This window comes from Aulostomus chinensis, chromosome 2, assembly GCF_037954235.1.
Source record: "Aulostomus chinensis isolate RoL2024-O1b breed Wild chromosome 2, RoL_Achi_v1.0, whole genome shotgun sequence".
Classification (NCBI taxonomy): Eukaryota; Metazoa; Chordata; class Actinopteri; order Syngnathiformes; family Aulostomidae; genus Aulostomus; species Aulostomus chinensis.
Window position 1 is genome coordinate 35228927 of NC_141321.1, and position 137500 is coordinate 35366426.

The window sequence follows — 137500 nt, forward strand, 5'->3', positions numbered from 1 at the left end:
ACCGGCCATGTCGGCACTGTCCTCTCCGCCATCTTGTCGTCTGAGGCGCTCGTCTCCCGGATGAAACAGGAGCAGTACTAACACACTCAGGATTTTCTGCACTAATACAGTTCTTATTTTTAAAAAGTACATTCAAGTAATCTCATTATTGCATTAGAGTAGTCAGATTACTTTGGAATGTGTTGATGAGCACTAAGTTTTGGTGAGAAGTGGAGTCTTGGTGATGTGATGGCAAGAACTGATCACCAAACAGTCTTGTGAGTGCAGCTGTAGATTCAGCAGCTTTGAGGGCGGGGGTCTGGCGGGGGGCTCACACGTCTGTTCTCGTCAATAAGAGCTGCTCAAAGTATCAGCTGTGTAACCGTGCTGTGTCCTCCTCAGGTGGGTGACAGGGGAGTGGGGCTCCTGCTCAGTCACGTGTGGTAGAGGTCTCCAGCAGAGGGAGGTGGGATGCATTTACCAGCTCCAGAATGGCTCCCTTATCCACACCAGGGACCTGTACTGTCAGGGGGGGCGGCCTCCCGTCCTGCAGGGCTGTGAAGGACGCCTCTGCCTCACCGTGTGGGAGGCGTCAGAGTGGTCCCAGGTATGGCTTCCTTCCAAAATAACAACGATAACGGTAACCATGCCGTTTATGTCGCACTTTTAAACTTGAGCACGAAGGGTTTTCCACTTCAGAGATGCACACCCACAAAGAGACCAGAGCAACGACTCGGTTCCAGGCTCCAGGCTGGACATGATATTTGTACAGTGCAAGTAAAACTGATCCCAGAGTAGATCCTTGCAGCACTCCAGAGGTGATGGGATCCGTGAGAGGGAAAACCCTGGATAGTGACGAAGAATTATGGTTTTCCCTTGAGAGGGAGAACATTTCCGTGATTCCAGCGCAGCCCAAGGCAGCACTTAAGTCCAGCAGCAGCGGGACAGTTCCGTCATCGGTGGCCGCAGCCAGCAAGAAGTCATCTGTAACAGGAAGCAGAGCCGTTTCTGTGCTGTGTCGTTGCCGACCCAACCCCCTCTGGAATTTTTCTAGTGTTCTTGTGTCTTAAAGCTTGTAAAATGGGTGTCAGGACTACTTTCTCCAAAATGTTTGAGGTTATTGACAACTTGGAAAAAGGTTGAAAAATTAGTCGGTCAACATGGATCTTTTTAGAAGCGACTGAGCTCACGCGGTCTTATGATGCTGAGCCGATTCCGGTTGGAGATCCCACCAGGAGCACCTGGGAGCAGAACACTGAAGGACACAGCAGCACTAGAACACGTTCTAGGTGGTTTTGACTGTGTGAATTAAGGGAACTGAGCTGGTGTTCACGTAGTCCTCAGAAAGTTTGAAGAGTTCCGGTCACTGATCTTCCAGTTGATATTCAACAATTCCCGTCACAGGCCCCGCCTCTTCAGGGATCAATAAGTGTTTTCTCTTCGATCAGCGTCCCGGTTCTTGTTGCCCCTCAGGAAAATCTCTGCAGATGAGATAAGTTAGTAACAATCCGGCCGAGTATCAGACGTTGAAGAGGTTCTCCCCCTGAGAGCAGCAGGATCAGGAGGCTAATAAAATACAAAAATTAGTAATTTTCTTGCGTCCGTCCCTTCTTGTCTCCACGTTGTCCTGCAGTGCTCAGCAGACTGTGGTCGCGGCGTCCGCAGGCGGACGGTATCCTGTACCAACCCACAGGGACGGTGTGACCCTCTGTCCCAGCCCACTCAGGAGGAGCCCTGCGAGGACCACTCCAAATGCTACGAGTGGAAGACCGGAGACTGGTCCAAGGTCAGGACTCAGTACTTGTCTTCATCAGTCAGTTTTAGTTTCCAGTGGTCTGAGAGTTCCTCCAGGTAGGGGACAGGAGGACCGAGGACAGGTGTGGAAGATGACCCTCGAGGTAGCGCAACGCCATGACTGCAGGCAAGACTGCGTGATGAGAGTGGCGTTCTAGGCTAGACGCAAAGGGCAGGAAGCTCTACAGTTGTTGTGGTTACTGCCTGTCTGACTGACTGACTGACTGACTGACTGTCGGACTGACTGATTGTCTGTCTGTCTGACTGACTGACTGTCTGTCTGACTGACTGTCTGACTGACTGACTGACTGACTGACTGACTGTCTGACTGACTGACTGATTGTCTGTCTGACTGACTGTCTGTCTGACTGACTGACTGATGGACCCAGTTGAAATGCACCCGTGCAGAACTTAGACTGCAGTCTTCTCCTGCCTCCTGCAGGGGGCGGTACAGCCTCACTGTGCAACATGGATCGGAAATCTTGGGTTAGACTGCAGAGGTACCAGGACGCCACCCCCTCAATCACAGGTTGCGACGCAGGTGAATCTGTCGTCATGGGCGTCACTTCCTGCCTTGTTGCCACTCATTAGTGCGGCAGCAGTGGTCACAGACGATGCAGACAGGAAGGTGGGGGGCCTGTAGTCACCTGTGGTGACGCCAGACTGCTCTGTGGTCACTCACCTGGTCCTGAGGTGGTTCTACATGAATATTGTAAGTGATGAAACCAGGAGGAGCTTACCTTCTGGTCCAGCGTCACCGCTCAGCCCTGCTGCTCTGGAGGAACATTCTTAGAACCCAATTTTAATACACAAGACAAGTTTTAGTTCTTAAAGCTGTGTTTAGAACCTCTCTAGCTGAACCGTGTTCTGGGTTCTGCTGCTTCAGAACTCTGTTGTCATTCATGCTCACGGAGGCTTTCTGTTGGATCTTCAGTGCTCGTCGTCCTGTGGGAAGGGCCTTCAGTCCCGAGTGGTCCAGTGTATGCACAGAGTGACTGGTCGTCATGGTAACGACTGCCCAGTGACACTAAGACCGCCGACCTACCGACCTTGCCACCAGGGCGCCTGCAACGAGAAGATCAATGTGAACACCATCACTTCCCCCAGGCTAGGTGAGACACATCATCACGCCACACTGATCGTAAGATGTGATGAGGAATCATCCGCTCACGTCTGACCCCGGTGCGGCGTCGCGTCCATGAGAAACACCTGAATGGTGACGAGACGGCGCTAATATCAGTTGACTCGTTCACCAAAACAGGAAATGATGCGTGAAATGATGCACTTCCTGCTTTGGTGCTGATGGAGTTAACACCTGACATCATTCTGTAGTCAAGAGTTCACGTGATAACAGCCCAGACTCGCCAACCCAGATAAACGGCGCTCGGCTCTGCCGGACCCAGGCTTGATTGCGTCATGCTGGAATCAGAGTGCATATATTCTAACTTGGTCACCCCCCCCACCTCTCCCTCCCTCCCGCCTCTCCCTCCCTCCCACCCCACCCTCCCGCCTCTCCCTCCCTCCCACCCCACCCTCCCGCCTCTCCCTCCCTCCCACCCCCTGCAGCTGCTCTGACCTACAAGTGCATGGGGGACCAGTGGACGGTGTACTGCCGTGTGATCCGGGAGAAGAACCTCTGCCAGGATATGAGGTGGTACCAGCGCTGCTGTGAAACCTGTAGGGACTTTTACGCTAAGAAGATTTTGCACAAGAGCTAATGACCAAACGCACCTTCCTCCTTCTTCCTAGAGCTCCTTTTGTAAATGCTTTTAATATTTTAAATGTTTCTGTTGTTTCTGGTGGAACTTTCTGGGATGTGTACGTTCGAAATGGGCTCAGAAGCTTCTACGTTCGGATGAAGACTTGAAAATGTCCAGTTTATCTTTTGCTGTACACCAAAACCAAAGCAAGCCAGTCCGGTGAAAGAACTGCACAGAAAAACTGACCCTTAGTGCTGGATGTTGAGTTCCACTTAAACCCACAGGAGAGCGAGCCTGAGCTCCTCCCTAACACGCTGATCCTCGACTGTGTCGCTGGCATTGAACGACCTTAGGAAATAGCTTCATCGAAGTAAATACTTGAGTCAGAAATGTTCAGTTGTAACGTGTCGAGACTGATCAGGAGCCATTATGAAACACAGACTGTATAAAAGATGGACGTAGCCTCTGTGACATGGTCGCCCCCCCAAAGTCTCCCCAGGTGGCTCGAAATGGAACCTAAAACATGAGCATGTTGTGTTGAAGACCTGAAACTAGTGGTCAGATCATCAACTGCTCCTTTATGCAGCATCTGTCACCCCCTGCTGGATGTTAGGAAGAATGCAGGTTTGAGGCACTTCAGCATTGGCTTCACCTCTCTGACCTGAAGGGGGGTGGGAGGGTGGGGCTCAGTCTTTTATACAGTCTCAGTATCTGGACCCAGCTAACATAGCCAGCCTTGAAGAAAATGTCCTCCATCTTTCCACTCTTGAACTCGTTTGGTTCATCATGTTTGTCGGCCATCAGTGACTCTTCATCCCACTGGTCAGCCCCAGCGATCAGTTCTAAGTGTGGAAGGAGAGCCCTGAGCGTTGTGATGAAGCTGGAGGTCTTCACCAGTCCACCATGAACCTCCACACCTGAGACCTGACGCGGTCCAGGTGGTTTTAGGTTCAGCTCCTAAGTTTCAAGGTCATGCACGGGTCCAAGTCCCAGCTTTCAAATGATAGGGTGCTCTGGTTTGGTTCTGGGTTCTATATTTCAGTGAGCTTTTGGGTCCAAGTGACACCTGTGGAGGCGTGAAGACGTCGGTCCATCGCTGTGTCGTACAGAGGTTACAGTCGTCGTCGCCGCCGCAGAACCGCTCGTATCTTCTTTAAGTCACCAAAGTGCTTCTTAGTTCCACCATATTTGTTTGCTACATTGAGTTTTAATGTAATAACAGAATTCAAGTAAGGAAGGATTTGTCCAATCCCTCATCAGCTCAACGCGTGCTGGAGTGGTGATGAGGCGTCGCCATCATGATGTCATAATTACGTCACGAGGGTTTATATCAGAACTTGCAGCTGCAGTCCAAATATATCAACCTTATCACTTGCTGTGTGTGTGTGTGTGTGCGTGTGTGTGTGTGTGTGTGTGTGTGTGAGAGAGAGAGAGACACAAGAGGTTCCAATCTTTCAAGTGGTTGAGCGGTGCAGCTCTGAGTCGCCAACCTGAGTATGAATAACAGCTTTGCACTGCAGGCGAAACTCCAAAATCCAGTTGTTGAAGTTGAATCCTGAGCTGAGCTCAAGCAAGCTTTGACCACGCCCACGACGCCGCTGTTTCCGATGAAACCTGCTGGAGTTTTTTGCGCTGCATTTTGAGACGTGGGGGCCAGTTGTCCAGCAGGTCGACTGGCCCCCAACGTCCATAATCCTACAAATTAGCAGCAACATGAGTTATCACTGCACCGGTGACACCAGGCGAGGTGGGCGGGGCTAACGCTCACAGAATCCAGTGGAGTTCATGTCAACCAAAAGTGATGTGGTGACGTATCGGATGAAACTGGATCAGCGGAGGAAAACAAGCTGCTGCTTCAAGCATGTGTTGAATACCAGCGCAGCTCAACACAAACATGGAATTTGGCATTTGGTTGGCACGTGAAGGTGTGGCTGCGAGCAGGTTGGTGGGCGGGGCTGAATGGTGCTAGCTTACGACCCGTTTCACTACTGTGAAATTCAGCTTGTGGTCAGTGACGGTCCTAAATGTACCAGTGCTGGTGTAGGACTTTCAAAGCAATGAACTCTTATTGATGTGTATTTGTCGACGTGCTTCATCATTCTTGTACTGTACTTTTCTAGTTGCACATTCAGTTTGTTTGGTACCTGAAGAACTTGTACTTGTACTTGATGGTGCTGATTTAGACCCATAATCTGTTTACACGGGGACCTAACTTGTGTGTTTGTACTGTCGCCACCTCGGTGTCCAGTATCTGAATGACGGGATAAAACTCTACCATTCACGTGGACTGGGAAGTGCTTTTGTTTGGGGTTAATTGTGATGTCACTGAGCCTGAATGAGCCTCCGGGAACCCTCCTGGTCTTCATCTCATCAACCGTGGTTGTTCTTTTGTGTAACTTCACTTGAAAACAGACGTTCTCCTGGTCCTGATTGGAGTCTGAAGGGTTCATTTGCTGAGAGGATCCAGTAGTGGACCACAGGCTGGGTCCTGGTAGCCCCTCCTCTCTCCTCCTATCCTCTGCTCCTTGACCCCGATAGAAAGGGTCAGGGGTCACGACAGAGTGGATAGGAGAGTTGGAAGGAAGGCAGGAGAAGACGAGGGCGGGGCCTCACAGTCCGACTACACTTTCACTAACCAGGATGAATCGGCGGCCATGTTACTGATGCCTGTCGTCCTCATGAAACTACAACATTCTGTGGATGGACTACACAGCGGCCATCTTAGATTCTTCAAACATTTGTAAAGCTTCGTCCTTCACCTGGTGAAGCTCTTAGTTCTTTAACAGTCGCTGGAACTGCAGAACGTCCATAGAACCGCAAGCAGAACCTTGATGTGAAATAAAGGCTGTTTGAGTGAATGTTCCTGAGCATTTAGGCCATTTAGTTTTGTTAGCTGCTGATTATCAGGAGAGATCAACTTATTAGTTAGGGTTAGTTAGTAGATAGTCCAACCAGTTTAAAGCTGTTTGCACAGACGAGTGGCGTCCGTGGCGTCCGTGCCAGATTAAATCCTCTGATGGAGAAAACATGAAACTTCTTCCTAAAATCATCGCAGTAGATTTACTGTTGAGATCTTTGTACTCGTTTTATTCCGTTTCAAGAGTTTGAAGTTCCACGTCGTGTTCTAGAATTTATTGATAAAAAAAGTGTTTCCAGTGGTTTATTCACATTCAATCAACCCACAAATAACAAAAACTGTAAAACAAACTAAAAGGCAGGAAGTGTAGGTGTGGTAGTTCATCCGTCCACTGGTGAGTCCACGGGTGAGTCCACTGGTGAGTCCACGGGTGAGTCCACGGGTGAGTCCACTGGTGAGTCCACTGGTGAGTCCACGGGTGAGTCCACTGGTGAGTCCACTGGAGAGTCCACTGGTGAGTCCACGGGTGAGTCCACGGGTGAGTCCACTGGAGAGTCCACGGGTGAGTCCACGGGTGAGTCCACTGGTGAGTCCACTGGAGAGTCCACGGGTGAGTCCACTGGAGAGTCCACGGGTGAGTCCACGGGTGAGTCCACTGGAGAGTCCACGGGTGAGTCCACGGGTGAGTCCGTGGCTCCGCCCACCAGTGGCCAGATCCCAGCAGGTTTTAGATTTTTTGGACAGGGATGTTTAATCAGATTTTCTTATGTTGGAACCGTTTGTCTCCAGATCTTCATGCCTCTGTTTCTATTTTATTGGTAAAAAAGTCAAAGAATTCTCATGATGCTGGACCCTCGCGTTCCCTGCTGAGCCAGTGCGAGGTGCCGTTCTCCACATTACCACCAGATGGAGCCAAAGTCAGGAACCTCAGACTCGCCACTCAATCACAAGTTCATCAGGGTGAAATGCTGGACTTAGACGCCCCCGGTGACCTCATCGGCCTCATCAGCAGCTGGCTTTGATATTCAGGTTCAAGATCTCACTGGAGGACAATCGTTGACCTTGTTGGTTCTTTATTTCGGAGAGTTTTAATTGACAGCCGTTGTCATGGTAACTACTTCTATTGTTCTCATTATCAAGCACTGAAAACAAGCTGCTGTCCTCTTCCTCTCTCTGGGGAGTTGCTTAAAAACGAGAGCAGATCAAAGGAGGTCAAACCAAAACCTGACGAAATGGATTTCTGACCAGCAGGCCGACGGCCGCCAACGGGAGCGCGGCGTTGACTCCCTGACTCTGCTCTCGTTTTCCCGCTTTTCTTAAAAATCTCTCGCCTTCACATGTTTCCAAACTCCCTTTCTTGACTGAAAGCAGACTGGCAGCCAATCAGAGATGCTTCCTCCCAGGCTGTCACTGGGGGATTGGGGGTCCATCGAGCACCAGAGCGCTTGATCTCCTGGTCCTGGTCTGGCTCTTCTTGCTTGGGGGAGGCCGCCATCTTCCTCCGACATTCATCACCTTTTATTCTCAGTTGCTACACCAGTTGTCAAATATTGTGGTGCACTAGCGCCCCCCTCAGGTTGAGTGCAGGTCGGGTCGTAGAGCACCAGACCAACACAGATGCTAAACTCAGCTGCCATTGTTTGAAGAACACCAAGGAACTCAGCACTTAGAAGCTCTGGCGCCAGCCAGTGTTCTCTCGTGGAACTGCAGTGACATGAACGCGTCAGCACACGCGCGTGTGGCGCTGACACACAATGAATGATGTCCAACACACACACATACTGTTGTTAAGTATTGTGTGTGTGTGTGTGTGTGTGTGTGTGTGTGTGTGTGTGTGTGTGTTGATCAACGCCATGACAGGAGCAGGGAGGGAATCTTTAAGGTTACCTGGAGGACAAGAAGACAGACTTTGTTTTGCAGACTGAACAAGAACCAACCAGATTCAGACTGCAGGCAATAGACTCGTCTCATAGCTGTGTGTGTGTGTGTGTGGTGTGTGTGTGTGTGTGTGGTGTGTGTGTGTGTGTGTGGTGTGTGTGTGTGTGTGTGTGTGTGTGTGTGCTGGGATAGCCAGAGTGAGATTAATGAATATTTTGTTTGTTTTTCTTCTTGCAGAAAATTGGTGTGCGGTGTTCTCTTAAAGAGCTGCTTTACTGGAGGAGGGCAATTAATCACTCCCGCAAAATGGCGCAGGAAGGAGTCGTTGAGCGCTGTGGCGGCCTGAGCTCACTCCCCAGATGGCACCTCGCAGTGTGTGTGTGTGTGTGTGTGTGTGTGTGTGTGTGTCCCTTTTAAAGCAAAGACAAATAAGCCAACCGGGAGGCGTCTGCTGGCCGTCATGGCTGCCAGAACACTTCGTCCCTACAGAGTTTGTGGTGCCACACATTCATGAGCTGGCGAACCTCCATGATGGTGGCGTGCGAGCAGCAAGGCAGCTGCCTCAGTTTGTCACCTGGTCAAAATGCACCTGCTACACTTCATTATACTCCAGATTTAGGATTTTTATGTCTATTTTATATATCGACAAGTGACCGCCCTCTAGTGGCCACTGAGGAGTGACTCGGTTAAGGGAAAGTTCATTACTTTCAGAGTGGGAGGTGAATTTCTGCATGCTTGAGAGGAAATGACAGAGAAAGATTTCCAACAGTACCAAATATCTCTGCTCGCCATCGGCCATCTTGGCGTACACTTGGTTCCTTCATGTAGTTCGACCAACAGTCTTACTGACACTACAGGATTTATATTCCAGCTAAAGGTCAAACTGACTCACCTTTAACCTTGAATGACCATGATGACACAGAGTGGGTGTGGCCTGTGTCTTCTCTGGCAGGTAGAGTCAGTCAAAGAACAGTGATATATCCTGGACCCAGGAGAACCATCCTGGATGTAGGAGAACCATCCTGGACCCAGGAGAACCATCCTGGACGTAGGAGAACACCAGTGACACTTTAGCTGAGACACTGGGCCTCCTTTGATTCCTGTATTTTGATTGAAGTTTGTGTGACTGCAGTCATGTGACCCGGGTTGATGGTTCCTGTTCACACTGCAGATGTTGGTTCAGAGCTAAACGGTTAGCGGAAGCGTGACAGCGAGGTCTCGAGCCTCTGACTGCCAACCAACGAGAAGCTGCTCTGCCATTAAAAAGATCATTAACATTAAACCTGCAGGCCGCCGGCTCGTATTAATATAATATATGGTATTCATATAATATATCATAGTAATATATAATTTGTACCTCTGATGGATCCTGCTTCAGTATTCTGGAACCTTTTCACAGCCGTGAGGGTCAAGAACTCCAGTGTCCTGGCAGGAAATGGTTGATCACACGGAAACACAGCGAAGAGTCCAAGAGCTTCTACAGTCACGTTCCAGTGACATCATACCGACCGACCTGAATGACCTGCAGGTGGCGTCCATAAGCAGCACGAAGGTCTAGATTAGCATGCTAGCTAGCAGCGTCGCACAAGCTAAAAATGGCAAGTTTTGGTAAACCAGTACATAAATTAGAGGGAAGGACAGACCAATGAAGCTGGGGAGGAGATGAAAGAGAAGTCACCTTCCCGTGTGTGTGTGTGTGTGTGTGTGTGTGTGAGAGAGAGAGAGAGAGAGAGGACAGCATGCACTGACTGACACGATTGAACCTGTCAATGCCAGCATGTTTGCTGATAACATCACGTTTATTCTCTAATAAGACCTGGTTCTGGTTCTGGTTCTGGTTCTACACAACACATCATTAATGGGCTTCATCTGGCACCAGTTCAGGTGAAGATTCAGCCGTGTGACTCCAGAACCTGACACGAGGGGAACCGGCGGGGCTCGTCAGGAACAACATCAGCATCAGCTCAACTCTGGACCGTTATTTCATTCTTTCCCGCTTCTGTTGCCCTCGCTACGTGAAACAGTAGCGCATTAGCTTGCTTGTAGCTAGCGCCACACAGGCGATGACGAGGGTTGTGACAGTTTGCCGTCTGTGGGGTTCTTCTGGTGAATGGTTGTAAATATGTCCAACAAATATCAACGTAGAACATTTCAGCACTAGAATGCACTTCAGCGCTGACGTTAGCAAGGCCACATTGAGGCTAGCCCCACGGCAGCTAACAGCTCACTGGCTCATCAATCAGTCACCATCACTAAATATTTATGTGTTTCTAGTGATTCAGACAGGATCTTTGCTGGTACTTTCTCCTTCTGTCGTCTGATTGAAGGACGTTTGTCCTCATTAACGTGTTCTGGTGAACGCCGGCTCAGTGCGTCTGTCGTTTATTTGCTCTGCGGTCGTTTTGCTTCAGACGATGAAGCTTCCTTGCTCTTCATTTGACAGCATGTGATCGTCTCATTGTGCCGTTTGGTGCTGCTGGAACTTCAGCCCAACGTCCAGAACCCATCAACTTGTCGGGGCTGCTGTTGGTCTGGTGGTTCTGGTGGACCCTTGTGGTTCTGGTGGACCCTCCTGAACTGAAGCAGGTTTGTTCCTGATTCTTGAGGGTTTCCTGCCATGGATGAAGGTTCAGGTATTCATCTCTCTCTCTCTCTCTCTCTCTCTCTCTCTCTCTCTCTCTCTCTCTCTCTCTCTCTCTCTCTGTTACGTCATTCTGAGAGGAAACAAAGAACTGCATCATCACACAATCAGTACGACGCTGAGTGGAAGTGAAAGGCTTTCCCTTCAAAATAAAAGCACACAGCGTGCTCTAACATTTGTATGGAACTCAAACAAACTCAGTTGTCCTCCTGTTATGAATCAACATTGTAATGTGGGTTGGTATTTAGTCCGTCAGCTGCTGAAAGAAAGATGGATGCAGAAGTTCAGCTCACCAACTCCACTTCTCATCAATCACTCAAGCTGTTGGTCAAGCGCTGGATGATGATTGGAGAGCCGTCTTGATCATTGGAAGAAACACTCAGGCATCGATTATTCAAAACTGAATTAATAACAGAATTCCACTTTATAGTGTTTTAATCAGAAATAAATTCATGATGATGGAAACATGAAAGCTGGAGGGGAATCAGAGGATGAACTAAATGTGGGCCCATGGGTGTGTTTGGATTCTTTTTAATTCTCTCCAGTTGGTTGCAGTCATACTCGATAATCGGTTCAGTTAAGCGTCTCACAATTACAGTCTGCAGAGGTGGAGACCGGCGCCGTGTGTCCCTCGCCAGCAGGATGGCCGTCTCCCCAGGGGTCAGGGGACCCACGTCTACCAGGAGGAGAAACAAGACAAACACAGACTTTATTTATCTGCAGGCAGCAGTTGCTCCTCTTGGCGTCCATGGATGGAAACGCGCCCCCCTGATTAAAACCACGATGTTTCTCTTGATTATGATTACCACTCAATACTTTGATCATCGAAGCAGCTTTTTAATGTTGTGCGTTTGCTGGTAGACATGGACTCCTGTAAACCCTACTGTTGGTTTAATGGCTCTTATTGTGAAAGTATAAACCGGAGGTGGTTGCGCGTGCTGCCCGAGCTTGACGCTGGTGGTCCAGCAGCACATGCGGCTCCTCGCAGCTGCAGCGGCTCTCAGTCCAGCGGGGAGGCGGACGAGAAGGCCGGTCCCGCCCACAGATGTCAACCGGGTACACAATGGACCAGACCCTCTCACCGGAACCAAACCCGAACCGGTCGGAACCCGCGGGCTCGTCTGCAGTCACCTGTGCGCGTGCATGTGATGATGCGATATGCCGCGCGCCCGGGTTGATGGATACGTCTCTGTCCTTCATTGACGGATGATTTGAGGGCGTGCAAGTGCGGGTGTTGGTGTCGGCTCGGGCCGGAGTGTGTTCGGGTGAAGGCTCGGTCTCTGGTGGGAAGGTCCAGCTGATCCAGTGGTTCTCCAACTCGCGGTGAGTGACGGAATGTCGTGAACGCGCCCTGCAGCCTGATAGAGCGGCTGTACTATTACTGCTACTAGTACCAATACTATTACCAATGGTATTAATAATACTATTAGAAATACTATTAATAATAGTACTGTTCCTATTGTTATTGAAGGAAGGAGCGTTACTGAGACCACAGAACAACACCTGGCTGAGAGGGCAATTACGATCATACGTGTGTATTTATGTGCGTACATATACGTGTAGATATACATGTATGTATGTACGTATGTATATCTACATGCATATGCACATACGTACATATGCATGTAGATATACATACGTACATATACATGTAGATATACATGTATGTACATACATGTATATCTACATCATATGTACGTATGTACATGTATGTATGTACATGTGTATGTACATGTATGAATGTACATACATACATGTATGTACATGTATATGTATGTACGTGTACAAATGTACATGTATGTATGTGCATACATGCATATGTACATGTATGTACATGTATGTACCTGTACAAATGTACATGTATGTACATGTATGTATGTGTATACATGCATATGTACATGTATGTACATGTATGTATGTACATGCACATACATGCACATACATGTACATACATGTACATATGCATGTATGCGCATACATACATGTATGTACATGTATGTATGTGCATACATGTACATACATGTACATATGCATGTATACACATACATACATGTATGTACATGTATGTATGTGCATACATACATGTACATACATGTACATATGCATGTATACACATACATACATGTATGTACATGTATGTATGTGTATACATGCATATGTACATGTATGTGCATGTATGTGCATGTACATACATACATGTACATACATGTACATGTATGTATGTGTATATGTGTAAATCAGTCCAAAATGACTCAATAGTTCTTTAGTGCCGTCGTGTCTTTGATGCTAATTAAGTTGTTGTCCATGGGTCAGAATCGTCTCATTAACACTCATCAAAGGTTCTCTGAGACCTTGTGAGGACGGTAATTGTGATAAAAACCAGACCCTGAAACACCAAAGTCTTTGGAGCTTCCATCTGTTGGCGGGAGACAGAAACCCTAAATGCTCATGAAGGAGAACTCATCAGAGATTGCGGTGTGCAGGTGTGAGGAGCCCAGCAGACCTGGACCAGCCTGGAGCAGCAGGAAGATCGGTCGCAGCTCTGATGGTCTGCAACTGCAGTGGCGTTTACGATTAAGATCCCGTTAAAACGTTTTATTGAAGTAAAATGAAGGTTTGCATTGGCGAGTGTCTTGATACAGGAAGGCACGCCTTCATGACGACTAAACAACAAGCTAATATTGCCGCCTCAATTAATCACATGACGTCGCTGTTAATGAACCTTTTGTTGAAACTTTTCACTGGATGAAACTAACGTTTTACTTGATGCATCCTGACATGTCACGTTCACATCTCGATGTCACAAAGAGCACTTAAACGTTATTTTCATTACGTTCCTGTTTTTTCAGTGCCATCACGAACGGTTTGATGTGTAAATGAACACAAACCTCGGAGGGTCTAAGCGTTACTGCATTGACCTTCGCTCCTTTCATTTCAGTAAATTGTCACGAACTGATAAATTAGTTGAAATGAACATGTTTTGATAAGCACCATCAGTTAAAGCTGATAACTGGACTCACCACTGAACTCGTTACCAACGTTCTGATATTTTTATTTCTAAAAATTCAACCTTCTGAACGTTTTCTAAGGTGAAACCTTGTTCTCCTCCAGGTGCGATGCTTCTGTGACATCTGACAGCGACCAGCGACCATGGACCCCCTCCCAGAATACTCTCTCTTCCTGATGCGGATCCTGGAGGAGCTGGACAACAAGCACAACACCATGTCCTATCAGGACCTGTGCAAGTCCCTATGCACTCGCTTCGACCTGGTCCACCTCACCAAGCTGCGCAGCCTCCTCTTCTACACAGCCTGCCTGGACCCCGCCTTCCCCGCCACCCTCTTCAAGGATAAGATGCGCTGCTCCATGGAGGACCCACAGTCCAAGAAACTCATGGTAGCTGCTGACATTGTCACCATGTTCAACCTGATCCAGATGAATGGAGGTTTGGCCAAAGACAAGTTCCCCGCCATGCACAGACCCAAGTTCCTCAAGAACCAGTCTGTGGAGCTGTGCAGGTCTGAGGATGCCTCCTATGAAAGGGGTGGCGGTTACGAGCACAGGGATCACCCCAGGGATCACCATCACCACCACTCCCACCACCACCACCACCACCACCACCCCCACTCCCAGCAGCACCTGGCAGCCCAGAGCACGCCGTCCTGCCCCAAATCCCCTGAGTGCAACAACTGCCAGCAGTTTGTTCCTGCCTCCGATCCAAACTTCCTCCTCAGCGTCAGCAAGGACCTGAAATGTAGAGCAGCATCTCTGGACAAGCTGCACCACCTACCACAGTACGCCAGCCCGCCCACCCGGGCCTGTGAGATGCAGAGCACCTACTTCCCCATGGACATGGACAGCGAGCCGGCGCCTGATCAGGAGTCACTGCAGCACATCGGCCACCAGGAGCCCTTCACGGTCCACTCGTGCATCCAGAAGAGGAACATTTTCAAGGAGGACTTCCACAATTTCGTGGCCTTCTCACCACAGGTAGGTCAGAACATTTATATGCCCAACTGACAGTCAGGGGATCTCATCAGTTAAGTTGGTCATTTTTATTTAATTTTTTAAAATATTGAATCAAGTATTTAATGAGCAGAGGCAGCATTGGTTCTGTAGTTTCAAGGAGAGATTCTTGATCAAGGACCAGCTGGGTCTTCTCGCCTCCATCGCGAGCTCATTACTCTCCCGTATTCTGGTGCTGCCATCATCGAGACCTAATTCCACCTGGTTGAAGTCCAAGTGCTGTCAGTCACCCTCATTACCCCCAGCTGCCCCCATCAGCTAACTGGTATTCTGATAATTTACTCCTCTGCCACGTCCTTGTTCCCGACTCAGCTCTTTTAACCATGCAGGCAAATTAGCAGGAGGTCCCCGTGTCCTGCATAACCGCAATCGCTTTGGCAGGACACCTGCACTCCAGGGCCAGCTGGGAGTAAAACATGGTTTCCATGGAGAAAAGCCTCCAGAGTCTTTCTTTGCTCTTCTTAAAGACTAAATGTTGTCCAGCTCTGATAAACTGCTGATTGCAGTTTCCACGCTGCCATGTTTCCAAGCTTCTTGCTTCATCACGACTTAGCTGCGCTTCAGAGGACGCTGATTGGTCTTCATGCTTCCAGGATGATGGAAGCTTCCTCTCTAGGTTCATAAATGTTGTCATCTTGGTGATTTAAAAAAGTGACAACACCACTGGGTTCTGAGGTTTGCAGTTTAGTGAAGAAAAGCATATTTCGTCCTATTTTTATGCAGCCAAACATGATTCTTTCATTCATTGTTCAGAACCATTAAACACAAAGGATTCAATTTGCATCCCAAGAAAAAAAATCTGCCAATGAAAACATTTGCAGCGCTGCAACTGGTTCATATTTGCTACCTGAGTCAGTTCATTTCTAATATCGTACTGATTTTCCATCAATTGATCCCAGTTGACAGAAACCTCCTGATCCTCTGTTCTGCTCATGTGTCAACTGTTGTATGACAAACTCAACACGGATTTAATTCATTGACATCGTCATGACATCTCTGGAGCCTCCCAGAGGGAAGACCAACTCTTACAGAATGTAGCCAAATAGTTTTGATTGCACAGGGTTTAAATGAGCTCACGACTTGAAAAGTACGTCAACACTGATTTCACTGTCACAGACTGAATACTGGATTGACTCAGGATCCAAAGCTGCTCTGCCGCGCGTTTACGACTAAATCTGACTGCCGCCACGTCAGTGACCACCCTGCAGTATTCACAGTCGTTGTAAACTTCTCCAATGATAATGTCTTGTGGTCCTCCATCACTGGCGAGGTGTATTTATCACCTGAATTAACAAACTGCTTCCCTTGTCTGGAGAAGGAATTTGCCAGTCTCTCTCCTCGGTGGAGGGCGAGGCCGCTGGAGACGTCCAGGGAAGCGATGAGATCTGTGGTCCAGGATCTAGCACCATGTTCTGTTGTGAAGTAATCTGACATCTGGCAACAAACAATAGTGATAATTGTCATTATGTGTTTCGATGTTACATTTGAACCCCATATGATGGTGTTCTGACTTGACAGGTGACAGACAGCAGCCAGTGGCTTCCCTTTGATGTGCTCCATGTTTACCAGCTAGTTCCTCCATGTCATGCTAGGGTTACAGAGTTTTGGTAATGCTTCTGTCTTTATTCTGCTTTCTTCGCATTGTAATTGTTTGGTTCTATGAACCTCCTCCTCCTCCTCTTATCTGGTTGGTCCCGGTGGGGGCAGCAGCCTCAGCAAAGAAGCCCAGACTGTCCTCTCCCAGCCACGTCCACCAGCTCTTCCGGGGGAATCCTGAGGCGTTCCCAGGCCAGCCGAGAGATATAATCCCTCCAGCGTGTCCTGGGTCGGCCCCAAGGCCTCCTCCTGGTCGGACATCCTGGAACACCTCCTGAGGGAGGCGTCCAGGAGGCGTCCTCACCAGATGCTTGAACCACCTCCACTGACTCCTCTACCTGGAGGAGCAGCAGCTCTACTCTGAGTCCCTCCTGAAGGACTGAGCTTCTCACCCTGTCTCTAAGGGAGAGCCCAGCCTCCCTGAGGAGGAAACTCATTTCAGCCGCTTGTATTCAGGATCTTGTTCTTTCAGTCATTACCCAGAGCTCATGACCACAGGTGAGGGTTGGAACGTAGATTAAATCCAGAGCCTTGCCTTTTGGCTAAGCTCCCTCTTCACCACAACGGAGGTGCCTCAGGTATTTAAATAAATTTACCTTTTAAATCCATAGTTATAAAAGTTGGAGGTTGGGACCTGCTGATTCATCTATTATTGCAGTTTCTGGTGAGCGGCTGGTTTCAGTCTCTGTCATGGTGCAGTTATGTAGCTATTGAAGGGCTTGACGCCTCTAGCTGGTCTGGAGAGTTGACATGCGCCTGCTCATATCTAGATTGCAGTCTTCTCTATGACCACTGGGGGCAATACAGCACGCCAGAAGACCACAGTTGCTCGTTCACACTTTTCTTGCTGAAGTGGCACAAATGTGTGGGATGGAGTTTTTTGTGACCTCTGGGTTTCAGAGTCGATGAGGTCACTGAGAGTCGTTGCTCCTACCGCTATCTAATAACGAGGTATATCTTTATTATCATTCTTAGTACACAGCTAATGAATACAGGTGCATAAACATCTTTGGCGGGTCGGTTGTCCCCTGAATGCATCCACTATCTGACTGTTTGGCACAGAAAATTAGTGTTGCACCACTTCTTTTTAAGGTCAACCTCAATGCTGTGATGTACTGCTGTGTTTTTGCATTTTCACTCAGTCAACTGAGTCTCTCTGCTCCTCCAGGTTGTCACCACCGAGAGCAAACCAGCCAGTCGGGCGAAGGGATACCAAAGGCGGGAGCTGCACAAGCCTGCCACCTTCTTCAATCACAGCTTTGAACTGCCCTACAGTAACCCTTACTATGAACCCGCCCTCAACTCCCCCCTCCAGGACAGGCAGCGCGTGAAGCACGAGAGCCTGGATGACCTACAGGCGTCCACGTACTTTGGTCCTACCACAGTGTCGGAGTGCGTGAGCAGCAGGAAGCACTGTCACAAAGCAGGGAGGCAGCCATCGTGGCCAGTGAAGAGCCTCAGTCTGAACACAGAGGAGACGCCTTCAGACTTCGAGAGGTCCTTTCTGAACAGCAAACCCATCAAAGAAAACTTCCACCGCAACATCAGCGCAGACGACGAGCAGCATTTCCAGAGCATGAAGGAGAATGTAGGTCCGTACCCCTGTGGATTTGCCAAGAAAACCAATGGAACAAAAACAAAGGATGCAGTGTTGATGGCAACTGGACCCAGTGGTTTGGATAAGAAAGAGTCATCGAAAAGATTCCGAGACAAAAACATGAACAGTCCTTCTTTTCAAGGAGGTGATTCGTCCTCTAGTATTGGGACTCAAACAGAGCAGACCGAGAAGAAGAAGTCGAAAGAATACCCTACCAAGTACAGCGATAGAGAAAGACACATCTTCAAACACTCTGAGGAGGACTCAGAGATCGTCAGTGATGACATCAGTGACATATTTCGTTTTCTTGATGACATGAGTGTTTGTGACTCTCTGGGTGTGGTCCAGTCATCGTGCTACAACAGTAATGGGTCTCTCTCTCAGGTAACTCTGAAGTCTGAAGGTGACAGCTCCCCTGAACGCAACACAGTCAAACTAGCAAAGTCCAAGCTGGACCGCCTCTTCCATTCGCTGGAAAACACTGACGACGAGCTCAAATCGAGCGTTTGTAAGCTGGTGATGAGAATTGGTGAGATTGAGAAGAAGCTGGAGTCCTTGTCCGGGGTCCGCAGCGAGATCTCCCAGGTCTTGTCCAAACTCAACAAGCTGGATGAGAAGATCCAGGAGCCTGAAGCCAACGGAAGACATGGTGAGACGGCATCTGCTTCGGGGTCCAGTGCCACCCCAGACAAGCCGCATCCTGATGCTGGCCTCTCACCACACGTCTTCCAGTGCCACACTACCGGTCACAATGTCAAAGTGGACGCAAGCCCCTCAGGGGAGTGGTGCTGCACCGAAGGCGGTGGGAACAGTGACAGCCTCAGGATGAAAGCACTAAAGAAGACCATGTTCATTAGGAGGTCATCTCGCTCACTAAATGAAGAGAACACCTTCACAGAGTTCGATACGAAGGTCTCCAGCATCACCAACTCCCCACGAGACTGGAGGACAATGTCCTACTCCTGCCACCCGGGAGATGAAGGCAAGATCAAGGACAGCGAGGGAAAAGAGCGACACAGGAAGGCCAAAGAGGTACCAACTCATTTTAACAGCTGAAAAAGAATGAACCCACTCATGTTCATGAGTCCATGTCTGTGTTTTCACAGGCATTCATCCAAAAACCCATTCATAAGGTATTGTTGAGTGTCCAGGTCCATCAACTCCAAGTTACTGGGTTTTTGAGTAAATGCTTGAAATATGTCTGTGGTCAACACCAGTGAAAGTTATATTCTACATAATTAAATTTGGATGTTGAAATTTGTATCCCTTAAAAACCTAACAAGAGTCTAGAGGAGCCTGCAGAGGTCATGAAGGTCATTAAAGGTCATCAGGAAACACAAGAACCCTGAAGCTTAGTGGTGGTGACCTTGAAGTCACGTGACCCTGGTGTAGCTTCTTCCTAGGCTAACGTTAGCTTAGCACTGCTAACCGTAGCATTCTGGCTTCCAGCATCATCAGAGGGTTCATTAGTGAAGATGCATCCATCCATTTTCCACTGCTTATCGTGTAAAAGGTCGCGGGTGGGGGGTGGAGCCTATGCCAGCAGCCCTCGGGCGAGAGGCAGGGTTCACCCTGGAAGGGTCACCAGTCATTAGTGAAGATGATCTTGATGAAGTGAACCTGGAAGATCATCAACTTCTGTTCACCAGAGCTGATTTACTGGTTCAATCACCACAATCACATGGAGCAGAGTGTTGGAATAATTCCTCACAAACATCAGTCCGGTCAGACCCTCCAGCCTGCGGTTCACAGGAACTCGTCGGCACTGGTTCCTGGTGGCTGCATGTTGTGGAGGTGAAGGCAGTGCTGACTCCAAGGGATGAACGAGCTGTGTGCTCCAAGGTGCTGTGTGTCTGCCGCACTCCAGCTGCTCCACTCGGACTGGTAGGAAGGCGCTCAGACTGCAACAGGAAACAGGGATGAATTGCTGCGTGAGACGTGTGGATGGGTGTTCTGGGAGGGGTAGACAACGTCACCGAGGTAAATGTGATCGTCTCAGCCGGGAAGGGATGAAATAAGAACATGTCACATTCTCCGTACATACCAGTTGCAGGTTGGAACACAGAAGTACAACGTTATCCAGCACCTTAGCTTCCTAGCATGGCCACACTGTGAATATGCTTTATGTCACATCATAAAAAGGCTTTATAGCATTTAATAGACATCAGTAATATCTTTAGGGAGCGATGATGAGTGAGATCTATCCAGTATATTAATTGTCAAATGCGGATTTGCACCGTACAGATACTAAAGCGACTGGCACCGGCACTGTTTGATTTTAGCCTCCTTGCTAGTATGTCCCATCCATGTCAGTGGTTGAGATTTGGAGTCCAGAGCTGAATGATGCTCCGCAACCCAGGTTACACTGATTTTGACGAATGGAGGGATAAAGCATCAATTCTTCTGCTATTTTATGTTTCCTGCTTTCTCTCCAGAGTGCTGTCTGCCTTGTTTCCTGCAAACCCTAAATATAAGTAGTCACACGTTTCTGATAGAAACAAAGACTCCCTCTGGAGCAGATAAATGATGAGGGATTTTAAAAAAGCACTTCCATCAGCTGTGAAAGATTGGCGTGTTAAATCTGAGCCAATATGTTGGAGCTGCTCCGCTATTGCCAGGCGGCCCCTCGGTCTCTGGTGGCGTCTCTCTCTCAGTCAACAGATGCATTCACTGCCGTCCTCGGAGAAGAACAGTTAATCCTATCAAGTTAGAGGGACTAAAAATGGCCTGGATGCCTCTGGGTGTTTGAAAACACTCAGTTCATTCTACCGCTCCATCAGTGAGCTGTCAACAGGTAACAACTGGTGGCGGCGAGCCCAGTGGGAAACATGGCGGCCTGTATGAATGAGCTGAGATGAGATAAACCACAGCGTCTTCCTGTGTCAGGAAAGCAGGTCTTTGTTTACTTTAATTTATTCCAAGCTGAAGTCATAAACTTAGGTTTCCAATTAGCATTTCTATTTTTGCAACCAGCTTGGAGAATATTTTCACAGCCTCACTTTTTAGATTAAAAGGATTTTCCGGCATTCTGGGAAATACAGCGCGGGGGGGGGGCAGCGAGACTAAGGGACGCAGCGGAAACGTTGGTGAACCATGTGTTGGGTGTGTTGAGCTCTGCTAACATCAATTTTCTTAAACTACTTCGTCTAGATACTGCAAGTTAAAACTAAGCTGTCAGGAATGTGAAACCTAAGATGGTGAATGTTTCAGGTCGGACACCCGGCTTCTCTTTAGCTGCTGCAGGGGGGTTCTTGTTTGTTATCCACCAGCTGAAGTTACAAGGACGATGAGGACATGACCAGAAGAACTGAATGACAGCGTCTCAGGTAGTGCTGTCCAGCATCACAGATCAAAGTGAGGCGTTCTGTCAGCAGCGGCCAACTTATGCAGACCTTCCCGGGTTAGTGTCACGGTTGACGGCTTCTGGAGAAATGCGCTGACGCAGCAGACGGCAGTGCAGGAGCTGCTCAGAGTAAAGGGTCATTTCATTAACATTCGCCCCATTTAGCTTCTCCCTGAAGGTCACTGAGAATGAAGATGCCTGTTAACACCGGCTGATACGTTGGGGCTTCTCAACACATCATTGCCAGCTGAGAAAACACCTGCAGACAGACGTGATGCTGTGGGATGGCACGAATTGTGTATCACAAGGTTTGGAGTCTAGAAATACGAGTCCAAGATCCATCGCTGTGTGGCTGAATGTGATGCATCCTCAGTTTTCCACGTGACTGCACATGGCTAATTTTCCATCAATCAATACAAGCAAGTATGAATTACTTTTCTAACTATGAAAGGGCTTTGAATTATGAAAATATGAGCATGTGACGATAATGCCCTCGCTTGGAGCTGATATGTTGAGTAAATTATCTCCACGCAGCGTCTCGTCTGTCTCATGCTTCCCTCAGGTTCATTAAATCCAAATATTGCCAGAAGCCTTTCAGAACTCCAGGGGTGCCACAGCTCTTTACCCCCTCCAGTCATATTTCCCATAATGTTAGCTTAGCATGTAGCCTAACATGCACTCACAGGTACCGTAAATGCATCGCTGGTAACTTCTATTGTGTACAGTCACCATCCTACACTGGACTCTCATGCCCAACTGAAGCTGGAAAACCAATCAGAATGTTCTTTGGCTGGATAATGGACCGTTGCTCTACTGCTGCTGCTGCAAGCTTGCACACCTGCATCACAACCATCTTCCACGCCACTCGTGCGGTGGCCTTAAGTGAGGCAAGTCGGATCCTAAACACCTGAACCGCTCAGTACGAGCCGAGGTTCGGTCCCTGCGTGGACAGTTGGTTCGTGGTTTTGCAAACTAACTGTGTTCATGTAATTTATTCATTTCAGCTCAGTGTCTCCATTTTTTTTCTCTGCTTATCAGACAAAACCAAACCAAAACAATAACCCAGAATCTGCAATACACACTGGACCTGCTGCTTGCTGAACCGTTGCCTCACGGCAACTTCACCCTCCTCCCACGTGACTGCTGCCGCCTCGTCAGTCTTCTGGCATGTGTGTTGTCAGTAAGACAAAAGCTACGAATCCTCCTCACGCATCAGTCTGGAGACATTGTTCACATGTCAGTCACGCTTCTGCCCACTTGTAGGGGTTTGCTGGAGCTGAATCCCTCCATCAGAATCCTTTTTTCTCACAGGCATTAGCTGTCAGATGGGTGTGCGATAAAGTTATTGATAGAAAGTAAAAACATGGCAGTCGAGCCAGATTCAGAGTTCACTACGCAAAACCTGAGCTGAGCTGCAGGATTGTGACATCAACGCCATTTCCGCTGTTGCCTCCTGACTTGTACGTTTTATTCTTCACCAGTTTTTGCTCCAGTGCCCCACGAACAGTCGCTTGCTTGTTAAGTCATGAAATCAAAGAGGGGAATGTATTGGAAGCTTACAGTGGATCAGGCTGCTCAGTGGCGTGCGGCAGAGAACGGCGAGGAACTCCAGCCACGATTGTACAAGGATGTTTGTAATGAACAGACTCGATGCTGCCAGAGGTGGACGTGCTTGTTCCATCGTTCCCTCACGTTCACCGGGACCAGCCAGGACCCCGTCTCTAGCTCCATCTCACTGTTCGATTGGTCAGCGTCTGAAAGCGCACCATCAGCGGGCGTTCATACAGATCAAGGTAGCGCTGCTTTGAATGGAGTGAAAGCTCACGCCAGCATTTGGTTTGGCTCAGATGAGTTCTTCAGTGTCTGCATTTGAACTCAAACTTGGGATGACAAACTCAGTCTAACATGGTTTGTGGGAGTCGTGTTGCCTCCTGTAGCTGTCCTAGAGGGCAGATATGCACCACAGGTGTGGTCGTGGCACAAATACCTTTTTGCTGAATCAGCAGGCATTTACAGAGGCGTGGGGGGGGGGGGGGGGCTGATCAGGGTGCAGAGCAGGAGGACAACCACGCCTGAGTCTCACCAGGCCGAGTCACCAGATGTAGCGGGTGGATGAGCTGAATCCAGGCTGATCCTGCGTCTCAAGAAGACATAAACGTGATTCAGCCACCTCAGCTCCTTCTGATCAATATCAGAATCAATACCTCTGGGCTCCTGCAGTAGAAACGGTGATGGCTGCAGCTCAGGTTTGATTTATCTGTTAATAAACTAATGAGAACGATGCAGAAATGAAGGTATCAGACAGTTTTGTTCTGCCAGGTCTGTCAGCCGCTCCACAAGCTGAACCCTTGAAGTCCCTAAAGACTTGAACAACTGAAGGTTTTTTGCAAAGCGTTCTTCACGCCGGTCCAGCCTCCAGCTGAGTGAGCTGTGACGTGGGCGCGTCTTCTGTTGTGCGTAACATTGCTAATATTCTAAGTCCAGGGGTCCAGAGTTGGTGGTGGTTTGTGATAAGCAGAACTCTTGGATCCAACATTAGAACTGGATTTCTCAAAAGAACCAACAGGAGTTCTTTCAGTCCCTCTCAGGTTTGTGGTCACCGAAGACGACACGAATGCTGACATTTGTCGAGCAGCTGGTCGTGACGAGGAGGCTTCTCATGGTGAAGTGTTGGCGGTCAGTGAGTCATCGCCATTCTGCTATATAACACTCATCTCTCTGAGGACCTGTCTACCGGCCGTCCAATTAACACAGACTGCTGACTGTGACCAAAGAGCCACTTCTTGCCTAATGAAGACAAACACACAGTTGTGCTTCACCTTCATAGACGCCAGCGGTTGTTGTGATGACGGCTGCGTGTGAACGCCACAGGATCGAAGCGGTCGATGCGCTGTCGCTGGGAACGCTGGGTTCTCTGTTTGCGGCTGAGACGAGGGAGCAGTTGTTCACCAGAAGGAAGTGAGAGAAGCTGGAGGTGAACCAGTATCACCTGCTGCATGGCGCTTTACGTCCTGTTGGACCACAAACAAGCTTCACTCGCAGGACGTGGAACGACTTCCCACTCGTCTGTGCGGTCTCTTGTCAGCGCTGAATGACTGCACAACGGCACTCAAACCTTTACCAAGATGTTTTGTTTCAAAAATCCAATGCAGTCAAACCTCGGAGGTCACAACACCCGATGACGTGGGTCAGAAAGCCTGGATTCTTCTTCTTGTCGTTACTGGTGAAATTTGCACCCCCTGGCCTGACACCTGGTCTGACACTGAGTCGGTCAGACCTCAGTGTTGATCGTTGAATATTAATATTTGACAGACAAACAAGAAACAAGTTGTTTCCTTAGCACAAAGTACATCTGCACACTGAGGAGGAGGCGCCGCTCATCCACGTTACGCTCAACACCTCATACAGGTGAAGAGGAGCCTAGTGACGCTCAGCATTGGTCTGATCCAGACGCCCACTGTCACACGAGAGCCGAAGATCTAGAATAAGAGCTTCAAAACCTTTGGAATATAAACCTACTGGAGTAAATGTGTTCTTGCAGTTCAAGGAAAGGTGGTTGTAGGTGTCCATATAAGGAAATCCTGCACAAGCTGCCATCATAACGTATGAAGAGAGCAGAACTCAGCAGCCGCGTGCGTCACGTGTTTTCCGTGTGGGGGATTGCAGACGTTTTATGGTACACGTTCAGGTTCACATGTTCACTGTACAGCACACGGGTACCTCCATTCATCTGCTCGGTAGCGTCTACCGCCGCTCCCCTGGCGCTCACATCAGCGGCCTGGTGATATTAAAAACTTAAAAATAAACCCTCCGATCTCAATAACATCCTGAGCTGCTTGTCTTGCACATATTAAAGTTTCTCTGGTAAAGTGTTCATCTCGTTATCTCAGCACTGATCTGGAAGCTGCTTCAGAATCCATCAATCTGAGGAAACGCACTTCCTGAAAATCTACTGATGCTCTCACCTGCTGGAAACATCCAGCGGTCCAAGACGCCAACGAAACCTCCAGGTGTTTGAGCTGTTATTGCAGCTTCTCAGCCATCGTAGGAAAAACACGACATTAATGAAGACTGTGTATACGTGTGTGTGTGTGTGTGTGTATACACACACACACACACACACGTATACATATGATATGGAAATGACGGGAGCTATGCTAAATCAGCCACACAAGCGTGTAACATGGACGTACCAGAAGCATGGAGGTGAACTACAGGCGTGTTTCTAACAGGAACACAGAAGGAAGACCCTCATTGGTCCAATCTCACGTTTTCTGTAAATCTCATTCTCTGACTCCTCCTGGTGCACGTCACATCCTCGAGTACTTGTTCTGATGTCACTACGCGGTACTTTCACTGCTTTGCTCATGTGTTGTGTCATAATTGTGTTTGGATACAACACGACATGTTACCCTGTACCCTGTGACGTACTCAGTTCCTACAAATACACAACCTGGTTGTTACTTCATTGGTAATCGTGGATGTTGGTAGGGGTCTTGGTTGGCATGTGTCCACCGTGTTATTGCTGAGCTGGTGTAACGTGGTTCCGCTTGACTCTGAAGTCTCTGAACTCAAAGACCTTCATGTTTGCCTTCTGTCCGTCGGCAGGTGGAGCGAGACCGCCAGTACGAGCTCGCCCAGCACCACCGCCCCTCCAAACCACCAAAGGAGTCCTACCTGACTGAGCAAGTTTTCTCTCCACATCATTTCACGCCATCCGTCAAGGCTCACGTGAAAGGAAGCCCCTTGTACACCGAGCTGAGGCTGACCAGCCTGGCGGACGGGAAACGCGGCCAGCCGTCCTGGACCATCGATGAGTACAAACGCAACTCAGGGGAGAAGGGGAAGCAGCTGAGCCCTCTGGACCTGCAGGTGCGTCCGGCCAAACCTTCTTTACTTTACAGACCTGCCTTTTCAGATTCTCTTCACAAAATGAGGGTGACTTTGAGAGCAGACGAGCAGAGGCTCGGTCCCGTAAACCGGACCCAGCCCAGTCCCAGAACATGTCGGTAGAGACCTGAATGTCCAGTAACTTCTGAGAGTCACACCTGTCTGCCAGTGTTGGGGTGTGTTCTTACTGGGTCAGGTTCTTCATTCTTCTCATGCTCAGATAACTTTCCTTGTTGCACTAGTTAGCTTGGTTAGCTGTGCAGCTAAAGTGAGCAAGCCCAGTAGTGGAGAACCAGCTCGATGCTGTGACTTCTTTCCTGGTCACCTGACCACCAGTCAGTCTCCCAGCCAAGCAGCATTCGAGGCACAAAAACATGGAGGCAGACAGCCACCATCTTCAGCTTCAACCGGACTTCATGATTGACAGTCAAGTTGTGTGGGAATTGTTGTTCTGATGCCTTTATTTTATTAACCTATGTATCAAACAGACGTGTGTGTGTGTGTGTGTGTGTGCGTGTCTGCTCACACAGATCAGTCCCTCCTCCAGCTGAGTGTGTTGTCTCTGACCGTCCTCACAAGCTCCTCAGTGGCGTCCTGTGTCTCCCTCGTGTCCACTCACGGAGCGAGAATAGATTCCAGGGTTTTAATCTGTTTCTACTCAGAGATCAGCTTTCTTGCTGAAGTGCTGTGGACGTCATCCGGCGGGTCTGAGATGGATCAGGACGTCCTGCTACACATGGCAGCGTTCAGTTTTCTCTCAGCCCCGCAGATCTGCAGGGGTCCTGGCTGTTCAGCCTGGCTCGGGGCCGAGGGCGAGGATCTCGCTCAGCTCTGCTGCACTGAGAGTTGCTGGAGACTCTGGAGCTGCACCAGGAGCAGCCAAACGTCCTGGGAGGAGGACAGTGGAGGTGGGAGGTGGGTCCTTGTCCAATGAGAGTCCCTGACCCCCCTGCCAGGTGAACAGCTGAGTCTGGACTTGAGGACCTTCTGTCTCTGTTCCAGACACTTCAGTTTGAAACTGTAATCCCCCCCCCCGAGGAGTCCCAGCTGTGTGTAGGTGTGTGTAGTTGTGTACAGATGTGTGTAGGTGTGTACAGATGTGTGTAGGTGTGTACAGCTGTTTGTAGGTGTGTACAGATGTGTGTAGGTGTGTACAGCTGTTTGTTGGTGTGTACAGATGTGTGTAGATGTGTACAGATGTGTGTAGGTGTGTACAGCTGTTTGTTGGTGTGTACAGATGTGTGTAGATGTGTACAGATGTGTGTAGGTGTGTACAGCTGTTTGTATGTGTGTACAGCTGTTTGTAGGTGTGTACAGATGTGTGTAGGTGTGTACAGATGTGTGTAGGTGTGTACAGCTGTTTGTAGGTGTGTACAGCTGTTTGTTGGTGTGTACAGATGTGTGTAGATGTGTACAGATGTGTTTAGGTGTGTACAGCTGTTTGTAGGTGTGTACAGCTGTTTGTTGGTGTGTACAGATGTGTGTAGATGTGTACAGATGTGTGTAGGTGTGTACAGCTGTTTGTAGTTGTGTACAGATGTGTGTAGTTGTGTGCAGATGTGTGTAGGTGTGTACAGATGTGTGTAGGTGTGTGTATTTGTGTACAGCTGTTTGTAGGTGTGTACAGATGTGTGTAGCTGTGTGCAGATGTGTGTAGTTGTGTGCAGATGTGTATAGGTGTGTGCAGATGTGTACAGGTGTGTGCAGCTGTTTGTAGTTGTGTACAGATGTGTGTAGTTGTGTGCAGATGTGTACAGGTGTGTACAGATGTGTGTAGCTGTGTGCAGATGTGTGTAGGTGTGTACAGATGTGTGTAGTTGTGTACAGCTGTTTGTAGGTGTGTACAGATGTGTGTAGCTGTGTGCAGATGTGTGTAGGTGTGTGCAGATGTGTGTAGTTGTGTGCACATGTATGCAAGTGTGTACAGCTGTTTGTAGGTGTGTACAGATGTGTGTAGGTGTGTACAGCTGTTTGTAGGTGTGTACAGGGGTGTGTAGCTGTGTACAGATGTGTGTAGTTGTGTACAGCTGTTTGTAGGTGTGTACAGATGTGTGGAGGTGTGTACAGATGTGTGTAGTTGTGTGCAGATGTGTGTAAGTGTGTACAGCTGTTTGTAGGTGTGTACAGATGTGTGTAGTTGTGTACAGCTGTTTGTTGGTGTGTACAGATGTGTGTAGATGTGTACAGATGTGTGTAGCTGTGTGCAGATGTGTGTAGGTGTGTGCAGATGTGTGTAGTTGTGTGCAGATGTATGCAAGTGTGTACAGCTGTTTGTAGGTGTGTACAGCTGTTTGTAGGTGTGTACAGATGTGTGTAGGTGTGTACAGCTGTTTGTTGGTGTGTACAGATGTGTGTAGATGTGTACAGATGTGTGTAGGTGTGTACAGCTGTTTGTTGGTGTGTACAGATGTGTGTAGATGTGTACAGATGTGTGTAGGTGTGTACAGCTGTTTGTATGTGTGTACAGCTGTTTGTAGGTGTGTACAGATGTGTGTAGGTGTGTACAGATGTGTGTAGGTGTGTACAGCTGTTTGTAGGTGTGTACAGCTGTTTGTTGGTGTGTACAGATGTGTGTAGATGTGTACAGATGTGTTTAGGTGTGTACAGCTGTTTGTAGGTGTGTACAGCTGTTTGTTGGTGTGTATGTGTGTAGATGTGTACAGATGTGTGTAGGTGTGTACAGCTGTTTGTAGTTGTGTACAGATGTGTGTAGTTGTGTGCAGATGTGTGTAGGTGTGTACAGATGTGTGTAGGTGTGTGTATTTGTGTACAGCTGTTTGTAGGTGTGTACAGATGTGTGTAGCTGTGTGCAGATGTGTGTAGTTGTGTGCAGATGTGTATAGGTGTGTGCAGATGTGTACAGGTGTGTGCAGCTGTTTGTAGTTGTGTACAGATGTGTGTAGTTGTGTGCAGATGTGTACAGGTGTGTACAGATGTGTGTAGCTGTGTGCAGATGTGTGTAGGTGTTTGTAGGTGTGTACAGGTGTGTGTAGTTGTGTGCAGATGTGTGTAGGTGTGCACAGCTGTTTGTTGGTGTGTACAGATGTGTGTAGATGTGTACAGATGTGTGTAGGTGTGTACAGCTGTTTGTTGGTGTGTACAGATGTGTGTAGATGTATACAGATGTGTGTAGGTGTGTACAGATGTGTGTAGTTGTGTACAGATGTGTGTAGGTGTGTACAGATTGTAGGTGTGTACAGCTGTTTGTAGGTGTGTACAGCTGTTTGTAGGTGTGTACAGCTGTGTGTAGTTGTGTGCAGATGTGTGTAGGTGTGTACAGATGTGTGTAGGTGTGTACAGATGTGTGTAGGTGTGTGTAGTTGTGTACAGCTGTTTGTAGGTGTGTACAGATGTGTGTAGCTGTGTGCAGATGTGTGTAGTTGTGTGCAGATGTGTGTAGGTGTGTACAGATGTGTGTAGTTGTGTGCTGATGTGTATAGGTGTGTGCAGATGTGTGTAGGTGTGTGCAGATGTGTACAGGTGTGTGCAGCTGTTTGTAGTTGTGTACAGATGTGTGTAGTTGTGTGCAGATGTGTACAGGTGTGTACAGATGTGTGTAGGTGTTTGTAGGTGTGTACAGGTGTGTGTAGCTGTGTGCAGATGTGTGTAGGTGTGTACAGATGTGTGCAGCTGTGTACAGATGTGTGCAGCTGTGTGAGGATGAGGATTCTATTGATGCAGGAACCTCTGGAACACAGAGTCGTTCTCAAATCATGAGTGTCCTGGATTCACCAATATTTCCGGGTCCAGTTATTTCCCCAGGATAAGATATCAAAACTATAAGTGATGCAGACCTGGGGGACCAGGACCAGGTCCAGGACCAGCCTGCCCCTCTTTAGAGCAACTGGTGATACGAGTGTTTGGTGAGGCGGGGAATGTGAGAGCAGGTTCCTCCTGTGCCGCTCTCACCTCAGGAGAAGAGGGTCAGGTCGTCCTCAGTCTCATCCTCTGGTTCCCTCACATTGTCTGTTTGACAACCACGTCGGCGCTAAATAAAGACCTGTAAGGAGGCGCGGTCTCGTGCTTCAGCCTGGCGGGGACTCAGCTTGTGTCCGACCCGCTGCCGTCTGGAACTGTTCAGTTGCACTGCATTTGCTCTCCGGTCTCCACCGTCTCTCATGTCTCTCACCTGTCACCCTTAAATCCACCATGCGTCTCTAACTCGTTGCCCGATTGTCTCGCCAGACGCACGAGTCCCTCAACCCCAACAATCTGGAGTACTGGATGGAGGACATCTACACGCCAGGCTATGATTCGCTACTCAAGAGGAAAGAGGCGGAGTTCAGGAGGGCAAAGGTGTGTAAGATCGGAGCTCTGATCGCTGCCGCCACCTGCACTGTGATTCTGGTCATCGTGGTTCCGATTTGTACCATGAAAACATGAGTGCTGCTGGGACTTTGACACGCCGTCTTCACCGCTGGTGGACTTTCTTGCCCATATATTCTAATAATTAGGACCGTAGACATGAGGTCAGCGAGGACATACTCACCCTCGATGTAGTTGATTGTATCGTTATGAACTGTCAGATGCTCCTGGGCGTCCTCGTCTGTCTCACTGCAGCTGGTAGGTGATGGTAGCCAGTCTGTGACGTTTTTATTTTTCCTATAATTACTGTACAGTGTATTTTGATCAGAATTATTTTTGATGACTGATCCAGTAGAATGTGAGAATTTATCCGTTCAGCAAATCTCTGCAGCCCCTTTTTCTAGGTACTGAGTTGAACTGAGCTTCTGCACGAACGACCAGCCGACCCGAATGTACCCAACATGTTCGTCACTTGGAAAGGAATTATTTTGTCACTGCCCTCTTTGACTTCTGCCTCCTCCTACCTGCTACTTTACTTTTTCTCGTGAGGCTTATCTGACCTCAGCAACATGCACCACATCCACGCGGCAGCCATGTTGCTCTGACATGGTGCTCCGAGTGAGGAGCTCAGATATGTCGCGCCGCTCCGCTCCAGTTGCCGAAGCTGAGAAATCATTATCATGTCATCATTTCCTGGTTGACCAGCAACTGATAAAAAAGATTCATGATAAAAATCTGGGAATGTCAGCCATATTTGAAGGTAAGACAATGTGTCTGATGTCAGTTAGCCAAGCTGAAGTTAGCATTTACCAAACTCGTAGCTAATGTTTCTGGTGGTTGCTCACATGGTTAAGCTAACGTTACACGACTACGTATATACTTTTATGTTGTATTTCTGCATGTTACAGATTGCTTCGTGGCTGGGCATTACAGGAGGGAGTTAGATGGCTGAGAATGTGTAACAACCAGCAGCATTAGCTGATGATCAAATATGCTATTTCACCTTCAAATATACTTCAGTCCATCTGGATTTTACTTTTTTCAGTTTCTGGTGAATGAGGAAGTGCTAAAATGATACTTTGTCTCATGTGTTAATAAAAATCAAAACCTGGAACACAGCAGTAAGACATTGGCCAACTTCTAACTCCCCACCTGGAGCGTGACATCAGGGGAACATGGCCGCCGAGTGAATGGGTCTGATGGTTGGGCTAACTTCCCATAGCGAGCCACAGCTCAGAGGGGGTGTGCCTGTCTGTCCGTTCACCGCTGCGTCTCCTTCAATGCCTTAAAGTACAAGCATGTCTGCAGCCGTCGCTGCTCTCAGACCACCGCCTCACTGCCGGGTCAGTGTTGACGTCCCATTGGAACCATCGTTGGAGTCCATCATTCAAGCTAAATAATTTGGAATCAATGTTGATTATCTTTGCTTTTTTCAGGGTTGAAAAGACAAAGTTTGACTTCATGTTGAGTTTGGTCAATTGCACTGCTCCTCCTTGGCAAGTGTTGACGGGAGGAAACAGAGGAATAAAAGACTTCAACGTATCGTAAACTTGAAAGAAAACTGCCAGGTGTCGTGTGCGCGGTTGTCAGAGCGGCGGCGACTCCACGTATCTGTGTTGTTCTGATGTGTTCCACAGATGCTCAGGTAGACTGGCATCTGGGCTCCACCCACGTCTACAACGCTGTCATGTGCCTGGTGCAGTGAGGCAGGACACGTTGACCTGCTGGGGGCGCCACCGCCACTGGGAGCACAGTTCCCATGGGGGGGGGGGGGGGGGTACATATACACATAGATTTAAGTTGAACTTACCTTGCTTTTATGTTGATCTCTGTTTATTTTACATAATTGAAATAAGATCGTTTCAGGGTTCAAACCTGATGAAAAATCAAGATTTCAAAATCATTGATTCAACATTCACTGATAGTTTTGACATCTTAATGTTGATTCAGTGTTGTTCTGCCATCGGGGTGGTGACCCTTGACCCCTTGTCCTCCTCTTATTGTAATAATGATAATGATTATTATCATTATTATTATCAGACCTGTGTACAGGAAGAGAGCAGCAGGCCAGTTTGACACGATGGTCAAAAAGACTTTATGTGTAAACTTTGATCGTCCCAGCGGCAGGTTCATCACGCGGTAATTTGATCACGAGTCTCATCGTTAGATTCCCCCTGCACTGAGCTGTAGGGTTCATTTTGGCAGCTATTTTTAATGAAGTCTTTATTGCGTGTTAGATGTCTTGTTGGTTTTCCTCATTTGGTTTCAGTGAGGAAATATCGCAGCCTTTCAGCCTCATCTTATTGTTGTCATCTGATGCAGGACGAAGGGTTCTGACCATTTCCTGTGTCCTCAGAGGTTCCACATCACTTTATGCATTTAACACAATAGAAGACAAACAACAGGAAACAGAAATAAGAGTCATAGTTCCCTCAGCAGTGCTCAGAGTAAGTGGACATGCACAGGCAGCAGGTTGGTCCCAGCATCAGGGGGGTGGCGGCTCAGTGACGGATGCGCTGGCTCGGACCGGCCGACCCGCTCACCTCCCTCTGCGTTTCAGTCTATCAAAGAATGTCACTGTTGCCTCGGTGTAAGTGGTTCTTGTTCTAGACCTCTGAATGTCGGTAAAGTCGAAGCCAGCTAGAAGCAGCCAGGCTGATTTGAAGCGTCTCCAGGTGTAAAGGAGTCCCCTGGGTTTGCCCTCAGCACAGGTGAGTATGTAGGAGTGTACATAGTTTCAGGTTGGGCTGTTGACTGGACATGATGACCATAATAAACCTTCTCGTGGACTGTTCACTCTTCTCTGTCCAGCTGTTCCCTCTGACCGACCCTGGAACCACCAACGCCTTCCTGGGGTTTGGTTTCACCAAAGGTTCTCATGAATCCCATCTGGTCGGTGGCTTGTTAGTATCTGGGCACCAAATGGTGCTCATGCATCGAAACACAGTTCACCAGTGGGGAAAAACCTTCAAATCAGTTACGCTAACAATGCAACATGTTGACGTGTCAGAGGCCTGGCCTTGCTCATCAGAGCGTTCCATAAATCATAAATCAGAGATTGACTCCCAGCATAATTGTGACTATTTGTTTATGGATCACGTCCCAGGATACGGGGGGAGCTGACCTGCTCAATGAAGGAAGCACAGGAACCAAGCAGTGTCCTCAGGCTGTTCTCCTGTCTGCTTGTGGGGCCGTAACAGAATTGCTGGTGAGTGACATCAGCTGTTGGGGTATAAATACACCGTACAGCCCTGTTTTCCATGAACTTGAGGAGACGTGGGACCAGTAACTTCTGGGTCATCTGGGTCGGAGGACTCTCCTGCTCGTCAGTTCCATTCCCACATCCGCGTCTCCACAGAGTCTCTCCACGTCCATGTTGGTCCACTGAGCGCAGCGGCCTCAATCCCTGAAAGTGGGACACAGTGAGACTCTGAGGAGACATGGAACCGATAATCAGGCAGACCATAATTATACCAGCCAGCAATTAACAACTCATATTTAAAGACTCAGAGAGACTAAAAGAACACTGAAATTGAAGTGAAACATGTCACAGACAGCTGGGGGCAGTGTAAGTCACATGACCCAGGCTCATTACCCAGGAATTAATCAGATCGAGGTCACCTGTCAATCATTTGTCTCTGTTTGACTGATGGCGCCGTTCACCTGCCAAGAGAAATGATCTGATACTCACATCCTCCTGAGAGTGAGTTCTCAGCTCGGCCGTTTCTGACAGCTCAATCTGACCGCCGATGCCAAGACGAGCAGAATGAAAACATGTCAGCCAGAGAGGTTGTACGCCCTCAGTAGCAGTTGGGTAGGACGGCCATGTCACGTTGGGTACGCCACGCCAAACCCCCCATCTTGATCCCTGTCGATTTGTATCAATAAGTCCCAATGGTGTCACAATCTCAGCCCCATCAGCAACGAGACGCACTGTCAAATCATAGTCGTTCCAAGGTCGTTTGAGATTCTACACGCCATTAAATCTGTCAATGGCGTGTAAGCGTTTCCGTCCATTAGCTCCCCTGATGAGGCCATCGCTCATTAATATGATGTCATACCTCTGACCAAACAACATCACAAACAAGAGGAGGATGATTCTGGCTCAAATCGCTGCCAGGGACGTTCTGTAGCTGACTTCAGAACCTCATTTTCTTTTCATGAAGTCAGTCGGTTCTTGACTGGTGCTGAATGACATCACCAGAACAAGATGGCAGCATCCACACATGCGGAGCGCCAATGATACAAAAAGAGAACTGAGCCAGAAGGCCAAGTGGTCCCGGCAGGTCCAGCTGGGAGGTTGCAGGGTAGATCCAGGACCGGTTGGAGGGACCACATCACCACACTGGCCTGGGAATGCCTCAGGACCCCCCAGCTGGACCTTGTGGCCTGGGAAGATGAAGATGGGTGGAAGGTAAAGAGTCAAAGTCAGGTTTATTTGTATAGCACCAAACCCCAACCAAAGTTCTGTCCTGACTCTGTCCAAGTAGAGCAGGTCCAGCACCTCCCTCCTTCAATGAACCTCCACCCAACAATTCTCCATCAGCAGCACATCCTGCAACAGCAGCCACCAGAACCTTCCTTTACCAGCAGGAAGGTGGAGCAGATCCAGGATCAGTGGGGACGGAGAGAGAGCAGGAGAGCAGGACAGAGACAAAGACAGAGAATGGAGGAGGACAGAGAGACAGAAGGAAAGAGAGGGACAGAGATAAAGAGAGAGAAAGGAGGAGAGACTGATGGACAGAGACAAAGACAGAGAATGGAGGAGGACAGAGAGACAGAAGGAAAGAGAGAGGGACAGAGATAAAGAGAGAGAGAAAGGAGGAGAGACTGATGGACAGAGACAAAGACAGAGAATGGAGGAAGACAGAGAGACAGAAGGTGAGAGGGACAGAGATAAAGAGAGAGAGAAAGGAGGAGAGACTGATGGACATAGACAAAGACAGAGAATGGAGGAAGACAGAGAGACAGAAGGAAAGAGAGGGACAGAGATAAAGAGGGAGAGAAAGGAGGAGAGACTGATGGACAGAGACAAAGACAGAGAATGGAGGAAGACAGAGAGACAGAAGGAAAGAGAGGGACAGAGATAAAGAGGGAGAGAAAGGAGGAGAGACTGATGGACAGAGACAAAGACAGAATGAAGGAAGACAGAGAGACAGAAGGAAAGAGAGGGACAGAGACAAAGAGAGAGAGAAAGGAGGAGAGACTGATGGACAGAGACAAAGACAGAATGGAGGAAGACAGAGAGACAGAAGGAAAGAGCAGGACAGAGACAAAGACAGAGAATGGAGGAGGACAGAGAGACAGAAGGAAAGAGAGAGGGACAGAGATAAAGAGAGAGAGAAAGGAGGAGAGACTGATGGACAGAGACAGAGAATGGAGGAAGACAGAGAGACAGAAGGAGAGACAGGGACAGAGATAAAGAGAGAGAGAGAAAGGAGGAGAGACTGATGGACATAGACAAAGACAGAGAATGGAGGAAGACAGAGAGACAGAAGGAAAGAGAGGGACAGAGATAAAGAGAGAGAGAAAGGAGGAGAGACTGATGGACAGAGACAAAGACAGGGAATGGAGGAAGACAGAGAGACAGAAGGAGAGAGGGACAGAGATAAAGAGGGAGAGAAAGGAGGAGAGACTGATGGACAGAGACAAAGACAGAGAATGGAGGAAAGAGAGGGACAGGGATAAAGAGAGAGAGAAAGGAGAGACTGATGGACAGATGGGGACGTGAGCAGGTGGATCTACGGGTGGCAGATGGAGCCTCTTCAGGTCTGGAGCCTCCTCCAGCAGCACCAGGATCTGGGATGAGGGGAGAAGAAGAGGAGTTAGTAACACGTATAATTTATGTATAACACATACAGGAGGACAGAGAGGAAAGAAAGGAGGAGGATACAAACTGAATAAAATGTACAGAAGAAGAAGATGTTGAGAAAATATGACTTAAATTCATTCCGAGGCCAAGTAGAACTGAGTCAGTACCACATGTCATCATCAGATTAGCAATGCTAACGTTAGCAGCTGTAACTGTTAGCCCTCGAACCATGGAGGAGGAACACTGCAGGACCAAGAGGTTGCAGAGACTTCAGTCCTCGCTGATACCGAGGCGTTTCTGACTGAGTCCAGAACTCCGGTTAACCATCCTGAAACGGGCAAAGAGGCGCGACTTCATCCCTCCAACACAAACATGGTGTGCTCTGGAATCTCAAACCCTCAGTCAAACTCATCTTTGGCCTTGTGATGTCCTCAGGTGGTTCTAGGATCATTAGTTGTAGTCTGACTCTGAAGAACTGAATGCTGTCTTCGCACATCCTGAACACTGATGAGGCAGCGGCGCCGGCAGCCTCGGAGACCTGCTCCACATGTACTTCCTTAATTGAGCCCTGTGCAGCTGACAGTCCTGTCAAGTTGGCATGGAGAGACGCACCGGCACGAATTTCCCAACTCTAGACAAATCAGGGAGACACTGAACTCTGAATGTGTCTAGGAGAACGCCTGGCTCAGGAGGCTCCGTCGCCGCAGCATCAGCACCGGCTTGTGAGCCTTTCATGTGTTGCCTAATCTCTTCCGCCATGTACCGAGCTTCAGTTTAAATGAGACACGCCGTGAAATGTCTTCACAGCTGCCATTTCCACTCAGGTTCGTGATGCTGCAGCAGTTAATGCTGTTCATCTTTATTCATGTGCCCCGCCACCCATTGCCCCCCCCCCCCACCCCACTGCTTTATGTCTGAATCCAAAGGTCGCGACCTTTCCAGATGATTAAGGTTTCCTTTGAGCCAGGTTTATGGCTCAGACGCAGCGGTACAGATGTCACTTTCTTTCCCGCCACTCTTGGTTGACGGCAGATGTTGTCTGTCTCTATGTGTTGGCCCTGCCATGGACTGGTGACCTGTGGGGGAAGGCTGTTGGGATAGGCTCCACCCCCACCCCCCCTGAACAGGAGGAGAGGGGGAAGATGGAGGGATGAAGGGATGATGGATGGATGTTTAAGGAGACAAAAAACATCAAGAAATACTACAGTGATAAATACTGAAGTGTTCCTGCGTGTTAAAAATGGAGATTGCCAGCATGTGTCAAATGTTCTGATTCAATCACCCACATCACATCAAATCCCATTGGCTGCTGGGGAGGAACCAGGAGATGACCACTTCCTGTTGGTGGAGGAACCAGGAGATGACCACTTCCTGTTGGTGGAGGAACCAGGAGATGACCACTTCCTGTTGGTGGAGGAACCAGGAGATGACCACTTCCTGTTGGTGGAGGAACCAGGAGATGACCACTTCCTGTTAGTGGAGGAACCAGGAGATGACCACTTCCTGTTGATCTACAAACACCTCACACCTGCAGCGTTCTCCTGGCATTTCCTCCTTCAGATGTGGAGTCTTTGGCTTCTTCTTTTCCCCTGACAGCAAGGAATTTCACCTGGGTGACATCACGCAGGAAGGATCACATTATTCCCCCATCCCACCTGAGCAGGGCCCCAGCCAAACAGAGGAGGTGCTACTGCAGTGACCAGGACACCCTCATTTACCAGAAGGTAACTCAGAGATTCGAACCAGCACCCTGTCTCAGGAAGCCGCTGCACTATTGGTTCAAATGCTTGTTCGGGACCCTGATGGCCTCGAGCATTTTTAGCTCCTGTCACACGTTCACTGAATGTGTTCCATTGTTCCCGTCAATCTAAAGTCCAGCATCTCCATGGAAACGGCAGCATCCTGACTCTTCCGTGAGGAGAACGTCAGCATGTCCTAACTGCAGTAGAACACAGTTCCGATGCTGGAAACCATAAGAACGGACAGTTTCATACCAGCAACTACTTTGATCAACCTCATACACGTGTGACCTGAATGTTGGTCATGTGACTGCTGTGGTCAGCTGTTGCTGAGCTTTACCTTGGGTCTGAGGGTTTGTTGGTGTCTGGAGTTAACCTGCTTCACTGCAGACTTTAATTTATTCATTCCTGTGTTTATTTGTCAGCGACCTTTTGAGAAGCGTCACAATGTCATGACACACCGACACAACACAAACCGCACAAAAGTAGAACGCCAGCCGAGAAGCAAAGCAGCTGCTAAAACAACTGATGCTGCTGCTCTGTTCAGCGGCCGAACCCCCAGATTGAGCCCATCTGCTTCTTCAGTGCAACATCTGGGAGGAGCGGCGAGCTCGCTGCTCTGCACGTTGACACGATCACGGATGTGCGTTTATTCGACTGAACAATTTAAGGAGGATTAAAAATGCAGCTTGCATCATCGCCATGCTGCTTCTGAGGCATTTTAACCATTGTAAACCAGACAGGCCAGGTTTCCATCAGACCGCAGCTTCACTTCTACGCCGTTGAAAGGCCTCAAACACAAACTGAGCTCAGACAGCTGCCTTCACCCGCCAGCGACACCATCATATAGGGACTCCACCAGAACGTCTGTCAGGTGTTGGCGCATCCCGCTGGCTGCTGTTCACACTGCACATCTGAAGGATCCTGCTTGAATAATTGTGCTGAACTTTAATATGAAAAATACGAGGATATCATCCAAATGTTGGCCAACTACAGGCTGCGTGATGTCACCCTCTGAGGGTTGTTCCTGTCAGCGGTCGTGGTCACACTGTGTCCTCTTCTGTCTGTTTTTGGGGTTGTTGTCGTGAAAGCTGACCTCATCCACTACACTGCTGTGTGGGACTCCTCAACTGCTCCGTGCGGCTCGACGCTCCATCCATCAGGAGTGGAATGTTGACCTGCTCCTGGGATGTGTCTGAAAAGCGTTGTGGCGTAAACTCATGCGGTGTCTAGAATGGCTGCTACCAGTGACTCAGCTGCTTCTGCTGTAAACCAGGAGATGGGGACAGAGGTTCTGAAGGATTTTTGAAGGGTCCTTCCTGCTTCGCAGCCTCCAGGGACGTCAGTTACCTGAACCCGCCTCCCCGTCCCCCCACACAGTAATTAAGCGGCGCTCACGGCTTCCTGCAGAGACGCTGTGTGCATCCTCACTAAATTATTCACAGCAGCAGATGTGCAGCGTCTGGCCAGAGCGGAGCGCCATCCCTCCATCCTCCGTCCTCCATTATACTGCTGATGGTCACATTCCTGTAGAACCCAGGGTTCTGCTAATTTAAATGAATTGACCCAATTTGGCCCGATGCTGTGGTACCATAGTCCTCAAACAAAGAGTGAGTGTAGATAAATGAATCCTGGGGGGCTGGGGGGGGGGGGGGTCATCTGAGCTGAGATTAGAAATCCCTCCCTCATAAATCACAGCTGTTTGCCACCAGCCCCGGCCTGCTGTCAGCTGACCTCAGCAACACTTCACAAACGTAAAGATGTGAAACATGAAAGTGACTGGAACGCCTCGCCGGCGGAAAAACTGCTCACACTTTATTTGCCCAGAGATCCAAGATGTCCGTCCACACAAATACATATACTTGTATATGTAAATATACATATGCTTGTATATGTAAATATACATATGCTTGTATATGTAAATATACATATGCTTGTATATGTAAATATACTTGTATATGTAAATATACATATGCTTGTATATGTAAATATACATATGCTTGTATATGTAAATATACATATGCTTGTATATGTAAATATACATATGCTTGTATATGTAAATATACTTGTATATGTAAATATACTTGTATATGTAAATATACATATGCTTGTATATGTAAATATACATATGCTTGTATATGTAAATGTACATATGCTTGTATATGTAAATATACTTGTATATGTAAATATACATATGCTTGTATATGTAAATATGCTTGTATATGTAAATATACATATGCTTGTATATGTAAATATACTTGTATATGTAAATATACATATATGTATAGGTGTATTATTTTACGTACATACATATTCATATATGTCTACACACATATATACTTTTTTGTGTGTTTGTTTTCAACAAACAACAGTAATCAATGGTCTTTCTGACTTCAACAGTTCTGAACATTTCTATTACTTTTCTATAAGTAAGAAAAACCTCCGACCGCCATGACAAGACACAAAGGCTCCGCCCCTCGCTGGCCTGCCGCCTCCCACCAGCAGCAGTAATTACAGCAACTCGCCGGGAGTCTTGGCTTCTGATGGCGGCATTTCTATCTCAAGGTCAGCCAGAGGGTGCTGAGAGATGGAGGCTATCCTGGCGAGCACTCTGAGCGAGCCACTGCTCATTGATGGAGCTGAAGGATGTGAAACATGCATGACGACCATGTGACCTGTAAGGTCACCAGGTGACCTCAACCAGGCAAGGAAGGGACATCACAGTTTGGCAAGCTCTAGGCTGGGCTAGGTAGTAAGGCGCCGTGCTCTGCTGGAGTGGCGCTGAAGTGTCGGCGTCGCACGACGAACTGAATGCTGGCGGTTTGAAGAGGAGTGACTGATGCTGGAGACTCGACCGTGTCGCTCGCCAGGACACAACCAGCACCTGATTTACAGGCTTGAAACCAGACCTTCGGGTTCTCTGCGTCTACAGGTGTTCTCTAGTTCCGACATGGACGATTCTGCTGTGACATCACAGGTTTGTCATCTCTCTCAACACGGCGGGGTGTTGTGGGGGTGTGGCTCAGCTTTTCATTGATTCACTGGATGAATGGATGGACTCATTTCTACGAGGGGGGCTGGAGGGTCTCATCCTCTCCTGACCGTTCTGGTCAGTGGGACTCAGAACTGATGATGTGCTGAGGATCAATCCTTCCTGCTTGGTCTGCGTTCCTGCTGTTTTGTCGCCACTGCTGGTCGCCAGCGGCCTCCCGCTCGCTGCTGCTCAGAACTCGTCAGCCTCGTTCGATGCGTGCCTGTTTCTGCCCGCCTGACCTGAATGCAGCTCTCAGACACGCTTCAGTCAGCAGCTGTTTCAGCCCGGGAACATGGCTGGAGGAGGAACGCCCTTCCTGTGGATAATTTCACCTCAGCATATCCACAGTGACCGTGACATCAGGCGGGCGGCAAGGGCAAGACTTCAGATCAAAGCAGATATTGGGGTTGAGTTCCAACGCTGTTTTTATTTGATCAAGTTTGTTGCGTCTTTTAGACTGTTTGAATGTTTTTTTCAGTATCGTTCAATTACATTCTTTCTGTATGTCTCCACCCACAGTATTAGGAAGGAGGTCTCAGTGTCGCAGCAGATGGATGCATGTGATCATGTGATCAGGCAACACTGTGGAACCAACACACACTCTCAACCCTGCTAACGGCTCGCTAATGTCTGCTAACACACGTCTGCTGTCACAACTGCTGCATCTCTGTCAGTTTGAAGTGGTCCAAGTCCAGTCAGTCAGAGTCCCACGAAACTAGAAACAGTCATCAAAAACCAGCTCAGGTCAGCAAACCTGGACCCCGCATCTCCTCCCGGACCACCAGGGTTAGCCACTTCCTGCCAGGGTGGCGCTGTGTGTGTTTGTGTGTCTATCTGTGTGTGTGTGAGGGTTAATCTTGTCAGTTGTGAATACTCCACAACCTGCTACTCCTCTGGGACGAGCAGCCAGGCATGACAGTACACACTAAGCATATTTTGTGTGTGTGTGTGTGTGTGTGTGTGTGTGTGTGCAGCAGGAGTTGCCTGACAGCTTGTAAACAGCCTGAAACATCGTATATTCTGAGTTTTCCTCCAGGGATCTTCAGGGCAGGTAGAAAGCAAATCTTATGTCTCCGAATCGACTCCATTTCCTGTTTTAGCTCCGCCCCCCGGCTGTACATGTAGGATTCCTTTGAGGACCGCCTTCATGGACCGCCTTCATGAAAAGCACAGTTGACTACTTCCTCCTGTGCAGTTGTGCTCCTGTCACTCATATGATAGGAAAAGTCCCTTTAAGGTATTCATCCAAACTCAACTGGACCTGAAGATGAAAAGTTGTTCTGACTAAATTCATCCTTCTGAGTGGGCCTGACGGACTACAACATCTACGTGGTCGTCTGCTTGCACTCGTGCATCGATCCGATCAGGAGGTCTGTGGCCCAGCCGTGTAGTTTGTTTTACTCTGAGGAACTCATGAGACAGTCCAAGGACTAAAGGACCTGCAAGGCTTCTCCTGCTGGGCGACGTCCCAACAAGCCTCCAGAGAAAGGACAGCAGGTGATGAGATAAGGACCCACGAGAGGAAAGTCCATGCCTCTGACCCGTGGCGTTCTGCTACAGTGTCCTTCCTCTTCCTCAAATATGCTGGCACAGTTTCACTCGGATGGGGATTGACGATAACGATGATGAAGAAGATGATGATGATGATGCAGTTGTTAAGTGGCTATAAACTCTGTTCTTATAAGAGTGAAACTAAACGAGTCCTCAGGCGTCCTGCTGGGTCTCATATGAAGATGAATATGAGAAGCAGCAGCAGAAACATTAACATGCCGCCGCCGTCATATTTCTGTCTCAGAGGACTTGAGACAACAAGAAGATTCCACGCCACTCTTTCGATCAACCTTCTGCTCAAAATAAATATCACAGGTCATCAAAAATCTCTACATGGACCAGCAGGTTTTTGACAGGTTGAGGAAGCAGGACACACACACACACACACACACACACACACACACACACACACCAGGGTTGTCAAAAGTATCTGTACTCAGATATTATTCAACACTAGAAATTAGTATTCAGATACGATACTTATTTGCAAAAGTATCGATACCAACGGCGCCGTCTTCGCCTGCCGTTGACACACAGCTTCCCTCAGCACCGCCCCCCACAGACCCCCTCTCTGCTCCTCCCCTGGCCGGAGGTTCAGTGTGTGGAGGACAGAGCTGGTGGAGCATGGCGAGAGCTGCTGCTGCGGGACCTTCGCCACCAATTTAGGTCAAAAATGTCAAAAGCCAAAGCGCAATATGGAAGTATTTTGCACACCAGGCTGACAGTCAGGGAAGTCTTAGATATCAACAGGCCTGTTTGCAAGCTCTGCTACCAGGCAGCGGCGACAAACCCCTGAGGGCCCTGAACAGCGTGGCCAGGCCGGACCTGAAGAGAGGGAGGCCAAGGCGGCCTGTAGGACAAAAATTGAGGACCACTTTGCTGTGAATGACCCAGAAAGTAAACGACATAAACTACAGAGCAGCACCCTGGTGACTACTAGGACTGAACCCAACCGCTTCTTTGCCCTCTTAGAGGGCAAAACCTGTCCGCACTCCCAGAAAGTGGTCCCAGCCCACACTTGGTCACGTTTGGTCTTCGGAACTGTCAGTCCGCAGTCAATAAGACAGAATTCATCAGTTCACTGATGAAACTCTCAGACATTCAGGTCCTAGCCCTGACTGAGACATGGATCCGCCCAGAAAACACTGCTACCCCAGCTGCACTCTCTGAGTCCGCCACACTAAGCCACACCCCTCGCTCTACTGGACGAGGAGGCGGTGCTGGCATGCTCATTCCTGAGAACTGGTCTTTTTCTGCACTACGCCCGTCGAACAGCGAGACAACATTTGAATATCATGCTTTAAGTGTCACTGCTCCCATCAAAGCACATGTTCTGCTTGTGTACCGCCCACCAGGGGGTAATCTGGATGGCTTTGTCTCTGAGATGGACATGTTACTCTCTGACATCCCTGATGATGGCACACCACTGATTGTCATGGGAGACGTGAACATTCACCTTGACAGAACTCTGGCAAACGACTTCCTGGCACTCATCTCCTCCTTTGCACTCGAACTAGCTCCTTCTCCTCCCACCCACAAAGCTGGTAAAGTCCTCGACTTGGTGCTGACTCGTAACTGCTCCATAACAGATGTGACAGTTACCCCACAGCTGCCTTTCCGCAATTGCAGACACCCACACAGACGGTTTCCTTCCGCAGAAACCTGAGGTCCCTCACAGCAGCACAGCTGTCTGATGAGGTGAACTCCATCATGCCTGACCACTCGCACTTCTCCTCACTTTCTGTTCATGAGGTTGTCGAAACACTCTGTTCCTCTCTGGCATCCTCTCTGGACAAACTCTGCCCCCTGGTGTCCAAACCAGCCAAGAAAAAACAACCAAGTCCATGGCTCTCTGAAGTTCTGAGAGAACAAAGAGCTGGACTCAGGGCAGCAGAAAGAAAGTGGCGTAAATCCCAAGAACCCACTGACTTGTCCTTATACAAACAGAAACTTGCTTCCTTCACCTCATGCTTACAGTCCGCTAAGAAAGCCTTCTATCAGAACAAGATCTGTGCCACTTCTGATTCCAGAAAACTGTTTATGGCGTTTAACTCCTTGCTTTCTCCTCCAGTTGCTCAGCCTTCCACTGTGCTGACTTCAGACATGTTTGCCTCCTTTTTTACTGAAAAGGTTGCTGCAATCAGCAACCAGTTCTCTGAGCCTGACCAGTCCAGCCAGCACCAACCTGCCACTGCTGCTTCACTCTTCTCCTTTGCTCCCCTGAGCCAAGATGAAGTCTCCAGACTTCTCCTGAGCTCAAAACCTACAACTTGTCCTCTCGATCCAATACCCACCAGCATCCTGCAGACCATTTTGCCCACTATCAAACCTGCAGTCACACACATTGTCAATTCCTCCCTGGAAACTGGCATTTTCCCTGCTACTTTTAAGCAGGAGGTCACCCCACTGCTCAAAAAGCCTCATCTCAACCCCGCCAAGGTTGAAAACTCCAGGCCAGTATCACTGCTGCCATTCCTGTCAAAAATACTGGAGCGCTCAGTATTTAACCAGGTGAACCTCTGAACATCTGCGGAACAACAACCTACTTGACTGTTTTCAGTCTGGCTTCAGGTGTGACCACTCCACTGAGACTGCACTCCTGTCAGTCACTGAGTCACTGAGACGAGCTCAAGCTGCTGGTCAGTGCTCTGTCCTACTTCTGCTGGACCTGTCTGCTGTCTTCGACACGGTGAACCATCACATTCTCCTCTCCACACTCTCTGAGCTCGGCATATCTGGTTCTGCCTTGTTGTGGTTCAAGTCCTACCTCACAGGCAGATCCTTCAGAGTGTCATGGCGAGGAAAGTGTCTCGGTCACATGGCCTATCGACTGGGGTTCCTCAGGGGTCAGTGCTTGGTCCCCTTCTCTTCTCTCTGTACACCACCTCACTCTTGGTGCAGTGATCCGCTCCCATGGCTTCTCCTACCACTGTTATGCTGACGACACTCAGCTTCTCCTCTCTTTCCCACCTGATGACAGAACGGTCTCAGATCGTATACCAGCGTGTCTGGCTGATGTCTCCACATGGATGAAGGAACGCCACCTTCAACTGAATCTCTCTAAGACTGAACTCATGGTCTTTCCAGCTTGTCCATCTGTTCAGCCTCAGGTCAGTGTCCAACTTGACTCGAGCCTACTTGCGCCCACAAACTCAGCCAGAAACCTGGGTGTCATGATTGATGACCAGCTGACCTTTAAGGTTCATGTGGCCTCAGTTTCTCGGTCTTGCCGTTATGCCCTCTACAACATCAGGAAGATCAGACCCTTCCTGACCCAACAGACCACACAGATTCTGGTTCAGGCTCTTGTCATCTCACGCATTGACTACTGCAACTCTCTTCTGGCAGGCCTCCCTGCAGGCTCATTCAAGCCTCTGCAGATGATCCAGAATGCAGCAGCACGTCTGGTCTTCAACCAGCCCAAAAGGGCACATGTCACCCCGCTGCTGGTTTCTCTTCACTGGCTTCCAGTGGCAGCCAGGATCAAATTCAAGGCACTTCTCTTGGCTCACAAAACAATCACAAGAACGGCTCCAGCCTACCTGGAATCCCTGATCCAGGTCTACTCTCCTTCTCGCCCACTACGCTCTGCATGCCAAAGACGCCTGGTGCTTCCAGCCCAGCGCTGCTCCAAATCTCTAGCCAGACTCTTCTCTTCTGTTGTTCCCAAATGGTGGAACGAACTACCGAACTCTGTGCGTTCTGCTGAGTCCCTTTCTACTTTTAAGAGGCAATTGAAGACTCAATTGTTCAGAGAGCACCGAGGCACTGAACCTGACTCTGCTCCTCTTTGGGGTAGAATCAGTCAGAGGGTCCAAGACCCAGCACTTAGTGACTATGTAGCACTAACTGGGTTGTGTCATGTTGTATGTTTGTCCAAAAAAAAAAGGAAAAAAAAGGGAGGGGGGGGCGGCACTTCTTCTGCCACTAGATGGCAGTACCTGTGACCAAATCACAACTGAAGCACTTTTGCGCTTCCTATGGGCTTTTCCTTAATTAAGTCTGAATTCTTGCTTGTGTTGTACGTCGCTTTGGACAAAAGCGTCTGCTAAATGAAATTGTAGACTTGTAGAATTGTAGGATTGTAGAATTGTAGAAACGGACAGGCCCTCAGCAGCCACACCACTCCCACCTCCCTCCAGTGCCGCAGCACCGACGCTCCAGGAGCATGCAGTGAGACGTGTGCTGAGGACAGAGAACCCCAGGAAGGCGGCCGGCCCCGATGGAGGACCTGGTACTCGGAGAGTGAGCTGACCAACTGACTGGAGTCTTCACCAGGATCTTTAACCTGTCCCTGTCTCAGGCCATCATTCCACCCTGCCTCAAAACCTCCACCATCATCACTAAGGACCTAATCCTGGTCTTCAGGAGGGGCAGAGGGGACCCAGCCCTGCTCCTCATCCATGGGGACTGTGTGAAAAGGGTCCACGCCATCAGATTTCTGGGTGTGCAGATATCTGACGACCTCTCCTGGACCGCTAATGCCACGGCGGTGGTAAAGACGGCGCGGCAGCGTCTCCACTTCCGGAGAGTGCTCAGGAGATCCAACCTGGAGGAGGAGCTGCTGGTGACCTTCTACAGGGCCATCATAGAGAGCCTCCTGGTGTCCTGCATCAAGGCCTGGTACATCGCCGGCTCTCGCCACCTCAGCAGAGCCGCCAACATCATCAAGAGCTCCGTTCACCCCAGCAACCACCTGTTTGACCTGCCGGGGGCCGGCGCTACAGGTCACACTGACTCAGAGACAGCTTCTGTCCTGGAGGTGTAACTGCAGCCAGCAACCACAGAACCAAGTGACCCGCCTCACTCCAATAAAGATACTGATCATATTGATCATACTGATCATATTGATCATTGATAACCAACGGACAATAATGAGCAATGATTGTTGTTGACATTTGAAGTGCAGCAACTGTTCTATCTCCTTCATGGACAGTTTCAACTGTCACAGCAGTTTTTACACTTTTGATCTTTTGCTTAAATTGTACATATACAGAGGTCGGAGGCCAATGGGGCTCACAAGCTGGAGACTCCTGAAGTGATGAAGCAGCAGCTCTGTAGGTGAAGGCAGCTCTGACACAAGTTACCGTGCTTGGAGGTGCGTGAAAGCGCCCCAGGATGGTGACGCTGACACTCACTAGTGCACTGCCTGTTTAGGTCAGTACGTGTATTTGTCAGTAAAAAGAATGACGCTAACAACCCGTCCATCTGCAGACAGAGTTTCTGGACTGGGTAGAATGGGAGTGCTGGTTGACCAGGGAGTGTGATGTCACTCCTGTGGGGTGGAGCAGAGAGTGTTAATGAAATCACAGCGTCCAACAAGCTCCTGCAGCAGTTCTGAGGACGAGGCCACAGACAAGTCCATATGTCCAACCGTCTGCCTGACACCTTACGTCCATAGCAACAGCCGTCGCACGTCGGAGCCTCAGGACATGGAGAGAATGAGGGTTATGACTGTTCACGTGAGGCGAATATCCCACTAGAATTCAGGTAAGGAAAATATCTAGAATTTGGTGAGGGTCAAGTTTCCTCGTTGGATTTTCGGAATTTGTCAGTTTTATAATTTTTTGTGTTGAAAAGGGACGAGCTGTCATGAGTCCGGTTTGAGGACGCGTGCTTGGAAACAGGGCCACAGGACGACAGCAGTTTCTGAAGTTTACAACGTGATTTCTCCTGATGTTTGTGGGGCTACGGTGGACGTTTGTTGTGCTGTTGTTTATCTACTCATGGCGGCGCAGGCGTGAGCAGCACAATGGTCCCGTCGGCGTGCGGCAGGTTTGAGTCCAGTTGGCGCTCTTACACAGTGACACATGAATTTAATTAGTCATGTTTATGAATATTCAGGGGACTTCGTTGGCCCCTGCAGCGATGAGCCGGGACGTTTATGACCCCGCCTATCACCTGATGCCAGCTGGGATGGGCTCCCCCCATGAGGACAAATACCTGCTGGGACGAAGGGATAACCTGAAATATTCTGGTGGTCAACAGTCAAGGGTACTGTGAGAGGCCTACAGGATGGTGTGAGGTCATCAGACGCCGCCACTGCAGTTCAGTCTGAACACAAACGACACAAGGAATTCTCGTCTTCCCGTCATCTGAAGAGGACGACCATCAGCCTTCAGTTCACCATTAAAGTGGTCAAGAGGTCAGCACTCTGATGTACGGTGCTGCTGTTTTAGCCTGAAGGCAGCAGCGCGCCCACATGCTGCTGGACCCTCAGTACAACTCAGACGAGTTAAAAATACTTCTGCTTGGCCAAAGTCTGCTGCTGAATCTGGTTCATGCATAAATTTCATTCTTCCAGATGAAACCTTCCTCTCTCACCAGCTGCAGAGCAGACGACAGTCTGAACACGGTTCTGGTCCGTTAAAGGTGTGACTGATGGTCGCCATCATCTCATCTATGACGTCACACAGCTCACGTCTGTAGGTTCACTATATGGTGAGAGTCCTGATCGTATTACAGGTTTCTCTGAGACGGCGATGCCAATGGACCACAAGTCCCGCCAGTTAAGATTCAGTGGATTACATTCTAGCAGTACTTTGGCTTGAAGACTTTTTACATTGCATGTGGTTTCCTTTTTGAAATGATCAAAGATGCAAGACAGACAGGACAGGACCAGGCAGCTCCTTCCTAGGCTAACGTTAGCTTAGCACTGCTAACGTAGCATCCAGGCTTCCAGCATCATCAGAGGGTTCATTAGTGAAGATGATCTTGATGAACTGAACCTGGAAGATCATCAACTTTTGTTCACCAGAGCTGATTTACTGATTCAATCACCACAATCACATGGAGCGATCCTATTGGCTGCTGGGGGAGGAGCCAGGAGATGACCACTTCCTGTTGGTGGAGGAACCAGGAGATGACCACTTCCTGTTGGAGGAGGAACCAGGAGATGACCACTTCCTGTTGGAGGAGGAACCAGGAGATGACCACTTCCTGTTGGAGGAGGAACCAGGAGATGACCACTTCCTGTTGGAGGAGGAACCAGGAGATGACCACTTCCTGTTGGACTACAAACAGACCTCCTCTCTGGTCTGTGGTGTATTTAAAGGATTCAGGAGGAAATCTTCTAGATTATTGAGTTCAACAGCAAATAGAACTGCACCAGAGAACAACATCTGGAAATCACAAAGCAACCCTGAATATCATAAAAGGTGTGTTAACAGAGGAAAAAGTACATCCTTCCCCACCTTCACCTCTCATTAATAACCTCAACTTTGTAGAAAAGAAATGCACAAACAAAGTCACAAGAGGGGCTGTCACAAAGGAACGTTTTCCTGTCCCACTGAAAAGGACAAACATTCTGCAATCGGTTCTCAGAAGATCAAATCCCCAAATCAGAACCAGATCCCCGTCCCTTCCCGTGTGGCCCTCGTTAAAGAAACTCCTGTTAAGAGAATAAATGATGTTGACCCCTGGAACGATGCTCTCAGACAGATTTAAGCCTGAAACTGACGACTGCACCTTCTGAGGATCCCAACCTGAATCACTGGAACACCTTTTCTTTGAATGTGAACAGGTGGGAACCCCCTGGAGACGTTGTCAGTGCTGGACATGTGAGAAGGACTCCGACCCGGTCCACGTCAGTTACACTAGTATTGAACCTGGGGTCCTGCTGGAGCAGAGAACGAGGGAAAGTGGCTGTAATACAATCATTATTTTGGCCTAACAACACGTGCACAGGTGTCGCTTCATGGAAACAAGACCCTGATTTTGGGTTCACATGAACGAGCCAAAGCGAAAGCTGAAGCTAAAGCTAAAGCTGAAGCTGAAGCTAAAGCTAAAGCTAAAGCTGAAGCTGAAGCTGAAGCTGAAGCTGAAACTAAAGCTGAAGCTAAAGCCAAAGCTGAAGCTGAAGCCGAAGCTAAAGCCGAAGCTAAAGCTGAAGCTGAAGCTAAAGCTCGTTCTCGAGCTGAGTTTTTAGAGGCCTCAACACAGACGAGTGACCTCCGCCTCTGGGTTTTGGGTTTTTGTTTGTTCGTTTTTTTCTTCTCGTTGTTTTATTTATTCTGTTGTTTATGTATGCTATTTGATGAGTGCATGGAACATTCTTGTGAAACAATAAAACAACCTCTGTGCCACCAGTCAGACTGGGTCACATGACTTATATTGGAGGTCCTTGTACATGAACCTCTGTATAGCGTGGGTGTACAGGATCCAGTGTGTGAGGTCAGACAGCTGGAGAGGCGGTCAGAAGCTGACGTACAGAACCACTGGGCTCAGGACCACGTTCACCTACAGTTCCCATGATGCACCTGGAGCCCAATTCTTCTCATTATCATAGGTGCTCTTACCGTGGGAGGTTTTCTCATGATACCCTGGGGTTGGTGCCCGCACACGAGCAGACCACACCTCCCTCTCACGTCACGAAACAGGAACAAGTGGAGTTTGTTTCTTTCACTCTTGAAGCCTCTGGAAACTCTCCTCAACTGTTTTTTTTTTTTTTTTATTGTTACCATGACAACAACCACCAGCATGAAAAACCCTCAGGCTGAAAAGGGTTGTAAGTGGACCATCATGTGAACTGGACTGGACCAGGATGAAGCTTCAGGCCTCTGCTGCCTCCTGCTGGTTCCAAGGGAAAACTTCAGGTTGCAGATGTAATAAAATGAATATTTCAAGTTCTCTTGAACTCTGTTCTCCCCAGGTTCTTGGTCAGTGGTCTTAACATTTGAGTTCAGTTCTCAGGTCGGGTGAGCGGATCAACTTGAGTGACACTGACACTGGGATCAGCTGAGCTGACATGACGGCTCTATTCAGGAGCGTTGCTCACCCCAACATCTGCACCATGTTCATGTGTCCCGCAGTCATGATGCAAACCGCCTACAGGAAGTGATGCAGCATGTTGACATTGATTTCCTGCAGCAGACTTTCAAACTAAAATGCCGGACACCAACTCCTGTCGGTGCTTCATGACAAGTTGATGTCTCACTGCTTACAAGACAAATGTGCAGCAGAAGGCAGTAAATCTCTCCTTTTTAATCATTATTCAGAATACATTTATTATTTTTTTTGACAAACGAGTTGTTTTTGGGGTACAACAATAACACCACAAATACAAGTTTATTAAAACTGGCGTGGACCGCACGCTGACTCTGACAAATAAACTTCCCCTCCAAGTGCCGTCTTTCACGTTCCATTCGTCATGAACACATCCAGACCAGCAGCTACGGTGAACCCTAACGCCCCTCAGCTGACCGACACCTGAGGCTAAATCACACATTCAACCCTCACGAGAAAGTCTGACAATCGGAACCTTCATTCACCCTCTAGGAACATTTTTATCTGCCTCGCTGTTTCTATGACGACGGATGATCGGTTTTCTTAGTGCAAATAAGATCTCAAGCCTGGTTTAAACTGTTGAGAGTGAAGAGAAGATTTTAATGGCTTCGTCTCCAAACGCAACAGCACCACCTGCAGGTCAGCAGCATTGTAGTTTATACATGCATGACTCCACACGTCAGTGGATTCTGAGTTAAGCAGCTGGAAGCTGATGGCTTCAAGAACAGGAGCATCCAGGGGAACTCAAACCCACAACCCAGCTGGGCCAGCTCCTCAGCTGATTGGACGGTTCCCCGTGAGCAGGTGTTTGACAGACGCAGGTAGAAACAAGAAGCAGAATCATCTCAGCTGCTTTGTTTTAGTCTTTCACCTGAATCTCAAACATTCTATGTCCAGCCGCTTGACAGAAATATGACACAAACTAGACAATTAAGGAAATTAGACTTCTGTCATTCATCGATTTTTAATGTTGACCTTTTTTTGCCAACAACCCTCATTTCAACCCTGAACCTAAAAATAAACTCACTTGAGTCTAAAGTTCCTTCAAAAGTAAAACTGGACTTAATGAAGAGAAGCAGCAGTTCTGCTCGGCCTCCATGATGGACGCCTCACTGGCCGCCATGATGGACGCCTCACTGGCCTCCATCATGGACGCCTCACTGGCCGCCATGATGGACGCCTCACTGGCCTCCATCATGGACGCCTCACTGGCGTGAAGCTGCTCCACTGACCACAAGACTCAAGTGAGAACTGATGTTGTGAAAATGAAACTTGCATGTTTTTTTAAGTTTGATGTATCAGACTTGCCTGTAACCACAGCAACAAGGACCAGAGAATGTTTCAAACAGTGATGATCAACAAATTATGGGTCAAAGGTCGTTTGTGATGGTTGATAATAAACAGTGTCACGTGTCACTAGATCTACACTCTTTCTTCAACACAACCTACACACAGGAAGAGGAGCCGCTGACAGGAAGTGGACTCAGGGCTTGTTGGGCACTTTGAGGAAGCGCTGTGACTTCTGTCTCACCATGCGGTGCTGCTGATGAGCCACCTGAGCTTCTGATATGGCTGCACGCAGCCTCTGTGGGTAACCATGGAAACCAAGTGAGAGAAAGGCCACACCTCTGTCAGGTAAACACACACACACACACACACACACAGCCAGTACCTGAGCAGTTTTGGGGTCTCTCAGCTGGATGCTCCTCACGGACTCTTGATGGTCTCGCTTCGGCAGCTTCAACTTGTGCGTCTCCTAAACTCATGGATGGCGAGGATGACGATGATCCCGGTACATCAGTACGGTTTAAAAGGCGAGAAACTTTGTGAGTGTGACTTCGCAACTCTGAGGAACAGACTGGAGGGATCACTTCTGATAGAACACTTCATGCTAAGCTAAGCTAACGGGGGGGGGGGGGGTCAGTACCTTGCAGTAGATCTTCAGCTCGGATCCCGCCACTGCTGGAGGACTGTAGAAATTCTCAAACAAACACTCCCACTCTTTGTTGAAATGGCCAACAAAGTCGAGCTCCTTCACACACAGAACCCTCCTACATCACAACAACAATGTAAACAAAACCCTGAACTGGTGACAATGTGACACACACGCGCGCACACACACACACACACACACACACACACACACCCCTACCTGTTGGTGATGAAGATGTTGGTTTTTCTGTGACCAGGAAACAGGCAATGATCTCGGAAAACTTCGCCATCCAGCTGCTTGATCTCAGAGCACTAACACACACACACACACACACACACACACACACATCAGCCTGGATGGTGATCATATTTAGTGCCACCTGAGCATCAGCATCATCACATCTGGGTCAAGAACTTTGGTCAGCAATCCTTCGCCAGATCCTCAAGCTGTTCGGTGTCGTTCCCTGCTTCAAAGGCACTTCCTGTCCAGGGCGTCTGTGGAGTCAAGGATGTGGCGGTGTAGCCTCACTGTCCTGCTGACCTCCACTGGTCTCTCCATCTAATCTCGACAGTGAAACTTCAAATGCTGTTGTGCAGAGCCTCTCGTGGACTTGCAGGTCAGACGAGCGTCCTGATTTGAGGCCCAGTCGTGGCGTCTCTGACACCAGATCCACTGGTCAGTGTCTTGAGAGAAAGAACCGGCTAACGCTGAACCGGCTAACGCTGAACCGGCTAACGCTGATCCGGCTAACGCTGATCCGGCTAACTCTGATCCGGCTAACTCTGATCCGGCTAACGCTGATCCGGCTAACGCTGATCCGGCTAACGCTGAACCGGCTAACGCTGATCCGGCTAACGCTGATCCGGCTAACTCTGATCCGGCTAACGCTGATCCGACTAACTCTGATCCGGCTAACTAGCCTATGTTGCTAGTTTTCATATTCATATGACAGCAGGGTAATGAAATGTAAAGCTGTTTGATTACCATTGAGGTGGAGAGGAAGTATACACACACACACGTTTACAAATATACATACATATATGCGTATATATAAACATGTATACAGTATATACAGATATGTATATCTGTATATGTAAAAATATGTAAATATACACATAAACACGTGTGTGTGTGTGTATATATATATATATATATATATATATATATATATATATACACACACACACACACACACACACACACACACACATGTATACATATAAGTATGTATGTATTCCGATACATGTGAAGGTATACATACATACTTACAAATATCTTCCTCATTAATAATGAGCATTCAAAGTTTTTCAGAACTAGTGTGAGTGACGTCAGTGGCCCTGCTGTCCTGAGACGTCCATGTTTCACTTCTTCACGCTAGCTTGAGGTGAGTCCTGTCAACGGGACATGAAACCCTAAAAATCTTTTCAGATTTCCTGAATATTTGTGCAATAATTCAGTGAACCTCAGAAACGGTTTACTTGATTGAAATAAGAGAATAAGGTTTTTAGCTTTATTAAACATGTCACAAACACAGTTGGAGGTCAGAGGTCATGCTGAGACGCCGATGTCTAGAGACAGTCTGCTCTTCATAGACAAGGTCAGTGAGTGATGCTACGAATATCTTAAAAAAATATTGCTAACTTCTACGACAGGTAACATCCATCACATTTATATATAAATAATATTCTTCTGTTTTAGATTAACAAACTACAAACATCATAAACAAAAAATGGCAACAAAGCACAACTGTTGTCGTCCTGATAAAAGTAAAACAGTGGAGAAGAGAAACCCGCTCACATGCACCTGAATCACCTGCTGACAACGTAGCTGGAAACACGAGGATCGAATCACGACATGGAAACAAGTTTACAGTCTTTAAAGCTGCAGAAGCATCGAGTCAGAGAAGCAAACCCTGAGCCGCGTCCTCAGGCTGCATGAGACGAGGAAGAGAAGGAGAGAAGGTTAGAGGCAGAGAGCTGGAAGAGGCACCACTCACTCTCACTCACTCTCACTCACACACACTCACTCACTCACACACACTCACTCACACACACTCACTCTCACACTCACTCTCTCACACACACTCACTCTCACACTCACTCTCTCACACACACTCACTCTCACACTCACACACACTCACTCTCACACTCACTCTCACTCACACACACTCACTCTCACACTCACTCACTCACTCACACACACTTTCACACCCACCCACACACACTTTCACACCCACCCACTCACACTCTCACAACCACTCACTCTCACACCCACCCACTCACTCTCACACTCACCCACTCACTCTCACACTCACCCACCCACTCACTCACACCCACTCACTCACTCTCACACTCACCCACCCACTCACCCACCCACTCACACTCACCCACCCACTCACACTCACACACACACACACTCACACACCCACCCACTCACTCACTCACTCACACTCTCACACCCACCCACTCTCACACACACTCTCTCACTCACTCTCACTCACACACACACACTCACTCACTCACTCACTCTCACTCACACTCACACACACTCACTCACACACTCATACTCACTCACACACACTCACTCTCACACTCACTCACTCTCACTCACACACACTCACACTCACTCACACTCACACTCTCACACCCACCCACTCACTCTCACACCCACTCACACTCACTCACACACACTCACACTGTCTCACACACACACACTCACTCACACACACACACTCAGACTCACACTCACTCACACTCACACACACTCACTCACACTCACTCACTCACTCTCACTCACACACACTCACTCACTCACTCACTCTCACTCACACACACACTCTCACTCACACACACACTCTCACTCTCACTCACACACACTCACTCACTCACACTCAAACACACTCACACTCTCTCACACCCACCCACTCACTCTCACACTCTCTCACACCCACCCACTCACTCTCACACTCACTCACACACTCTCACACCCACCCACTCACTCTCACACTCTCACACCCACCCACTCACTCTCACACACTCTCACACCCACCCACTCACTCACACACTCACTCACACCCACCCACTCACACTCACACTCTCACACCCACCCACTCACACTCACACTCTCACACCCACTCACTCTCACACACACCCACTCACTCTCACACTCACCCACTCACTGTCACACTCACCCACCCACTCACACTCACTCACACTCACACTCTCACACACACACACACACACACACACACACACCCACTCACACACCCACCCACTCACTCACACACTCACTCACTCACACTCTCACACCCACCCACTCACTCTCACACTCACCCACCCACTCACACTCACACTCTCACACACACACACACTCACTCACTCACTCACACTCTCACACCCACCCACTCACACTCTCACACCCACCCACTCACTCACACACTCACTCACTCACACTCTCACACACACACTCACACACACACCACCCATAGTTCTACACATGAAGCCCAGATGGAAACGCGAGACCCCGCCTCCACACCGCCCCTTCTTTTTACTAAAAACCCTTCAGATAATCGGTCCTGCAGCTCGCTGGCGCTCCACCAGGACGGAGACCAGTGGCCGTTTCTGACACCAACCAGACGCCTGCTAACCCCCCTCCTTGACCACGCTGTTGGCTAACTGTCATTACAGCTGCATGTTGGTTAATTGGTTAAATGGGTGAAACCCTATTTTTGAGCTCATCTTGATCACCTGGTGCTGGGGGCGGAGCCAGGAATGGGAGGTAAAATGTGGCGCCCTCTGTTGGTCTCGTAATGGAACCAGTGTGATAAATGACTTCACAACACGAGGGTGTTACGGATGATCCCGCACTCTCCTGAATCCTCACCTAATGCAGTCTGTCCAGGTCAGTAGCAGCACGCCAGTGTGACGCCCTGCTGTCTGTGGACATGCATTCATGAAGGAACAGAAGGTTCCGCCACTGCTCAGAACCAGGTGATGACGGCGAACACGTCACCCCTCTGCTGCGGAACGTCTGCATGTAGTAGAACTTCTCAAGCTGTGCGAGACATTGGGTTGTCTCTCAATCAGCAAAGCATTATAACAGTGAGGTCCTATTGTGAGTACTACTACTACTACTACTACGACTACTACTGCTGCTGCTACTACTACTACTACGACTACTACTGCTGCCACTACTACTACTACTGCTGCTGCTGCTGCTGCTACTACTACTACTACTGCTGCTACTACTGCTGCTGCTGCTGCTGCTGCTACTGCTACTACTACTACTACTACTACTACTACTAGTGCTGCTGCTACTACTACTACTGCTGCTACTACTGCTGCTGCTGCTGCTACTGCTACTACTACTATTGCTGCTACTACTACCACCATTACTTCTGCAGACTGTGTGAGAGCGGTGTTGGTTCTCACTCTCTGTTCTACAGAACCCAAACAACAGAAACGTCTCATTCAGTCGTCCCTGATCAGGTGACAAAGTTCAACACCGCCATCTCAGAGACCTCACTGGGCGAGAGACGTCCAGGCCAGGACAGTGGAAGGACACACTTCCTGTCGTTGATCTCACCAGAATTCATTTTAAAGTTGTCAGCTCGTCTTCATGGAGACAAATCTGACAGCTGGCGTGTTCATATTTTGTCCAAATCGGCGTTGTGACATCTTCCTGTCAGCATCACTTGGATCTGATTGTTACCATTAAACCGTTAAAAATCCTTGTCACGTTACTGGTTAATAACTTCTGTTGCTGCTTTTTAAAAAGTTTCTTAACAGGAAGTGACATCACATTGTAAAAACAGAGTAAAGAGTCAAAGTGATCACACCTGGAAAAGGTCGAAACCTTGTGACTCCGTCAGTTCATACGGGCGGATGATGCCGTCCTCCCTAATCAAGCGGACTGGACGCAGTTTGGTCACTTCCTCTGTCGACTCTGCTGCCCTGATGAACACACACACACACACACACACACACACACGTTATCAGTTTGAACGCTGCCTGGTCCACAGGCTCCTCCCCCTCAGAGAGGCTAAACTGCCTCCATGTTGATAAGTGGTTTGGGTTCGTGCACACGATGCTGAGTGTGACAGAGTGGCTCACCTTTCGTGACCTCTAGAGTGACAGCATGGAACGGTAACGTTGGACAGGTTATCACGCAGTGACAGGTGATGTGTCACATGACAGATGAAGGGGGTTGGGGGTGTCACTGAGGCAGCTGGGGAGTTGTTTTGGGACAGAAGCCATGGTCATGTGTAACTGCTGCTGGAGCACCAGTACGAACGCTCGCTCTTAACCTGCTTTAAACGTCTGAATCTTCACATTTCACGTATTTGGCACCAACGTCCACTCGGACTGGAGGGTGACCTGGCAACAGGTTGGTGGTTAGGCTTCACTGTGATTCGTACGCTTACATTTTGGGGCCATTTCTGGCTTTTTGTAAGCCAGTGAAGAGTCAGCAAACAGAATGTGCTGAAAATGGTCCGGCCCGCCAGGAGTCCGGCGCGACCGGTTACCAGTAGAACTTCAAACACATACAAATGTTTTGTGACATTTTATCCCAAGTGTCCAATGACTGGACACACATGTTACAGTTGCTGTGGAAACGCTTTGTTTCTGTTTACCTGATTAAAATGATAAAGTCAGAATCAGGTGCTCCTCAGCCCAATAAAGGTTTTGGAATTTCCAAGAAACTTGAATGCAGCACGTCAATCACAGCATAAACAGCTCACTTGTGTCTCAGTACGTTGAGATTTCCACCTCGCGGCAGCTTTTATCTGCATCAACGACAACGTCATTGATGACGCGTCAGTAATCAACGCAGCCGACATTCCAACTCCTGACGAGGAACCTGAGCAAACCTGAACCTGAACAAAAGCCACCTGTGATTTACCTGAGTATCGATCTCCATCTGCACGTCCATACATGTGACGCGACGGGCAGCGTGATGGCGGCTGGCGTGACGCTGGGGAATGGATACTTGGTAGGAGTGTAACCATTGGTTTTAACAACAACTGGATTGGGGTCACGGTTCGTGGTTACCATACCATTCAAGGATGGTATCGGTTCATTTCGATCGATGCGACCCAAAACGATTCAGCGACATTTCAGCCACAAATTCTACCCGTGTGACTGTGAAATAAACACCTGGACAACTGCAAAGCGGAGGGCACTGAAGCTGCTGGTGGTGCTGCTGGTGGTGCTGGTGGTGCTGGTGGTGCTGGTGGTGCTGGTGCTGGTGGTGCTGCTGGTGCTGCTGGTGCTGGTGCCACTCACTGGACTTTTATTGACGACGTGTATTATAACAGGAAAATTGAACATGAGAGCAGGAAAGCTGCAGCTCTGCTCATCCAACCTGAGGTGTTGCTCTGCAGTCAGAAACAACGTGAATGCGTTTGCCCTTCATTAGGGTCTTCACTTCAAACACCCACTAGCCAGTGTCCCAGCCCCCCAGCCCCCATGAGGCAGCTGGGCCAGACGTCCTGGAGCCGGTTTTCACATCCACACCACTCAAAACCTGGTCCTGGACTGTTCTCTCTGTCAATGAGCGCCCAATATGAGCATCATCTAATTTCACCCCTGAACATGCATGAAATTCACTGAAATTCACCACACTTGTCCAGTCTGGCTAAACATTCACTAATCAAAAACAAAAACACCACAAAAGTCTATAGCGCCACCTAGGGAGCCACACAACTAAAAGATAATTCTTTTATAATTTGGAGCACAATAACTCCTCCCACGAATGTCCCACAAACATGGGACCAACACCGTTGAACTCGTCTCATCAAGACCAACAATTCCTCCACTCTGACCCCTCACCTGTCTACAACAGAATGTCCACAAATTGGACAAAACTGTCAAAATCAGGACTTTTTTTACTCCCCCAACAAAATCTATCTCCTCCTAGGGCATTAATGCTATCACTTCCAAACTTTCACACATTTCTCTCCCAACTGTGCTCTTCAAAAGCTTTAAAGGTTAATATACTACGCGCTCGTTGTCCATTTTACAAGCCGTCAAAGTGGGGGAGACACGTTTCACCTTCCAATGGAAGTCTATGGGGAGACGGTGTCCTCTCAGGGTACATACTGTCAAACAAATGCTTCTCACGTCTACACCATCCATCCCACAGCTCTACCAACCACACCACTGCATTCCTGACAAAAACCCCTCCAAGAACATGGTGTTCTGTGTCCCTCTGGACCAGCGTATGCCGACTTCTTCCTCTTGTCCCACTCCAGTCCTGGTGCTCCTCCTCTCTCTCCACTCTAGCACAGATCAGAGACAGAGCAGTGGGGGAGGGGTTCTTAAAGGGCCAGCTCTCAGCTCTGCTCTCACTCTAGCACAGATCAAAGACAGAGCAGTGGGGGAGGGGTTCTTAAAGGGCCAGCTCTCAGCTCTGCTCTCACTCTAGCACAGATCAGAGACAGAGCAGTGGGGGAGGGGTTCTTAAAGGGCCAGCTCTCAGCTCTGCTCTCACTCTAGCACAGATCAGAGACAGAGCAGAGGGGGAGGGGTTCTTAAAGGGCCAGCTTTCAGCTCTGCTCTCACTCTAGCACAGATCAGAGACAGAGCAGTGGGGGAGGGGTTCTTAAAGGGCCAGCTTTCAGCTCTGCTCTCACTCTAGCACAGATCAGAGACAGAGCAGTGGGGAGGGGTTCTTAAAGGGCCAGCTCTCAGCTCTGCTCTCACTCTAGCACAGATCAGAGACAGAGCAGTGGGGGAGGGGCTCTTAAAGGGCCAGCTCTCAGCTCTGCTCTCACTCTAGCACAGATCAAAGACAGAGCAGAGGGGAGGGGTTCTTAAAGGGCCAGCTCTCAGCTCTGCTCTCTCTCTAGCACAGATCAGAGACAGAGCAGTGGGGAGGGGTTCTTAAAGGGCCAGCTCTCAGCTCTGCTCTCACTCTAGCACAGATCAAAGACAGAGCAGTGGGGGAGGGGTTCTTAAAGGGCCAGCTCTCAGCTCTGCTCTCACTCTAGCACAGATCAAAGACAGAGCAGTGGGGGAGGGGCTCTTAAAGGGCCAGCTCTCAGCTCTGCTCTCACTCTAGCACAGATCAAAGACAGAGCAGAGGGGAGGGGTTCTTAAAGGGCCAGCTCTCAGCTCTGCTCTCACTCTAGCACAGATCAGAGACAGAGCAGTGGGGAGGGGTTCTTAAAGGGCCAGCTCTCAGCTCTGCTCTCACTCTAGCACAGATCAGAGACAGAGCAGTGGGGGAGGGGTTCTTAAAGGGCCAGCTCTCAGCTCTGCTCTCACTCTAGCACAGATCAGAGACAGAGCAGTGGGGGAGGGGTTCTTAAAGGGCCAGCTCTCAGCTCTGCTCTCACTCTAGCACAGATCAAAGACAGAGCAGTGGGGGAGGGGTTCTTAAAGGGCCGGCTCTCAGCTCTGCTCTCCACTCTAGCACAGATCAGAGACAGAGCAGTGGGGAGGGGTTCTTAAAGGGCCAGCTCTCAGCTCTGCTCTCACTCTGGCACAGATCAGAGACAGAGCAGTGGGGGAGGGGTTCTTAAAGGGCCAGCTCTCAGCTCTGCTCTCACTCTAGCACAGATCAAAGACAGAGCAGTGGGGGAGGGGTTCTTAAAGGGCCGGCTCTCAGCTCTGCTCTCCACTCTAGCACAGATCAAAGACAGAGCAGTGGGGGAGGGGTTCTTAAAGGGCCAGCTCTCAGCTCTGCTCTCACTCTAGCACAGATCAAAGACAGAGCAGTGGGGAGGGGTTCTTAAAGGGCCAGCTCTCAGCTCTGCTCTCCACTCTAGCACAGATCAGAGACAGAGCAGTGGGGGAGGGGTTCTTAAAGGGCCAGCTCTCAGCTCTGCTCTCACTCTAGCACAGATCAGAGACAGAGCAGTGGGGAGGGGTTCTTAAAGGGCCAGCTCTCAGCTCTGCTCTCACTCCAGCACAGATCAAAGACAGAGCAGTGGGGGAGGGGTTCTTAAAGGGCCAGCTCTCAGCTCTGCTCTCACTCTAGCACAGATCAAAGACAGAGCAGTGGGGGAGGGGTTCTTAAAGGGCCAGCTCTCAGCTCTGCTCTCACTCTAGCACAGATCAAAGACAGAGCAGTGGGGGAGGGGTTCTTAAAGGGCCAGCTCTCAGCTCTGCTCTCACTCTCTGATCAGACTCAGGCTTCTAACTCCTCAACTACAAGGCCTCCACCCTGGACCAGGACACCCTGGGGTTCAGGCCAGGGCTCAGGCCCTCACAACACTGCTCGCAGCTTGAATTGTTTACTTGTTGTTTGTTTGTATCCATGATTCATTTTGATTCCTGACCAGAAACAACAGGGATCTGGAAGCCTCACCTGCGCTGTCACGACTCACTTATCTAGAACCGCTGCGTCTCTGCAGAAGCCAGTGTTTCCACACGCCGGACCGCAGTCGTGGCTCCATCATTTCTCGCTCACCGACTGCTCCTCTGTCATCCCCCATGCTACGTTTTGTTGTTCTGACATTCGCGCTGCTGCAGGCACGTGGCGATGACATCACTGACAGGTGGGTCAAATTGAGTAACATTTCACGTTTTTAATCATTAAAAGTACTATAACACATTTGTAGAAATTCTGCTGTGTTAAATTGATTTTTAAAAATTTTTTAAATTTATTTCCTAGTATCGATACAATCGATTGATTACATTTCAAAACGGCGTTGGAGTGATACAAGCCTCGTCATCATGTCAGAATGTACGGTGATTAATCACGACGTGACGTACGTACGTTACAGCAGTGACACTCGGAGTTCAGTCAGCCGACGCTTGTGTGACGCCCCTGAAGCAACCGAGAAACGACAACGAAAAAAACGTGTAACTTTGGAAATATCCTTCTAAGAATGTGGAAGACACTTTTGCTGGTCTTGTCTGGTTCTGGTCTGGTAGCCAAATTGTGTTGTCTTAGTTACTAGTTGCATGTTCACCTGTTGCCCTCAACCAGTCAAACTCATCCTGGCAGCACCATGTGATCATTCAGTCAGCCAATCCTGGGGGAGAGCACGTAATGCATTGGGAAGGCGGGGCTTCAGCTGTAGGTAAGTCACCAGCTCTCTTTTTTTTTTAACATCAAAAACTACAGTTTTGTCTTTTCAGACCAGCTGAGGTCGGAGCACATGCATGCATACACACACACATACACACACACACACATGCACGTGCACAAATCCACCGCGTGCAGCATATCTGATCTATACAGGTGATCGATCCTATCAGACCGGCTGACGCCCACCAAGGCGTGACGCATTTACATGACCCTGAAGTTCCCCTGCTCAACGGTCGGTGGACCAAAGTTTCTGATCAGAGGCAGGCGACCGTTTATGACCCGCAAACATGATGGTGACTATCTTCAGTCACGAGAGCCAATGAGAGCGACAGACACAGCGTGAGAGGAAACCTGGGGGAGGGACTTTAGTTTCTGAACACGCCTCGGTCCTGCCCCTTTCCTGGCTCGGGTCATGACTGAGTCCATACGGGAGCCACTTTTTATCAGGTCGTATTTCTCAGTGTCTCAGCACCGGTTCGATAAGGAACTTGAGTTTAAGGTTAAAACTAAGGTTTAACTGGCTTTTGTCACCAGCACCATGTTCAAACACCTTCAACCAGGTAGGGATGGTGGGACCTGTGACCACGCCCACTTGGGGAATGTACCATGTTAGTGACAAACCATCGTGTGACTCATCCTGCTCAATGATCCACTGATGGTCAGTTGTGAACTCGGTGTGGACCGAGTAAACAAGAAAGATCTGCTCTCTCGGCTCTCGGCCCTTCTGCCACGTTTGTAGTCCTTCGGCCATGTTTGTAGTCCCTAAACTTCTTCAGATGTGATGTTCACCTTTTCTACCTGCACCACAGGTGGCTCTCCTCAGAGGTGTGGCCAAGAGATTCATGATGCTGTAGCAAGTGAGGTGGGCTGGGTTAACAGAGGGGTGGGGCTAACAGCAGCGTTAGAGTGATGGTCGTGAGATGAGCGTGAATCATCTGGGTTTCTGTCACAAAATGCAGCGACTTACCGTCCGTCTGCTGCAGAACGACACCAACATGCACACACCTGCTCTCCTTCATGTGTTTGTGTGGGTGTGTGTGTTTGAACTACTTCTAAACAGAAAATGACGTGGTGACACACCACCACAGAAGGAGGAGTTCTCTGTCACACACTCACACACCAGGAAGACAAGAAAAAGAAAAACACTCAGGACAGAAAACAAAAGCAGAAAATATCAAAATTAGTCAGCAGACGAGAAGAACAGAGCAGACGACACAAACAAGTATTACAGTGAGCACAATACTGCAAAGAAAACTAGTGAACACACACACACACACACACAAGCTCTCTGGTGGCAGTCAAGGTGAGTGGTGACTGTACCTCTGGATGCCCTGGAAGGTGGAGCTCGCCATGTCCACGATGCTACCTGTGGGCCGGGCAACCACCCCCACCAGTCCCTTCCCGATGCCTTTAAAGAACCCGGCGGTTCCCTCCTTCTTGGCCCCTGCAGACAGACGGAACATCAGATTCCCCTGCTGCTCCCAAACCTCCGGAGGACAATGAGGTCATCAGGGTCAACACCATGATTGACAGGGACAAAACAAACAAACAGACTCCAAGCTAGAGATGTTCCTGATGACTATGGTGCCGACCACCGCAGCTGCGTCATGGTCACTGGTATACTGGTAATACTGGTTGAGCCAGGAGCGACAGCAGCAGCCAACAATATTTCTGACATATCTTAGATACATTAACGACTAACGGAACCTCGTTGCTGTTGCAGGCTAACCTGTCACTGATGTCAGGAAACATTTAGCATCCAGATGTTTCATCGTTCTCATCTACAGAATCAAAACGAAGACAGAAGAAACACAATCAAGTTTGATTGATTGATGTCTCTGTTGATTGATTGATTGAGATGGAAAACCCTGTTTCTGAGGCCTGATTCCTCTACAGCTGTGGCAGGAACGCTCGTGAATCTCAAAATGACCACAAGGGAGTCCAGTTCATATTTCCATGGTAAAAGTGTGCTTGACCCTGAACTGAACAGGGTTTACCTCCAGAACCAAGGTGGGCGGGTCACTGTTGACCTTTTGGATCATTAAGACCCCCCAAGATATTTCAGACGACTAGAATAATCCTTTACTCATGCTTGGGGGGGGGGGGGGGGGAGACACCTACCCTCCACAGGTTTGGTGACGATGCCCGTGACTCCACTGACGACGCCCTGTGGACACACAAACTGTAACTGACATGCACACACCAAGGGTACAGCTACAGCAATCGTCTGTAGTGGCCGGGTCCTGTCAGCAGATGCCGCCATGGCGTCACCTTCAGAAGGCCTTTCCCTCCTTTGGCCAGACTCTCGCCGAAGTCTTTGGGCGGTCGGTTCATCTCCTCACGTCTCTTCTGCTGGTACTCTTTGTCCATGGTGATGGCTGCCAGACCTTTGCCCACCGAGCCTGTGATCCTGGACACCATACCTGCAGCGCCACCTGCAGGACAGACGTCAATCACATCTGCAAGCTACTGCATTCATAAAAATGTCTAAAGAAGACGGTCTCTGAGTGTTTTTCTGTGTTTACATCAAACCAGGAAGTGGCAGCTGCGGCGCTTCTTACCAACAGTGTGACCCAGCAGGCTACGGACCCCGATGACAAAACCCTCTGCAAACTCCTCCGGCCCCTGAACAGCCCCCTGGGGAACACACACTGCTATTAGCTTCATGATGGTGTGTGTGTGTGTGTGTGTGTGTGTGTGTGTGTGTGTGTGTGTGTGTGTGTGTGTGTGTGTTACCTGGAAAGGTTCATAGAAGAAGGCCTCCACACCCTCTGACAGACCTCGGATCAGTCCGAAGGGGTTTCCCAGGACGTCCAGACCCAGAACCAGAACATACATCTGCTTCAGGAACTGCAGCCACATACATCACAGACTGATGAAGATGAAGATGAAGGCTATCCAGTAGTGGACAGATAAAGGTCAGCGGGGGCGTGAACAAGGTCACGTTGAGTCCCACCTAGCAGACATGTCTACCGTGACTCGTGAGGAGGAGGAAACTGTGCTGTCACCTGTTCACTGTAGTGGCGCAGCACCGCCCACATCAGCTTCTCTCGGCGGTAAAACTGGTACCTCACCTCAAAGAAGGCCAGTCTGATAGGCAGAGATCACATGATCAATCAGCTGCCAGCACATCACATCACACAGCTACAGCACATGCAGGTAGAGCCCTGCAGCCATGTCTGGAGAAGCCACCGCACACAGCGGCACGCAGTGACATCATCAGGATGTTCTTCGGTCCAACATGACAGCCATAAAACTAGAGAGCTCATTTAGTAGCTGACAAATGTTGGTTCGTGTTTCTGGAGACATTTGAGGAGGGAAATAATCGATGTAGCACCAGAATCTTGATGACGTGTGAGCAGCGCTGCTGGCTCGTCGTCTGAGCTGTGCTGCGTTCCACTGACCTCACTGGCAGAATCATGGCAGTAGGGCGCGTTTACCCAGAATGCTGATTAAAAAAATGTAACGTAGGATGATGTACATGGAGTTTTTCAGGTCTGAGTGAAGCATCTCACTTGAAAATGAGGTCATCAACATCTGTCAGTGTGGCGCCAATGCTCTTGAGCAGCAGGTTGAAAGACTGAACGGCCGCTGTCTCCTGAGTCGAGTCCTCGGCGCCAGAGCCCAAAGACAAGCTGAGGTGGAGCTGTAAGACCATATATGACACGTGCGCTCATAAACAGACATTTGTGTGTGTGTGTGTGTGTGTGTGTGTGTGTGTGTATGTGTGTGTGTGTGTGTGTGCGTGTGTTGACCTTGATGGGTGAGATGTGAAAATGTTCAAAGAAGTTGAGTCCGGACGTGTCGCTCAGTGACGCCTCCATCAGCTCAGCCTGCAGCACTTGCAGGTCTTTATCTATCAGCCCAGTCTGAGACACACAACCACATGCTGGTCACATGATGTGTGTGTGTGTGTGTGTGTGTGTGTGTGTGTGTGTGTGTGTGTGTGTGTTTCCGGTGTCTACCTTCTGTCCATCTGCCCGAGGGTCTACCGTGGGTGTGAACAGCGCCAAAATGGCTGACAGGAAGCCCTGGTCTATCTTCACAGCCATCTCCTGAACCAGAGCCATGAAGTACCTGAACACACACATGGATCATCAAACCCTGCTGACGGAGCACCTGCATCAACATAACACACTCAATATTTTCATCATGGCAGCAGCGCATGCAATGGCAGACATCACTGGCCGGCTGCGGGCGTTAACGTGGCGCCGCTCACTTGAACTGCATGATGTTGCTGTGCTGGTTGAACCTGGTGATGATGGACACGTCGATGAATGGCTTCGGCTCTGTGGACCATCAGCTCAAAGTTAGAGACTCAACAGGAAGTGATCGCACACACACGCACAGATCTGATGTGTGTATTACTTGATGGTGTCGTCTCAGTGGCAACAGACATAAACTGCAACTTTAGTATCAAGGTACTTGATGCCAAAATGGTTTAACGGTAAATCACAGACGATAGAAGGTTATCAACAGCTTACAACTCTGTGTGTGTGTGTGTGTGTGTGTGTGTGTGTGTGTGTGTGTGTGTGTGTGTGTGTGTGTGTGTGTGTGTTCTACCTGAATCCAGGGCGATAGATTTTGGAGGAGGAACTGGATGGAAGATGATGGGGAACATTGCACCTGGCAACTGGTTGTCCACCTGCGCACAAAAAACACATCAGCCATTAAGCAGAGTGTGTGTGTGTGTGTGTGTGTGTGTGTGTGTGTGTGTGTGTGTGTTGAGATGTGTGTGTGTGTGTGTTTTTATATGTATTTAGCTGTGTGTGACAGTTTGATCCTCTTCTTTTAGATCCTAGTGGCAGCAAGCATGAGTCTTAATTGGTGTTTGTGTGTGTGTGTTGAGGTGTGTGTGTTTACCTGCAGCCAGTGGAGCTGCGCCCGCAAGCTGCGTTGGTGCAGTGATTTTTTGAACTCCACCTGGATCCCAGACAGGAAGTTCCTCCTCAACGGAGAAGAAAAGGGCTGACGCATCATCATTGTGGCTCCGCTGAGGTTCACCTAACAACCAGTGACATCACTCACTTAATCTCAGCTCATTGGACGAAACACTTTCAGATCACTGACGACTAAATTTAACTGTAAACGAATCACTGGAACCTGATCAGATCGACTCAGGCCAGGGCTCATTTAGTGCTGGGACTTGTGTCCAGTCTTCCTGGGTCCTTGCAGGGTTGCATTCACAATCCAATAGGAACAACAGATTTTGTTCACATTGTTTTTCATGGCGCAACACTGACCAACCAGCAACTGAGCAGTCAGCGTGGCCACAGCCGGGAGCTTGTCTTTAATGAGAAAATACCACGTGACTGCTGCCTTGCTGATCAAAAGTTCTGCTTCGTTTGCTTCAGCTGCTAGTTAGCAGCGCCTGCTACAGGGGCTCCAGTCCTTCCTGCCATTGGTGAGATTTTTGGAAAATCTTTGGGTGCAGCCGGTGATGTCAAAATACCGGCGCTGTTATTTTTAAAGAGGCATGCAGGGAAAGAGTTAACTGGTGGACGAGTGTTGACCTCTCACCTCCAGGTTGGTTTCCAGTTTGACCCAGCTGCCCTCTGTCTTCCCGTTCAGCTGATTCTGGTAGGTTCTCTCCAGTAGGTTGATGTTCTTCTGACTGAACGGCTTCCAACGGTTCTTCCTCTTCATCTCCCAAACCACCCCCGAACTGTGACACACACCCCCGAACTGTGACACACACCCCCGAACTGTGACACACACCCCCGACTGTGACACACACCCCCGAACTGTGACACACACCCCCAAACTGTGACACACACCCCCGACCTGTGACACACACCCCTGAACACACACCACCGAACAGTGACACACACACACACACACACACACACACACATGCGCACGCTGATGTTTACCTGGGGATGCCGATGTAAGCGATCTCCTGGCGGTTGGTGTTGCTGACCAATGACAAGCCCAGGTTTTGGAGTGACACCTTCACTTCCTGTTCGAACTGCTCCAGCTCCTCTGCCTGCCGCGCCTTTGTTACTATGGCGACATCCTCGGTGAACAGCAGGACACGCTGGCGTCCATCAAGGAATGACACCCAGTGGACCTGAGACAGGCTGTCATAAGAGAACTGACCCACCTCATCCTGAACCAGAAACCAGACACAGACAGTCAGAGGCCAGAGACCTGAACCCCAGCTGTCACTCTGCTGCCCCTGCAGGTTTTAACTGGAATGACAAAGTTAGTAAGGCCTTTCTCTGACAGACAGGAAATGTGCCATGAAACCAAAACACGCAGCAAAAAGAGGCAGAGACACATTCGATATCAGAGACCTTCAGCAGGTCCGTCTCTCCAGAATGTTCCAGGCAGCTCCAGCTGAGCATCTGAACACCGGCTGGGTCATCCCACGCAAACCGCCTCGCCTCGCCTGGTGTCAGCTCGTGAACCACTGCCGAGCCACTGAGACAGACAGACAGACAGATGATTGGACAGTTTAAAATTCAGTGAAAACTATGATAAAGGTTTTACTGTCTCAAGATTTCTGCTTATTTCCTGACTGCTGACATCATCAGTGACACCAGCAGGGACTCCGATACATCAAGAACTGTGATAAAGAGTCGTGTGTTGACCTCTGCCGGTAGCTGATGGTGACCCAGGGCGTGTGGTTGAGCAGCAGGGCGGGCGCCGCCCCATCATAGTAATCACTGAAGCTGATGACAGTTGAGTGATCAGACATGTTGACCTCCACAATGATTCCACCGCACTGCAAATACACACACACACACACACACACACACACTAAATCACTCTGGTTCAGAGGACTGAGCTGGGATGCCAATGGTCCAGCAGACACTGACCATGTCGAGGCTCAGCAGGGTGCCGTTGTCTTGACGGTTAAAGAAGAAAAACTTGGAGGCTGATTGGGATCCGACCACACGCACACACAGCTTCCCTGAGCTGCTCTCCGGCCACAGAGGCAGGCACTGCAACAGCAACAGCAAAAATGTGAATAAAGGCAGCAACCAGCTGCTGCTGATGCTTCCTCCAGCTGTTCAAGTCTCGTGATCTACCATCGGTTTACCAAACTGCCCTCAAAACAGAAGCTACCTGAAGAAGAAACATCTCCAGACCCATGAAGAAGAATAGAACTAGTACCCATGAGCTTGAGCGACTGCTGGTTCATCCACATGCCAGTAGGGATGACACATGACTTCAAGGTCACCACCACTAGGCCTCAGGCTTCTTGTGTTTGCCTGATGACCTTTAATGACGACCTCTGTAAGCACCTTTAGAACCCTTCACTCCTAGGATGCAGTGTTCCTGCTGGTTCCTAGAGTTTTAACAGTAGAATGGAGCCAGAGCCTTCAGCTATCAGGCTCCCCCCCTGTGGAACCGTCTCCCAGTTTCAGTCCAGGACCCAGACCCCCTCTCTAGGTTTAAGAACAGACTTAAGACCTCCTTGTTGATCAGGCTTATAGTCAGGACTGCTTAGGCTGGCCCTTAAATCTGCTGCTATAGGCTCAGACTGCTGGGATCTCCCATGATGCACTGGGCTTCTCTCTCTTCCTCCTGTCCTCAGACGTGTTACTAACTCCTCTTCTTCTCCCCTCATCCCAGATCCTGGTGCTGCTGGAGGAGGCTCCAGACCTGAAGAGGCTCCAGCTGCCACCCGTAGCTCCACCTGCTCACGTCCCCGTCTGTCCATCAGTCTCTCCTCCTTTCTCTCTCTCTTTATCTCTGTCCCTCTCTTTCCTTCTGTCTCTCTGTCTTCCTTCATTCTGTCTTTGTCTCTGTCCATCAGTCTCTCCTCCTTTCTCTCCCTCTTTATCTCTGTCCCTCTCTTTCCTTCTGTCTCTCTGTCCTCCTCCATTCTCTGTCTTTGTCTCTGTCCATCCGTCTCTCCTCCTTTCTCTCCCTCTTTATCTCTGTCCCTCTCTTTCCTTCTGTCTCTCCGTCTTCCTCCATTCTCTGTCTTTGTCTCTGTCCATCAGTCTCTCCTCCTGTCTCTCTCTTTATCTCTGTCCCTCTCTTTCCTTCTGTCTCTCTGTCTTCCTCCATTCTCTGTCTTTGTCTCTGTCCATCAGTCTCTCCTCCTTTCTCTCTCTCTTTATCTCTGTCCCTCTCTCTTTCCTTCTGTCTCTCTGTCTTCCTCTATTCTCTGTCTTTGTCTCTGTCCTGCTCTCCTGCTCTCTCTCCGTCCCCACTGATCCTGGATCTGCTCCACCTTCCTGCTGGTAAAGGAAGGTTCTGGTGGCTGCTGTTGCAGGATGTGCTGCTGATGGAGAATTGTTGGGTGGAGGTTCATTGAAGGAGGGAGGTGCTGGACCTGCTCTACTTGGACAGAGTCAGGACAGAACTTTGGTTGGAGTTTGGTGACACACAAATAAACCTGACCTGACTTCAGACTCTTGTTAGCAACCCAGGTTTTTAAGACTCCACCACTCCAACATCCACCAGTCTGGTGTTTACTGGTGGATCTGATGTAGAACTGAACCTCCACCATCCACCAGTCTGGTGTTTACTGATGGATCTGATGTAGAACTGAACCTCCACCATCCACTGGTCTGGTGTTTACTGGCGGATCTGATGTAGAACTGAACCTCCACCATCCACTGGTCTGGTGTTTACTGGTGGATCTGATGTAGAACTGAACCTCCACCATCCACCGGTCTGGTGTTTACTGGTGGATCTGATGTAGAACTGAACCAGCTAATACCTTCAGCAGCTGGGAACCTCACACCTGATCTCAGGCCTCTGACCTGGACACCAGAGAACCAGAAGTTCTACTAGGAGAACTGATTTACTGGTTTTTCAACTCTCATACATCATTGAGTTTCCTGCTCACCTCAGTCGAGGAGATGTAGTGCCACCTAGTGGCCAGCTGGCAGACTTCCCCCACCTCAAGCTCATAAGACGACTTGTTGACCAGCGTGTAGAATGGACTTATGGTGATAATCCGGGTCAGGTTGAAACTGCTCATCTGAATACTGACACCAACCTGGACACACACAGTGACACAGCGCCAAGTCAAACTGAAAAATAAAAGATCACATCATCAACACTTTGACGTCAAATTCAATGGTTGAACATCAGCCCAAACAGAAGGTCCCTGGTCCAGGCTTTCTAACTCTTCAATTTGATCTGAACCAAAATGACACAGCAGGAGGCATTGAAGGACCAAACAAGTCGGGTCTCTACAGTTTCATTTCCAAGTGAATCCCAGGTGGGAATGAACTCCATCCCTCCATGTTCTCCCTCTTCTCCTGTTGAGGGTGGTGGGGGTGGAGCCTATCCCAGCAGCCTTCCCCCTGGACAGGTCACCAGTCCATGGCAGGGCCAACACATAGAGACAGACAACCATTGGCTCTCCCAGCCACGCCTACGGTCAATCTAGAGTCTGGATTAACCTGGTCCCTCTTGATGTCTTTGGACTGTGGAGGAAGCTGGAGTACCAGAGAGAACCCAGCAGGAACAGGGAGAACATGGAGACTCACCCAGAAAGACCCCGTGCTGCAGCCGGGGCTCCACCCACAACCTTCTTGCTGGGGGGCAACAGTGGGGACCACTGCTCCACCATGCAGTGCAGGAATGAACTCAAATGTTTAAACTAACCCTAATAGAGGAAGCAAAGCAAAACACAGTGCATTGTGGGTAGAAAACAGAGGTAGCAGGTTTTGTTACCAGGAAGTCCATGTTGTTGGCAGGACAGCGAACGCAGCCGTAACTTCCCACTGTGTCCAAAGAAAAACCATCCGACCAGGAGCTGGTGGAGACGCTCAGCTGCAGCTGCAACCACCCACACACACACGACAGCCAAAACACAACAGTCAAGAACTGCAGCCACGTCAGTCTGTTCAGGGTCAGCTCAGCTGTGTTTAAAAAATGAAAAAATACCACGCTAAAGTAAAATAACTGAAAGGATGTGACCATCAAATTCAGGCTACAATTGATCAATGTGTGTTCACCAGAGGCAGAACCGCAGCACGGTGTTGGTGGACACTGGCAGGTGTCTCTCACCTTGTTCTTGGTGAGGAGGTTCTTCTTCCTGAAGGAGAACAGGATGATATCGCGGAAGTCGGCTGGATGCTTGACACTGACGTCCTCGGCTCTGTACTGCAGCACTCGAGACGTCTTGTTGATGATCCAGCACGGACTGAACAGGGACAGCACCAGGTGGCCTGCTGTCCTGGACGCGTGGACACTCACATCCACAGTCATGTTGGTTTCGGTGTCACAGGTCAGACAGACAGCGAAGAACTCAGGCATTTCTTTTTCTAGACGAAGGTGTCCGTGCCAGTCACGGCCCTGATATCTCATCAGCACCAATGACATGATCTCACCTGCAACGCGAGCATTCAGGAGGTCCGATGTGCTGCCTTCCTGAAGCTCGTAAGAGTCAGCTGAACTCTGCAGATCAGAGACATCGGTTAGCAAATAATCCCCGTTATTCCTGTTAACTTGAACTGCCTGCAGATGCGCGGTACCTCCTGCATGTAGCGGATGGTGTAGGGCAGCAGGTTGCGCAGTGTGGCCACTGGGTGCAGATGAATAACGTAGGCGGGGTCCCAGTCCTCCTCCCCGTGGCTGGCGATGTGTCTCAGATCATCAGGTACAGCCAGTGTGCTGACCATCAGCGGCAACAGGCTGCTGTCCGCCGCCGGGCACTGCAGCACCGAATGCACCTCCAAGCTGCGGTGCACCTGCTCCTTCCATGACACGCAGGTGGAGGATGGTCCGTACTGAGCATCCAGATTACCCGCCGGACGCACAAACAGCTGACATCTGGGGGGGGGCACATTGTCAACATCTTCTGAAAGTTTCTTACGGACGTCACCTGCAGGCAGCGTGATGGAGCTGTGGTCATTTGTTACCTGTAGGTGTCCAGGGGGATGTGACACTCTTTTTCAGGTTGGGCCTGCCCGACACTCTGCAGGCTCCTGGATCCTTGACAGAACTTCAGGATGGTGAAAGGCACTGAGAAGTGATTCTTTATCTGAAACAGTTTAGGGAGATCAACTTTATTGACTGATCAATATTGATCCTGAATCAATAACTTCCACCTTCACAGGGTCATCAGCTACCCTGATGTCAGCTGAGCTTGTCTTAAGATAAGGAAGAAGATGTTTTGGATTTGGACCTGCAGTGGCGAGCGGACTGTTATGACCTTGTTGCCCTCGGCAGCATCAATCTGCAGCAGCACAGAAATGGCCTCCTGTAGCATCGGACCGCGGATGTTGTAGAGGCGGCGGCCTGGCTTGTCCACGGCGATGTTGGAGATCTCACTGTATCCCGAAGGCACTGCAGAGTAAGAGACAAGTCAGCCGTCCTTACCTTTGATTCCTGACACACCTGTTCAGTTTCTAACATATCTGTTCAAGACACTCGTCTGAATATGTCCATGCTGTGCCACAGTGACAAACGAGGCGCTCTGACCAATGCTGAGGTTGAACAGGCAGCTTTCTTGCCGCTGTAGAGCAGACAGTTTTCCTCGGGATGAGGCCTCAAACACGGAGTGCTCCAGGTCCATGCTCTGATCCACAGGAAGCTCGTGCAGTTTTCCTTGTGCTGGAGAGCCCACAGGCCTTAGGTTGGCACTGTGCTGGACAATGATGGGGATCCCAAGAGCGTTTCGGATGGTGAAGGGGGCTTTCTCCTTCAACGAGTAGTCGAAGGTGGAGGCTGTTCCCTCAGAGAATGCCTGATCAAAAGACAGCGGTGACGAATGAGTAAATCTACAGACAAAAGGTCTGCAGACACAGAAGAGGTCAGTTCACTGTCTGAAGAGCCTGAAAAGTCAGAGTCTGTTTGATGCGGGTGACAGCCATTTGTTTCTGATCAATATTTTGTAGTCTGGCCTAAATTTTACATAATTGACCTTAGCAAGGTTGTACCTTTCAGGAAGTGTTGTACCTTAGCGAGGTTGTGGAAGACGTTGAGGCTGCACTGGGAGACGGTGATGTTCATGGTGTCGGCGGAGCAGATGTTGACGGCTGTGCGAGGTTCAGGGAGGATGACAAAGTCGTCTCCATGAACAGGACTCTTGTCCTGGACCGGGTTGTTCTTCATCTGACCAAGCAAAGACAAGACTCTCTTCTTTGTAGTTGTACGGTGTTCAGATTCAGATTCAGATTCCTTTTACCTTCTACCAGAGGTCACATGGTGTCATGTGATAAACAACTGCATATGTAAATTAGCCTTCTGCTGAATCTCGGGCGCACATCATTTTATTCCCCATGAATAATTAATACTAAATTGCACACTGTCCTTTTCAAATGGACTAAAATAAACCTGTGACACCAGTGAACCGCAGACTGCTCCTGACCGGGTCGCACCAACTGGTCTCTACTGATCAGCCAGTCTTTAGGACGGACTGTTGTTGAACTCATCAACCTAAAACCTGGTCTTAACTGCAACTGTGAATGCTTTCTGATCTTGGTTGTAGAATGTTACCCTCCAGCACTGGCTTCCTAACAGACACCAGACACGCACTGCTATGGAAACACTCGTGCAAGCACCAGCAGCTCACAGCTAACAGTCTTTAAGCTCACATTACCTCAAGTTCCAGGTTCCATCTGCGTCTGCCACTGTCGACTCGTTCTATCAGGGGCTCCCACACAGCATGGATCTCATTGAAGTAGTTCACCTGCAGACGCAGCAGGTGGCGTTATACCAAACTACTGCAGTTGGAAGTTACTGTTGGTGTTTATCTGACATCATCACAGCAGCAGCATCACTGATGAATTGTTTTACTTCATAAATGAACCACATTAATCAATTAAATCAGTTCCTTGGCACTCATTTGTTCATCCAAGTTCAAGATTAAAGAACTGGTTCCCACCTCCAGTGTCATGTTGGCTTTCAGCTGCAGCAGAGAAGACCAGTTCTTGGCAGCGCCATTAAACGAGGACTCGGCCAGCAGTAGAGGGACCGTACGATGACCCAACCCAGACTCCAGCGTCACCTGGATCACCTGCATGCCAACGTCACCTCATCAACAGGAGACACGGTGGATCGGATCACCTGAACTCTTGGACTAGAAAATCAATGTCACACCTTGACCTCTGCAGTGAAGCTCTCGCCTTCGTTGAGTCCGTCCTGTTCTCGGAAGCTCTCAGTGACCTCGGTGGCCTGATCCACGCCCAGGAACCAGTAGTTACAGGCATAGATGTTCATGGTGGACCAAAGGTCGCCAACATCTGGTTTCAACTCTTGACCCTGCTTGTCCTGCTGCTTTGCTGTCATGGCGGCTGTGATGGTCATCACCGTGTTGAGGATGAATGGCGAGATCTGCAGAGACAAACACTGATGAGTTCACTGACACGGGGAGACAACGTGGCTCATCCTCTGGTGAAAAAGATGGAGGAAAGGACCTTGATGATGACTTCCTCTACTGACACAGAGCCCTTCATTGGTTGCTTGGGTTTGGTTTGGGTTTCTACGGCAACCGAGCAGGGCCTCAGCACCTATAGGACATGAGTCAGACTGGTGGGTACACACATCACGTTACACACTTAAAAAGGATTCTTCTCTTTCATAAGGCACTTTTGTTATTGGTGTTAATCTCAACAGTATTTTAGCATCTAGTTTGCTAGTTAATGGTTTACTTTGCGCAGTCGCTCGTCTCACGACTTGAGGCTGATTTCACCTGAACATCTATGTGGCTACAAGTGTGAAAGGCCAGTGTGACTTCAGTCTGTAACTACGCTACACAACCTGGGCGACACCACTGGGACACAGACCAGTTCAGGTCACCTGCAGGAATCAGAACAACCTGAATGTCATCTTACGGTAGTCACAGCCTTGTCCTGCTTGTTGTGGATGAAGGGGCAGGCCAGGACCTTCAGCTCCCGCAGGTTGGCTCTCATGTTCATGGCTCCATTGTCCTCCGCCTGCAGGTTGAAGTCACACTGAAACGAGGCCACCAGAGCGGGGGCGTCAGCCTTCATCAGGCTGGCCACAAACACCACCTCCGGGTCCACCACTACTGCTCGAAGACGCGTCCTGCCCATGGACACTGCAGGAAGACAGAAGCGTCTCTATAGCTTTACTTTTCCATCCTGATCTTTCAAGCAGCTGATACGTTGAACAAACAAAAACAGGAACGCCAAAGAAAACAAGCTGACATCGGTGCTGCGTGTGATTAAGCTAAGGGTCAGAAATGTGGATGGGGCCACATGGTGCATGTCAAGCTACCAATCAAAAATAGTGCCTATTTTAATCATCAATTTCTAACAAGTCTAATCAAAATCAAGAGAATCTTTTTTTCAGGTAAACAGAAGTTGTCATCAAATTTCATAGAGCTGCAATTCTCACATTTTAAATAATTCAGTCTACCAACAAAGAAAAACCAAACATGAGAAGCTGGAACCTGCAGATGTTTTGCATCCTTGCTTGAGAATGATGTGAACCTCTGGAGCTGAAGGACTGTTCAATTACTTGTGTCTCTGTTGTCGTCTCTACGGAGGGTTTGGATTCAGAAGGAGGAACTACGTGTTGCAAGGTTCCCATGATGCAGTCCTGGCCTCCTGGTTCCATGACCACAAACATCAGGGTGCCTTTCTAAGTTGACACTCTAGTGTCACAGGTGTAAAACTTGGACAACCCTTACTCAAGAGGTTGCTCATATTCTCCAACCTTTAATGGGTTGTACCCCGCCGCTGGGCATCCCTGTCATCAGCTCAACGCTACCACTCACTAGTCTTGGTGTCAGTCCGAGGTTCCGCTGTCTGTCTCAGCGGCAGCCTGTCACTCTGTGCCATGGCCAGGGTCGGATTTTGAGGAAAAGCCTGGAGGAAGAAATCTGCAACGGCCATCAAAAACTCCACACTGGCACATAGGTAGAGTTTCTGCAAGACAGCCACCACCTCACGCTCGCCTCCACTCTGCCGGTACGTCACATCGATCATCGCCTCCGTGCTGTCCTCATCCCGCCTGCCAACCATCCTGTGAAGAGCAGACAAGACAAGACAAAAATACAGCAACTGTGTAAAAAGAACTTCAATGAGTGAAAGGACGATAATTTTACCCTGAAACCATCAGCATTTCATCCCATTTTGCCACTAATGCTGACTAACAGTAGATGTTGCTCCAGCTACCAACACTAGAGGTCATGTGACTCTCACCGTGAAGTCACCCTCTCCATGCCTGTCCGCAGGTCATCTAGAGTGCAGTCAGTCAGGATGGTGGTCACCTCCATGCTGCCGTTGGTCCGGATCTTCCCTGATGTCTTCAGGAGGTGGAGGGTGAACTCACCCAGGCAAAGACTTCCGTGGTGCTGGAGGTCCGATGGCTGGAGGGAAGACCAGGGGATTCAGACTAAAACCTCACAGTAACAATAATAACTCACCATCATCCTGACCAATGACCTCCTCCTGACTTTTACTGAATAAATGTGTCCCTCACACAACAAATGCCATTTTTGGTGAAGCATTTTCATACATCAAACCCTGGTTTGCCGTGGTAACCAAGCTCTCCTCATTTCTACCAGGCAGGTTCCACCCGGTTTAAACTGGTAAACTCAAATCTTCCTCCAAAACCTGGAACATGCTGGCTGTTACGTCTACAGTTAACAGACCTTCCCCATGTGGCTACTATATGCAGACGACACTGTCATATCACCTGAAGATCCACACAACCACAGTGGTTCAGAATGTGGTCGCCAACCTGTTCGGGGTCGTCTCTGTACAGAACCAGTCCAAGAGATTCAATGTTGAAGTTGAACTTCACGGCCTCCAGACTTTTGTCCTCCTCCTCGTCTCGGGCTGCGTGCAGTGTCTCAACATCATCTGAACACAAGACAATGAACTTTTGTCAGCTGGAACAGGCAACAGAAACAGGACCATATGAACAAAAACCACCGGGGTCCAGATCCAAGGCTCACGTACCACTTGCTGGTCTGTGAAGGACCTGGTGGCCTTGTGCCTTTCGAGGAATTAAAAGGTAAATTTGTCTACAATTTGAAACAAATTCCACAAGGTTCCATTCCAAACAGGAGGTGGGCCCAGTACCTGCCTCACTGAGGCTCTTTGCCAAATGACAAGTTCTCCTGGAATCTTTCAAGTGACATTTGTGACCATACGCTGGATGTCTCGCCCTCCAATAGGCTACATGAAGCATTTTGGGCTCCGAGCTACATAAAGTTGAGTTAAATGAACAATTTATCGAGAACATTTCTTGCAAGAGTGTAGCGTCTGCTCTGACCTGGCTGGGGGCTCCCGGATGCTCTGAGCTGCAGGTGGGTCTCAGGTCTCGTGGCGACTGGCTCCAGGCTGCCAGCCTCTCCCAGATTCTCCGTCAGGATCCTCAGCAGTACCGTCAGGTCATCCTGGCTCAGTGCCACCTACAAGCCGATTCATTCCACACATAAAGATAGCAGCTTAATGGTCGGGGACCCATCAGTGTCCACTCATATGGTTCCTGCACGATGCTCCTCTTACATGACAGCATCTGTCCATTTATATTGCTCCTTTTTGCACTTATGTATAATGCTGCTTTCTATAATGTGCACTCGCGCTACATGATGGATATGACTTTGCATTATTGTGTATTTGTATTTACGTTATAATTCTAGGTTAACATCCATTTAGGGACTGGCTTGTTTACATTGTTTTGTCCGGCATTAGAAATGTTCACTGACTGGCCGTCTCTCCCTAAATCAATCCATCTTAATCAACTCTGAAGTCGTTTGTCTCTGTTTGTCCTTGAAGACATGCCAGGATTCAGTTAAGCCAAGCTTAGCATAGGTAGCAGAAACAGGAGGGGCTGCTAGCCTAGTGGCCTGACTAGGGACTGGTGCCATCACTACACACTCTAGGTGTCAGGGACTAGTGGCTCTACACTTGATCGTCCTGACTGAGCGATACCTTCGGGGGGCCACATGAGGACTGGAAGCAAAAACAAGAGCACAGAAGTTAGAAACATTCAGACTGCATCAAAGAATCCCGTCAGGCAAGACCTGCTGTTTATGTCAGCCGTCTGAGATCCAAGGAAGGTTTCAGGAGTTTTCTTGAGTTTTTATGTTCCAGTATCTGTGCAATGATGCAGCTGGAACTGTAAGATCCAAATACAAGTTCATTTCTCTGACTGAGCGTTTTCAGTATTTGAGTGCCGACAGTGATTAAACAATCAGCTCTAACAGCTCTTCCTGCTCCTACCTTCATAGGCTTCAGATCGCCGTCAATCTCTATGGCGGCCATCTCCTTGTACCAGGACGCAGCCAGGTTCCTGTTGATGCTCAGGTGTAGGTTGACTGGCTCGAGCAGCTCTGTGGTGGTTTGACCTGCCGCCGGGTCCAAACAGGTCCTGGTGTACAACAGAAGACATCTGAATCAACAATTACTGTCTGTGTCAGACCGTGGTCTTCTGTCCGGGTCCAGGTCCTATTTCTGTTCAACCATCTCTGACTGACTGCACCACATTCTGCACCGCACCGATCAGGCCGAATGAAACACCTGACCTGGAGAGTTTGACCTGCGACAGCTGGACATCCATGTTATCAATGACGGCGGGCAGCGGGGAGCCTTCAGCAGACAGCAGTGAAAAGCTGTTGGCCACAGTGATCAGGCCCAGGTCCATCACTAGTGCATTCAGAGAGGTGGACGACTGGGGGATGATGATGAGCGGTGCCTTCAGATTTACGTCCATCGACAGACGGAAGCTTTTGTGGGCGAAGTCCCGAACACTGGACGCCGCCTTCTCAGCCGCCTGAGCTGTGGCAGCGCTCAGAGCCTCTTTGGCCGTCTGGAAGTTGTTGGTGAAATTCTCAGGGAAGCAAAAGAACAAAGAATCCAAAGTTCATTCACAAAACTAAAACTTCCCCCAGAAGCTCCCAGAAATCCTGTAACCAGGATTCAGAATACCTCCAGAACACAGCACTTGTTCTAAAGGCAGATCATTCTCTTAAGGTGTTAAGAACATCACGTGAATGCTGTCTGAGTCTTGCAGGTGTGGCAGCATGGAACTCACCAGCAGAGATGTGACAAACTTGTGCAGGTAAAGCACCTGGATGCAGCCCACATTCAGCTTCACTCTGCCGTCAGTCTTGGACACATCAGCGTAGCCAGCACCCTCTGTGGCATTTGGCGTCAGACTCATGGAGAAGCTGAACACCTCGTCGCCCATGATGGAGATGGCCTGGAGGAAGGAACCATGATAGCAGCAGCACAGATGTGAGGGACCCTAACAGCTCAAAGAGAGTTCATCTGTCCACCAGCAAGGTTCCGTGGGGGAGACCGGGAACACACCCACATCACTGCCCGACACATTCCTCCCCACTGCAGAAACTCAAAACATGATCCACATCACCAGCAAGAGCTTCGTGCTTCTCTCTCTAATTAAAATACTCTGCCTCAACACATTTCATCAAAATGTGCTCCACTGTTTTGAGATATCCACCATGTTATTGAAAATGGGTCTTCATCTCATGATACGTGAACCGATCCCTCAGGCCTGAGGCTGTCTGTGTCAGACCTTCGTCTTCTGTCAGGTCCTATTTCTGTTTTCCCATCTCTGACTGAACCGTCATGACAGAGTTGATTTCCTCGGAGCGTCTTGTTCATTCCACATTCATTTTGCATCTAATTAGTGTGGATCTCAGCAGTCACATGATAGAACAGCTGACTGACCTTCTTGTGGATGCTTCTGGGATCGACGTTGAGAATGATGAAGTCTCTAAGGCGGGCGGACATGTGCGTCTGTGGTCCTTGCATAAGCAGCGAGCCGTTAATACCTGGAGGAGATACTGACTGGCATCACCAGTGGACCATAAACTGTCAATCATCTCATCACTGCCGACTACCGGCGTTCTGTCACCTTGGATCTTGATGTCAGCCATGTTGCTCCTCTGGTCGCACACCAGGACATTGAAGGCCCCCAGCGTCATCATCACCTTCAGGTCGATGACCTCACTGTTTGCAGGTGACATCATGGCAGCTGCCAGGAAACACAGAAGTCACATGGATGTATTATGTTTGCCTGATGTTTCCTTCTCTCTCTCACACACACACACACACACACACACACACACACACAGGTCTACAGTTCTTTGATAAACTGAGATGAACCTACAGAAAGTATTTGTGTTAGTTTTGGTCCACTGAACTGATTTGCCCTCTGGTCTGACACCAGTTTAACCAGTAAGAGATAAGAAATCCTGAGAACTTGGTACTTCCTAGCAAATGTCCACCAGGCTGACCTGATACCAGATTGACAAGAGACTCCCTCAGAAACGTGTGTTCATTTTTCAGTTGAAGAGAAGATAAATGACCAGTTTAGACAACGAGAGCTTTGCTGGACTGACTGGACTTGGCCGACACCGTCCTGCTGTCTTCCCTCTTCAGCCTGCTCTCCTTCTCTGGAGGTGGCATGCTGCCTGATAACAGTGCCGCGGACAGAAAGTTGATGGTTGACAGCAGAGCCTCCGTGTGAAGCATGAGGTCAAGGGAGGTGAAGGTCACCTGGAGTGAGACGTTGAGATCAGTAAGACAACGCGTGACGAGGCGTCCATCATCAGGGATTAATGAGCTGTCACTCAGAAGCACTGCCAGATGATGCAGGACATTCACTATCAATTGACCAGGAGGTGGGGCCAGAGTTCACCTCTACATCGCTCTACTCACGCTGATCATCTGTTCGGTGTTCTTGTAGATGGAAGAGAAGTTCGGTCCGGAGCGGTCCGCCTGAACACATTCAACCAACCACTCAATCAATCAATCAATCAATGATCCCAGTGGTGACGCTGGTTGCATGTTACCATGCTGGAGGACAACAGAGGAGTCATGTGATCTGCAAACAGTGACATCACCTTGAAGTATTGAACTTTGAGCAGCTCAGCTCCAGATTCCACTGAAGAACTGATAAGACACAACGGCTCCCCATTTGAGTCTGGGACAAGAACACGAAACACAATAAAACCCTTGAGGACATCACAACTCAGTAAAGGACAGGAAACAGTCCTCTCTTTTCACCTCTGACCTTTGAACTCAGGGCACTTCAAGGCAATTGTCTTGATGTAGGTGGTTGCACACATGTCGTACTTCCTGACTTTGGTGTCGATGCCCAGGTGAGAGACATGGAAGACCAGGAACGGCGACTCCTTCTGGTCTTTGGGCTTCTTGAGTGTCAGCAGCACCTTGAGGGGGACAACAGAGTTCATCAAACAGACGTCTGGGGCAGGACTCCATCGGTCCGTCACGGTCAGCAGTTCTTCTAGTAATTGAGGCTTTTGTACCTCTTTGATTTCAAAGTTGAGCAGAACATTGATGGTATTTTCACACACGCCTCCATTGGTGGTGGCTGACACACTGTCTGATCCCGCCTGCAACAATGTCGCCTCCACCTGATGCTCGGCCTTCTCTGTGGACGAGAACAGTCCATTAAAACCCTCATTGGTGAAAGTGCACCCTGATGAGGCGGATGAATCCTCATTCATTCTTTGTCATTCATTCCGAGTTACAATGACGCGACACAAACAGGTGTTAGCTTCATCTTAATCAGACACTCTGGTAGCAACAACTTCTAAAAGTGTGTGGCAGGGAGTCATGACACTTGAAAATCACAGGGCAGCGTGAACCTTGCTTTGGTATTTGTTTGGTACATCGAGGGGCTTTTTCTCCCCTTTTCTGTCTTTCTTCATTTAAAAAAGTGCAGCAACAAGTTGCAAAACCCATAAATAAAACAGTTCTCATGTAGATCATCTGGTTTCTTTAGCAACACATCAGTGGGTTTGTGGTTAAGTGTCAGAAATCAAATCTATGGTTCCCAGCAGCAGTTTCAACCTGACCCGGATTATCACCATAAGTCCATTCTACACGCTGGTCAACAAGTCGTCTTATGAGCTTGAGGTGGGGGAAGTCTGCCAGCTGGCCACTAGGTGGCACTACATCTCCTCGACTGAGGTGAGCAGGAAACTCAGTGATGTATGAGAGTTGAAAAACCAGTAAATCAGTTCTCCTAGTAGAACTTCTGGTTCTCTGGTGTCCAGGTCAGAGGCCTGAGATCAGGTGTGAGGTTCCCAGCTGCTGAAGGTATTAGCTGGTTCAGTTCTACATCAGATCCACCAGTAAACACCAGACCGGTGGATGGTGGAGGTTCAGTTCTACATCAGATCCACCAGTAAACACCAGACCGGTGGATGGTGGAGGTTCAGGTCTACATCAGATCCACCAGTAAACACTAGACCAGTGGATGTTGGAGGTTCAGTTCTACATCAGATCCACCAGTAAACACCAGACCGGTGGATGGTGGAGGTTCAGTTCTACATCAGATCCACCAGTAAACACCAGACCAGTGGATGGTGGAGGTTCAGTTCTACATCAGATCCACCAGTAAACACCAGACTGGTGGATGGTGGAGGTTCAGTTCTACATCAAATCCACCAGTAAACACCAGACCGGTGGATGGTGGAGGTTCAGTTCTACATCAGATCCACCAGTAAACACCAGACTGGTGGATGGTGGAGGTTCAGTTCTACATCAGATCCACCACTAAACACCAGACTGGTGGATGTTGGAGTGGTGGAGTCTTAAAAACCTGGGTTGCTAACAAGAGTCTAGAGGAGCCTGCAGAGGTCATGGAGGTCATTAAAGGTCATCAGGGGAAACAGAAGAAACCTGAATCTTAGTGGTGGTGACCTTGAAGTCATGTGACCCTGGTGTAGCTCCTCCATAGGCTACTGTTAGCTTAACACTGCTAACCGTAGCATCCAGGCTTCCAGCATCATAAGAGGGTTCATTAGTGAAGATGATCTTGATGAACTGAACCTGGAAGATCATCAACTTTTGTTCACCAGAGCTGATTTACTGGTTCAATCACCACAATCACATGGAGCGATCCTATTGGCTGCTGGGGGAGGAACCAGGAGATGACCACTTCCTGTTGGACTACAAAAACAAAAACAAAAAATAGAGATTCTGTGTGACTTCTTATCATACCTTCAGCCACCTGTCTGTTGACATCCATGTTGTGCGCTTTACTTCCCTCCCCAATGTTCTCCACCAGGACCTTCATCAGCACGCCGAGGTCTTCCTCACCCAGACTCATCTGTAAGACACAGCACACTGTCTAACTACAGCTGTTACATCATCACTATCAACAGACCCTGAAGGAAGACATACCTTTAGGGAGCGTAGGACACCCTGGACTTGGATACCTGGGATCTTGGTGAACCATGAGGCCGCCAGGTTCCTGGTGACAAGCAGCTCTAAGTTGATTGGCTGAAGGATCTCAATGTCAGGCTGCGAGGAGTCTCTTTTCAGAACGGTTCTGTTGATGAGTGAATGTTCAAGGTCAGCGTTCCAGCAGGTGAGGGAGGAGGTATGTTTGCAGTTTGACAGGAAATAATCATGTAAGGGATGAGGTGTGCTTGTAGTCCAACAGGAAGTGGTCATCTCCTGGTTCCTCCCCCAACAGGAAGTGGTCATCTCCTGCTTCCTCCCCCAGCAGCCAATAGGATCGCTCCATGTGACTGTGATGATTGAACCAGGAAATCAGCTCTGGTGAACAGAAGTTGATGATCCTCCAGGTTCAGTTCATCAAGATCATCTTCACTAATGAACCCTCTGATGATGCTGGAAGCCTGGATGCTACGGTTAGCAGTGCTAAGCTAACATTAGCCTATGAAGGAGCTACACCAGGGTCACATGACTTCAAAGTCACCACCACTAAGCTTAGGCTTCTTGTGTTTCCCCTGATGACCTTTAATGACCTCCATGACCTCTGTAGGCTCCTCTAGGTTTTTAAGACTCCACCACTCCAATACCAGAAGACAGGGGACCCAAACTTTCAACACTGATAAGTTACATATTTTAACTGTCCCACCAGCTTTTGGAGAAGGGAAACCATGGTGATGATAACTTCCTGTCGGACTACAGGGATACCTCTTCCTCTCTTTTCCGTCCAAGACTCTGAGAAACAGCTTTAAGTGGAAAATGGGATATTTCCTGGTTGTGGAGCTCAGGAATGATTTCTGCTATTGAGAACAAGGGTTCTGGACAAGGCGATGATACCTGGAGAGCTTCAGCTGTGTCAGCTTGATGTCCATTTTCTCCACCACTGCTGGCAGAGAGAAGCCTTCAGCGGGCAGCAGTGAGAAGCTGTTTCCCACAGTGATCAGACCCAGATCCACCACCACAGCGTTCAGGGAGGTGGACGATTGAGGGATGATGATGAGTGGCGCCTTCAGTTTGATGTCCATGGACAGACGGAAACTTTTCTGGGCAAAGTCCCGAACGCTGCACGCCGCCTTCTCCGCTGCCTGAGCTGTTGCAGCGCTCAGAGCCTCTTTGGCCGTTTGGAAGTTGTTGACGAACATCTGATAAAGATCAAGAGTAAGAAGAGTCACAGGATGTTGAGACGTAATCTGAGGCGTTCACAGGTTTCTGTTCCTATTATTAATATGTTTCTGCTTCCACACAGCAGCTGGGGGTTCATGAAAGACTCAATATGAAGGTTTGACTCCAACAAACAGCGTTAAACACATTTATTAATCAACTGTAAAATCACTTGTTTTATAGAACACAACTGTACGTCTCATTTAGTTTGAGGTTCAAATTATGAAATGTTCGATGACCAATCAGGGCCATTGTAGGTGCAAACAACAAGACTGAAATCCTAAATTTACGGGAAACCTCACATATTCTCAGACAAAGTCAGAAATCTGGAACAACAAAATTAATGACATTTTCTTTCTCACAGCCAGGAAGCAGCACTGCTTCACACTGAAAGGTTGGACCGACCTCAGTCAGTCAGTGACCGTTCTCCGTGTCAACGAAGCTCCTCTGGCCTGACAAAAGTCTTTATGCACCTTCCAGGACATGGCATTAACATGCTGGTTTACCATCACAGGCATTTGGTTCTCTTCACCTTCCTGTACCTCCAGAGGAGTCCAACCTTTCAGACTGAAGCCATGTTCGCAAAAATAGCTTTTCATTCTTTTCCTCACAAAATATATGACGTTAAAACCTCAATGATTTCTTTTCTCCTCTTTCTTCCATTTTAACTAAACTAATTTACTGATTTGACACTTTTTGTTTTGTTTTAGAACCTACAAATGTCCTGATGCGCTCTCATAGAAATTAAAAGATTACGAAGTGAAAACTTGAAAGCCATTTTTAGGGAAGGAAGTGCGTTGACGCAGGCAGAGGTCATGTGACTGATGAGACAGTGAGGAGGAGGGGTTAATGAGGGCAGCAGAGTGAGAAGCGTAGCACTCATGGACGAAGTGAGCTGTGATGACATCATGTGTGAATGACAAACATTCATTCAGTCATCCATCAGCGCTGGTTACGCCACTGCACCGGAATCTGGTTAGTGTGATATGCAAGGAACGCCGTCACAGAATTTTAAAAAAAAATTTGGCTCCAACTTCCACTTGGACTGAAAAATGAACTGAAATAATTTTGGTGGTCAAAGGCCACCACGACAGGCACGTGTGACAGAGGAAAACATCCGTGATGTATCTGTAGTTCCCCGCTTTGGTGGACACATTTGAGAGCATCAAATGTTTCTGGGCTTCAGCGTTTTATTGCACTGATGACAGTTTTGCTTTCAGATGATTTTTGTTTCTGTTTGTTTGTGCAGTAAATTTACAGAACATGCTGAAGCTGCTGCTGCACCAGCTGGCCACCAGGTGACGCTCTCCCAAGCGCACTTGTCTGCTTTGCCCCCTTTCCTCTTTAGTCGAGTTAATCTGGGCTAAACAGTCGTCTCACACACAGACTAAACCAAGACGACCAACCAGATATTCCGATACTGAGCCAAGGTCAAGGGTCAACATCCCCCCAGTAGACTGAGAACAGGTGATAAGTTAAGGTGGACTGAAGGTGCAGTGGAGTTGCTGAGTGAAACTGCAAAGCAGAAGTTTTGATGCAGGTCAGAGGTGCATGCTGGAAGCTGTACCTCATCGGCAGACGCATAGTGAACGCTAAAAGAAGCCTGAAAGGACAAAGACACATCGACAAGACAGGAAACGTGAGAGACGGCAGGAAACAAACGCTCGGCTTCAACAACCATCACACTGACAATCATTCGCCTCCACTTTATATCAAAACTTCTTCTTGATCATGTGACATTCTGGAATGCCTTGTGTAACTGTCACACAGTAGATGTGTTACCATGGAGACCGTCGCTCAGGAGAGTAACAACTGTGGTCAACAAGATGCAACAAATATTTCTAATAGATACCATTGAGAGTTCAGAGTTCCCCCACCAGGGGCGCTGTGTGTGAGGTGGACAGACAGCTGGACAAACAGACAATAACCACAAACACATAAAAACACAGAGTCAGCAGAGACCCAGAAACAGCAGCTGCAACAGAAGGAGAACTCAGTACTGTGCCCATCTGTGGTATATCCTGTATGTTGCTGTGTGTTTATCAGTAGTGTGAAAATACATGCAGATGTTCATGTGTTTCTGAGTGAATGCGTTTGTTTGCAGGTGCTTGTTAGCGGTTGTCTGACCAGCAGTGACATCAGGAACTTGTGCAGGTAGACGATCTGGATGCAGCCCAGACGCAGCGTGACCTTCCCGTCCACCTTTGATGTGTCGCTGTAGCTGTCATCCTTGGTCACCCCCGGGAACAAGGACAGCTTGAAGCTGAACACCTCCTCACCCACAATAGACACCGCCTAAGGGTGGAGTACAGCACTACATCAGTCATGACCACTTTTGTGTACATGATGCTGTTGCTAGTTGCGACCCCAGAACCATTTGTCTACATGCAGTCAGTGGGTGGTTCCATGAGGACAAACCTTTGTGTGAATGGTTTTGGGGTTGACGTCTTTGACCACAATGTCTCTCAGTCGGGCGAACACCTCCGTCTGTTTCACCTGCACCAACACTGATGCATCGATGCCTGTGGGGCCACGATGGACACACACGTCATCGGTGTTCATATTTACAGGTACAGCATGTATCTGACTTTAACCCTTTATTGCACCTTGGACTCTGATGTCAGCAATGCTGCTGCAGTCATCACACACTTCCACGTGAAAACAGCCCAAAATGGCGAAGAACTTGAAGCTGAAAACACCGCCATCTTTGACTCCTTTAGATACTGCAGAAAGAGGCTAAGATTAAAACAAGCTTCCTGACATACCAACACACCTGTGATTCCACAGTCTCACCTTTCCGGCCCTTTCCCAGCTTCTCCACCTGTTTCTTGGTGTCCGGTTCACTGGTGGCGGTGAGCTGCTGTGGCACTATGCTGTTCAGGTAGTTGATTGTTGACAGCAGAGCTTTGGTATGCAGGAGGAAGTCCAGAGAGGAAAACTCCACCTGCAGCAACAGAGGAGCTGTGAGACACCGGAGCATCAACTGATCATGGATCACCAAGACCACACATATCACAGGGCACTTACGAATGTCACCCTGCCGCTAGATCTACCAGGCTCAACAGTCACCATGACAAATATTCACACATGTTGATTACCCCACACATCACAGCCACTCCCCTCGAAACCTAGTTGCTATGAAGCGCCACCTCCACTCACCTTCAGTGTTTGTTCTGTGTTGTCAAACAGCGTCTGAAAACTGGGTCCGCCGGGGTCTGCCTGCAGGATGACACACGAGAACAGGTTTCAGTCAGTGACATCATGACAGGGACGGTAGTCCAAGGTAGTATTCAGGTATCGGAGAAGGTGTGGGAGGGTTGTGTGCAGGAAGTGTTAATGCAGAAATATGAAGGGAACGAGGGTAACACATGTAACCATGCTTCTATGAGTTTTGGATGACCGCCAGTGGCAGTGCTTCCAGCACAAGGATGTCCATCACATGTACGTGCAGGTCAAATATGAATACCAACAAAGTCATCTGTGACCTGGGTGATGCCCTCAACGTGCGCTAGCACAAAATGCAGGTCTACCTTGGCTTGACCTCTGAGAGACCTCTTGGCAATCTTTTCGTGTACATTCCAAGTGACTGCCAAGCTCTGGCGGTCACTCGGAGTGTACACTAGCTTGGTCATGCTGAGGGGCTGGGGAGCCACTATGCCTGTAAGCCTCTTGAATTGTCTCTGCTCCCCACTTGAACAGTCTCTGTCTGGACAGTGCATGACCCTTCCTTGGACCTGTGTGGCAGACAAATAACACGTCTGACAATCATCCGTTCTTGTGATGTAAGCTCTGAGGGCATGCACGGGGCACAACAGTTCTGTGCCAGGGCCCAAACCCTCCTCCTGAGCGGACTCGAAAGCTGCAAGGCTGAGGGGCTGATTGGTAAATGTAGGGAGAGAGTCTTTGGAAGGATGGAGGGGTTCGGCCATAGGATGACCCTGCAGCCCCCAGGATGCCACTGCAGGCACTCCCTACTTACCAATAAGGCGTGTAGTTCCGCTACTCACCTAGCTGATGTAATGGCTAGGAGAAAGTAGGTCTTCATTGAAAGCCAGCTAAGCTCTGCTGTCTGCAAAGGCTCAAACAGGACTCCACTCACAGTACAAGAAGGAGATCCCACGGGGGCACCCAATTCCGCTATGGTGGTCTCAGTCGAAGAGCCCATTTGAGGAAACTGGTCACCAGGGTATGAGACTCAACAGTTCTCCCATCCACCCTAACATGTCTTGAAGCGATGGAAGCAGTATATACCTTGATGGTGGAGGGCGTGAGTCCCCTATCAAGGAGTGACTGTAAGAATTATTGCACGGCCAGTAGGGGGCAGCGCATCAGCTCCTGCCCCTGCCCTTGGCACCATTCTGTGAAAATCCTCCACCTGTTGGCATAGAGGGTGTTGGTGGAGGGTGCCCTCAAGCTGTTAATGGTGAAGACATCAGCTGGCTCACAAAGTCCTAGCAGTGGGTCTGGCCCTTCAGAGGGCATACCAAGAGCCGCCGTCGCGTTGGATCGGGATGCCAGATCTAGCTGCCCAGCAGTAAGAGTAGATCCCTCCTCACTGGAAGACACAAGGGTCTCCCCTGCAGTAGCTGGAGCAACCTAGGGAACCATACTTTGCCCGGCCACCAAGGAGCTATCAGCAGCAGCTCTTGGCCTTCTGTGCCACCCTGTGCAGGGTGGGCCAGATTAGTGGCAGACTGGGAAATGCATAAAGCCCAAGTCTTGGCCACGCATGCTCCAGTGCATCCTGGCCTAGAGGGTTTTGGTTTTGGAGAGGCTGAACCAAAGAGGACAATGTGTTGACTCCTGAGAGGCAAGGAGGTCCACCTCTGCCCTGCCGTGTTGATCCCATATAGTGTGCACCATCGCAGGGTGGAGTCTCCACTCCCCCAGGCCAGGGTTCTGATAGGACAGGAGATCTGCAGCTCTGTTGGAAGTGCTGGGCAAATACATAGCAGGTGCTGATGGGCCCACCGCAAAAGCTGCTGGGCTATCCCCAAGCACTGCAGAGATCTGGTGCCTCCCTGGTGGTTGATATAGTACACGACTGACATATTGTTTGACCTTACCAGGACATGCACCCCTGCTAGTACTGGGAGGAAGTGTCTTCGGGCAAGCAGCACCGCCTGAAGCTCTAACACGTGTATATGCCGCCACCTTTGCTGAGGGACCCAATGACCTCTGACCATCTGACACTGCCACACAGCACCCCAACCTTCCAGAGAAGCATCCATGGTCAGCACCTCCCTCCAGGAAGGGATAGCACCCAATGGAATTCCTTGGGTCAGGTACCTCCTCTTCCTCCAGGGATGGAGGAGCCCTCTGCAGCTGGTGGTGATCCTCACCAGCCTGTGTCTGTGCTCTACAGGATGGAGGCCAAGGCTGTTTAGCCAAATTTGAAAAGACTGCAACACCAGGAGGCCCAGTGAGAGGAGGGATGAGACTGCTGCAAACATACCCAGCAGGTGCTGGAATGATTTCAGGGACAGTGCCCTGCCCCATCTGAAGCGCCCAGCAAACTGCAGGATTCTGTCGATTCGCTGTCGAGAGCGGACAGCCCTCATCAGTTGCAAATATGGTCACGGCCAAGGACACAGTCTCCTGACAAGGAACAAGGCAACTCTTCTGGAGGTTAACTCTGAGCCCTAGATCTGTCAGATGCGCAATTAATGCCATAAAATCTCTGCTGACCAGCACCTCTGACTGAGAGCAGATCAGCCAGTTGTAGAGGCAGAGTAAAATCCGCATTCCATGGGCCTGTTGTGGAGATACAGAAGCTGAAATGCACCTGGTGAATACATGGGGGGCTAGAGCTATCCCAAATGGTAGGACACAGAATTGGTACGCCTGTCCCTTGAAGGCTAACCAGAGGAATTGCCTGTGCGATTGGGGTGTGGAAGTATGCACCCTTCAAGTGAATAGTTGTGAACAAATTTTTCCCCTTGATGCTGTGCAGGACTTCCTTGGTGTGCAGCATATGAAACCTTAACCTCTTGAGGTGGGAATTGTATTTATGGTCTCAGATCTAGGTTGGCACAAAGCAGGGAACACTTGGCCAGACTACTCTTAAAAGTCTGATGAGGCAGCCTCTCAACGGCAGCAGACTAATCAGGGCATGTGCACCCTTGGTGCTGCCAAAGCATTCAAATTAATTTAAAATCCAAACAAAAACCGCGGCTATCGTGCCTACCCTGGATTGTCAAGAGCAAGTGCACTCGGCTTCATGTGAGGGGCGTTTCCCACTGGAATTAGTTTGTGCTAAGCACTGCCACTTGCAGCCATCCACCAGAAGTAGTGAAACCAAACACCAAAGAGTCCAAAAATGTCTCCACCTAATTTTAAGAGAGAGAACACTCTCAGAAATGAAAAGCAGTCTTAACCCAATGAAATCCAACGGGTCCTTGACTAAACCAAACCACATGATAAAACGCTGGTAGCACGACTCACAACATAAATACAGCCGTAGCCCGCTGGGTAGCTATTAAACTGAAAACTGCAGCCAGCGGACACCGGCAAGAACGCTGTTCAGCTGGTCCAATCTTGGCTGTGCCGTAATGAGCGAAGCTATCTCCGGCCCCGGGCTACACACAAAAGTCAGAAAAACTGGTAGCTTACCCGGCTCCAATGCAAAAGGAAACAAAACTACAAGTACACAGTAAACGCAGCTTCTCGGAGGGCGAAATAATCCCCTGCTCTGACCACAATGGGTAATGAAACTACACGTGTCTACTTTGAATCACAATTGAATCAACTTGCTTCAGCAAGAAGATGCAAGAGATCCATTCCTGGGTGGAACTGCTTTTTATGCTAGCGCACGTTGAGGGCATCACCCAGGTCACAGATGACTTTGTTGGTATTAATATTCGACCTGCACGTACGTGTGATGGGCATCCATGTGCTGGAAGCACTGCCTCTGATGGTCAGGAGAAACAAATAGAACTAACTGTTAGCGGTTAACTCACCTTGATGAACTCCACCTTCAGAAGGTCGGAGCTCTGATGCTCTGAGGAGCTGATCAGGTGAAGCGGTCGACATCTGCCATCTGAAACATACAAACACCTGAATCCTCAGGTTCTGTTCATGGTTCTACAGGATCAGTGCTACCTGGATACTTCAATATCTTTTAAGGTCTTTGTCAATCTAACTTTCTTGTTGCTTGTTCTGGTTGAATACCAAAATTACACCTTTCAGAGGCTGTAACAACCCAATCTATCTGGTATTCTTTGACATAATCGAGTGCAATGCGCAAATCATTCAGAAAAAAATAACAAAATCTGAGAACAAAATCATTAAAAATCCTATTAATAACATTTTCTCTCAGCTATAGCATTTACATGAAACAAATCTTCAAAAAACATAAAATTCTATTCATGACTGTCTGAGCTGGACTCAGCAGTCATGTGACAAATGTGCTACTAAATATGGTTTGTGTAAACATAACCTCGCTGGATGTTAGAGGGTTAACCCAGTTTCTGTTTATCATAGCTACTGATTCTGTGGATAAAATCCAATAACCATATTTTTGTTTTAGCCAATCGGGAATGAGGTCAGTCACCTGGAACGTCGCAGTAGTCCAACGTGACTCTGCGCAGGTAGGATGTGACACTCAGGTCAAAGCTCCGCCTCTTTCCTTCAGCTCCCAGCTGACAGACATTGAAGGACAGGATCGTATTCTCCTGGTCAGCCTGACGGGTCAGTTCCAACAGCCCCTGAACACAGCACAGCCCCGCTAACTCTACAGCCAACCATCACGGGTGCGTTTACAAGGCAGAAGCAGGCAAACCTCTTTGACTTCAAACTTGAAGTGAAGGTCAGTCAGTTCCTCGAGAGCCGAGCGCTGGTGGTCCTCATCTGTCGATTTCTCGCTGGCGTCTTCATCTGAATCTGACATGCAGGAGACATGAATCCAGCATGATAGCAATCAGAGAACCTTAACTGGCAGTGTGATCTGCAGAGGGAGGCGTGGCTGTTTATGCTCCGCCCACTCTGAAAATCAGTTAGCAATTGTTTGTTCCCATCTCAAACCTGATTCCTCGGATTCTTCAGTCAAAACAAGACAACAAACCTGTTTCCACAGTGGTGAGGAGGACAGGGTCGAGGGTGAGGACTCGCGGTCGGGCCTCCTCCACGGACAGCAACTAAAGCAGGAAACATGCCCAAATATGGTCACATTAGCACTGTCACCTTCCTGTAGTCCCCATGTTTCCCTCCCCTCCAATGCACGGCTGGCAGCTGGACCCCCAAATGTTTCCGCTAAGCCAGGGCTTGGTCAGGAGCCAGTTCTCAGTCTCAAACTAGCTCATCGGCTACTGACGCCTATGTGTAAGGAGATGTACACACGCCGCGAGGTCAGACCCACAGTACAGGTCAATAAGCCAAGATGCAAATTATAAGAATAAAATGGGAATAAATAAATCTACAAGAGAAGAGAGAGGTTCAGGTCTATGATTGGTCCGGTTAACGAGGGCTGCCATTGCAAACGTACAGCCGTAAAGAAGACTGGGAAAAACGCTACTTTGATGAGACAGCTGTTAATGGCGATCGGTGACTTTACATTCAATGTCATGTTTATGTGGTCCAGCATTTAAAGTGAGCTTTGATATGAAATGTTACGAAGCAAAATTTTATTTTTTTGTTTGATGTTCAAGAGGAAGAAAAATTAATTGACAAGGTTGTTTTGAGAAAACTTTGTGTGACGCACTTAAGTTGTCCTCATGTCTTTCATGTTGCCATAGCAACACACACACATATATATATCCATATACACGTATACGTGTGTACACGTATACACACGTATACACGTATACGTGTGTGCACGTATACACGTATACGTGTGTGCACGTATACACGTATACGTGTGTGCACGTATACACGTATACACGTATACGTGTATACGTGTGTGCACGTATACACGTATACACGTATACGTGTGTACACGTATACACACGTATACACGTATACGTGTGTGCACGTATACACGTATACACGTATACACGTATACGTGTGTGCACGTATACACGTATACACGTATACGTGTGTACACGTATACACACGTATACACGTATACGTGTGTGCACGTATACACACGTATACACGTATACGTGTGTGCACGTATACACGTATACACACGTATACGTGTGTGCACGTATACACACGTATACACGTATACGTGTGTGCACGTATACACGTATACACACGTATACACGTATACGTGTGTGCACGTATACACGTATACACACGTATACACGTATACGTGTGTGCACGTATACACGTATACACACGTATACACGTATACGTGTGTGCACGTATACACGTATACACACGTATACACGTATACGTGTGTGCACGTATACACGTATACGTGTGTGCACGTATACACGTATACGTGTGTGCACGTATACACGTATACACGTGTATACACGTGTATGCACGTGTACACACGTGTACACACGTATACACACGTATACACGTATACACACGTATACACGTATACACACGTATACACGTGTATACACGCGTATCCACACGTATACACACGTATGTGTGTATACACGCGTATACACACGTATACACAAGTATGTGTGTATACACACGTATGTGTGTATACACACGTATGTGTGTATACACATGTATGTGTGTATACACATGTATACACACGTATACACCTGTATACACACGTATACACCTGTATACACACGTATACACCTGTATACGCGTATACGTCTGTATACACGTATACGTATACGCGTATACACGTGGACTATACGTATACGTATACGCGTATACGTATACGTATACACCTGTATACGCGTATACGTATACGTATACACCTGTATACGCGTATACGTATACGTATACACCTGTATACGCGTATACGTATACGTATACACCTGTATACGCGTATACGTATACGTATACACCTGTATACGCGTATACGTATACGTATACACCTGTATACGCGTATACGTATACGTATACACCTGTATACGCGTATACGTATACGTATACACCTGTATACGCGTATACGTATACGTATACGTATACGTATACGTATACACCTGTATACGCGTATACGTATACGTATACGTATACAGGTGTATACGTATACGCGTATACAGGTGTATACGTATACGTATACGCGTATACAGGTGTATACGTATACGTATACGCGTATACAGGTGTATACGTATACGCGTATACGGGTGTATACGCGTATACGGGTGTATACGCGTATACACCTGTACACGCGTATACGGGTGTATACGCGTATACACCTGTACACAGGTGTATACAGGTGTATACTCAAATGACTCAAATCAGGGTCGTCATGTTTAACAGGATCTTCACTTCAGTGGGCGTGGCCTGACTGTGCCAATACCTTCTCTGTGGGGGTGGAAGGTGTGGAGCCCATGTGGGGCAGTGGAATGCTGTTGACAAGCTCCAGGATGTTCTGGATCTTCTGATCTGAGATCTTGATGTGCAGGAGCGGCAGCTCCCCTGAAATTTTAAACCTGAAGCACAAACACACACAGACTCAGGCCACTTGTGCAGGTGTGCTATGGCTACTCTCGTGTTCAAAAAAGTGAAAAAAAAACAAAAACAAAAAAACCTCAGAGTAGTTTGTAAGGGGGAGGTCTACGACTCACTAAATAATAAGAGATAGATGCTTCGGTTTCAACAAATGAAAGGGTGGAGTTTATTTTAAACAAACAGAAATATTCTGCAGGTTGACTTCAAACAAGGAGCAAATTAAAGAGGTTATTTAGTGCTGGATAAACCATCACTCCTCACTCCGTCAGCACAGGAGACAGACAGACCCCCAACCAGCCGTCCCCAACCACCGGAGGAGGACGGTTTGAGGAGGAGGAGGGACGTGACTTAAACTTAGACGTAAACTTATGAGTTCATATACAATCCATCCTCAGCTGTTATCAGTATCCTTTGCATTTCCAAATAATGAAAAATAATAATTTAATTAACACAAATAATCAATAGGCTCCAACAAGGTGAGATGCCAGTGTGTTCACAGGTGAGACTCCCACCTGGGCATCCTGGAGTCCTTCTCCACCATACACTTGGACAGCTGGACAGAGAAGTCCATCGGCTGGAGGATGTGTTGGACGGACGAAGCCTGCAGCCGCGCCGCCTTCCAAGCCTCACCTGGAGTTATTGAGAGTGATTCCATCAGACAACACCTTTAGAACCTGGTCACCTCACAGAAAAATCATTTCACGGTAGAAAACACCACCCCGACATCTGTGTCTCGCCAATGTGCATCTCATAGCAGTGTGGTTGTGTACCTGACTTGCTGTAGAGGACTTGGACCCGTCGCAGCTCCAAGCTATACCTGTCATAGGCTCGCTCCATGATCTCCTCCAGAGAAGAAAAGGACGACGAGGATGACCTGACAGCGCTCTGCTCCACACTGTTCAACTGAGGCACACACACACACACACACACACACACACACACACACACACGTACATGTGAGTGGGCGTGGTCTAAAACAGCATTCACAAGTATCATCTCTCAGGTGGGATTCAAGTCTGACGGGAATTCAGGTCCTCACCTGCAAGCTGCCAAAGTCCACAATGATGAGGTCAGACTTGTCACAGTAGAAGCCGGACTTCGGTAACAACAAGTACGACGGTTTCAGGTCGATCCTCAGGTCCAGAACCTTCCTGGTCTCAATGATGTGGGATAAACCTGCAGGGACCAGAAACCATCAGAGGGGCAACTGGATAACCTGAAACCAGGCTAGTGAAGACACTGGCGCCCCCCTGAGGCTGGACACTGAACTGTTGTTCTCAGGACCATGACAAATCTAGGTATGTGGTGTTTGTCCAGAGGGGGGCGCCAGGGGCGCTTCTCATCCTGAGCGCCGCTGCTGTGAACCAACCTGTGGCTGTCTTCTCTTTGATCTCCTCCAGTTTGGAGAGAGTTGCTGAGGTCAGGACCTCCAGGTCAACGCCTTTGCCCGTCTTAAAGAACTCAGCAAGACTGTTGACGGTCAGCTGGAGGACAAACAGCAGCAGATTTTATGGTTTGTCTCCAAGATGAAGCTGTGAAAGCGTCTGGGTTGGAACGTTACCGCATCATAGATGATCTCGACAGGCTGCGAGTGGACCCTCAGCAGCTGGTCAGCGGCACTTTTATCGGGGTTCAACTCAAACACGATGCTAAGCAGCGAAGAGGCAGCATCTCCCAATGAGGCGATGAGTGAGGGCACCGCCCCCTGCTGTTGTAACCCTGTCACATACCAGTGCTCCAGCGCAGCCTCCACCCTGCAGGGCCAAACGCAGGTTTCACACGTTTGATTCCTTCATCATTTTCTTTGCATCGTAATGTGAGCTGCCATGGAACCTGTGAGTTCTGGGTTACTCACCGGATGGCCTGAGCTCCAGGCCGCTGAGATATTTTGGTGCTCAGGTCGATCATCTGGATCTTGAGGATTTCTGGGACGTCCGGCTGCTCTCTGAACGTCACTGAGGTCTTGAAGAGCTGGAAGGTGACGACCATGGCCACATACTGCAACACAGAGACGTGAGTCACCCCTGAATCTGGTCGAGACGGGATGGATCGTATCCAGTAGAGAGCCGATACTGATGCAGTACATCATGTACTTCAACTGCAGCTGCATTTCAAGCACCAGAGAATTTTATCACAAAGACTCTGTGAAAAAGTCACAACTGTCAGGAAGTCTTTGGAATACGCGTTCAACTTTTTGTTTCAGCTCAAACTCTCCCGATTAGCCACGGGCTTTAATCGGACCCAACAGTGGCAGAAACCCGTATGCTGCTTTAACACATCGTGGAAACACTTCTCTGGTAAAATTGTGACCTCCCACCAGAATCCCAGCAGAGCGAGCTTACACTCCCCTGAGTGGACTGGTTACCAACGACAGAAGCAGGACTGCAGAGAGGATTACTGGCCCCCCTGCCCACTATTCAGGACTTGTACACCACCAGGGTGAGAAAGTGGGCACAAACAATGACAGCCTCCACCCACCCTGGACACCACCTATCCCAACTCCTCCCACCAGCAAAAGAAACACGGTGTGCTGAAGGCTTTGTTCCTGCTGCCATCATCCTCAGTCCACGGCAACACTCTCACCGCCACATCGCAATGTATGGCTTGCACCTTACACCCTAAAATCAACCCTGAGTTTAGCCAAAGTGGTTCCCGGCAGCATCATGTGACCTGACATCACCACCAACAACGTAATTGATGAGGATGGTTTTCATATCACATTCGTGTCAGCAGATATCAAACATCAGCTTTGATCAGAGCAAGAAGAATGGACCATGATCTCCACATTTCAGTTCCTCCTCTGGAGAACAGGATCTGGACATTGGTATAGTTCCTGCTTCCTGCTTCCTGCTGCAGGACAATGACCACGCAGCAGGTGTATCTACCTGTTTGGGCAACGCCAGGTTGTGAGAGCTGCCGCTGTAGCCGATGGCGGTGTAGAGCTTCTCTTTCTCCTCTGCCGTCATGAGCTCGTCCAGACCTGAAGCTGAACACCACAAACACGTTGAACCGGACTCGCAGCTACAGGTCGAGACTCAAGAGTCCTTCAGAAACACATCACACTCACCCTCTGACTCCTTGCTCTCCTCTGGCTCCAGCTCCTCCTTCTTGCCCTTCCTGCTGAAGAAGCTGCTAAAGAAGCCTCCGCCTCCTTGCTTCTGCCCCCCTGCTGCCTTCTTCGCCATCACCTTCTGGCCTGTGCGAATCACCTGTCCAAGGAAGGAGAGTATGAATATTTGACTCAATCCAACACTCGAAAATCCTTCATCGTCATCATCATCATCATCATCATCATCATCATCGTGTTACCTCCATCTGAGCCTGCTGCCGCGCTAAAGTGATGTTGAAGACGTCCAGAACTTTCTCCAGGTCCTAATGGAACAACACACGAGTCAAGAACATCCAGCACTTGCACTTTGATTTAGGGTCCTGAAATCCCGTTTCCTTACAGATCCTTCAAGTTCAGTGCTACAATTCCCTCAGATGCTGAAGATCACCAGGCTCACGAGTGTCTCCCCTCGACCAATCAAGAATGGGTGGGACATTCTGAGCTCGCTAAAGGTTCAGTGTGCTATTGCAACGGTGGAAGAGAAACTGATCCTGAACACACGGAACACCGGAGGCTCACCATGAGAACCTGGAGGCATCAGGGTGTCCACTGAGACGTATTTCCAATCAGTGACCAACACAACTAGGGAACGCAGAAGCTTTACAAACAAGCGACAATCAAAGTCTGAGGTCATGGATACGTTCAGCTCAAAGACACTAATTATGAGTTAGTATCAATTACTCATAAAGAAATTAAAATGTTTTGCCAGGACACGACGCAGGTCCTCCATCAGATCATGTGCCCTTCATGTTCACTCAGGTCCAGCACTTGGCTGGGCAGAGTCAGTTCTGCACCTGGATGTGGCGCTCGGTGTCTGGGCTCGGCTTGCTTGGACTCAACAGTTTGGTTTTGTAGGCCGACTTGTAGGTTCTCAGGTTCTGACGGTGCTGCCGCATGTTAGACCAGGTCCACATGTTTCTGAGGCGTCGGATGTGAACCTGCAGGATACTGTCGAAGCCGTACCGCCACCTGACAGAGGTGCAGACAACAAACTCAGCAAAAACCCAACACACAAGCAAACTGGATCAGAGCCATAAACACCTGATGGTGATGACATCAGCACAACAGCAGAGCTTATTGATATTAGTTGACATGTCAAACTGTCGCCATTAAAAGTGCGAATGAGCTGTTGCGGCGTGTGCCTGTTGCGACCAAGCAACAAACACCTGGAACGACTCTCCTTGCACATCTGCAGGCTCTGACCTCTTGTGAGGTTCCTGGAGGTTTAAAGACGACAGATGTCAGAGTCTCACTGAAAGACATCAACATGCCGCCTGCCGTTATGACGGATTTACAACCAGCTGAATGACCCCGCCCCCTGGCGCAGAGGCTGGAGAATGCTGGAGGTTTTCCTCGAGTGCTGGCAGGATGGAGAAATGTCTATCTGACTTGTGTTGGACTGACCAGAGCTTGGCGTTGGCGTGGACAGGCACATCAGGCCTGAACTTCCTGTAGGGGGCGTTCTTCACCATGCAGTCAATGGACTCCAGCAGCTCCACCATGGTCAGGTACTACAGAGACAAGACATCAACAGCTGGACGTGACCCAGGACAAAGAACGTTCTTCAGCTTCATGAGAAACTCTTAGCTGGAGGAGTCCTCAGAGGTCCTCAGGCGTCCGTTCAGGAAATCAAACTTACAAGAGGAAGACTTGTGACTGATGAAAAGCTCAGCAGCTACTGAGGGGACGACTGAAGGGACGAGTCAGAGTCCACGATGGACCAGTCAATCTAGCAACTCCTCACCTGACCAGCCAGGTGCTCAAATATTTTTTAGACATCATTAATTTCTTAGCTGATGATGACATCAGCAAAGGAAAGTGATTTCCTTCTTGTTTGGCTCTGGTGAGTATATAAACATATGAAGGCATATATTAATCAGATGACCTCTGGCCATGTTACCTGAGGTTTGGTCATCTCGATGGCGATGTTCTGGACCTCCAGGTGCAGGTTGGCTTTTGGGTTTTTTAGCTCCAGTTCAGCGTTCGGGTTGATGCACATTCTAGCTGAAGCAAAGATTGGCTTGAAAACTGTGAAAGACAAAACAGCCAATCAGTGAACAGGAGAAAACCCAGCTGATCACTTATCTGCAGTGTTTCTTACACCTTACACACACACACACACACACACACACACACACACTCTCTCTCTCTTAGAAGCTTAGTGGTGGCATCCTTAACACTGCTTAGCTTAGCACTGCTAACGTAGCATCCAGGCTTCCAGCATCATCAGAGGGTTCATTAGTGAAGATGATCTTGATGAACTGAACCTGGAAGATCATCAACTTCTGTTCACCAGAGCTGATTTACTGGTTCAATCACCACAATCACATGGAGCGATCCTATTGGCTGCTGGGAGGAACCAGGAGATGACCACTTCCTGTTGGTGGAGGAACCAGGAGAGTCCACTTCCTCTTGGACTACAAACACACCCCATCCTTGTGGCAATCTATGCATGGATGTTGAACTCACTGTATTGATAATGAAGCAGCTCCTGATCCTTACTGCTGATCCCAGACTTCAGCTGATCCTGCAAAACACACACACACACACACACACACACACACACACACACACACACGTTGAGACTGTTTTTCTGGCTGCAACATGAACTTCCTCATTAACGCAGTACCGCTGCAGCAGCTCAGCATGTTCTGCCGTGTACTGTCACATGGATAAATATCAGACGGTGTGAGGAGGCACCAGCCTGTCTGGTCCTGCAGTTGCAGCACGGCAGGATGGGGCGGCCACACAGACGGTTCTTTGTCTCTGGTTTACAGTTTTCATCTGACTGAAGCTGCTTCCTCCCCATTAACGCCACAGTCAGCTGATGTAAACTGAAGCAGTGACATCATCACCCTGAGTGTCACCATGGCCGGTCAAGCACTGAGCTCTGAAACTCACAAGCTGCTTATCTGACTTCAGTCCTCAGGTCAAACACACACTCACAAACACATGAGAACACGGACTCACCACGATGTTTTCCCATGATCCTTTGTAGAAGATGGGACTGTTGACGTTCCAGTAGGCGCACAGACACTCCAGACACCCAAGCTGACACACAAAACACACAATATCAATACAGGCGTGTCTGCGTTCAGGTGTGGCTGGAGGGGCGTGTCTGCGTTCAGGTGGAGCTGGAGGGGCGTGTCTGCGTTCAGGTGGAGCTGGAGGGGCGTGTCTGTGTTCAGGTGGAGCTGGAGGGGTGTGTCTGTGTTCAGGTGGAGCTGGAGGGGCGTGTCTGTGTTCAGGTGGAGCTGGAGCCTCGACATTAACAGGAAACAGGTTCCTGGTTCAGAGCGAGTGGAGCGTCTGTCACCTTGTAGATGATCTTTGCAGCTTCGTTCAGGATGCAGGGCTTCCAGTTCTCATCGGTGGTCTGAAAGTGAAGCACACTGAGGGTCAGACCTGGACCCTGGTTCCAGGATCAGGTCCTCACAGTTAGAGGTGTGGGGGTGCGTGTGCGTACCTGCAGACTGAGCTCAGACAGGGTCACTCCCATCGATAGAGGGCGCTGAGGGTCCGACACCTGTAACCCAAACCGGTTCAGATGAGACGCATCACCTCTTGCAGAACCAGAACCTGGAATCAAACTTCAACCTGGACCAAACACTGGACCTGATAACAACACCTGAACCAAAGGTTGAGCCCAGACCAGAATCTGGGCCTCAATGCGGATAAGAACTCACGTCGTCCTCGTAGCGCAAATGGATGCTGCTGATCTTCACCTGCAGGTTTTTGATCACCTGGGTGGCCAGTTTCTCTACAAATGTGTCCTTCTTCTCATCAGCAGGTTTCTCTGGAATCAACAAAAACACCAGACACCTCCTCAGAACCACAGCAGGACGGATCCGACCTGAACCCTGGACCAGGAGACCTGGTTCTCTCGTCTGAGACCAACATCATGGGAAGTGTCAACGATGTGTTGGGAATACTACAGTCTACTGGGCTGAAGGACCACGCTGGCACACGGGTTTGACCTCGGCCGCCTCAGCTTCCGTTTCTACTCACCTGCTTTGCTCTCGTGGTGTTTCAGCCTCTTCAAAGTTTTTTTGTGCTTTTTGGGTTTTTTACGTCCTTTAGGAACTTTGGCAGCATTAAAGAAAGAAAGAGCAGTTAAAGAGAGAAAAGCGCAAAAACAAGAAGCAGGAGACATCTTGTACATGAGGAGGTGGAGGCAGGTGGATGTGGGGAGAACAACCAATCGGAGAACAACGTTTTAACAACCAGGAAACACAACAGAGACACTGAGATTTACTGTTAAATAATCTACCAACCAAAGAACCAACCCAGAGAGGAACAAGTGCCCAGCGAGCTTGGCAGCACATCAGCTATCGCTAACGAACGGTGGACTGGTAGGTGGTTAAACTAGGTTGAACGAGCAGCAGGTGACTGACAGGCTTCCGGATGGAGAAGGTGGATGTTTCACTTCCACTCAACCACAATCAGGATGTTGGAGAGAAATGAACAACACTGATATCAACACACAAACATAGTCTTCCTGGATGCTTCACAACCTACGAGGAAGCACTGACCGCAGGTTCCAGGCACCAGCGGCAGCACCGACAGACTCTTGGACTGCTGCTGCTCTAACAAGTCTGACTGGTCCACCCTCCACCAATCATGGACGCAGTGATCCGAGTCATAAAAGGTTCTGATCTGTGCAACAGTAAACCCTCCCTTAACTATTTCCTAGGATGAGATGTCTGTTGAAACATTTTTGAAATGAATGTATGTCCCAAAATAATGTATGTGGGGGTATTGTTAGCAGGTGGAGTGAGTGTGTGTGTGTGTGTGTGTGTGTGTGTGTGTGTGTGTTACCGTTGATCGTCTCCTTGTAAATAACACTCTCCAGACTGAAGAGCAGATCTCCAGTCTGAGATGCTGACAGCAAACGCAGCATGAACAGCAAAGACAGCATTAATACATTCATCCAGACATGAGTCAGTCTTCAGCCAATCACACAGCAGCAGGAAGTGATGCATTAGATCCTCTGGGCTTATAAGCAGGGTGATGAACTCAGCTGACCCTGGTTCCCTCACCTACTCTGTAGGTCCCAGACAGAGCCTCCTGAACGTATTCATCACCAGCAAAATCGCTGAGAAGCCTCAGAAACCTTCGTGGGGGGGCAAAAGGCGGCTCGTGGGCCGAAACTGCCCCCCCAGCAGTGACGCTGGTTGACAGCCGAAGACAAATGGCCCCTCAGTGGACAGCTTTGTTCTACTCTATACTGGTGATCAGAATATTTGCCATAACCATCTATGATGGTGTTGGTGACTGAACCATCGCGTTGACCTGTACCACCCCTGAAGGACAGGTGACATTCACCTGACACCTTCCTGCTTCCACTCTGACCACGATGTTAGAAAAGTTCAACAGTTTGACTTGGAGCAGGAAGTCAACCAGCGAGGCGAGCAGCGATGTCATCACATCATGTGGAATTAGTAATGACAGAGATAAATGACAAACATGAAGATACAGTCACAAACATGTCAGAGGTCACAGGTGAGTGACAGGTGTTACAGGGTCAAAGGTCAGCCTCACCTCTACGGGCAGCCATCTGCAGTGCCTCCTCGATGCGTTGCAGCTCCCTCTGCTTGGCCTCCTGCTGGTACCGCTCCTCCTTCGCAGCGTCATACTTGATCGCTGCAAGAACGCAAAAGAGGCAAAGTTTCATTCAGCAACCCGCTGGCGAAGGACACGAGCCGGTTCATCCTGGAGATGAGAGAACACCAACGGAACAAAGAGCAGACACGGCGGGGCACCTGAGGGGGAACCAGTGGAACCGTTCAATAGCTCCCATGAACCCATGAACCTCGGCCTGCTCGTCTGCTGACTCCAGTTCATAGAAAACATCAAACATAGAGCCAGGGAATCACCCAGCAGTCCCAACCTGCGGTGCGACAGCAGATTAAACCAGCGAGTCTTCCATGATCAGCAAGTCGAAACCAGAACCCTTCAGAGGAAAATCCCAGACTGACTCAGACGACCGCTGCATGAATCAAGGACGGAGGCGTAGCTGAGAGACCTGCACGATGTGGTTTAGTCCTGATCCTGAACGAGCTCCCCCCCACCGCCGAAAGGCAGAAAACAAACAGATTTGGACCAAGAGTTTGTGCTAACAGTTAGCATTCACAGCTAACTACAACTGCTTCACAGTAAAAGCTTTCCATTGGCAGGACAGTAACAAGCTTTTATTGAGAAAGACACACACGTTTTTTTTAACAAAATAGAAGTAAAACTACTAAACAAAACTATGATAGTGTTGTGAGTTTGTTGTGCAGCCCCAACAGGAAGTACAGAGACCAGACTGGACCCAAACCTGAACCACCACCTCGTCAGCTTACCGTTATATGGACAAGTTTTCAGCTGAGATCCAACTGGAAAACACACACGCAGAACCTGAGAACACACACTCCTCCATCATAAATATGGACATCCACACTCTCCAGACCAGATCAGCCAATCAGCTTGATTCACCAGGTCAGAGTTCTCTGAAGGAACATTTGTGAAGGACATCAGGAACCTCAAGGGGCCTAAACGTGCAGGTGCTCAGGTGTGTCAGGAGACTTGGCAACAGGAAGCTTCGGCCATGTTTGACCAGTTCACCTTCAATCACAGCAAGGAAGTTGGTGATGGGTATTTGAAAAGGCAGTGCTCAGTGACCCGGGTTGGTCTGCTCAATGGAGACTCTGGACACTTGTTCCAACTCAGCTGTAGGACTGGTGAGGGATATGCTCTGGTCCTGGTCCTGGTCTTGGTCCCGGTCCAGTTGTTGCTTGCAGGGATACATAGGTATGAATGTGTCTTCCTGCCTCTGGGGTGTCGTGTGGCTGAAGGACTTGCTGATAGGAAAGAGACACCAGTTCAGCTCTTAGGACCATAAATTACTGGGACATCGGGACCACTGGACCAGGACCTGTCCCTCATCGGTCCTAAATCTGAGTTTGATCTCAGTAGAGCATCGGGGGTCTGCTCGGCCCAGGCATCCGGGGGAGCTCAGGTGTTTCGGGACTCTGGTCCTGTCACTGTGTAATGGGTCACCCGCTAGAGGTGGAAAAAGATTCTGGAGGGGTTCTACAGCCTCCAGGAGGGGCGGCGCCATGGTGCCCACCACTCCTGACCACTGTTGTGGCAATAATAGAGACATTTGGCTTTATTGTGCAAGATACTTCATTCTCATCACAGTCACCTGACAGACATGTGATTGGCTGACCTGGTGACCAACATGTTGAGAAGCCTCACTAGCTTTGTATCGAGTTCTGAAGCTCTTTCTTTCTGTCTGACTCAACAGCATCAACTGAGACCGTCTCTTACTGGCTCCAGGGACCACCAGCAGGTAGAGACCCTCCAATGTGGCCACCACGGCGTCGTTGTAGAGATTCTTCCAGGGGATCTTCAGCGTCAGCTTCCCTGAAACACACAGATGAGCAGATCATTCCCAGACGCACGTTTATTTCACAGGTTTGACCAGGTGAGCCTCTGCTACGTCAGAACATCAGGAGGAGAAAGTGGCGGTTCAGATGTTACCTGCAGCAGAAGGAATTCATAAAGTTGAATTGTATCTTACGACGAATGAACTTCTGTCCTTTAAGCTCCAAAATAAACTGAAGCCCCACTGACGCTGGCTGTCCACGCTGGCCAGGTTTAAGAATGAGCAGCCATTTGTTCAGCAACGCCTTTGTCACCTGAACGCACCACTCTAACACGCCAACAGCTGCCATTGTGCAACGCCCAGGAACCAACCAGAAAAGTTGCAAAACAGCAGAAATCCTACTGTCCAATGGTCACATGACCAACATTCAGGTCACATGTGTTTGACCTGAATGAGGAAATATGTCACGGTGGAGACACGTTGATATGAGTCATCACACCTGACTTCAGACCTCTGTGGACAGGCAGAGGGAAACAAACTGGCCCTCATTTCTCAATCCAGCATAGGAACCAGCGCACACCTGAGTATAAAGCTGTCCTACCTCGCCAATCAAGCCAATCACCTGACCTGCCATTGATGAATACAATGGCTGCTGCCATTTAAGAGTCATGACCCAATACGTTCTGGTCTTAGAAGCTCCGCCCCTTGATTATATGACATGGAGAGACATAATCTGGCTGAGGAGGAACTTCTCTGACCTGGAGATTGAAACCTTCAGTCACCTGACCAACTGAACCGACAAGCTTGATGCGACAGACTGAAATATAAAGGAGGTGGAAACACGTGGTTACCATTGAAATTACTGATCGATGACCACCAGGGTTGCCGTCATCAATAAACGCCAGTGTGTGTTTGATTATTTAACTGATCAGTGATGATCCTCCCTGATAGGTGATCATTTGATAGTTGGAGGGGGCGTGGCTGCAGGGAAGAGACACACAAACGCCACTGTGAACAGCAGAACGTCCAGTAGCACCCTGATCAGAGGCCCGCAGTCATGTGACTAACTTTCTCCTGATCCAGACGGCCGTGTGTCCTGCAGAGGTCATCATCTATTAGATGACGGTACAGCAGTGCTCCTGCGGAGGGCGATGACTCCTCCCCCCTGCCACCGCCATCAGCTCAGTTTCTATCAACGATCTCTCTCTACGTGAGTGTGTGGCTGTGGGTTCTTAGCCGGGTCAGAACCGTCTCCTAATGGCCCTCCGACCCTCCAGGTCCACTCTGCTGCTCCTCCAGGTCCCACTGAGGGGAGCGTGTGCCAACACCACCTCAGAGCTGACCTGAGATCTGCTCGTAGCCTCCGCTCACATCCATCAGGATAAAAGCTAAGATGTGCATGATCAGGTGCCGACACGCGGCCGCTTCCTGTCCCACGTTCCTCTCATCAATGGCGTTGTGAACAAACAGCCAGGAACACGTTGGAGGGAGTAAGATGGTACCATTCAGTGACAGGTCACCGTCAGAGGGCGGCTGGTGCCTCTACCGCTGCTGGAACATTTCTCACATATCACATGACCCCAGGTCAGGACTCACCAATCTGTCCGGCCTTCACTTTGAACGGGACGTCAAATTCACTCTGGAACACAAACACACCAACATCAGTTCAACTTCATGTTCTATTGTCGTCATCTGGAACATTCTTCACACAGGAACCTGCTGATTCAGCATATCTGAGGATCTGGTACTTTTCTATTGGCATTTTAAAAGTAAATCATCCATCGAGTCCTTTCAGTTTCCTTAGACATTAGCTTCACCTTAAACAAACAAGTGAAACATCTGAAGCATCTACACCACTGAGAAAACGCAGGTGAGGCCATCTGGGATTTGGCAGAAATGGAATGGAAGCTCTTATTGTGAAAGGTGTCAGACCAAAGACCATTTCCTCTTGAGGACGACTACATTCCTTCATTCCCTGGATGGTGTTAATCTTTCCAAACATCTTGCTGAAATATGAACCTGCACATGGGGGAGGAGCTAACCAGCTTTGGGGATTTAATGAACAAGATCAAAGAGTTAGCATGATGTCATCAGAGGTCAGGACTCACCAATGCATTCTCCTTCACTCGCAGGTTCTCCAGGACAACATTTCCTGTACAAACACAGAGGAAGAAGAAGGGTGAACAGACACTGAGGTTCAGGGCCAGCGACCTCTGAAGGCTGGCAGTGTCCCCGCCCCTCTCATTACCAAGACCCCTTTGCATGTGGTGATCCTCCACTGATGCTGGAGGATCCATCTTCTGGGAGTTCTAACCTCCCAAACTGCATCTCACAGCAGCCAACAGCAAAAATGGCCGCTAACCTGACTCAGCACTGCCCCACCTGGCTGCATGAGGAAATGACCAACCTTAGACAAGCACCTCCCACAGGGACGATGGGCTCCTCCTGCTGTTTGATCAGAAAGGCTAAAAGACCACGATGAGATGTGATGGTGACGACAGCGGGTTTTAATGGAATGGCATTGCCATGGCGATGGGGTAAATGTGAGGGACGATTGTTGCAAGTAGCTGGAATGTTTCTACTGAAACCCTTTTGAAGTTCTGTTTGTGACATAAAACCCACAACAGCGTCAGCGCACCATCGAACGAAGCGATGCTGATCAGGTTAGGTCAGCTGCTGTTGGCGAACACCTCACCATTTGATGTCACAGGAGAATCTACGCAACTCCCAGAAAACTTAAAAACACAGCTGATAATACAGTTGTCTCGGTACGTGGTCGTATACAGGGTGGATGGTGGATGGATGGATGGATGATTGATGGATGATGGATGGATGGATGGCTGGGTGGATGGATGGATGGGTGATGGGTGGATGGATGGCTAGGTGGTTGGTGGATGGATGGATGGATGGAAGATGGATGGATGCATGGCTGGGTGGATGGATGATGGGTGGATGGATGATGGATGGATGATGGATGGGTGATGGATGACGGATGGCTGGGTGGATGGTGGATGGATGGATGGTTGATGATGGACGGATGGCTGGGTGGATGGATGATGGATGGATGGATGGATGATGGATGGATGGATGATGATGATGGGTGGATGGCTGGGTGGATGGATGATGGATGGATGGATGGATGATGGATGGATGGATGGATGGATGATGGGTGGATGGATGGATGATGGGTGGATGGATGGATGGATGGATAGGTGGATGGATGATGGATGGATGATAGATGGGTGGATGGATGATGGATGGATGGATGAAGGATGGATGGATGATGGATGGATGTGGGTGGATGGTGGATGGGTGGATGGATGATGGATGGATGATGGGTGGATGGATGGCTGGGTGGATGGTGAATGGATGGATGGATGTATGGATGATGGATGGGTGGGTGGATGTATGATGGATGGATGAATGATGGATGGATGATGGATGGATGGTGGATGGATGGATGATGGTTGAATGATGGTTGAATGATGGATGGATGATGGATGGATGATGGATGGATGATGGATGGATGGATGATGGTTGAATGATGGATGGATGGATGATGGATGGATGATGGATGGATGGATGATGGATGGATGGATGATGGTTGAATGATGGATGGATGGATGATGGATGGATGGATGGATGGATGGATGATGGATGGATGGATGATGGATGGATGATGGATGGATGGATGATGGAGGGATGGATGATGGATGGGTAAATGGTAAATGGACTCAATTTTATAGAGCGCTTTTCTACCTTAGCGGCTCTCAACGCTCTTTACAGTGTCGTCTCATTCACCCGTTCACACACACACACACACTCACTCACTGATGGTGGAGCTGCCATGCAAGGCGCCAACCTACTCTTCAGGAGCAATTATGGGTTCAGTATCTTGCTCAAGGACACTTGGACATGGTCACCGGGGTCCAGGATCGAACCAGCGACCCTTTGGTTGCTAGACGGCCACTCCACCCCTGAGCCATGCCGCCCAGATGGGTGAATGGATGATGGATGGAACATTGACTGTCCAGCTGAATGTGGTTTCCTCAGCAACTACCTGCCAGGTGGGCGGTCCGTTGTAACTCAGCACCAGGGAAGAAAAACCTGTTGGGAGGCTTTGGGTGTGACGGGTGAAGAAAGCACAAACAGGTCAGAGGAGACGGGAGAGACGCGGGCCTGATGGACGCGCTCGTTACCGTGTCACCCCAACGCCGTCCACACACTCAGCCATGTTGAAGATGTGTCTTTCAGTCCAGAGAAGAAGAGACACCTGACCATGATGCTGCTGATGATGACCATGATGAAGATTCATGTACTTTGCTGATTCCTGTCGTCATCTCAGGGTTAAGTGGGTTTTAGGAGGGACAGCTGAGTGCTGATACCAAGGACATTAAAGAACTCAGAGCCAAGGGTTGCTTCTTCTCTACGGTCACTTCTCTCATCACAACCTGGCTGATGAGTTGGTCTCACACACAGGAAACGCTGGCACCATGACGTCACCGCTGCCATGGTCAAAGGAAGTATAAACTGCTGAGCTAGGAATATATACATATATCTATCTATATATTTAGATATATATGTATATATCTATATACATTTATATAAACACATATATATCTCTATATATTTAGCTAGATTCATATATATCTATATTAGGGGTGCAACGGTTTACGGTTTAAAACCGAACCGTACGGTTCTTCCTGTTCGGTTCAATTCGCCTTAATGAAGCGCGCTATTTCGGTTTTGCAATTAATTCATTTCTAACAGCTGTGGGATGGATTTGTCTCGCTCTGTGTGCCTGTGTGAGCTGCTGCACAGCTCTGCACAAAGTCCCGCCCCCGCGAGTAAATATCCAATCACTGTCAAGCACCTACTGTGTGATAGGAGTCGAGCAACGGCCTGTCTCGCTTAGGAGTGAAATTTCACTCACACAAGCTGAAACACGGGAACGAGAGAGAGAGAAAAAAAAGGGAAAAATGGCGAGCAGAGGGGTACAGACGCCAACATTTGAAGAAGCACCGGCGTCATTTAAATCTGCTGTGTGGGGACATTTCGGATTCCCCGTTTATTATAACGACGAGGGAGAGAAAAGAGTCGAAAAAAATAAAACCATGTGCAGGCATTGCTCAGCGCTAGTCCCCTACGCTAGTGGGAACACTTCCAACATGGGTCAACACCTCAGTCGTCACCACCCAGAGGTATCACTCTCTCAGAGCAGGTCAGCCACGACGTTAACACCAGCGAACACGCAAAGGTCTATCAAAGATGCGTTCCAACAGCCCTACAGCGTGAATTCAGACAAACACAAGAAAACAACACGTGCAGTGGGGCTGTGCATTGCTAAAGATATGCAGCCATATTCCGTGGTTGAGGATGCGGGGTTTAATAATGTACTCACAACGCTGGATCCACGTTATGTTGTTCCCTCGCGGACATATTTTTCAGACACCGTAATCCCTGACATTTATGATACTGCACGCAAAGACATTGAAGACGATTTAGCGAAAGCACATAGCTTCGCATTGACTACTGATAGCTGGACGTCCCGTGCCACAGAAAGTTACCTAACGGTGACGGTCCACTACATGTTGAACTGGGATATGAAAAGTGCAGTCCTGCAAACTCGCCCCATGTATGAAGGCCATACCAGCGCCAACTTAGCTGACGAATTGTGCACCGCAGTGGATGAGTGGAAGTTAAAGCGGCCGAATATTACCATCCCAGTCACCACAGATAATGCACCTAACATTGTCAAGGCGGTGAATGAAGCTGAGGGACTAGGGCCACAGATAGGCTGCTTTGCCCACACTGTTAATCTCGCAGCCAAGAGAGCACTGTCAAACAACCCTGCTGTGTCCCGCCTCCTGGGGAAAGTGAGGAGAGTGGTCAGTTTCTCTCACAAAAGCACCACAGCCAACTGTGTTTTGAAAGAGAAACAAAAATCACTCAATTTGAAGGAACCGATGTTAGTTCGTGATGTCAGCACTCGCTGGAATTCAACACATGACATGTTGAAGCTAAGATATGTGGAACATCAGCCTGCCATCTATTCTGCATTAATGGACCAAAGAGTGAAGAAGACTGTCACCAAGGACATGGCAGTGCTGAATGATGATGAACAAAGACTGGCAGAACAACTCATTCAAGTACTGCAACCTCTGAAGAAAGTGACAAAAATCATGAGCAGCAAAACAATCCCCACTACTTCAATGATCCTCCCTCTGAAGGACATTATCTTGAAAGCCATGGTACCAGGAGGAGAGGACACCACAGCAATCAGAGATGCTAAAGCAGCCATTACAAAGGACCTGGAACAAAGGTACACAGTCCCAGACCTCCAAAAGTACCTCCTAAAAGCCACAGCCCTGGATCCCAGGTTTAAATCACTGCCATTCACTGACGAACCATCCCGTTCCCAACTCTTCAGTGGTGTCACCACAGAAATCCTGGAGCGTGAACAGCAGGTATTATTTGATTAATTTTATGATTTCTTTATATTGGATATTTTTATTGTCACAGATGCATATATTCTGCATTTGTAAAATCTATTTGGAGGACCACATTAAAAAACATTGTTATTATTCTATCTTGCAGAGTCAAGTAGCAGAGGCAGAGAATGAAGCAAGGCCATCCACATCATCCACAGAGGAATGGAGTCCATCCCCCTCCCCTCCCCAGAAGAAGTCAGCTATGGCAGAGATATTTGGAGAGGTCTTTAAAACACAGCAGGCACAGGCCAGGCCCCTTCACCTGCCAGTTGAGGAGGAAGTCACTCAGTACATGTTAGGGGACTGTTTGGATGTGGACGGCAATCCCTTTAAATGGTGGGAGAAGGAAGAGGGCAAGTTCCCCCGTTTGGCAAAAGTTGCTCAAAGGCACTTCTGTGTTCCAGGAACCTCTGTTCCAAGCGAGAGAGTTTTCTCCACTGCAGGGGACATTGTCAGTGCATGCCGCTCTCGCCTTGATCCAGACGATGTCGACAGGCTTGTGTTTTTGCAGGAGAATCTCAAACTAGAAAAAAAGAAATCATTGCTAACAATTATCTATCCTCAGTATCAAACCGTAACTGATGTTGCACTTTTGAGTTTACATAGCTTATACTGTATTGAAGCATTTGTTCATTTAAAATAGGCAATATTTTTATTTATTTATTTGTTGCTGCTGCTGGCCATTTTATTTTTGTTATTGTTGAAACTGTTGTTTATATGTGTCAGTTCACTCAGTCGATTAAGTTCATGAGCAATTTTTCTTTTGAAAGTATTTTCAGTACTGTGTGTGTAATGCACACAATACATAGTAAATCTTATTTCAGTCGCCAAAGAGCTAAGAGGCACTTTAACAGTTTAACATGTTTATACTTGAAAGCAAAATAAAGGGAGTCTTTCGGAAAATCAAACTTCTTGTTTTTTTTAACGCGAAACACAAACCGAAACCGTGATCCCAAAACTGAGGTTCAAACCGAACCGTTGCACCCCTAGTATGTGTGTGTGTGCATATGTGTGTATGTATGTGTGCATATGTGTGTATGTATGTGTGCATATGTGTGTATGTATGTGTGCATATGTGTGTATGTATGTGTGCATATGTGTGTATGTATGTGTGCATATGTGTGTATGTATGTGTGCATATGTGTGTATGTATGTGTGCATTTATATATACGCATCGATCTGTATACATGTGTATTTGCATATACATACGTATGTATATACATATGTGTATATAGATCTAAATATATGGACATATATGGATATATAATATATGCATGTATAATATAAATAAATACATATTTCTACGTATAAAGAACTGTCACTCGATGCTGGTAGACACAGGTGTGACTTGGCATGAAGAGTGAGTTCACTCTGAAGTTGGGAGCACCTCAATGACTCACATCCACTGTGGGAGGAGCCAGGAAAAGATTCAATGATGAGAACGTGTACCTGCGAGTCACATGACTCCACCTGGCTGGTGGTTTGAATGAGCGCAGCAATAATGGCACTCTTTGGAAATGCTGACCAGTGGAGTGACGGCCCTGAGGAGTGCAAACAGAGGGACAGCTGCGGTGCCACACCCAGCCTCTGGCCCGGCTCCGCCTCCAGGTGTCAGATGCAGCCTCAGGCTGTGTTCCCATCTTGTGTACTTTAACCCTATGGTGTGATTTGGGTTGTTTGCAATGATGAGAATAACGGCGTTACTTTTTCAGTAACGGGTAATCTAACTAATTACTTTGACTATCGTTGCAACGCCGTTACCAACACGTCGTTACTACGCGTTACTGAGGCGACTCATTGAAGCCGCCATCGGCTCGGCTCACACACAGGAGCCGCACATGCGTGTTTATTTTCTCCTCTGGTGCGGGGGAGGGGAGGGGCGAGATAAGCGCCTAAGTCGTGCTGATTGGCTAAGATAGAGTCAGACTTCACGTTGAGCCAACCAGAGACATCAGGTGGGCGGGTGTTGACGCACGAACCTCCATGGAGGTTCAAGGTAACGATGTACAGGTTGAGTGAACGTCATGGCGTCCCAGGGCCAAAACAAAGAGGCTGTCAATGTCCAATGTGAGCGACTCCAATTTGATGAAGCGCCTCTCGACGGCACAGCTTGTCCTCTCCAAAGAAGGACATGGAGCCACGCCATCCAAGCAGCCAAAGCTGGATTTTTCTGCCCTGCTCCACAAAAACTTGTGACAGACAGAACTTCAGGAACTGATTGGCTGCTATGTTGATGACAACAAGCTGGTTGTCAGCAGGTGGTTCCCCCTCCTTCAGAGCCCTCACAGGCACCAGGGAGGGGGGGAGCCTCTCTGCCCTGCAGAAAGGGATTTTCTCAAAACATAAAAACGAATTCTTTCACATTTTAAACTTGTCAGAAAAAAAGGGTAACGCAATTGTTACTTTCCCTGGTAACTAGTTACTTTCATAGTGGAGTAACTCAGTTTCTAACTCATTTACTTTTAGGGAGAAGTAACTACTAATTACTTTTTCAAAGTAACGTGCCCAACACTGGTTCTTTTCCAGGGCAGTCCTGGCTGTCACTGGCACATAAATGGACTCCTGGGAGGAGGAGAGTCCCGGGGGATGTTGAGAATCAGACGGTGACTTCGAGCTCTTCTTCTCTGAGGGAGTCGCTTGGGATCAGCAGCAGCGGCGTGGGTGGAGCTGATGAGCAGCAAGTTACCTGAATCCAGCCACCAGTCAGTGAACCACCTGGTCAGGTGCAGGACTCACTGGACTGGTTTGTTCGGTTACAACGATGAGTGACGTTCGATGCACGCCAAACCTCGTTCGAACATCATGAAATTTTGACCTTCATCCGTTTACGGGTGGCAATTGAGAATTAAACTGAATAACTGGCGATGTTTCGCTGCTGCCGAGTGTTTTTACCACCATTCCCCTTCCACATAATTCCACAGCCGCCTATAAAAATCATCATCCAAACCTGCTATTTCCTGACCACAACGATCCAGTTTCATTTCTAGCGAAATGAAACTGGATCCACAGAAGAAATGTTCCTTAAATTCCGTCAAAACAAATCCTGATTGTCAGGTTGGATTCGTGCCGATTTCGAGAACAGAATCTGTTTGTTTAGTACCAGGTGTCGTGACGTGTTCTGCAAGTACTTTAAACGTGTAAAGACAGAAGTGAGTATTGAACTGTGATATTTCTGAACGGAGGCTGGTTGTGCTCCGTGGGTGTCGCGGTGGTCGCTGGCTAGCTGCGGAGCTCACCTCCCCAGATCCCGATCTTGAGCTGGGACTTGTCCAGGTTCTCCACGTAGTCTCCGATGAATCTGTTAAGGAGGTCGCTGACCATGGACTCGAATACCATCTCTGCAAGCTCCGGATCGGACCCTGAAGCAGGGCCACCGTCTGCTGACACCTGATTTCCGGGCTCCTCCTCCTTCTTCTTTTATTTTTTGGCAGATTTCTACTGGGAGTATACCGCCACCAACTGTCCAGGGGTGTGTGATACTGAACGTCGGAGAGTATCGGATTCTTTCAAAATAAACAAACAAATAAATGATAATAATAGCAACAAAATAATAATGAATAAAAAAGAAATTTATTTTTTTATCATACCAATAATATTAAGAAAAATGAATAAGGCTGTAAGCTTCTCCCTTCTTGTCCCCTTCCAGAATCAGAATCAGAATCTATTATATATATCATATATAATCTAATATATCCAGTATGAGGCGCTCTCCCTCCATTTCCTCTGTCATTGTGTTTCTTCCATGCACAAAGAACACGTCCTTCATCTTCTTTCGCTGGACATTCAACCCATTACCCTTTCTGACTGTTTGCAAAGCAGCATTCAAGCCTGTCGGCCCTCTCCAAGTCGCGTTCCTCTGAGGTCTGTGGTCGTGTTCAGCATTCATTCCTCCCTCCCACTCCCTTTGCCATTTTTACATGATGACAGGGTTAATTCTCGCTTTAGCTTCACCCTTCCCATAGGTACATTAATTCCTGTATATTCACTGTCCAACATATTTTTGCAATTTTAACAGCCTCTTCATTTCCTGTTATGCCAACAGGAGCTGAAACCAACAAGAGTGAACAAGGATTCCAAGGTTCCTGAGCTGGAACCATCGATGTTTAACTTCAAGTGTCAGATCTTCCCTGGACCCTCGCTGTCCTGTTCCTATCACAGCTCTCCAGGACCCCCGAGAGCTCCTCTGAGTTCCCTCCGACGGGGACAGTCGGCTAATTAAGCATTGAACGGTCTGGGATCTGATCGATCAGTGCCGTCTTCGCCTTTGACAGTCACGAGCTGACGGGAGCGCATCCATCAGTCATGTGACTCGGTGACTGGAGGGCCAGCATGAATGTGGAGGGAAACAGACGCACAAAATCAAAAACAAGCTCTAATTAACGTGTTAACTCATGCATTCATTTTCATCACAACACCATAGATTGTAATTAAATCAAATAATTCACAAAAATCTAAGAATGAGATGAGATTTTTAAAACACCACACAGGAGTTAATGATCACGTCATTAAAATAAGGACGTTTTTATAAATAAATCATGGAATTTCCTATGATTCATGTCTCCTCTTTGATGTGCTTCAAACTAATACTTGGAAGAAGAGGACATTTCAGCAAAGACTTTCATGAGAATCTAACAACCATGAACACACATTGTTGAGCAACAACCCTGGTTGTTGAGTGGCGCGTCATCATCAGCGTGACGTGTGATGATGACGCACTTCACCGTTGATGCATAGACGTGGACGAGCTGCAGGAGCCGCATTCAGACTTGGATTTAGCTGGTCAGACCATCCTAGCCACCCACAGTCACATGACACAAGGTGGAGGCTGCCCAGGACTGTAAAAACCCAGCACCGCTGTCAGGCTGCTCAGTGACCCCCCCCCCCCCCCCCCCCCCCCATATTTGAGCAGGACTGCTAATGAACTGCACTGCACTTCAACTAACTATAATGATGTGTGTCATGCTAGCCTTTACTAACAGACTCCTGTCATCACACAGGGACACAGAGCTCAGGTCTGCTTGGACGTGCAACATTCACTTCGCTTTATTTCTCCCCAGAATGGAGAAGCAGCGCCACAGTGCAACTCTCCGTCGATGGGAGTCGAGCAGGGGGCAACCGGAATAATCATGTCCACCAACTGGATTTTCATGGACTTCAACTCTGGTTGTTGAGAGCGTCACTTACATGTAACTTTAGATCAAACCTGATCTCACCTGAAGAAGCAAGTCAGGTGATGCAACAATGAGGAGCAGCAAGGAGGAGTGGCCTCCCACAGCTCAAGGAAGGGTAAAGGTTACAGCTGACGGCCTCTCAGGGTCAGAACCACACCAGCATCAGTCAGGTCATCAGGGGTGCGTTCACAATCGTCTCTTTTAGGAAGGATCCATCTGGGTCATGTGACCTGGAGGTGTCTGTGTGGAGGCCATGATGGCAGCTGCTGGAACTCTCTAGATCTCTGAGGAAGGAGCTCCTGCTCCCTCTGTTAGCTCCTCTAGCATAGACAGAAAGGAGATGATACCGACCCACAATTCCTTGCTGCAGCAGCTCTGACAGTGACGCCCCACTCAGCTGTTCACCACAACAACCAATCAGCACCACCATCGGATACGTTTGAGCCTCCAGGGAGGTTTGTTCCTCTGGTTTGGTAGAACAGCAGTCATGGAGGTTTGTGGGAGCTGTTCTACCAAAGGTGAATCTGGGTTCTGTTCATCAGAGATTGGACCAGAACTGAAGCCAGAACCAGAACCACCATGGCTTCCTCTCCAGCGGCAGCAGCAGATTCACATCCAGTTATCATGTTTATGAAATAAATCATTCAAATGGAAGCACTTGTTCTTGAGTGTCTATCGCTGAATTTTCGCTCCATAAATGTTTCACGTCAAACTATAAAACCCCTCGGTATCGCGATATTTCACGACAGCACCAGTCTCTTTGCGGCAGCCTGTTGCCAAAGCAGAAGACATCATGGCGGAGGCGGCACCCGGTGTGGGGGAGCGTTTAACGGAGAATCCAGAGAGTTCGGAGAGTTCGGCCACGGCCGGAAGCGGCGGGATGCCGGGACCGGCTTCCCGGGAAAAACCCGTGTGTCTGATCGTGCTCGGAATGGCGGGATCCGGGAAAACCACCTTCGTTCAGGTGACGAGAGCGTGTGCGGCTAACGCTAGCTGCTAGCTAACTAGCTAGTCGATATACGCTGTTGCTCCAGGTGTGTACCTGCCGGTTATTCCGTTAGTTATCACGTGTCTGCGGAAACAGGAAGCTTCTCTTCAGGAGGAGGGCGCAGGTGCAGCTGATCCTGGGTCAGAGCTCCAGGTCTCCGTTGTGTTGGTAGAATAGCTGGTTTCTCCTCGAAGCTTGCAATCTGTCTCCAGTGTTTCTGTGTTGTGACGCCAGTGACGTGAATGACGTGTTCCCTCCAGAGGCTGGCAGCTCATCTTCACGTCCTCCATCACCCTCCATACATCATCAACCTGGACCCCGCCGTCCACGAGGTCCCCTTCCCGGCCAACATCGGTGAGGACTGGTCTACTTCCTGGAATAATCTGGCAAAATTAGTGGAAAATCCACAATGCATGTTAACTTGAACTTCATCCCCCGCTGTTGGAATGATCCACATCCACACGCTGAGAGTGGGCGTCTCTGAGGTCACAGGTTTGACCCCTGGCTCCTCCAGAGACCTCGTGGAACTCAGTGATGGCACAGAGATCGGGACCAGAGTGTCTCGCTGAGGCTGAACTGGAGCCCTTGGGTATTCAGGTCATTCTTGATGCTGGTCACCTGGAGGACCCAGAGGAAAGTGATGTCACTGTCCCACGGGCCTGAAGGTCCAGATGCTCGTAGCTGTTGGACGTGTGTGCAGCTTGTTCGAAAGTTGGAGTTCCAGTCTGCCAAGACGGTGACTGTGTTGTGTCCTTCCTGCTCTTTGCAGCCTCATTGTGTCTGTCCCCTGTCCTCCAGACATCCGGGACACTGTCAACTACAAAGAGGTGATGAAGCAATATGGCCTGGGACCCAATGGCGGCATTGTGACATCACTCAACCTGTTTGCCACACGCTTTGATCAGGTGAGTCTTTTTGAGCCACAGAACAGCACTGAGGTCTGGTCTATTTCCTGGAAACAAAGAACTCCGGGCCTGGAGCAGAAATAGTTGCTGTCTACAGACAGCAGTGCCTCACTTCCTGTCTACTATAGGTGGTACTTCCTGTCTACTATAGGTGGTACTTCCTGTCTACTATAGGTGGTACTACCTGTCTACTATAGGTGGTACTTCCTGTCTACTATAGGTGGTACTACCTGTCTACTATAGGTGGTACTACCTGTCTACTATAGGTGGTACTTCCTGTCTACTATAGGTGGTACTACCTGTCTACTATAGGTGGTACTTCCTTTCTACTATAGGTGGTACTACCTGTCTACTATAGGTGGTACTACCTGTCTACTATAGGTGGTACTACCTGTCTACTATAGGTGGTACTTCCTGTCTACTATAGGTGGTACTTCCTGTCTACTATAGTTGGTACTTCCTTTCTACTATAGGTGGTACTACCTGTCTACTATAGGTGGTACTACCTGTCTACTATTGGTGGTACTACCTGTCTACTATAGGTGGTACTACCTGTCTACTATAGGTGGTACTTCCTGTCTACTATAGGTGGTACTTCCTGTCTACTATAGGTGGTACTACCTGTCTACTATAGGTGGTACTTCCTTTCTACTATTGGTGGTACTACCTGTCTACTATAGGTGGTACTACCTGTCTACTATAGGTGGTACTACCTGTCTACTATAGGTGGTACTACCTGTCTACTATAGGTGGTACTTCCTTTCTACTATTGGTGGTACTACCTGTCTACTATAGGTGGTACTACCTGTCTACTATAGGTGGTACTACCTGTCTACTATAGGTGGTACTACCTGTCTACTATAGGTGGTACAACCTGTCTACTGTAGGTGGTACTACCTGTCTACTGTAGGTGGTACTACCTGTCTACTGTAGGTGGTACTTCCTGTCTACTGTAGGTGGTACTTCCTGTCTACTGTAGGTGGTACTACCTGTCTACTGTAGGTGGTACTTCCTGTCTACTGTAGGTGGTACTACCTGTCTACTGTTGGTGGTACTTCCTGTCTACTGTAGGTGGTACTACCTGTCTACTGTAGGTGGTACTACCTGTCTAGTATAGGTGGTACTACCTGTCTAGTATAGGTGGTACTACCTGTCTAGTATAGGTGGTACTACCTGTCTAGTATAGGTGGTACTACCTGTCTAGTATAGGTGGTACTACCTGTCTAGTATAGGTGGTACTACCTGTCTAGTATAGGTGGTACTTCCTGTCTACTATTGGTGGTACTACCTGTCTACTGTAGGTGGTACTACCTGTCTACTGTAGGTGGTACTTCCTGTCTACTGTAGGTGGTACTACCTGTCTAGTATAGGTGGTACTACCTGTCTAGTATAGGTGGTACTACCTGTCTAGTATAGGTGGTACTACCTGTCTAGTATAGGTGGTACTACCTGTCTAGTATAGGTGGTACTTCCTGTCTACTATTGGTGGTACTACCTGTCTACTGTAGGTGGTACTACCTGTCTACTGTAGGTGGTACTACCTGTCTACTGTAGGTGGTACTACCTGTCTACTGTAGGTGGTACTTCCTGTCTACTATTGGTGGTACTACCTGTCTACTGTAGGTGGTACTTCCTGTCTACTGTAGGTGGTACTACCTGTCTACTGTAGGTGGTACTACCTGTCTACTGTAGGTGGTACTTCCTGTCTACTATTGGTGGTACTACCTGTCTACTGTAGGTGGTACTACCTGTCTACTGTAGGTGGTACTTCCTGTCTAGTGTAGGTGGTACTACCTGTCTACTGTAGGTGGTACTTCCTGTCTAGTGTAGGTGGTACTTCCTGTCTACTGTAGGTGGTACTACCTGTCTACTACAGGAACTCAGTGAACATGTGTTTGTGCTCTCCAGGTGATGCAGTTCATTGAGAAGAAGCAGCAGAGTCACCGGTCAGTATCACCACAGCTGTGCTGGGCAAGAAGATTGAGTCTCGACCACCAATCCTTGTCGTCCTTCTTAAGGATGCTCAGCATTATCAGCTCGGTTGGTCAGTTCTCACTCTGTCGACCTTTGACCTTTGCAGGCATGTGCTGATTGATACTCCAGGTCAGATCGAAGTCTTCACCTGGTCAGCTTCTGGAACCATCATCACTGAAGCACTGGTGGGTCCCAGAGCGCTGCCAATATTCCTGCTGTATTGTTGACAATGCCACTGTTGGATTAAGGTGTGTGTGTGTTTCAGGCGTCGTCCTTCCCCTGCGTGGTGGTCTACGTGATGGACACGTCTCGCAGCGTCAGCCCTGTCACGTTCATGTCCAACATGTTGTACGCTTGCAGGTACCAGACGTTCCTCTGACAACTTGGAAACTTAAAAAAAATGAAGCATGTTGGAAAAATGAGCTTGCAGACGATTGAGTGAAGCATCAGCCAATCACAGCTCACGTCTGTGCTTTCTGTCCTCAGCATCCTCTACAAGACCAAGCTACCCTTCATCGTTGTCATGAACAAGGTGAGGTCACTTCCTGTCTGTTGCCTGCTCCTTGATGAGCTGTTGTGTGTGGACGCAGAGCTGCGCTCCGTTAATAACGTCCATGCACTGGAATTACAGTTCAGGACGATGTTTTATTTTTTATTATTTAGTTTACATGCAAAGGTCAACAGTGGAACTAACGCGTCGCAGTGCTCTACACGGGTATGTTAACGGGGCGCACCCCAAACGTGGTAGACTCACAAACACGGCGGGGGGGGGGGGGCTTGTTCCAAGGTAAGTGTTGCTACATCTGTTGTATGGAATTGGTTCCGCTTGTTTTTTGTTGTTTTTTTGCGTCGGACTTGGAACAAACAAGCGCTCGGGGGAGGTCTGCGTCAGCTGCTGCAGGCCAGGGTTTGACCACTGCTTCGTTAGGGCTGTCAAAGTGACAGAGTGGGAAGGTGGACTGTGACTGTGCCAGCTTGAAGATGAGGTCTGATGACAAGTTGTACCTGGGGGAAGCGTTCTAGGAGTTCAGAAGTGTTCCCAGCGGCGCCGCCTGCATCTCGCCCACTAGCAGGGTCTTCAACCCTCAAGTCAACAAAGAAGGAAGTGAAAACTTGGTTTGAAACATTTGTTTGTCATCTGTTTGCTTCAGAGAAACATCGATCGACTCAAATCAGACTTCTTGTAAAAAAAATAAAAGCAGGGATGTTGTTTCTGGAGGCCCTGCTCTTTTCGGACGCGTCACATTAACCCTGGTCTTGTTGGTGCAGACTGACATCATCGACCACAGCTTCGCGGTGGAGTGGATGCGGGACTTTGAGGTTTTCCAGGATGCCCTGAACCAGGAAACCTCATACGTGAGCAACCTGACGCGCTCCATGAGTCTGGTTCTGGACGAGTTCTACACCAACCTCCGGGTACGACCACCAGCTTCTTTTTTGTGTGTAGGCTGGCGATGGTACAGGTGTGCTGCTCCAGGAGCTACACACCTGTACCATCGCTTCACTTCCCTCTCCCCCTCCTTGGGTCTGCAGGTGGTGGGCGTGTCCGCGGTCACAGGGAGAGGATTGGATGAGCTCTTGGGCCAGGTGGAGGACGCTGCCCAGCAGTATGACAGGTGACTCAGCCCTCTTGCAGTCTGATTGATTGATGATGTCACTGAGTTATTGACATGCGCCAGACTCAACTCAGCCTCATATCTCCTCAGGGAGTATCGACCCGAGTATGAGCGACTGCGCAAACAGCTGGTGAGTGTGTGTGTGTGTGTGTGTCTGTGTTGGTTTGTGTTCAACATGTGATCGTCTTTCAGTAGTGGTAACCTCCTCTTCTTCCTGTCTCTCAGGCGGAAGCTCAGAACCAGAAGCAGCAGCAACAGTTCGAGCAACTCAGGAAGGATCTGGGTGCAGTCGCCATGACGACAGCAGCATCCACAGGTTGGCTGACAGTTTCAAAGAAAAATAAGATGGAACTGAATAACTGTTGCTTGACGTGTCTCTCTGTCTGTCCCTCTCTCCATTAATTTAGTGTAGATGTGTGTTGAGCGGCCCACGGCCACCAGGGGGCGCCAGTTATATTGTTGTCGCTAATTGTTTAGTCAGCAGATATTCACCAGGTGATCATCAGTTTTCACTTGATGTTGTTAATGAAAGCAGTTTTCAGTTTGCTTCAGGGTATTGACCAAATTAATTTGACTATCAGAAATACTTTTGTAGTTATTACAAACCAGTATTGTAGTAGAACTTCATTGATATTAAATCCACAAGGAAACTGTGGCTGCACTGAAACCCCACATCCTGAGATGAGTAGCAGGAATCAGGGGTATTTATCAGTCCTCAGTAGGACATTTGGTGAGGAGGAGATTTGCTGATTATTATTCTAATTGTTTTATTATTATTACTATTAATATGATCATTTATTATTATTATTTTATTATTATTATTGTTTTATTATTACTATGATTATTTATTATTATTATTACTATGATTATTTATTCCTATTATTTTATTATTATAACTATGATTATTTATTATTATTATTATTGTTTTTATTATTACTATGATTATTTATTCCTATTATTTTATTATTATTACTATGATTATTTATTATTATTAGTATTGTTTTTATTATTACTATGATTATTTATTATTATTAGTATTGTTTTTATTATTACTATGATTATTCATTACTATGATTATTTATTATTATTTTATTATTATTATTATTATTACTATGATTATTCATTACTATGATTATTTATTATTATTTTATTATTATTATTATTATTACTATGATTATTCATTACTATGATTATTTATTATTATTTTATTATTATTGTTGTTTTTATTATTACTATGATTATTCATTACTATGATTATTTATTATTATTTTATTATATTATTGTTTTTATTATTACTATGATTATTTATTATTATTATTGTTTTTATTATTACTGATTATTTATTATTATTTTATTATTATTGTTTTATTATTACTATGATTATTTATTATTATTTTATTATTATTATTGTTTTATTATTACTAAGATTATTTATTATTATTTTATTATTATTGTTTTATTATTACTATGATTATTTATTATTATTTTATTATTATTGTTTTTATTATTACTATGATTATTTATTATTATTTTATTATTATTGTTTTTATTATTACTATGATTATTTATTATTATTTTATTATTATTGTTTTATTATTACTATGATTATTTATTATTATTGTTTTATTATTACTATGATTATTTATTATTATTTTATTATTATTGTTTTATTATTACTATGATTATTTATTATTATTTTATTATTATTATTGTTTTATTATTACTATGATTATTTATTATTATTTTATTATTATTGTTTTTATTACTATGATTATTTATTATTATTTTATTATTATTGTTTTTATTATTACTATGATTATTTATTATTATTTTATTATTATTATTGTTTTATTATTACTATGATTATTTATTATTATTGTTTTTATTATTACTATGATTATTTATTGCTATGATTATTATTTTTTGTATCATTACTATGATTTTTTATTATTATTATTCACTCTGGTGCAAAATTAACATCACCAGCACTTAACTTGTGCCATAAAAAACCTGTGCATGTTTTCTAACTTCCTGTCCAGAGAATCCTGACATCAGCGGGCCCAGTGACCTCATCATGACACGTGGTAACCCTGACGATGCCGAGGAGGAGGAGATGGACAGTGACACCGATGACATCGACCACAGCGGTGAGACGAGCACGTGTTGGCATGGTTAAACAAGTAGCTGATCTTTTCCTTCAAAATAAGTACAAAAATTTAAAATTGAAAAAACACCGAAATGTGACTTACGATGTGAAGTTCATGATCATGTGATGCTCGTGTTTAATGGACGAGTTGATATCAATGTGAACCTCACAGGCTGAAACGTGTTCTGTCCACTAGAGGGCCACACCACCAATAATCATAGGATCACAACTCATGTAAAATCACAGTTCAGGATGAAAATGGAGGTCAGCGTGATTGTTGGTCACGGCGTGCCCAGGAACGTTTTCATGTCCATGGAAACAATGTTGACCTGCTTGGTGTCGGCTTGTTTTCCAGTGACGGAGGAGAGCAAAGAGAGGGACGCCTTTGGAACCTTCCTGAAGGAGAGGAAGGACGTGGTTCAGGGGCGAAACAGGAAGTGTAAAATCCTGGAGGGTCCCTGAGCGCCTGGAGAAAGACAGCAACATCTTTAGTGACCCTCTCCCCTGGACTCCGATCTTGTGAGACCGACTGTTTCCTGCAACAGGTGGTAGATGAAGCATCAGCTGACCTCTGACCCTGCGACCTCATTCCCTCGGTGAAGCTGATTGGACGTTTCTCAGCGGTGTTCCTCCACCAGAAAAGTTGTCTTTTTATATCTCCAGAAAGACTTCAACACAAATGTTGCACCTCCATGTAGGAGCCTTTCTTCCCCATGTTCATGGGCCATGAGTTCAAACGCCACTCGCTGGCGTCTGTGTCCCGGCGCCCTCAGGAACGATGTCTGGATGTTGGCTGTCTTTTTACTGTAATAAACTGATCAAAGTGGACTGAAATGTCATCACGATGGCGATTTGGACAAAGTATAAATTCAAGATTTGGCAGGTCTGTCACCATGACGACAAGCAAACAACATTTAAAATGAGGATTTTCTGAATGGAGTTCTGATCTGATGGGCTACAGGAAGTTTGCTCCTGAAGTCTTGCTGTGCTGCCGTGGGCTGGTGGGCGTGGCTCTGCTTTTGTGGGTTGGTCTTTGGAAGCATTGAAACTGTAAAATAAAGTCTTTCCTTTGATTGCAGCGGCGATGGAACGGAGCCCGGTGCTCCTCAGCCTCCAGCTTCTCTTGTCGACTCTGTGCTTGTAACTCAGATTTTACACGTGACTTGGCTCGAACGCCACGCAAGGGAGAGGTGACGCTCATTGGTTCCTCCTCTCCATACCTGTGACCCTCCAAGTAACATCACACACCCCCTGAGACCAGACGGGTTAAGGCCAGGCTTCAGCTCTTGGACCCACTCCTGACATGGTTCCAGGGTGGAGCAGAGCCACCTGCAGCCGTAGAGCAGCTACGGGGCCAATAGGCAACTGGCTACTGAAAAATCCCGCCCACTGAAGGTGGGCGTTCCCACACTGACCGGCTGTGGTTGCTTCATCCTGGTCAGAATGGTCACTGCAGGCCGGAGAGTGGCGAGGTGCAGTGATTAAGTTGCAGAGTCTTGCTTTGAATTTAATTTGTGCTTTTTCCTTTCTCATCATCTTCCCTTTGAGATTCACACACACACACTTGTGTCCCACACACCTGGAGGAAGGAATAACGCCAGCGCAGGTGAGGTGGGTGACGGCAAGACGATGAAAAAACAGAAGAACTGAAAGGCAGCGTGCAGATGAAGTGTGACACAAAGCATGAGCCAAGGTCGCGGGGTCATGAGGTGCGACGTTGTCCATGAATGTGACCTGGCATTCATTAACGAGTTCTGTCAAAGAACGATGAAGTTGCCAAATGTACTTGAAGTATAAGTACTGCAGTATAATTGGATGATACCCTGCAGAGGTCAGTAGGACTGCAGCTGTGTGTCTCTATAACCGGGAGCGTTTTCCTTGCGGCGCCAGACGACAGCTGATCGTGTACCCGTCTTCATTCATCTCAGCCCTGAATGGAACCTCAGCCTCCGCCTGTCCTCCATCTGCCGCCTCCCTCTGTTCTGGCGCCCACACGCACCGAGATCCGGCAGCGTGGTTGCTTGAAGAGCAGCTGAGTCATTTTCTACTTGCAGCTTTCACACTGCAGAGTGAAGCAGGAGTCTCCTGAGAGAGGACGAGAGGATTCTTCAGCTCTGTTCCATACTTCTGAAGGTCAGAAGTGACCTGCAGGGGTCTGGGCGTCCCTGGACCTCCAGGCCTGGCAGTGTCTGACTGAACCTGATCAGAGGACTGTGATGGATGCTAATTGGTTGCAGTAAAGTTTCTACCTGATGTAGACTTGGTGTAAAAACTCTGAAACACATTGTTGCATTTGACATTCAATGAGAGATGACCTGGATAACCTTAAGGCTCCCTGTGTTCCCCTGATGACCTTTAATGACCTCTGTAGGCTCCTCTAGACTCTTGTTAGCAACCCAGGTTTTTAAGACTCCACCAGCCTGGTGTTTACTGGTGGATCTGATGTAGAACTGAACCTCCACCATCCACCAGTCTGGTGTTTACTGATGGGTCTGATGTAGAACTGAATCTCCACCATCCACCAGTCTGGTGTTTACTGGTGGATCTGATGTAGAACTGAACCAGTCTGGTGTTTACTGGTGGATCTGATGTAGAACTGAACCTCCAACATCCACCAGTCTGGTGTTTACTGGTGGATCTGATGTAGAACTGAACCTCCACCATCCACCAGTCTGGTGTTTACTGGTGGATCTGATGTAGAACTGAACCAGTCTGGTGTTTACTGGTGGATCTGATGTAGAACTGAACCTCCAACATCCACCAGTCTGGTGTTTACTGGTGGATCTGATGTAGAACTGAACCAGTCTGGTGTTTACTGGTGGATCTGATGTAGAACTGAACCTCCACCATCCACCGGTCTGGTGTTTACTGGTGGATCTGATGTAGAACTGAACCAGTCTGGTGTTTACTGGTGGATCTGATGTAGAACTGAACCAGTCTGGTGTTTACTGGTGGATCTGATGTAGAACTGAACCAGTCTGGTGTTTACTGGTGGATCTGATGTAGAACTGAATCTCCACCATCCACCAGTCTGGTGTTTACTGGTGGATCTGATGTAGAACTGAACCAGTCTGGTGTTTACTGGTGGATCTGATGTAGAACTGAACCTCCAACATCCACCAGTCTGGTGTTTACTGGTGGATCTGATGTAGAACTGAACCTCCACCATCCACCAGTCTGGTGTTTACTGGTGGATCTGATGTAGAACTGAACCAGTCTGGTGTTTACTGGTGGATCTGATGTAGAACTGAACCTCCAACATCCACCAGTCTGGTGTTTACTGGTGGATCTGATGTAGAACTGAACCAGTCTGGTGTTTACTGGTGGATCTGATGTAGAACTGAACCTCCACCATCCACCGGTCTGGTGTTTACTGGTGGATCTGATGTAGAACTGAACCAGTCTGGTGTTTACTGGTGGATCTGATGTAGAACTGAACCAGTCTGGTGTTTACTGGTGGATCTGATGTAGAACTGAACCAGTCTGGTGTTTACTGGTGGATCTGATGTAGAACTGAACCTCCACCATCCAACAGTCTGGTGTTTACTGGTGGTTCTGATGTAGAACTGAACCTCCACCATCCTCTGGTCTGGTGTTTACTGGTGGATCTGATGTAGAACTGAACCTCCACCATCCACCAGTCTGGTGTTTACTGGTGGATCTGATGTAGAACTGAACCTCCAACATCCACCAGTCTGGTGTTTACTGGTGGATCTGATGTAGAACTGAACCTCCACCATCCACCAGTCTGGTGTTTACTGGTGGATCTGATGTAGAACTGAACCAGTCTGGTGTTTACTGGTGGATCTGATGTAGAACTGAACCTCCAACATCCACCAGTCTGGTGTTTACTGGTGGATCTGATGTAGAACTGAACCAGTCTGGTGTTTACTGGTGGATCTGATGTAGAACTGAACCTCCACCATCCACCGGTCTGGTGTTTACTGGTGGATCTGATGTAGAACTGAACCAGTCTGGTGTTTACTGGTGGATCTGATGTAGAACTGAACCAGTCTGGTGTTTACTGGTGGATCTGATGTAGAACTGAACCAGTCTGGTGTTTACTGGTGGATCTGATGTAGAACTGAACCTCCACCATCCAACAGTCTGGTGTTTACTGGTGGTTCTGATGTAGAACTGAACCTCCACCATCCTCTGGTCTGGTGTTTACTGGTGGATCTGATGTAGAACTGAACCTCCACCATCCACCAGTCTGGTGTTTACTGGTGGATCTGATGTAGAACTGAACCTCCAACATCCACCAGTCTGGTGTTTACTGGTGGATCTGATGTAGAACTGAACCTCCACCATCCACCAGTCTGGTGTTTACTGGTGGATCTGATGTAGAACTGAACCAGTCTGGTGTTTACTGGTGGTTCTGATGTAGAACTGAACCTCCACCATCCACCGGTCTGGTGTTTACTGGTGGTTCTGATGTAGAACTGAACCTGCTAGTATCTCCAGTTGCTGGAACCAAACACCTGATATCGTGTCTCTGACTTGGAGACCAGAGAACCAGATGTTCTACCAGGAGAACTGATTTACTGGTTCTACGACTCCTTCCTGAAATTCACTGAATATCAGAATCTGGTCATGGAACCATTTTATGGTACACAGAAGTACGATGTAGCAGGGTGTATTTTTAACAAACATCGCATAATTAAAAGAAACCTGCAATGATGTCAGCCATTGGGGGTCACATGATCACATCACCACGATGATCCAGGGCTCTCTCCTACCATCTGGTTCCTGAGAGCGCTGGGCTGTTGCTGCGTGTGCTGTCAGGTGAGTGCCAGCCTGCAGTGACTCACCTCTGACATTCAGCCCACTGCTGTCTGTTCTCTCTCTCCCCTGCTCTTCTTGCTCGCCCCTCCCTCTCTCTCCCACTGCCACGATCACTCAGTCACGACGCCACGCCACCAACTGCTGCTCACTCATGCAAACTGGTTTCAGCTGCCTCCCATCTCTCGAGTCCAATTTGATGAGTAGGAATGTGGCATGAGCTGAATTTCACTGTACCCCCCCCCCCCCCCCCCCACACACACTCACACACACACCCGTCTCACTTGAGCCTCCATCCAGGCTCCAACCTTCTGCTGAGACGACCAAAATGTCATCCTCACAGGGACACACCTCAGCCTCTAACACATGACATCATCCTGCATCAAGCTCAATGCAGAGACAATGACCTCATTGTCAGTGACATCATCGTACAGGCTCAGGGATGATGTCATTCCCTCTGCCTGTTTGCTGCATGCCCCGCCCCCTCGCTATTCCTGTATCTGCTCAGACCAGCAGAAACACACATCTCTGCAAATGTGTCTGACGAAGCTGTAACCTGATTTGACTTTGCTGCATCTCACACTCACACACACATTCACATACACACACTCACACATTCACATACACACACTCACACATTCACATACACACACTCACACATTCACATACACACACTCACACATTCACATACACACTCACACATTCACATACACACACTCACACATTCACATACATACACTCACACATTCACATACACACTCACACATTCACATACACATTCACATACACACTCACACACACACTCACTCACACATTCACATACACACTCACACACACTCACTAGCTTTGTGGCTCTGAGGGCTCACAGGTGATTGGCTGTAGATGACATCATTAGGATGTGGAGGGTTCTCCTTCTGCAGTCGCACCCTCCCCCCACACCACCACACATGCAGAGTCGTGTTTCCCTCAGGAATGAGGCCAGAACTCCTCTTGATGTTGTTTTGTCCTGAAATGGAGGACATGCACACACACACACACACACATGCACACACATGCACCAACACACACAAACATGCACACACACATGCGCGCACACACACACACACACACACACACACACACACACACACACACACACACACACACCCAACACGTGAAACTGATCCCCACAAACACAGCAGGACAAAGATCGACTCTGAACCACCACTGAACCTGCTCACGGGGCTGCGGTGCTGTGCCCTGATTAAGTAATTGACTGAAAAATAATCAGCTGATTACTCAACAATTATTTCAAATTAAACTATCTGGTATTAAGGCAGTGGTCCTCCCTGTGGCCCCCAGCAAGAAGGTTGTGGGTGGAGCAGTGGTCCTCACTGTGGCCCCCAGCAAGAAGGTTGTGAGTGGAGCAGTGGTCCTCCCTGTGGCCCCCAGCAAGAAGGTTGTGGGTGGAGCAGTGGTCCTCCCTGTGGCCCCCAGCAAGAAGGTTGTGGGTGGAGCAGTGGTCCTCACTGTGGCCCCCAGCAAGAAGGTTGTGGGTGGAGCCCCGGCTGCAGCACGGGGTCTTTCTGGGTGAGTCTCCATGTTCTCCCTGTTCCTGCTGGGTTCTCTCTGGTACTCCAGCTTCCTCCACAGTCCAAAGACATCAAGAGGGACCAGGTTAATCCAGACTCTAAATTGACCGTAGGCGTGGCTGGGAGAGCCAATGGTTGTCTGTCTCTATGTGTTGGCCCTGCCATGGACTGGTGACCTGTCCAGGGGGAAGGCTGCTGGGATAGGCTCCACCCCCACCACCCTGAACAGGAGAAGAGGGGGAACATGGAGGGATGGATGATGAAGGGAGGGATGGATGGGTGGACGGATAGATGGATGGATGGATGATGGAGGGATGGATGGGTGGACGGATGGACGGATGGATGGGTGGACGGATAGATGGATGATGGATGGATGATGGATGATGGATGGATGATGGACGGATGGATGGATGATGGACGGATGGATGGATGATGGAAGGATGATGGACGGATGGATGATGGACGGATGGATGATGGATGATGGACGGATGGATGGATGATGGATGGATGATGGACGGATGGATGATGGACGGATGGATGGATGATGGACGGACGGATGGATGATGGATGATGGACGGATGGATGGATGATGGATGGATGATGGACGGATGGATGATGGACGGATGGATGGATGATGGACGGACGGATGGATGATGGATGATGGACGGATGGATGGATGATGGACGGACGGATGGATGATGGATGATGGACGGATGGATGGATGATGGATGGATGATGGACGGATGGATGATGGACGGATGGATGGATGATGGATGATGGACGGATGGATGGATGATGGAGGGAGGGATGGATGGATGATGGATGAAGGGATGGATGGGTGGACGGATAGATGGATGGATGGATGATGGAGGGAGGGATGGATGGATGATGGATGAAGGGATGGATGGGTGGACGGATGGACAGATGGATGGGTGGACGGATAGATGGATGATGGATGGATGATGGATGGATGATGGACGGATGGATGGATGATGGACGGACGGATGGATGATGGATGATGGACGGATGGATGGATGATGGAAGGATGATGGACGGATGGATGATGGACGGATGGATGGATGATGGATGATGGACGGATGGATGGATGATGGATGGATGATGGACGGATGGATGATGGACGGATGGATGGATGATGGACGGACGGATGGATGATGGATGATGGACGGATGGATGGATGATGGATGGATGATGGACGGATGGATGATGGACAGATGGATGGATGATGGACGGACGGATGGATGATGGACGGATGGATGGATGATGGATGGATGATGGACGGATGGATGATGGACGGATGGATGGATGATGGACGGACGGATGGATGATGGACAGATGGATGGATGATGGACGGACGGATGGATGATGGATGATGGACGGATGGATGGATGATGGATGGATGATGGACGGATGGATGGATGATGGATGATGGACGGATAGATGGATGGATGGATGATGGAGGGAGGGATGGATGGATGATGGATGAAGGGATGGATGGGTGGACGGATGGACGGATGGATGGGTGGACGGATAGATGGATGATGGATGGATGATGGATGATGGATGGATGATGGACGGATGGATGGATGATGGACGGATGGATGGATGATGGACGGACGGATGGATGATGGACGGATGGATGGATGATGGAAGGATGATGGACGGATGGATGATGGACGGATGGATGGATGATGGATGATGGACGGATGGAAGGATGATGGATGGATGATGGACGGATGGATGATGGACGGATGGATGGATGATGGACGGATGGATGATGGACGGATGGATGGATGATGGACGGACGGATGGATGATGGACGGATGGATGGATGATGGATGGATGATGGACGGATGGATGATGGACGGATGGATGGATGATGGACGGACGGATGGATGATGGATGATGGACGGATGGATGGATGATGGACGGATGGATGGATGATGGACGGATGGATGGATGATGGACGGACGGATGGATGATGGATGATGGACGGATGGATGGATGATGGATGGATGATGGATGGATGATGGATGGATGGATGGACGGATGGATGGATGATGGATGGATGATGGACGGATGGATGGATGATGGACGGATTGATGGATGATGGATGGATGATGGACGGATGGATGATGGACGGATGGATGGATGATGGACGGACGGATGGATGATGGATGATGGACGGATGGATGGATGATGGATGGATGATGGATGGATGGACGGATGGATGGATGATGGATGGATGATGGACGGATGGATGGATGATGGATGGATGATGGACGGATGGATGATGGACGGATGGATGGATGATGGACGGACGGATGGATGATGGATGATGGACGGATGGATGGATGATGGATGGATGATGGATGATGGACGGATGGATGGATGATGGATGGATGATGGACGGATGGATGGTATTAAAATGATCAGTAGAGGCAGACAGACAAGGTTGACTGGAGACAGATGGAGGCATTAACACTCGTGTGTGAGAGAGAGAGAGCAAGCGAGGGAGGGATGAGTAACACGTCTTTGTCAGTTTTTATATTTAGAGCTGACATTTTCACAAAGGCATGCTGAGCCAGCAGCTCCAGTTCTACTTTATCTTCATTTGATTTTCTTTCATGTGGCTGTGTGTGTGTGTGTGGCTGTGTGTGTGTGTGTGGCTGTGTGTGTGTGTGTGTGTGTGTACACAAATTTTCAGTTGCTTTCCGTTGTTTAAGAATTTTATTTCAATCATAATTATGTTTCGTCAGTTTCTCTCAGGGTTTTTCTTTCAAATCCGATACTTTAATGAGAAACTTGGAGTCTCTACATTTCCACTGCTCAGTCTTTGTTGCTGCTGTCACCAATCTGGATCCCTTGGAGGTTTCTTGTTGCTTGTCATCAACTGTGGAGCGCTCAGGATCACCTGGGAAGGAACGAGAACATTCATTCATTCTTTAAAGATAAACTTCTTAAAAATGATGAAAATAATTTTTTTCCTCATTAAAATGTCGGCTCGAGTTTGTTACGTCAGATTTCTGGTGTGAAAGAGAGCTGTCACAACCCTTTATGACCCTGGGGGTCCAGACCGCCATTGCTCTGCAGTCACATGACCACAATTCTACAATTCTACAGTTTCATTTAGCGGACGCTTTTGTCCAATGCGACGTACAACAGGAGCAAGAATGTAGAGTGGAGGGAGGAACCTCAGTACGAAGACAAAGTTTGATGGCTGCAGGTGCTGCCACCTAGTGGCAGAAAAATGCCATTTTCCTGTCTTTCTCAATATGATTTAACTACAACCAATCACACAAATCAGTCACTAATGTCTTTGATCTGCTGCGGCTCGGCGGGTGATGGAGAAGTCAGGGCCGTTCTTCTGAATAAAATCCTCCGCCACTCTGAGCCCCTCCCCCTCCTCCTCCTCCTCACTCTCTGCTGGGCCAATCAAAGCCCAGGATCCCCGCCGGCCAATAGGATGGCTCTGAGGTGATGTCATGCAGCAGCTGCTGTGTGGTGCTGATGCTGCTGAGCTGCAGATGATCTGAGAGGAGCGAGAGCATCAGCACCACTGCAGGGTGAGTGAACCTTCGTCTCTGCTCCTTCTTCACCTTCTTGTTAAAGGTCGGTTGACGAGATCTTTGTGAACCTGCAGCAGCACGGAGGAACACGCAGAACCCGTCGTCCTGAAATCTTTCATTCCATCTCATTGCTCTTGTTTTGGTGGAAGTCTCGTTTTGGACTGTTTGATTTCTGTGGCGTTTCGAGAGAGGAAGAGTTCTTTGTTTCCTTCTCTTTCCTGCAGTCCCTTTTCTTTGTCATCTTGATTAGTTTCATGTTTGAGCTGCAGGAGACGCTGCTGCGCTGACTGGCAACAATGACATCATCCCCTCGTCCATTCACACACACACACTCACACATACACACACTCACACACACTCACACACACACATACACACACACTCACACACACTCCCACACACACTCACTCCCACGCGCACACACACACATACACACACTCACACACTCCCACACATACGCACACACACATACA

At 48.5% G+C, this 137500-nt stretch overlaps 5 protein-coding genes across 12 annotated transcripts in view; 4 read left to right on the forward strand and 1 right to left on the reverse strand.

Moving 5' to 3' along the window:
* Nucleotides 1-4160, forward strand: part of adamts17 (ADAM metallopeptidase with thrombospondin type 1 motif, 17) — a 56145-nt gene extending 51985 nt beyond the window's left edge. For both annotated transcript variants that reach the window (XM_086191316.1, XM_086191323.1), the window contains 4 exons: nt 382-586; nt 1613-1765; nt 2708-2885; nt 3340-4160. In XM_086191316.1, the coding sequence (XP_086047442.1) occupies nt 382-586; nt 1613-1765; nt 2708-2885; nt 3340-3491 (688 nt within the window). In that variant the 3' untranslated portion in view covers nt 3492-4160. The remainder of the gene's footprint in view (nt 1-381; nt 587-1612; nt 1766-2707; nt 2886-3339) is intronic.
* Nucleotides 4161-11732: 7572 nt separating this feature from the next.
* On the forward strand, nt 11733-32317 carry minar1 (membrane integral NOTCH2 associated receptor 1). The gene is made up of 5 exons (XM_086191334.1): nt 11733-12172; nt 13961-14839; nt 17640-19100; nt 26020-26283; nt 30487-32317. The coding sequence occupies exons 2-5, from the start codon at nt 14000-14002 to the stop codon at nt 30682-30684; spliced, it is 2763 nt and encodes a 920-aa protein (XP_086047460.1). The 5' UTR covers nt 11733-12172; nt 13961-13999; the 3' UTR covers nt 30685-32317.
* Nucleotides 32318-51710: 19393 nt separating this feature from the next.
* On the reverse strand, nt 51711-117716 carry vps13c (vacuolar protein sorting 13 homolog C). Of its 7 annotated transcripts, none has more exons than XM_086191353.1 (89): nt 117524-117716; nt 109905-109948; nt 109393-109435; nt 107739-107834; nt 105966-106067; nt 105243-105305; nt 104433-104507; nt 104111-104220; nt 103891-103950; nt 103741-103800; nt 103395-103475; nt 102894-102951; nt 102325-102452; nt 101829-101935; nt 101219-101393; nt 100625-100687; nt 100383-100524; nt 100201-100301; nt 99171-99313; nt 98877-99069; nt 98685-98799; nt 98355-98491; nt 98086-98218; nt 97828-97945; nt 97164-97296; nt 94851-94923; nt 94569-94669; nt 94341-94494; nt 93748-93827; nt 89948-90007; nt 89582-89732; nt 89395-89511; nt 89207-89310; nt 88916-89083; nt 88356-88391; nt 86465-86769; nt 85574-85721; nt 85391-85499; nt 83689-83813; nt 83433-83589; nt 83263-83342; nt 83078-83137; nt 82759-82915; nt 82272-82391; nt 82085-82188; nt 81426-81593; nt 80917-81221; nt 80615-80762; nt 80324-80344; nt 79662-79800; nt 79125-79246; nt 78584-78750; nt 78157-78404; nt 77249-77475; nt 76832-76924; nt 76515-76748; nt 76300-76431; nt 76015-76104; nt 75372-75527; nt 74895-75159; nt 74599-74759; nt 74333-74454; nt 73946-74243; nt 73479-73868; nt 73143-73247; nt 72307-72459; nt 70319-70444; nt 70091-70224; nt 69794-69920; nt 69371-69606; nt 69018-69162; nt 68361-68501; nt 68061-68142; nt 67717-67786; nt 67463-67574; nt 67253-67366; nt 67013-67143; nt 66506-66587; nt 66234-66347; nt 66059-66134; nt 65769-65932; nt 65619-65664; nt 64818-64941; nt 58571-58582; nt 58297-58411; nt 53679-53770; nt 53454-53577; nt 53199-53282; nt 51711-53111 (listed from the first exon to the last, which is right to left on the reverse strand). In XM_086191353.1, exons 1-89 carry the CDS (start codon nt 117621-117623, stop codon nt 53010-53012), a joined length of 11286 nt encoding a protein of 3761 aa, XP_086047479.1. In that variant the 5' UTR covers nt 117624-117716; the 3' UTR covers nt 51711-53009. The 7 variants fall into 7 exon arrangements, with proteins under 7 accessions (XP_086047479.1, XP_086047472.1, XP_086047487.1 ...); XM_086191346.1 differs by lacking the exon at nt 58571-58582 and adding an exon at nt 106769-106801; XM_086191361.1 differs by lacking the exons at nt 104433-104507; nt 105243-105305.
* Nucleotides 117717-120206: 2490 nt separating this feature from the next.
* On the forward strand, nt 120207-129725 carry gpn1 (GPN-loop GTPase 1). Its single transcript, XM_086191399.1, has 13 exons — nt 120207-120422; nt 120707-120800; nt 121245-121351; nt 123260-123297; nt 123432-123510; nt 123591-123685; nt 123812-123857; nt 124595-124741; nt 124859-124941; nt 125032-125071; nt 125167-125257; nt 126981-127088; nt 127443-129725. The coding sequence occupies exons 1-13, from the start codon at nt 120252-120254 to the stop codon at nt 127547-127549; spliced, it is 1206 nt and encodes a 401-aa protein (XP_086047525.1). The 5' UTR covers nt 120207-120251; the 3' UTR covers nt 127550-129725.
* Nucleotides 129726-135338: 5613 nt separating this feature from the next.
* LOC147269834 (stathmin-4-like) overlaps nt 135339-137500 on the forward strand; it is an 11109-nt gene continuing 8947 nt past the window's right edge. Inside the window, exon 1 of the mRNA XM_086191409.1 lies at nt 135339-137024. The gene's annotated coding sequence lies outside the window, so the exon portion shown is untranslated. The remainder of the gene's footprint in view (nt 137025-137500) is intronic.

Bases quoted from the DNA above. Each gene is read 5' to 3' on its own strand.
- vps13c (XM_086191346.1), bottom strand. From the start codon at position 117,623: ATGGTATTCGAGTCCATGGTCAGCGACCTCCTTAACAGATTCATCGGA. The intron at 89,084-89,206 runs GTTTGTCCTCAT...CTCCACCCTTAG, and splicing joins CCAAAACCATTCACACAAAG to GCGGTGTCTATTGTGGGTGA. The intron at 67,575-67,716 runs GTGAGCGGCGCC...GTGTGTGTTCAG, and splicing joins AGCAACATCATGCAGTTCAA to GTACTTCATGGCTCTGGTTC.
- minar1 (XM_086191334.1), top strand. From the start codon at position 14,000: ATGGACCCCCTCCCAGAATACTCTCTCTTCCTGATGCGGATCCTGGAG. The intron at 14,840-17,639 runs GTAGGTCAGAAC...CTGCTCCTCCAG, and splicing joins TCGTGGCCTTCTCACCACAG to GTTGTCACCACCGAGAGCAA. The intron at 19,101-26,019 runs GTACCAACTCAT...GTCCGTCGGCAG, and splicing joins GACACAGGAAGGCCAAAGAG to GTGGAGCGAGACCGCCAGTA.
- gpn1 (XM_086191399.1), top strand. From the start codon at position 120,252: ATGGCGGAGGCGGCACCCGGTGTGGGGGAGCGTTTAACGGAGAATCCA. The intron at 124,742-124,858 runs GTACGACCACCA...TTGGGTCTGCAG, and splicing joins AGTTCTACACCAACCTCCGG to GTGGTGGGCGTGTCCGCGGT. The intron at 124,942-125,031 runs GTGACTCAGCCC...ATATCTCCTCAG, and splicing joins GCTGCCCAGCAGTATGACAG to GGAGTATCGACCCGAGTATG.